The 125,506-nt window shown below is 67.2% G+C and overlaps 7 protein-coding genes across 15 annotated transcripts; all 7 read right to left on the minus strand.

Moving 5' to 3' along the window:
* Nucleotides 1-2,011: 2,011 nt before the first annotated feature.
* Nucleotides 2,012-5,639, minus strand: TMEM121 (transmembrane protein 121). Of its 3 annotated transcripts, none has more exons than XM_081097449.1 (2): nucleotides 5,501-5,639; nucleotides 2,012-3,509 (listed from the first exon to the last, which is right to left on the minus strand). In XM_081097449.1, exon 2 carries the CDS (start codon nucleotides 3,352-3,354, stop codon nucleotides 2,392-2,394), a length of 963 nt encoding a protein of 320 aa, XP_080953575.1. In that variant the 5' UTR covers nucleotides 3,355-3,509; nucleotides 5,501-5,639; the 3' UTR covers nucleotides 2,012-2,391. The 3 variants fall into 3 exon arrangements, with proteins under 3 accessions (XP_080953575.1, XP_080953573.1, XP_080953574.1); XM_081097447.1 differs by lacking the exon at nucleotides 5,501-5,639 and adding an exon at nucleotides 5,253-5,454; XM_081097448.1 differs by lacking the exon at nucleotides 5,501-5,639 and adding an exon at nucleotides 5,007-5,164.
* Nucleotides 5,640-15,785: 10,146 nt separating this feature from the next.
* On the minus strand, nucleotides 15,786-20,647 carry TEDC1 (tubulin epsilon and delta complex 1; the record flags this gene model as incomplete). The annotated part of the gene is made up of 8 exons (XM_081114322.1): nucleotides 15,786-16,353; nucleotides 17,206-17,379; nucleotides 17,700-17,786; nucleotides 18,049-18,147; nucleotides 19,326-19,481; nucleotides 19,771-19,973; nucleotides 20,334-20,412; nucleotides 20,507-20,647. The coding sequence occupies 8 exons, from the start codon at nucleotides 20,645-20,647 to the stop codon at nucleotides 16,018-16,020; spliced, it is 1,275 nt and encodes a 424-aa protein (XP_080970448.1). The 3' UTR covers nucleotides 15,786-16,017.
* A 2,934-nt stretch (nucleotides 20,648-23,581) lies between these two features.
* Nucleotides 23,582-25,762, minus strand: CRIP1 (cysteine rich protein 1). The gene is made up of 5 exons (XM_081097473.1): nucleotides 25,109-25,762; nucleotides 24,089-24,183; nucleotides 23,957-24,014; nucleotides 23,818-23,864; nucleotides 23,582-23,702 (listed from the first exon to the last, which is right to left on the minus strand). The coding sequence occupies exons 1-4, from the start codon at nucleotides 25,146-25,148 to the stop codon at nucleotides 23,824-23,826; spliced, it is 234 nt and encodes a 77-aa protein (XP_080953599.1). The 5' UTR covers nucleotides 25,149-25,762; the 3' UTR covers nucleotides 23,582-23,702; nucleotides 23,818-23,823.
* Nucleotides 25,763-32,894: 7,132 nt separating this feature from the next.
* Nucleotides 32,895-38,269, minus strand: CRIP2 (cysteine rich protein 2). Of its 2 annotated transcripts, XM_081097488.1 has the most exons (8): nucleotides 37,931-38,269; nucleotides 35,599-35,693; nucleotides 35,428-35,485; nucleotides 34,582-34,722; nucleotides 34,442-34,510; nucleotides 34,255-34,349; nucleotides 33,513-33,570; nucleotides 32,895-33,425 (listed from the first exon to the last, which is right to left on the minus strand). In XM_081097488.1, the coding sequence occupies exons 1-8, from the start codon at nucleotides 37,971-37,973 to the stop codon at nucleotides 33,358-33,360; spliced, it is 627 nt and encodes a 208-aa protein (XP_080953614.1). In that variant the 5' UTR covers nucleotides 37,974-38,269; the 3' UTR covers nucleotides 32,895-33,357. The 2 variants fall into 2 exon arrangements, with proteins under 2 accessions (XP_080953614.1, XP_080953615.1); XM_081097489.1 differs by lacking the exon at nucleotides 35,428-35,485 and having other exon boundaries at nucleotides 37,931-38,060.
* A 3,107-nt stretch (nucleotides 38,270-41,376) lies between these two features.
* MTA1 (metastasis associated 1) lies at nucleotides 41,377-74,883 on the minus strand. Of its 6 annotated transcripts, none has more exons than XR_013996351.1 (21): nucleotides 74,778-74,883; nucleotides 61,533-61,600; nucleotides 58,570-58,663; nucleotides 56,989-57,036; nucleotides 56,770-56,896; nucleotides 56,612-56,675; nucleotides 54,464-54,581; nucleotides 52,098-52,200; nucleotides 51,800-51,899; nucleotides 50,457-50,645; nucleotides 49,141-49,215; nucleotides 48,249-48,307; nucleotides 47,803-47,918; nucleotides 47,443-47,547; nucleotides 47,165-47,354; nucleotides 46,090-46,179; nucleotides 45,226-45,378; nucleotides 45,013-45,048; nucleotides 42,283-42,314; nucleotides 42,003-42,154; nucleotides 41,377-41,923 (listed from the first exon to the last, which is right to left on the minus strand). XR_013996351.1 is itself a non-coding variant. In XM_081097508.1 (21 exons), the coding sequence occupies exons 1-20, from the start codon at nucleotides 74,803-74,805 to the stop codon at nucleotides 42,036-42,038; spliced, it is 1,971 nt and encodes a 656-aa protein (XP_080953634.1). In that variant the 5' UTR covers nucleotides 74,806-74,870; the 3' UTR covers nucleotides 41,377-41,923; nucleotides 42,003-42,035. The 6 variants fall into 6 exon arrangements, 4 of the variants coding, with proteins under 4 accessions (XP_080953634.1, XP_080953632.1, XP_080953631.1 ...); XM_081097508.1 differs by having other exon boundaries at nucleotides 45,003-45,048; nucleotides 47,443-47,594; nucleotides 74,778-74,870; XM_081097506.1 differs by having other exon boundaries at nucleotides 47,443-47,594; nucleotides 74,778-74,857.
* Nucleotides 74,884-80,428: 5,545 nt separating this feature from the next.
* On the minus strand, nucleotides 80,429-88,388 carry TEX22 (testis expressed 22). The gene is made up of 3 exons (XM_081099436.1): nucleotides 87,647-88,388; nucleotides 80,938-81,054; nucleotides 80,429-80,759 (listed from the first exon to the last, which is right to left on the minus strand). The coding sequence occupies exons 1-3, from the start codon at nucleotides 87,800-87,802 to the stop codon at nucleotides 80,583-80,585; spliced, it is 450 nt and encodes a 149-aa protein (XP_080955562.1). The 5' UTR covers nucleotides 87,803-88,388; the 3' UTR covers nucleotides 80,429-80,582.
* A 1,960-nt stretch (nucleotides 88,389-90,348) lies between these two features.
* Nucleotides 90,349-107,811, minus strand: PACS2 (phosphofurin acidic cluster sorting protein 2). Its single transcript, XM_081097565.1, has 23 exons — nucleotides 107,730-107,811; nucleotides 107,089-107,178; nucleotides 105,131-105,256; nucleotides 104,071-104,233; nucleotides 103,600-103,673; nucleotides 103,393-103,449; nucleotides 102,682-102,741; nucleotides 100,903-101,060; nucleotides 100,078-100,168; nucleotides 99,754-99,828; nucleotides 99,259-99,401; nucleotides 98,766-98,898; nucleotides 98,473-98,577; nucleotides 98,297-98,403; nucleotides 97,946-98,100; nucleotides 97,595-97,705; nucleotides 97,147-97,255; nucleotides 94,088-94,130; nucleotides 93,066-93,108; nucleotides 92,666-92,801; nucleotides 91,937-92,163; nucleotides 91,676-91,789; nucleotides 90,349-91,070 (listed from the first exon to the last, which is right to left on the minus strand). Exons 1-23 carry the CDS (start codon nucleotides 107,733-107,735, stop codon nucleotides 90,952-90,954), a joined length of 2,445 nt encoding a protein of 814 aa, XP_080953691.1. The 5' UTR covers nucleotides 107,736-107,811; the 3' UTR covers nucleotides 90,349-90,951.
* Nucleotides 107,812-125,506: the final 17,695 nt, after the last annotated feature.

Below are 125,506 nucleotides of genomic sequence, written 5' to 3' on the forward strand. Positions count from 1 at the left end.
CTCACCTGGGCCTCACCTGTGGCCTCGCCTGGGCCTCACCTGCAGCCTCACCTGGGCCTCACCTGGGCCTCGCCTGGGCCTCACCTGCAGCCTCACCTGGGCCTCACCTGGGCCTCGCCTGGGCCTCACCTGCAGCCTCACCTGGGCCTCACCTGGGCCTCAGAGGCACAGTCGGAGGGCACTTGGGCCATGAAACCAGTCAGGACAGAGCAGGGCCACGGTCCTGGGTGAGAGACCAGCGTGGCCAGGGAGGGAGCGACCACCACGGAGGGCCAGCCAGGTGGACTGGGGTGCCCCGGGGTCGGTGAGCCCCACCTTCTCTATCTTGGGAGGAAGCCGAGCTGGGGGACACCAGCTCCCACCTGACAGGGCAACAGGGAGCCTCAGGAAGGGCTGACCCCCCCCCCAGTGTCCCCATAGCTGCCCCCGACCCAGGGCAGTGAGGCTGCTCCCAGCGAGGCTGCACCAGGTGGGACCCCGAAAGAGGCAGCCGGGAGATCGGGGCAGACCCTCCTGACCCCACGCTCTGAGCCTGAGGTCACGGCCCCTCCCTGTCCCTATGGGGCTCCCCAGGGCAGACCAGCAGGGGGCGGGGGCGCTGGCTTGGCCCCGACACTCAGAGCAACAGGAGCTGGCCCTGCAGGCCTCGCCCTGGTCCTCCCCAGGCCTCACCCTCCTGAGACCTCACCACACACTGTCCCGCTCACGGGGCAGCCCCTCACGCTCTCCGAGCCGGCCGGTCTTCCCAAGCGGCTCCCACTGACCCCACGGCTGCCCCCCGCCCCGCCCCGCACTCCCCCAGGCCACTTGCTCCAGGCTCTGCACACCAAGGAGGCGGTCGGCCTGCTCCCCACTTGGGCTCCGCTGCCCGAGCTGCTGCCTGGAGGTGTCGAAGGGCCAGGCCCGGGACGGGTGCAGCCATGGCCTCGTCCCTGCACAGAGGAAAGTGATCCCAGAGGCCAGCTGGCTGAGGAATAGACATTCCCACACCCAGCCAGCGTGGCTCAGTGGTTAAGCAGCAACCTATGAACCAGGAGGTCAGGGTTTGAGTCCCTGTCAGGGCACAGGCCCGGGTTGCAGGCTCCACCCCCAGTGTGGGGCGTGCAGGAGGCAGCCAATCAATGATTCGCTCTCTCTCTCCCTCTCCCTTCCTCTCTGAAATCAATACAAACATATCAATTTTAAAAAAAGAGCAGGTGACTCCGAGGCCAAACCCCGGTGGCAGTGGGGACGGAGGGGGGATGCAGGGGGTGACGCTGCCACCTGCCCACGGGCTCCCTGTGACCTTCCAGCCACACCTGAACCGCTGCTGGAGGAAAGGCTCCAGGGACCCCTCCGTGCCCCAGCCCAGCCTCTGAGAGTGGTTGGTACAGACCCTCAGGGGTCAGGGGTCAGGGGCCTGGGCCTTGCCATGGGGACCTGCCCCGGCTCCACCCTGCTCCAGGCCCCTTGACATGTGTAACCCCTCGGTCACCCTGCAGGCACCCCAGCCAGGGCGACAGCCCCCAGAGGCCACCGGACCCCCTGGGTCTGACAGGCGCCCAGGTCACACCACCATGCAGGGGCCCCGGCGGAGGCCAGGTAAGCTCTGCAAGTGGACATCAGTGCCCTGTCCTCCATGCCCCTCTGGGCACCAGGCTGCCTGGGCCAGGGCTGCTGCAGGCGCCAGGGAGTCTGCGCCCGGGCCAGGCGGGGTGAGGTGAGGCCGGGCTCCAGATTCTTGGCCTCAGGCTGCAAGGGCCCAACTGGGGGGCCCTCGGGCACCTCAGCAGAATCAGGGGCTTGGAGATCCGCTGGGCCTGAGAGGCGGGGCAGGGACATGGGCCCGGGACACTGGGGGTGAGTCTGGGTTGGCATTAGGGTGCCCCTGGGGATGGGGACAGTTGAGATTGGAGAGGGCTCTCTGCCCGCCCCCAACTCCCCTAGGAGCCCCCTCCCCCCCAGCATCACTCTCTCACACACACCCCACCCCCCTCCCCAGGACGCAAACAGGCAGCAGTGAGACTTTGGGTACAAAACTGTAAACATGAGTCTTTAAAATGACAGAGGCCTCTTGGCCCCAACTCTGAGCCACAGGCCCCCAGGAGGGACCCCAGGGACCAGACCTCCCGCCCCCGCTGTCTTCCCTTCCCTCCCAGGCGCCCGCAGGCAGGGGACGGCCTTCCCCTCCGCACAGCCGCTGCTCTGGGGCGGGCTCCTGAGCGGGACGGGGCTGAGGTCCGGGGTCCGAGGGTCCCTGAGAGGAAGCAGCAGCTGCAGACCGGCGCTCCGAGCACCGGCCCGTGGGGAGCCCGCCCCACCCCTTCCATGCACACCGCACACCCCACCAGCCACGGTCTCCGCGCCGCCCCCGCGGGGGTGTGGGGGGAGGGTGCGGGCGGGCAGGCCCTGTCACGTGTCCAGAGCGTCGCGCGTGGGCGAGGGCGCGCGGGGGCGGCCCGGCGGGCCATGTAGCGGCGCGGGAAGCGGCCCCGAGGCGCGGCGCTGCGAGGGCGGCGGCGGCTGCAGCTCCAGGGCGAGCGCGGGCGGCGGGAAGTCGCGCACCTGGCGGCGGTACTCCAGGAAGGTGCAGGCCTTGGTGGCCAGCGCCACCACGTTCTTGCCGACGAAGATGGCCGAGACGCGGCTGTCCCGGGACAGCGCCAGGCTGGCGGCGCGCGCCAGCACGGCCACCACGTTGACGGTGACGAGGCTGAGCACGGGGTAGAGCATCATCTTCTGCGGCGCGATGTGCTCGCCCTGCATGCTGACCTCGCTGAGCGCCACGCAGGGCAGCACGAGCAGCAGCATGTAGCAGTAGAAGAAGGTCAGGCCCTCGGCCCACAGCGGCAGCCCGGTGCGCGGCGGCTCCCACAGGCCGGCCTGCATGTCCAGCAGGTCCAGCAGGTCCAGCGCCACCCAGAAGAGGCGGCCGCGCAGGTCCTCGCGCTTGCGGAAGGTGCGCACGTACTCCATGCGGTCGAGCGCCACGAGCAGCAGGAAGAGGCCGGGCACGCACACCGACAGCAGCAGCGTCAGGGCCTTGCGCGCCACCGGGTCCCCCGCGCCGCGCCGCGCCGCCTTGTAGTTCTGGAAGATGAAGTAGAGCTTGATCTCCAGCACGAAGACGTACAGGAACCAGAGGACCATGGCGTAGCCGCGCCGGGCCGTGCGCACCTCGGCGCCCACCCACACGGCCAGGTAGCGCAGCACCAGCAGGAAGCACACGTCGCCCACCAGCACGATGATGCACACGCCGATCTTGCGCGGGCCCTGGTTCTGCTGCACCAGGTAGGCGTCCATGACCGCCATGCTGCCCACGATCACCAGCGTGGTCAGGCACACGTGCCGCCGGTCCGGGGGCGGCAGCACCATGGTGGGCCGCCCGGACCCCGGCCTGGGGGCGCGCGGCCCCCGCGAAAGGCGGGGCGAGGCCCGGCAGCGGCGGCGCTCAGCCCGCGGACATGGCGCCGCGGGGCCCGTCCAGCCGCCCCGAGGGCGCCACGGCTCCCGGCCCGCGAGCTCGGAACCTGGGGAGACCAGAGAGGAAAGGTCAGAGCGCGGAGGAGCGGCCTCCCCCCCCCGCCCCGCCCGCGCCCTCGGTGGCTCGCGCGCGCGCCCAGGCGCGTCCCGGCCCCGGAGTCGGCCGCACGGCCCCCAGGGGGCGCTGCAGCCCCACCGGAGACCCGCGCTCTCCTTCCCGCCTCCGCCGGCCAAGGAACGGAACGGAAGTGGCTTCTCCACGCCGCGCGCGCACGCGTCCCCCGGGCCCGGTGGTTCATCCCTGCCGAGCCCACGCCGCCATCCCTCCGGCCCTGGCGGCCTAGGCCCCACGCCTGAGGCCGTTCCCGCGGGGACCCGGGCGTCCTCTCTCCCCGCGCCGCGCCGGGCGGGCCTGCGCCCTTGGGGAGTGGGGAGGCCCAGGCCCCATCCTGAGAGCCGGGGTTCTGACCCAGGACTGAGAGGCGTCCAAGTACAGAGGGTTCCATCCCGCAAGCCTCTCCAAGCCTCCCTGCCCAGCCCTGCATCCTCCCTGCCCGGCCGACTGGTCTCCCCGGGGCCCACCCTCCACGGGCATGAGGACCGTTCTCTGCGCTGCTCCCACCACGGCTGCACAGCCTTGGAGGCGGGCGTCCTGGCCGCAGCCCCTGCCCCTGGCCCTGCCCAGCACACCCCGCGGCCTGCGCACTGTGGAGCGGCCCCTGCACCCCCTCCCCTGCACCTTCACGCAAGACTCAGGTTGGGGTCCGCAGCTCGGGGCCTTCCGCACCCCTGGCACCAGTTGCTGTGGCTGCGCTGGTTGGGGTCCCACACCGGGCGGAGGGTCGCAGCCCCGGGCCGGCTCACTCCCGGGGGACACGGAGGCCCGCGCGCCCTCACGCACCCAGAGTCACTCGCAGACTCACTTCCCGCCGCGACCCTCGCCCCCTCCCCTCCACGGCGCCCGGCCCAGGGCGCTGTTCACTGTCGTGTCTGGACAGGAACATAAAGTGTGATGCCACCCGTACCTGGGGAGCAATGCTGGGCCTGCTCCGATGACCACGCGGCCCTCAATGATGGGGGGACCCCCCAGGGACCCCAGCACTCAGCTCACACCTGCAGTAGAGGGTGCCGCTGCCTCCCCGCCGTCATGCGCCCCTGCTCCCCACCCAGACACACCCCCTCTGCTCCCCCCGCTGGGCGGACAAGCTTGGCCCAGGGAGCCCCCCACACACACCAGGACCCCCTCTGGCTGCGGCGGCGGCCTGGGCATCCCCCCCCCACCCCCGCTCAGCGGGGCCAACGAGCCAGAGCAGCACCCCGCCCCCCGCCCCCCGCTCCCGCACCGCTAACCCCTTCCCGCATCCACTCCCCCGATCCCTCCGCACCCGAGCGGGACCCCATCCCCAGGCGAGCGCGCGGAGCCGGCCTGGTCCCTGCGCGCACAGCCCAGAAGGGCCTGAACCCCCCGCCGCTGGCCCGGCCCCCGCCCTCCCGCCCCGGCTGCCGCGTCGCCGGGTCCCACACGCCCTCCGCCCCGAACTCACAGCCGGCCCCGGGCCTCTCGCCCGCCAGCCCCGCGCTCTGCTCCCCGGCACCAGCCTCCGTGCCCACGAGGGGGGAACCAGGGCTGCGCCCCGACCGCCCCACCAGACCGAGGTCCGAGGCGGGGCTGCGCCTCGCTGCTGCGCCCAGGCCTCCGCGCGCCCGCGCCCCACCGCCCCCGCCGCCGCCAGTGCGAGCGCCCGGCCCGGCTCCCGCCCCGCTCCACGGACGCGCCCGCCCGCACCTACCCGCCCCCGGTCGGATGCTGCGCCCCGCGGGCCCAGAGTCTCCGCCGGGACCAGGCCGCCTCCTCCGCGGTCCGCTCCGCTGCGGCCCCGACCCCGCCCGAGGCCCCGCCCCGCGCCCCACGAGCCCGGCCGCCGCGGGGATGGGGTCCGGCGCCGTTGCCACGGCGACAGCACTGCGCAGCGGCAGCGCGGGCGGCACTGGGGAGCCGGACACCCCGGTCCACGCGCAGGCCCGGAACCCGCCTCACCCGCAGCCCTGACACGGCCGGAGGGGGCGTCTTGAAATCCCGCAGCAGCCCCAGCCCCGACCGCCCACACGGTGCCCCCCTCGCCCGCGTCAGCAGGCCCGTGGGCGCCCGTTCCGCTCGCGGAGCTGACCCCGCCGAGGGCGCCGGGCTGGCCGCTGAGCCTCTGCAGGGGGCGCTCGGTGACCCCCCCATTGGGTTACGCACTGAGCTCCGTGACCCTTTCTGAGGTGCATCCGATGTGTGTTCAAGGGAGGGGTCTGTTGTGGGTACACTGTGGCCCCAAACAGACACGCCCCCGCCCGCCCCCGCGCGCGGGCCCTTCTTTGGAAAGACTGCTGACTCTTGGATATAGCGGTTCCCCGTAAAGGAAGAATTTTTTAAATGTATTTTTATTGGTTTCAGAGAGGAAGGGAGAGGGAGAGAGAGAAACATCAATGACAAGAGCAGGTCTCTGATCAGCTGCCTCCTGCACGCCCACACGGGATGGGGCGCCACCCAGGCCTGTGCCCCGGCCGGGATGGAACGGAGACCCGGCTCAGGTCAGCGCTGGGCCGGCGGGCGGGCGGCGCCTGCGGCTCTTGCAGGTATTCCTGAGTATTTCATTCTCCTCGATGCCGCTGTACATGGGAGCGTTCTCTGGGTCTCTGGGCTGCTGGGGAGCGGAGGCGCCGTGGATTTCTGCCTGTGGCTCTTGTATCCTGCAGCCTTACTGAGCTCGCTGACTCCTCCTATCGCTGGGGTGCGGATCCCGCACCGTGGCCTCTACACGGGATCCCGGGCCTGCGAATAGAGGTGTTTCGTTTCTTCCTGGTGCCTTGCAGGTCTGGCTCCTGCTCATCGCCCTGGCTGGGCCCTCGGTGCAGGGCCCAGTGGGAGTGGAGAGGGTGAGGCCTGCCTTGAGCTGGTCTTGGGGGGAGGCGTTGAGTCCGGCTCCCCCCAGCATGCCGGGAGCTGCAGAGTGGGGCAGATTCCTTTCGGTGGAGGAGCTCCCCTTCTGGTCCACCAGTTAACTTGAACTAACGTAGCCCGGCCAGTGCATCACCCTATGAACCAGGAAGTCACAGGTTCGATTCCCAGTCAAGGGCACATGCCCAGGTTGCAGGCTCGATCCCCAGTGTGGGGTATACAGGAGGCAGCTGATCAACGGTTCTCTCTCATCACTGATGTTTCTATCTCTCTCTCCCTCTCCCTTCCTCTCTGAAATCAATAAAAATTTATTTTTTTTAAAAATAGCCCTAACTGGTTTGGCTCAGTGGATAGAGCATCAGCCTGCGGACTCAAGGGTCCCAGGTTCAATTCCGGTCAAGGGGCACATCCCCGGTAGGGGGTGTGCAGGAGGCAGCTGATCGATGTTTCTCTCTCATCGATGTTTCTGACTCTCTATCCCTCTCCCTTCCTCTCTGTAAAAAATCAATAAAATATATTTTAAAAAAATAAAGGTGATTCAACAGGGAAACAATAGTATTTTCACCACTTAAACATCTAAGTGCAAAAAAATTATCTCCAACCTAAACCTTACATCTTTTACAAATATTAACGCAACATGGATGATGGATCTAAATGTAAAACTGTAGCCCTGGCCAGTGTGGCTCAGTTGGTTGGGCGTGGTCCTGGGCACTGCCAGACGCATCCCCCGCTTGTGGGCTCCATCGCCAGCAGGGGGCGTACAAGAGGCAGCCAATCTATGTTTCTCTCAACAATGTTTCGCTCCCTCTCCCTTCCTCTCTCTAAAATCAATAAAAATATTTTTTTAATATATTTTATTGATTTTTTACAGAGAGGAAGGGAGAGGGATAGAGAGCTAGAAACATCGATGAGAGAGAAACATCGATCAGCTGCCTCCTGCACACCCCCCACTGGGGATGTGCCCGCAACCCAGGTACATGCCCTTGACCGGAATCGAACCCGGGACCCTTCAGTCCGCAGGCCGACGCTCTATCCACTGAGCCAAACCGGTTTTGGCATATTTTTAAAAAATAAATGTAAAACTATAAAACTTTTAGAAGAAAATATAAAAGAAAAACTGCATGACCTGTGGCAAGGCAAAAAATGTTTGGGTTTTTAAATATATTTTTATTAATTTCAGAGAGGAAGGGAGAGAGAGATAGAAACATCAATGATGAGAGAGAATCATTGATCGGCTGCCTCCTGCACGCCCCGCACTGGGGACTGAACCCACAACGCAGGCATGTGCCAGCACTGGGAATCGAAACGTGACCTCCTGGTTCATAGGTTGATGCTCAACCCCTGAGCTAGGCCGGCCAGGCCAAAAAATATGTTTAGACGTGGCACCAGAAGCACCATCCATAAAGATCAGCTGATCCACTGGAGACATAATGGAAAACTTCTCTGTGAGAGAATGAAAGACAAGTCACAGAGCGGGAGACGGTGTATGCAGATCACACATTGGACACAAGACGCACAGAATACCCTATATAATGCTCCTATATAATAAAAGGCTAATATGCAAATTGACGGAACAGCAGAACAACCGGTCTCTATGACGTACACTGACCACCAGGGGGCAGATGCTCAATGCAGGAGCTGCCCCCTGGTGGTAGGGTAGCGCCACTCAGCCAGAAGCCGGGCTCATGGCTGGCGTACGCAATGGTGGTGGCGGGAGCCTCTCCAGCCTCCGCAGCAGCGCTAAGGATGTCTGACTGCCTAATCCAGCGGTTCTCAACCTGTGGGTCGCGACCCCTTTGGCGGTCCAACGACCCTTTCACAGGGGTCGCCTAAGACCATCCTGCATATCAGAGATTTACATTATGATTCATAACAGCAGCCACATGACAGTTATGAAGTAGCAACGAAAATAATTTTATGGTTGGGCCACAACATGGGGAACTGTATTTAAAGGGCCAGAAGGTTGCCAAAACCGGTGTGGTACAGTGGATAGAGCGTCGGCCTGCGGACTGAGGGGTCCCAGGTTCGATTCCGGTCAAGGGCATGTACCTGGGTTGTGGGCACATCCCCAGTAGGGAGTGCGCAGGAGGCAGCTGATCGATGCTTCTCTCTCATCGATGTTTCTAACTCTCTGTCCCTCTCCCCTCCTCTCTGTAAAAAATCAATAAGATATATTTTAAAATAAATTAATTAAATAAAATAAATTTTTTAAAAAAGGAAGAAAAGACTGAGGAACCTTCCAGATGGAAGGAGGCCAGGGGGAGGGGTACCAAGTGAGCACACGGCGGGGCTGGGCCGGAGCCTGGCCGTCCTCAGGGCGGGGGCTGCAGGGCCTGCGGTCAGACGGCCGCGTGGTCATTTCCTGGCTTCGGGGGCGGAGCTGAGGTGCCACAGGAGGAAGCCATGACCTGGGGACACCCCGGGGTGAGGGTGCCGCGCAGTCCGTCTGCAGCTGGTTCTCGGAGGGCGAGAGGGCCCGTGCCAATCCGTATGAGCAGGCGCCTGCTGCGTGTGCATCACACGGTGTGCATGTCACATACATGTCACGAGTGGTGGGAGGGGATGCAACGTGAATGTCCACCGAGGACGTGGGAGCTGTGGGAACTTCCGCCGCTTTATTTGCAGTTATAATTATCTTCATTAATTTTTTTGTTGATCCTCACCCGAGATTTTTTTCCATTGATTTTTTTTTTTTTTTCTAAGAAAGAGTGGAGCCCTGGCTGTTTTGGCTCAGTGGATAGAATGTGGGACTGAAGGGTGTTGCGCGATCCCCAGGAGGGGGCGTGCAGGAGGCAGCCGACCCATGATGCTCTCTCATCACTGATGTTTCTATCTTTCGCTCCCTCTCCCTTCCTCTCTAAAATCAATAAAAATATTTTTTTTAAAGAAAGAGTGGAAGGGAGGGAAAGAGAGAGAGACACACACACACATCGATTGGTTCCCTCCCACACACACCCTGACCAGGCCAGGAATCAAACCCCCACCCCAGGTATATGCCCTTGACCAGCAATTGAACCCGCAACCCTTCAGTGCTCTAACCATTTAGCATACTGGCCAGGGCTGCAATTATTTTTGAGTGAAAAAAAATTTTTTTAATTTTGTTTTATTGCTTAAAATATTACAAAGAGTAGTACATATGGCTCCTTTTTTTTTCCCCCTTGACCTTCCCCCGGCCTCCCTTACCCCCCAGTGTCTTGTGTCCATTGGTTGTGCTTATATGCTAAACACAATTCTTTACATTAACAGGGTGAAGGGAACGCATTAGCAGATGCAGAAAGGCACTAATGGAATTCAGTAGCTGCTCAGGACTTAAGAAAAGGGCCCTCGGTGGAGGGCAGTGTCTGTCTGACCCCATGCGGTCTTGGGAAGAGGAGGCGGGCAGATGCCCGCGGCCACGGCGCTGGGCACAGTGCGGGTCTGGGTGACAGGTCACCCAGGCGGGAATGGCCAAAGGCGGTGGCGGGAACTGGCTCGCTGTCCCGAGAAACACGACTCCACGTGAGGCCAGCTACAGCGGTGCCTCCAGCGGACGGAGGCCAGATGGTAAGGGGACCCAGGAGCCCGTGACCTGGAGAGGGAGGCGCGTCCTAAGGAAAGCGGCCTGCCCTGGCCGGGCGCCCGGTGGCAGGGCATCGGCCCATGAGCCGAAGGGTCTTGGGTTCGATTCCCCATCGAGGGCACGCAGGGTGTAGGTCTGTACTCCAGCCCTGGTGGGGCGTGTGCAGGAGGCAACCAATCGATGAGTCTCTCTGACATGGGTGTTCCTCCCTCTCTCCTCTCCTCCCTCCCTCCCTCCTACTCTCTCTAAAAATCAATGGAAAAAATATCCTCAGCTGAGGATTAACAAAAAGGACGAAAAAGTTAATTGTGAAAACCAAGATGCAAAATAGCGATGAGCTCGATTAAAACAAAGCCTGCATTTCTGCTCCACAAGGGAAACCACAGCAGGTTTGTAACCGGATGACGATGGGACATTTATAACGTGCAAACGACGAGATCCATATCTCGACTCCTCAGAGCCTGCAGAGCAGCGTCAGGGAGACCGCAGTCCCCGACACGTGACCACGGGGTGTGAGGAGGCCGTTGGCAGGGAGGAAGCCCACAGCGCGAGGCTCAGGTGCGGGGATCAGAGACACGCCCCGTAGCCTGGAGAGCACGGAGGGAGGGGTGCGGCCGGGGTGGGCTGGCAGGTGCCCTGGGTCTGCCCCTGCGTGGACACCCCACGCCTGCGCCCACGGGGCCTCGAGAGAAGAGCCTGCAGGGCAGGGACCGGCTGTGCACACAGCTCGGAGGACGGAGCTTTATCACAGTGCTCAGTGGGAAACACAAACACTTCAGGAGTGAGAGCCCCAGTTCCCAAAGTGCGTGCCAAGGCACCCCAGTGCCGGAAGCCGGTCCTACCTCGCTGCTTGACACAGTCGCTGCAGGGAAGAAACATCTGCACAGCATGTGTTCCAAGGGACCCGGGGTATATGGCATACTGTTCTTCATATGTTTGCTCCCCTTCTTAGCGCTATGGGTTCGAACCAGGGCCGCCTCTCCGGGAAAGGTTGTTTCCGCAGGTGGGGATGTTTCCCCGGAGTTAGGGATTAACGGGACTAAGGGAGGGAATAGATCAGTAAAACCCCCCAGTGTTACAGAAATACCGTGTACCGCTTATGAGGAACTTGGACTAAGGCTGTTGGCAATAAATTTGGGACTTGCTAGGCCCACACCCCCAGGGGTCTGCCCACCAGAGAAAGTACCAAAGCCTGTGCCCCTGAAAACCCACCGACACAGGGCAGTCCCAGGGAAGACCACCAGCAAGGCTAAGAGGACAACCATCAAACAGTTAAAGAAATACCGCTGCCAACAATGCAGGCAGCTCCTTACCTAAAAATCTAATGCGAGCTGTGCAACCACCAAGACTTCAACTAAGTGCCAGGCAGGTAGTCGCCAGAGCCAAGAACAATCACGCTTAAGCTACAGAACCTTTACTGGGGCCACAGAATAGGAAAACCTCCCTCAGTTACTTCCTTGTAGCTTAACAGTGGAACAGTAGAATAGTGACCTTGGAATAGAAATAACAAACCAGCCCTTATAATGGAACACACACACTAACCTTTAGAATAGAATGTAGAAGCATAGACAATAGATAGGATTAAAATCAACAGAGCTAGATAGAGATAAGATTTTTAGCAAAGGTCAGATAAGAAAACAAGGAACTGTAAAAGGTCAAAGGGAGGACCCAAAACATACCACGATGTAACTATAGAGGCATGCTTATAGAATCAAATAGTGTAAATACAGTGGTAACAGGGCAATAAAAGAGAACCTGACTATGCTGATCATCTGAATGCTGTCTCCGTGTCCTTCATTCTTCGCCTACGCTGTCCACACCTTTGGGAACCCCTGGACCGCGGGGGCTGGACCCCGGCACCCCAGGGTGCCATAGGGCCTTCTCAGGCACTTTAAGGCGTTTTGGATTTTCGAGGAAAACACCACAGGGCTGGCCATGCTAGGAGCCTTGTGAATGACTGCACTGAGTTCTTTTTTTTCTTTTTTTAAAATATATTTTCTTGATTTTTTGCAGAGAGGAGGGGAGAGGGGTAGTTAGAAACATTGATGAGAGAGAAGCATCGATCAGCTGCCTCCTGCACACGCCCCTCTGGGGATGTGCCCGCAACCAAGGTATAAGCCCTTGACCGGAATCAAACCTGGTACCCTTGCGTCTGCAGGCTGACGCTCTACCCACTGAGGCACACCAGCTAGGGCTGGACTGAGTTCTGAGTTTCAATCCTGGGTTGCCCTGCAAGGCTGCTGCCATAGCAGCTGCGGTGGCGCAAGGTGACTCGGGCGGCAGCACCCTAGCTGACTGAGGTTGAGAAGGGATGCAGGGCCAGACACTCTGTTAGTAAGGAAGTGCAGCTATCAGAGAATTAAGGGTTTCATTGTTTTTTTCCCCCAATGTATGTGCTATTGTTGCTTTGTTTTTGGTTTTTTTCTGAACTGCTACCAGGTCATTAGGACCTAAATACTCAAGTTGTTAGCTCTGTAAACAGCTGTTAGGTGTGTGTTTTGGCCGAGGGCGCTGGGAAAAATTGCTGAGCGGCCACGACGCCATGGAAGAGTGGGAGCCTCAGAGGTGGACAGGGCCGGCCCGAGACCTCAGCCCACCACCTGGCCCCTCCCCACCACACACCAGCACTCTGGGGACCACAGTGGTGCCATCACACGCACACCTGGCTCTTGGTCCAGACAGCCGGACCCCAAACTGGAAAGGGAAGTCCACGCACCAGTCACAGCAGCAGAGACGTGGACACACCCGTGGGCACAAGCCATGGGTGGAGCAAACTGGTCCGTCCACACAATGCGCGGTGCTCAGCCTTTCTGAGTTTTTGTTATTCCTCATCCAACGATACGTTCCCATCGATTTTTAGAGAGCGGAGGGGAGAGACATCGATTGGTGGTTTAGGACTTGTCCCCCTAACCAGGCCGGGGATGGAGCCTGCAACTGGGGTATGTGCCCTTGACAGGAACCGAACCTGCGACCGTTCGGTCTGCAGGCCGATGTTCTATTCACTGAGCCAAGCTGGCTAGGGCAGGGGTCCTCAAACTTTTTAAACAGGGGCCAGTTCACCGTCCCTCAGACCGTTGGAGGGCCGGACTATAGTTAAAAAAAAAAACTATGAACAAATTCCTATGCACACTGCACATATATCTTATTTTGAAGTAAAAAAACAAGACGGGAACAAATACAATACTTGTGTTTGCATGTGGCCCGCGGGCCGGAGTTTGAGGACCCCTGGGCTCGGGCATCACTCAGCCTTTAAAAGGGGACGATGCTCGGCCGGCCTGGCTCAGTGGTTGTGCGTCGACCTATGAACCAGGAGGCCAGTTTGATTCCCGGTCAGGGCACAGGCCCGGGCTGCAGGCTCCATCCCGTGTGGGCCGTGCAGGAGGCAGCCGATCCATGGTTCTCCCTCTCTGAAATCAATAAAAATATACTTTTTTTAAAAAACAAAAAAGGACAGACATCGGACACCTGCCACAACACAGAGGGGCCGTGAGGACGTCGTGCTGAGTGAAATAAGCCAGACGCGGGACGGGCACTGTGACCCACCCACGCGGGTCCCTGGAGGAGTCACACCCTGGAGACAGACGGTGGACGGTGGGGCTCAGCTGGGGGAGGGGTGACGGGGCAGAGGCCCAGTTTGGGGAGAAGGGGTGCTCTGGATGACGGGGTTCACTCCATCAGGGGCCTGGGTGTCCGCACAAGCCCAAGTGTGCCCACCCCCCGGTCCGATGCTGCCAGGGCGCTGGGCCCGACCCTGGTTGTCCCTGGTTACAGAAGGTAAACAGTTATCTGACTTCCTGTTTCCTCTCTGAGGTGCCCGCCCTGGGATTTTGCTCATTTTGTGTTTTGTCTGTTTTTCACAATGAGTGATAGTTCTCTGTTCTCCACACCAATTCTATCAGCTACAAAGCCACGAATAAACTCTCCCGCTCCGGGGTCTGCACGTTCTGTGGCCTTCGAATAGCAGCCTCCTCATCGCTCTCGGCCCGAGGAAGCCGCTCCTCACAGACCAGCCCCACTTCCTGCAGGGCTGTCCCACAGAGCAGCCTTCACACCCCCGCTGGTCTCGGCTGGCTTGGGGGCAGGTGTCAGCCCTGGGGGTGGGGGCAGGTGTCAGCCCTGGGGGTGGGGGCAGGTGTCAGCCCTGGGTGGGGGGGCAGGTGTCAGTCCTGGGGGGGGCAGGTGTCAGCTCTGGGGGGGGACAGGTGTCAGCCCTGGGGTGGGGGGGCAGGTGTCAGCTCTGGGGGGACAGGTGTCAGCTCTGGGGGTGGGGGCAGGTGTCAGCCCTGGGGTGGGGGGGGCAGGTGTCAGCCCTGGGGTGGGGGGGCAGGTGTCAGCTCTGGGGGGACAGGTGTCAGCCCTGGGGTGGGGGGGCAGGTGTCAGCTCTGGGGGTGGGGGCAGGTGTCAGCCCTGGGGTGGGGGGGGGGGCAGGTGTCAGCTCTGGGCAGTGGGCTGGGTGCGGGTCCTGGGTCAGGCCTGTGGACTGTCACGTCACACGCAGCCGGGGCGGAGGCTGCCTGGAGCTGGGGGCAATGTGCTCGCGTGTCCCCTCGGAAGTGGTCAGACACGGCAGCCTGTGTGGGGACCGACCTGCCACCTGCCCACCTGGTGAGCTGCTCGGACCTCAGAGCGGCAGGGCCCCTGGGCTCCGGTCACGGCAGCCCTCGGAGGAGCCGGCGCCGTGGGGACTGCATCCCGGGCCGGGCCCCTCGCGGGTCACGATCGGCCACTAAAGTCACAGGACACGGGTGCCGTGACGGAGTGTATTCCCCACAGGCCAGTTTGAGGAGTGACAGTCCCGTAACAATGACTCTCGTCTGGGTCCCTACGAACCAAGGGCGCAGGGCCCAGGCCGTCCTGGCCGATGGCAGCCCCCACGAGGCAGGGGTTTCAGGGTGGAAGGGTCAGGATGGCTCAGGGCACCGGTGACCTCACACCGTCAGAGGGTCCGGCTGAGCCAGCAGGGATGACGAGACCTGGGAGGGGCTGGGAGGGGCTGGGGGGGGGGGCTGAGGGATCAGAGGGAGGGTTCCAGGCCAGGAGGGCGGGCACAGGCCCAGGCACTCCCTGGGGTCCAGCCCCACAAGGACAAGGCCAGGGGTGGCTCCTGACAGGCCTGCTGGCCACCACCTGGTCGGCCAGGGACTGGCTGAGGAGCCGGTGCCCATGTTGTGGGTCCAGCATCTCCCCCAACCCCTCCCCACCCCACCCCTCCCCCACCCCCACCCCACCCCTCCCCCACCCCCGGGCAGGCAGGAGAAGCTGACGAGACTAGGAGCGGGTGGGGCCAGAGGCCCAGGGGCCAGGAGTGGCCTTGGACCTGAGCTGGCCAGTGGCAGCAGCAGGAGGTGGCCCACCCACCGGCCCTTCACCTGCCCAGCAGCAGGTGGGGATCTGGGATTCGACGGCCCTGGGAGGTGGGGGGCTGCTGGGGGACAGGGCTGAGGCTGCCTGCGTCTCCGGGGAGGGGTTCCAGCGGCGGGCACGTCCCGCACACAGATGTCTCTTTGTCAGGGCCAGCAGCCTCAGGCACAAAGCCCCTCTGTCCACGGTGGCCTTCCCCTCACCCCGGCGCTGCCCCCGCCCCAGCTCCCATGCGCCCCCGCAAACACCAGGCGCAGGCCCGGCCCAGGTGGCATGGCAGCCAGGATGAGGGACAGCAGACAGCCAGGGGGCGCCCAGGGCAATGCCTGCCCCCAGGGCCCTGGCACCACCAGGCTACAGGCCACACCTGTCGCTCCAACGCCCAGCTCCTCTGGCGCCCACTGCCCAGGGTCCCTCCCCACCCGTGTCCAGACAGGGACGGCCGTTAGCTGGGCCCTGCAGGGAGGTCTCTGCTTCTGAGTCCTCGCTCGACCCACCAAGCCCACGGCCCCCGCGCTGGACGTGTCCTGACCCGGGCGGGGGGACGCCCATGCCGCTCCCACTACTGGGGCCGAGGGCTGAGCTCTGTCCAAAGCAGGGAGGGGCCAGGGCCGGAGCCCAGGGCGCCGCTCCTCCGTGGGCCCCACGGCCATGCACGCGGACGCTGCGGCGCCAAGGCCAGGCCCGGCCTCAGCGTCTGGGCGGCGGGATCCAGATGAGGCCGGGCAGGGCTCCCGCCAGCCTGGCCAGCTGCTGCCGGCACTGCTCCTGGAGCTGGCGCAGCGTCTCCTCCAGGCAGGCCTCCCGGCTCCTCAGCGCCCCGATCACCTCAGCAGCCCGCAGGCCCGGGCCCCCTGGCCCCCCAGCCTCGGTCCTCACCAGCCGGTAGGGCCCGTGGGGCTGGGCCCGGCCCCCGCCTCGCGCCCAGGCCTGCCGCAGGGCTGCCAGCTCCCGGCCCACGGCCTCCCGTGCGGCCTCCTGTGCGGCCTGCCGCGCGGCGCTCCACTCCGGCCCCTGGCCTCCGACCTGCAAGGGGAGAAGCCGGTGACACGAGTGCCAAGAGCAGCCACAGCCCCGGGACACGGCTTCAGCCCTCGCTCTCGGGGCCTGGCACGCCCCCAGGGGCCCCACGACTTGGCTCCCAGGGAAGCAAGGCCAACCCCGCAGCAGCTCCAAGGCCGGCCCTTCCGGGCCCTGCGTCACCCTCCCCCCACCCTGCACCCCGAGCAGCTGTGGGCTCCCGGCCACAGGGCAACAACCTGACGCCCCCAGTCCTGCAGGACCCACCCCTCAGGCCCACCTCGCTCTCCAGGGTGGGGTCTGGGGGCACACCTTGGGGCCCACTTAGAGTTCAGACCCCCCAGGACACACACCCCGGGGACACCCACCTCAGCCCCACCTGCCACTCCTGGGCAGCCCAGCCCCCCGGTCCTGATTCCAGGAGGGGGAGGGGGAGGGGGACTGGACTGAGGGTGCAGCCGGCTGAGGCCACCAGTGCTGGCCGGGAGGCTTCACCCATGGCCCCAGAGAACGCCCTGGCCCTGACCCGGGGGTTCCCAGCAGGAAAGCATCAAGGGCCCTGAGCCAGGACAAGTGCCAGCCTTTCCTGTACAAAACCCCCTGCAGGCGTCAGCTGTCACCGCCTGGGGGCGGGGGGGGGCGCCTGAACAGCAGCAAGACCACCAGGCCCCCTCCAGCCGGGCCCTCAGGCCACACTGGAGACTTTGGGGAAACCCGCCCCTGGGACGGGAGCTGGGTGGGGCCTGCCTGTGCACCTCCGCCTCCGCTGGAGTCTGACCCCTGAGCACACCACCCACGCTCCGGCGAACCCACGTGAACTCCCGTGGTCTGTGAACACCGGCAGCCCTGCGCCCTCACCCTGGCCGCCCAGGCCGCCCGCCGGGCTCCCACCGCCGCCTGGAGCTCCTCCTGCAGGGCCTGCAGCTCCCACGCCGCCGGGCCCCGTGCACCGGCCCTGCACCCACGCCCTTGTAGACGGGGCGGGAACTTGGGCTGCGAGGCCTCCGGGGGGCAGGCCCCCAGGACCGTGTCCTGCAGAGAGAGACCCGAGTGAGGGCAGCACAGGCCTGGGCACCACACGCACAGCCCAGACCCAGCACCCAGCCAGGGGGGGCGGAGGCCCAGGCTACACAGCAAGCCGGGCAGCTCCCAGCACCCAGGTGGCCTGCAAACCCGAGAAGTCGGCTCCCCCACAGCTGGCAGAGGGGACCACTGGACATTTGGAAGGAGCCCCAGGCACAGCACCGCGGGCCTCCCACTCCCCACGCCCTGGGTGGCTGTGGTCCAGGCCAGGGAGGGAGGGAAGGAGGGAGGGAGGGAGGGAGGGAGGCGGCGGGTCTCAGGGTCCTGACCATCCACTGCCAGAAGACCAGCTCCCGCCTCCGCCACTCCAGCGCAGCCTCTAGGCGGGCGTTCTCACTCTCCAGCCTCTGCAGCAGCTGCAGCGCAAACCAGAGAGCAGGCCACTCAGGCGTCCCCATCACCAGGCAACATGAGCCCGAGGTGCCAACACCATCAGCTGGGACACTGGGTGGTCTGCCTTAATCCCAGCACCTCCCTGGCCCCGCCCCTGTGGGCACAGAGCAGCAGGTCTGCATTCCTGCCCCGATGGCCCAGGGGTGGGAGAGGGCCCCCCACAGGCAAGATGGCGAGCTTGGCAGACAGGAACAGGTCCCTCCCACCGCAAGCACCAGCCCTGACCTGCCGGCCGCCCTCCGGGTCCCTGAGCAGCTCCGTTTCGGCGACAGACAGGTGGCCGAGGCTGCGGTCGCCGTGGCAGCCACGGGTGTACGCGTGGATCTGGGACGAGCAGCACAGGGCCTGGTGAGCAGGGCCCCTCAGGGCGTCTCACCTGCCAAGTCGGCCCCGGGCAGGACCGTCCTCCGCTGCGGGGACCGCGCTGGCCCAGAGCCTGCAGAGTGAGGGGCCCTGGGCAGCTCCCCCACAGCCTCCCAACCCCACCCAGCCCCGGGGGCACGGGGGGTGCAGAAGGCCACCTCTGCTTCCTTCCCTCCTCAGTTCGTCAAGTGCCAGGACCGTGTGGTGAGAGAAACAGCCTGTGGACGGGCTCGTGGTCCAGTGGGGCCAAAGGCGGGGCCCGGAGCAGCCCGTGTGGCCTGGGGGGCAGAGCGGGCTGCGCCGCCAGTGAGGCCGGAAGGTGGCCGTGCCCCCAGCTGCAGGAGTGGCTGGAGCCGAGGCCAGGCAAGAGGGAGTGAGGGGTCCCGGGGGGCCAGCCAAGCAGAAGACCCTGTGCTGGGGTGGACATGCAGGCTGGAGGGGTCCCGCACCGAGGAGGGAGCCCAAGGCCACCCGCCCAGCCAACTCTCAGCCCAGAACTGGCACTGGGCCTGTGGGGGACACCTGTGCCCACCGGCTGAGCCCTATCGGCCTTCAAGAACCTACCGGAGCTGCCCCCGCCCACCAGCCCACACCCAGGACACAGCGAGAGGGGCAGCTGCCCAGGCCGTGACTCCCCGAGGCCTGAGCCCGTGGCATTGCTCAGTGACACCAACCTGAGGCTTCTGGGGATCTTGGTGGACAGGACAGCCAATCCCACTGGCTCCTGCCCCACCGGCTCCTGCCCCACAGGCTCCTGCCCCACCGACTCCCTGCCCCACCGCTCCTGCCCCACCGGCTCCCTGTCCCACCGGCTCCTGCCCCACCGACTCCCTGCCCCACCGCTCCTGCCCCACCGGCTCCCTGTCCCACCGGCTCCTGCCCCACCGACTCCCTGTCCCAGCCATGTCCAGCCCCACCTGCCCTAGGCCCCCTCCTGGAGCACCTGGAGCCCCAGGCTCAGGCTCCCGGCAGTGGCCAACCAGTGAGCCCCCCGCCAGGCCCAGGAGGTCCTCATCAGCCAAAGGCCAAGGCCCCGCCCATGCAGGGCCTGGAGGGACAGGCCACAGGCAGGGAGAGGAGCCGGGCAGCCCGGAGCCGGGGGTAGCTGCCCTGCGTGGACAGGCCCCCGGAGGCACTACCTTGCCCAGGAGGGCACACTGCTCCTGCTGACTGGCCATCAAGTTTCGCCACCGAAATCGCAGCTTTCCCATCAGCCACTGCAGGTGGCGCACGTCCACAGGGCCGGCGGCGTCCACCCGCGGTGCAGGCTGGCCAGGGCTGGCCAGGGCCCCACACTGGAGAGGGAGCACAGGTCAGGCCAAGAAGGGGAACGAGAAAGGAGGCTAAGCGCCGTGGGGTCCCCAGGGTGCCAGGGGAAGAGCCAGGGCCAGAGCTCGGGGGCACACTCCCTGCCCTGGAGGAGGGCGGGCAGAGGCGGGGCCCAGGGGCAGCCCTGCCTCTGTCCTCACCTGGGCAGCCAGGATGACAACACCGACCCCCCACACCGGGCTGTCCCCGCAAGTCTGGCGGCCGCACCCGAGGTCTGGGCCACGGGTGGGAGGCTCACCCTCACCCCACACTCACCTCACACACAGGCATCTCGTCGCCCAGCCGCACGCGGGTCTGGGCCAGCAGCCGCTCGGGCAGGGGCTCCCGGGCCAGGAGCCAGGCGAGGGCCAGGAGCAGCTCGCGGCTGCCCTGGGACCCGTCCTCGGGGAGCCGAGCCAGCCCGAGCCGGGGGTAGCCCTGGGCGCGCAGCGCCGCCTTCACCCAGCGGGCCTGGGCCTCTGCGGGCAGGAGGCCGGCTCAGGGGGCGTCCGCTGCACCCCGGCCCTAAGGGACACCCCACGACTCCCAAAATCAGGCCTGGAGGGGCGGGACTTAACCTGGGTGGAGAGGCAGGGCTTATGGGTGGGCGGGGCCGAGCCTATGAGGCGGGGCTAAGTGGGACCTACGGGGCGGGGCTTGCGAGAGTGGGCGGGGCCAAAGCCTAAGGGGCGTGAACGCTTCCCCGAAAGCCGGTGCTACCTAGACGGGGCTCACACGGGATGGGCGTGGCGCGGGGCGTGGTTTACCCTCGTGGGCGGGGCCGTGAGTCGTGGGTGGTGCCGAGCCCACCCGGGCGGGGCTGGAGGGGCGGGGCTTACCCGGGGCGCGCGAGGCCGAGGCGCGGTCAGCCCGCAGCAGCGAGAGCACGCGGAAGAGCAGCCGCCAGAGTGCGGGCGCCTGCGGGGACGGAGCGGGGCGGTCAGCAGGCCCGGGCCTCCCAGCGACCGCCCGGGGCCCCACCGGGCCTGGCCGCCTGCCCCGCGGGCCTCACCGCTTCCGGACGGTCGAACTTGGCGCGGCGGAAGATCTCGGGGCTGGGCCCGGCGGGCAGCGAGCGGCTCAGCGCGGCGATGGCCTCGGGCAGAGCCCCAGCCGCGTCCGCCAGGTCCGCCCGGCGCCGCCGCCGCCCCATGCAGCCCGCGCGGGCCTTGAACGACCGCGCTCCGCCGCGGCGGGTGCCCGCGCCCAATCCCCGCGCCGGTGCCGCCTCTGCCGCTCCCGCGCCCAATCCCCGCGCGGGCCTGGCCACGCCCCCGGTCCCGGCCCAATGAGCGGCGGCCCCGGCGTGTGAGTGCCGTCCGTCCAGCCCGCTGCGGAGGCACTTCCGGCCCAGCTGAACCAATCGGCGTTCACAGCTCCCGGGGTCCGCTGTGTGCGGCTCAATAGCGGCCGCACCCGACTCCGCCGGCCCAGGCCCCCCATCAATGCCTCTCCCGAGCGGTAGCCTGGCCGCCGCCGCAGGGTCCGAGGCCGCGCTCGGGGCACCCCGGCCGCCGCGAGGGTCGCGCAAATGGGCAGCACCGACCTCCGCGGCGCCCTCTCGGGCCTGGCCGCCAGGGGGCGCTCGAGCCCGCAGCGCGCACCGGGACCGGGTGGCGGGGACGGGCCCTGGATACGCCGCCCCCCCCCTCCCCCGGCAGCTCAGCCCCGCCGCGCTCGGGGCGGGTCGGGGGGGGCTCCGCCGGGAGGCCAGAGGCTCTCCCCGCAGATCCTCACGCCCAGCTTCCCGGCCCGGCCCGCCCACCAGCCCCCTGTGCCCCGACCGCCAGCTTCCCCTCCCTCCCGCCATCGAAGAGTCTTTGGGGGAGCCTGGGAAAGCGGGTGGGCGGCCGCGTGTTCCCCCGACAGCCCGTCCCGGAGCCTGAGACGGTGCCCACGGACACGGAAGTCACCGCGGCTCTGTGCACCCGCAGCCCAGGCGGCCGGCTCTGCGGGAGCCCATCCCGGAGGCGCTCGTGCTGCCGCGTCCGTGCACCATCCGCACGTGTCCGGAAACGCGCGGGTGCAGGGACGGGGCGGGCGGCTGTGCCTGGAGGCCTGGGGCGGGGCACGAGGGAACTTTTGTGGACTGAGGCTGCAGCAGCCTGTGAACTGGTTACACACCATTGAATGTGTGCAGGTGCCGTTTATGGCATGTAAGTGACACCTCAAAGCTGCAAATAAGACAGAGTGGGGGGGGGGGAGAGGCGAGAGAGAGAGAGAGAGAGAGAGAGAGAGAGAGAGAGAGAGAGAGGAGGAAGGAAGGCAGTCTTGACCCCCGCCAAACCCACAGAAACTGCGGACACGCCTGACCCCGTCTTCCTCCTAGGCCTCGCCTTTGCTCACCTGCCTCAGGCACAACCAGCTCTTCACCCCTGTGCCCCCATAACTGGCCTCCTCCTTCCCCAGCCTCCTCCTCAGGTGCCCTGGGTCCCCCTGCCCTGGAACCCCCCACCCCCCATTTACCAGCTCAGGGCGTGCCGCCTGCTCTCTGGCCCCCCCATCAGTCCCCTCCCAGGTCCCAGGTCCAGCCGCAGCTCAGGCTGAGACCAGCACCAGCGTCCAGTCTGGCCCTGCCTTCTCGCTCCACAGCGGCCGGAGGCCTGGCTGACCGGCTCTCCCTGCAGGCCGGCGCTCTCCACACTCACCCCAAGTTGCCCCCTGGGGGATCTCTGCTGCCATCCAGCGATCCGTGTCCCGTCAGCTCGGGACACACTGTCCTGTGCCCCTGCTGCCCACTGTTCCCAGCCCAGCCCACACCGTCCACTGAGAACCTCGCCTCAGCTGCCCCAGCCTCTCTAGCTCCCACCTCTGGGAATTCAGTGAGTCACTCCATCTTCCTTTTTTTTTTTCCTTAAATCCTCACCCAAGAATGTTTTTTCATTGATTTTTAGAGAGAGTGGAAGAGAGAGAGACAGAAACGTCAGTGTGAGAGAAACACATCGATTGGTTGCCTCCTGCGCAAGCGCCAACCAGGGCCCAGGCCGGGGAGGAGCCTGCGACCGAGGTGCCTGCCCTTGGCCAGAATCCAGCCCGGACCCTGGGGTCACAGGCCAACGCTCTAACCACTGAGAAACCAGCTACGGCCGGAGGCTATATTTTTATCGATTTTCAGAGGGAGGGAGAGAAAAACATCTATCAGTTGCCTCCCATACATGTCCCGAGGGAGGATCGAACCCACAACCTAGGTACATACCCTGAGTGGGAATGAAACTCGAAACCTTTGGGTGTCCGGGACGCTCCAACCAACTGAGCTGCCTGTCTGTCTCACACCCCTCACTGCAAGCTGCCTTTCAGGCCCGCCCGCAGCCCCCCAGTCTGTCCGACCCCCAGCCTGTCCGACCCCAGCCTGTCCACCCCCCCCAGCCTGTCCGACCCCCCCAGCCTGTCCAGCCAGGCCTGCAGGAGCCCCACCAAGGCCCTGGGGCAGTGGCCTCAGGCTGAGATCACCCCTCTGGCTCTCCCAGCAGAGAGGTCAGCAGAGACTCGGGAGGGAGGAGTGGCGGGCGGGCTGGGGGGGGGGGGCAGGGGACGTGGGGAGGGCTCTGGGGTTGGCCAAGTCCCCAGCTGCGGCCGAACTGACATGGGAGTTTCCAAAAAGCCCCCAGTGGTCACTGCACAGCCAGTCCTCAAATGCCCCATTCGGGTGGCGGCCACTGGGTAGTCCCCGGGCACAAGGCCAGTGAGGGGCAGTGGTGTCCAGTGGGGAGATGGGTGAGGATGGGAACAAGGTTGGGTCAGCAAGAAGTGGGGAGGGCGGGCGAGGACACCCCACCACAGCTCCCCGAAGCTCAAAACCGGAACCAGCGCGAGCTCAGCTGACTCACCCTGCACTGGCCTCCCACTCCTGCCCCGGGGCCTGGTGTTCCCGCTGACCTGTTGGCTGCCCATGCCTTCCCCTCGCCCCATGGGGCTGGGCACCTTGGGGCCTGAGAGCTGGCGAGCTGGGCCCCATGGGGCTGCCCAGGGTGGCCAGCCACTCCCCGCAGAGGGCGCCGCAGCCTGCAGTGGCCCCCGCAGACCCCCCAGGGCACAGGGTGCGCGCGTCAGGACCCCCCCCCCCAACAACAGGCACACACAGGCAAGCTTCCCGTTCGGGTTTATTGAGGGCGTGGGGTCTGTGGAGCCCCAGGAGTTACGGCTGGGCATCAGCCTGGAGGGGCAGCAGTCCAGGTCCAGGGGGCAGCCAGGGGTGGGGTCTCCACAACCTGCGGGGAGACAGGGGCACAGGTAGGGGCAGGCTTTGCTCAGGACGGGGGGGTGGGCGAGGGGGTGAGGGGCCATCCTGAGGGCCGCTGGTCTGGGGATCAGGGTGGGGTGTACCTGGGTCTACTTGAAGGTGTGACTCTCAGCGCCACCTCGACCAAAGCCTACAGAGAAAACAGCGTGCAGGTGAGAGGTGGCCAGAGGCCTGGGGGGCTGGGTCCGGCGTGGGGGGCCCGTGAGGCCTCGGGGAGCTTACCTTTGGGTCCGAACATGGCCGCGTAGCAGGGGTGGTTGCAGTAGGGCTTGCCTTCATGCTGCAGAGAGAGAGGCCATGAGGGCTGTCCCCCCTCCCTCTCCCCCACCCCTGCTGCCCTCAGGCCCCGCCTACCTCGGCATGGCCCCCTGAGGTCAGGGTCTTCCCGCACTTCTCACACTTGAGGCAGGGCCGGTGCCAGTCCTTCCCCAGGGACGTCACCCGCTCGGCTGCAAAAGGGCAGACAGGTCCCCTGAGACGCTGCCCTGGGGTGCAGGGCGCACTCCTCTCGCTCCCGCTCTCTGGCCACCTCCGCCCGGGGCCCACCCCAAGTCTCAATGGCCTTTGTGGTTTTTGTTTGTTTGTTTTTAAATATTTTTACTGATTTCAGAGAGGAAGGGAGAAGGAGAGACTCAATGATCAGATTCATTGATCAGCTGCCTCCTGCAGGCCCCCATTGGGGATGCAGCCTGAGGCCGACCTGTGGTGGCCTTGACGGGACCCTTCAGTCCGCAGGCCGATGCTCTATCCACTGAGCCACAGCGGCCAGGGCGCGATGGCCCTTGGCCCTCCAGTCCCCGGGGTGCGGGTGCGTCCAGCCAAGCAGATGGGAGGGCGCTGGCCCTGGGCTGCGGGCGGGCGGGCCTGGGGGTCAGGAGGCCTGGCTGGGGCGGAGCCCTCAGACTCTGCACCCGCGGGGTGGGGCCTGCGGGGCGCCCTCTCCGTGGCCCCGCCGACTTCCCACTTCCTCCTGCGCCTCTCAGGGCGGGACCCGGCGGTGGGACCCGGGCGCAGGGCGGGAAGGCGGCCCCCGCGGGGCCGCAGCGCCTGGGACAGCGCCCGGGGCGCGGGTTTCCGGGTCTGTTTTCACTCGGCGCGGGGCTGGGAGGGGCGGCCGGGCCCCGCGATCCTTCTCCCCTCGGGGTCCCCGCCCAGGCTGCGCCCAGGAGGAGGAGGCAGGAGAAACCCGGACTAAAGATGGGGAGACCCGGAGGCAGGAGACGCAGGGTCACCCCACGCGGGGGTCCCCACTGCACACTCGGCGGCCGCGGACGGGGCGCTTTCCCGGGGCCCCGGGCGCCCCACCCCTGAGCGCCCTGAGCGGGGCGCCCGTGGCCGGGCTCGGGGGGCCGCGGTGGGGGCGGGGGCGCTCACCGAAGTACACCTCCTTCTGGCACTTGGGGCACTTGGGCATGGCGGCGGCGGCGGCGGCGGCGCGGGCGGACGGACGGCGGGAACCGGGAGGCGCGCGGACTGGGTGGGTCCCGCGGGGCGCTCGCCTTTCAGGGAACCTGGGACCCCGCCTCTGGGAGGTCCGCCCCTCGCGCCCCGCCCCCCAACTCTGGGCCGGGACCCAAGGACCTCGGCTCCAAGTCGGGGGGCGGAGAAAGGTCAGCCGGGTCCGTCCCCGCCTCCGGGCAGGCGCCAGGCTTGGCGGATCGGACGCTAGGCTCGGTGCGCGGGCGCCCGTGGGGACGCCCTGAAGCGGGGCGACCCCGGGGCCCAGCCCCACCCCTGGCCCCGGGCGGCGGAGTCGCCGAGTCCAGGATGTGCGCACGGGGCTCGCCACCGGCTGGAGCCCCAGGGGACGGGCGGGAGCGGGCGGGAGGGCTCACCTGTGAGAGGCCGGCAGGTGTGGCCACACCCCACTCCCTCCCGGTCCCTGGGGCAGAGGCTGGAGCCGCCGGGGGAGCCCGCGGCGGGGGGGGGGGGGCCACTAGGAACTCCCCCAGGAACTCCCCCAGGCCTTCCCCACCCGGGCCCGCCCCTCCGCGAGACACCCACCCCCTGGGAATCCCATCGCGCAGTGGGGACGTCCCGGAGGGATTCGGAGAGGGAACTGCAGGGGGGCGGGTCCCCCCTTTCGGGAGACAGCACGGCTGGGCCCGGGGCTGGGGGGATGGTGGGCGCCCCACCTAGGCTGTCTCCAGAGTCCAGCCCCCGGGGTGGGGGTGGAGGTGGTGGGGGGGTGTCCTCTTCTCCGGGGAAGCGCCTAGGGGCGGGGCGCCCGAGTTCGCTGACCTGGACACTCTGGCCCACGCCTCCCCGTGCCAGGCAGAGACCGGGGCACCCGCCCGCCCAGGGAATGGGGTGGGTCCAGGGGGCTGGGGCTGGGCCCGGGGTCCCCAGCCATCCTTGCACTGCCAGTGCCAGGGTGCAGGTGGGACGCGGGGGACGCTCCCTGAAAATCCCCCCTCCCGCCTGGTCACTCACTCAGGCCCTCCCGGTCTGTGCTAGGGGGGCGGGGCTGTGCCCCCTGCTCCCAAGCGCCCCGTGCCACACCCAGTTTCTTGGCTTCACCAGCCTCCCCCCCTGCCCCCGCCTGCCCCAGCTTTCCCTCCCCTCTGCCTAGGGCTCCTCCCCGCGGCCACCACCCCTACCAGCGTCCTCATCTCCCCTCAACACACCCATCCCCCAAAGCACATCATCCCTGGGCCCCTCTCCCGTCCCTGTGGAGGGGACCACCTTCCCACAGGGCTCAGGGGCTCCTGGCCTCCCCCTCCCTGAAGCCCACCTGCCTGCCCCCAAGCCCTGCAGCCGGATCCTGGGATACAGGGGGCAGCCTGGGTGCCCCCATCTCAACACCTCCACCCACCCCAGGAGACCAGCTTGTGGGAGGGTGGGAGCTCCCAGGGTTCATGGGTGATGGAGGCCACACCCCAGAGTCTCCTGTCTGTGAGGGGGCCACGCTAGACCCCATGCCCCATGGCCTGCACCCCCACCTCTTTCAGCTGGCTCCCTCCTCCCCGGGACCCCCCCCTCTGAGGCCGCCATTCTGCCCCCACTGGGGCTCTGTATTTAAAGGGCCAGAAGGTTGAGAACCGCTGTTGTAGACGGAGCCGCCTGGCACCCAGGCCTCCGCCCAGCGCACCAGGGGGGCCGCTTCCTGGGACCTGCAGGTGGTGTGTGCGGCCTGTGTGCCCTGAGTGCTGTCATCTCCTGGCTCCGGATCCCCGAGAACAGGAGGAAAGAGGAGGCCCGTGGTCATGGGGGCAGGGCAGGGGGGGAGATGGGCTTCTGTCCCAGGCCCCGGGTCCGGGGACCCCTCAGTGGCTGGCTGTCCCCTGCCCTCGGGAGTGGGGTGCCTGCTCTGCCCTGGTGGGACCCCCAGGCTCCCGCCCGCCCGCCTTCCCTGCTCTGCTCCTGCCACACGGGGGCCGCAGCCCTATCTGCCGGCACTTGGGCACCTCACTGTGGTCCCTGGAGCAAAGGCCACTGGCCGGACGCTCCCCGTGCTCCCGCCGCCCTGGGTGCCGCCCAGGCCTTCGCGGAGGCAGCGGCCCCGGAGCCGCAGGGCGGGCCCCGAGTGCTGTCATCTCCTGGCTCCGGATCCGAGCCAACGAGCCAACGGGAGGAAGGAGGCGGCCCGTGGTCATGGGGGCAGGGCAGGGGGGGAGATGGGCTTCTGTCCCAGGCCCCACAGGCCGCACGCACCACCTGCAGGTCCCAGGAAGCAGCCCCCCTGGTGCGCTGGGCGGAGGCCTCGGGCCAGGCGGCTCCGTCCACAGCAGTGGTTCTCAACCTTCTGGCCCTTTAAATACAGTTCCTCATGTTGTGACCCAACCATAACATTATTTTTGTTGCTACTTCATCACTGTCATGTTGCTGCTGTTATGAATCGTAGTGTAAATGTCTGATATGCAGGATGGTCTTAGGCGACCCCTGGGAAAGGGTCGTTCGACCGCCAAAGGGGTCGCGACCCACAGGTTGAGAACCGCTGGTCTAGAGGGTCAGCCAGTGATGGGTGCGCGGCCGTGTGTGTGTGTGTGTGTGTGTGTGTGTGTGTGTGTGTGTGTGTCCTTGCCTGTGGGCTCACCTGTGGCTGGGGGCACAGGCTCCTCTCAGACCACTTGGCTTCCCATATCTCTGCCCAGCCCACACCCCACCCACCCACCCACGTCCCAGCTCAGGGCAGGGGGCAGTGCACCAGCGTCCGTCCTCCCCTCCCCCTCCTCCCACTGCAACTACAACCTCACCCTGTGTGGAAGCCCCCCCTTGAAAACCTGGGTGATGAGTCCTGCTGTTATTGCCGTTGCCATGGTCACAGGGCGGGAAACACAGGGGGCAGGGGAGAGGGCCGTGGCCTCGCCCTCTGGTTGGTACGCAGCGTGGTTTTTCCGACACTGGATTCACACACACACACTCAGGGACACACACACTCAGGGACACACACACTCAGGGACACACACACACTCAGGGACACACACATGCAGGGACACACACACACTCAGGGACACACACACACTCAGGGACACACACACACTCAGGGACACACACACGCAGGGACACACACACTCAGGGACACACACACGCAGGGACACACACACACGCAGGGACACACACTCAGGGACACACACACTCAGGGACACACACACACTCAGGGACACACACACACTCAGGGACACACACACGCAGGGACACACACACACGCAGGGACACACACGCAGGGACACACACACTCAGGGACACACACACTCAGGGACACACACACACACTCAGGGACACACACACTCAGGGACACACACACACATTCAGGGACACACACACTCAGGGACACACACACACTCAGGGACACACACACTCAGGGACACACACACACACTCAGGGACACACACACTCAGGGACACACACACACACTCAGGGACACACACACTCAGGGACACACACACACACTCAGGGACACACACACTCAGGGACACACACACACTCAGGGACACACACGCAGGGACACACACACACTCAGGGACACACACACTCAGGGACACACACACACTCAGGGACACACACACTCAGGGACACACACACACTCAGGGACACACACACACTCAGGGACACACACACTCAGGGACACACACACACTCAGGGACACACACACTCAGGGACACACACACTCAGGGACACACACACACTCAGGGACACACACTCAGGGACACACACACACACTCAGGGACACACACACACTCAGGGACACACACATGCAGGGACACACACACTCAGGGACACACACACTCAGGGACACACACACATGCACGAGCCCTCCCAAAGCTTCATCCACTGGCTGGTGTGCCTCTCCAATTCCCCTGAGCCCACAATCTGTCCCGCCTGCCCATGGAGTGGGGGCCCCATACCAGCTCCGGGGGGCCGTGGGTGGACAGCCCCTGCCTCCCCCAGACTCCATGTCCGTCTGAGGCGTGGCCTCTCGGCATCCCCCAGCCCTGGGCCCCACCAGGTGCAGGCCTCCTGCTTGCGCCAGGGCACCGGCCCAGGATGCCGTGGGGAGCGGTGCTGACCCGGTCCACCTGGGTCCACCGGACTCAGGACCAGGGGCCAGTGCAGGGCCTTGTCAGGCCCTCCACCCCTGACCCCACTCTTTTGTGGGTGCTGTGGCACATGTTGCAGGAACAAATGGAAGAACTGAACCCCCTCACATACCCCAAGGCGCGGCCCCAACTTGTCCGCCCAGTGCTCCCAGCAGCGGCCAGCAGGCCCCAGGGCCTTGTCTGCAGCATGAAGGACAGAGCGGCCAGGCCAGGACACAAAGCACCCAGCTGCGTGTCCCCGGCTGCTCCTGTGCCCAGAACACCCGCGCTGTGCCAGCACAGCAGGAGGGCACCGAGGGCCTGAGCTCTGGGGAGGCCAACGCAGGGTCCTGGGTACAGAGCCAAGGCCCCCGCCACCTGCTCCCTTCCCTCTGCGCCCCTCCCCACCCTCACAGGCCACTGAGGCTGGGCGGGGGCGGGCGGGACCAGGCAGGACCTGCCTCCTGGAGGCCGCAGGGCTGGGCCAGTGACCTCTGAGGAATCCACACAGCAGCCGCCCACCCCACGGGGAAAGTTCTGCTCCTCAGGGCTGGGCGGCACATGCCCCGGCCTCACCCCCGAAGCCACGCCCAGCGCCCCGCCCTGGCCTCCAGGTCAGCTGCTCGGGCTGCTCGGTCCCAATGAGCCAGGGGTGTGGACAGGTGCAAGAATGTCCCCTGCTCTTGCACACACACAGGTGCCCTGAGCAGTCAACACGTGCCCAGGACGCAGAGCCTGGAGACCAGAGCAGCTCCTGCGGCTCCAGCCATGCCCGCGCCCCCCCCGCCTCCGCCCCCCAGGCCTAGCCGAGTGAGGGACTCAGACATTCCCAGGGCCTATTTTCAGCAGCTTGTCTCCGGGGAACCCCTGTCTGCCCCAAGGTCTGGTCCCAGGGCAGGCCTGCTGGGCCCAACGCCCCTCTTGGCCCTGAGGCCTGGGGGAGGGGCAGACAGATGCCCTTTCCCAGAAAGGTTCTGCTGGGCCCACAGGGGAGGAAGGCTCCTCTCGGGAGGGCCTGGCATGCAGAGGGCGTGGGTGCTGCAGCCGTGAGCTCCCTCGGCCAGCCTGGGGGTCCACAGAGAGGCCAGAGGGGCCCTCCCCACAGTGCAGCTGAGCCTGGTTCCAGGAATCGGCGTGCTGGAGCCAAAGCCCATGCAAAACTGCCTCGAATTCCACCCGCACCAGGCCAGCTGCCGGGCCTGCTGGTGGGCCCCGAGCCCACCCCACAGCCAGGCCACAGCCAGGCCGGCCTGGGAAAATGTGCTGCCCACACCTGGCCCTGGAACCATCAGCCCTCGCCCGACCTCGCCCCCAGGGGCCCTGGCACTCAGCCCCGGGCCACAGCCAATGGGCAGCTGGTGCTCGGACCCAGGGCAGAGCACCCCACCCCCCACCCACCCTCCTAAGAAGTTCAGGGAGTCCAGTCTGAGCTGCATGGGGTCCACAAGGAGCAGGGGCGGGCTGCCCAGAGAATTGGGGGCCTCAGAACTGGGGCAGTGGGGGCACCCGCCAGAGGGCCCCACCGGCCCAGGTCAGAGGTAGGGGGGTGCGGCAGGGACCTAGAGGGGCCCGGCCAGGAGTCATGGGAAAGCTGGACCAGTGGGAGGTGGGGGGCGGTTGGGGCGCAGGACGGTGGAGGAGGTCAGGTGTTGTGCGCAGCCCTGGGGTTTGGGGGTACAGCAAGGTGGTGGTCAGGTGGCATTTCAGGGCCGCCTCGCTGGCTGAGCAGGGGTCAGGGGTCGTGCATCGTTTATTTTTTTAAATATATTTTTATTTCAGGGAGGAAGGGAGAGGGAGAGATAGAAACATCAATGATGAGAGAGAATATTGATCCGGATCAGCCCACAACCCCGGCATGTGCCCTAACCAGGAATGGAACCGGAGAGCCTTCAGTCCGCAGGCCTGCGCTCTACCCACTGAGCAAGCCGGCCGGGGCACGTCCCCTGCCTCTTGCGGATGCGCCCAGGGCTTGGGGAGCCGGAGGAGGAAGCACCTGTCTCGCTGGGGGGCTCCGCGTCCCCCACCCACGCGCCAGGGACGCCTCGCCAAGCCCCACAGTAGCGGCCCCGCCCCGGTTCCCATAACAACCCCTTGGAAACAAATACGGCGGCGCGTCATCCTCCGCCCGCAGGAAACGGGGCGCGCCCTCCTTGGCCAGACGGTGGGGGCGGGGGTGCTCCGCGTCCAGGCGACCACTGCACCCCCTCCCACGCGGGGTTGGGCGGCCCTTCCGTGCACGTGGGTCCCGCCACCCCCCTCCCCGCCCGCAGTTTGGGGCCCGGCGCGCCCGGCACCGCGGCTCCATCCGCATAGTTTCCATGCAGGCTCCCGAGGGAGGGCCCGGCTGCGCCCCCCGGCGGCCCCCGCCGCCAGCGCAGGAATTTCCCATCGGACACCGGGAGCCGCCCCGGGCCGCGGCGGGGGCGCTCGGGGAGTCGGTTCTCCCTGGGGCGCTGGGACAGGGAGAGGCGGTGCCAGCCCCTCGAGCGCGCGTCGGCGCCCCTACCTGTCCGGCCCTGCCGGGGTGGGGCCGGGGTTACCTGCCCTCCCCCCCCCGCGCCCTTCACCCCTGGCCGCACCCCCGGCGCCGGCCAGGTGGGGGGAACGCTGGGCGCCCGGCGGGGCCGGGCCTTACCGGACATCGGAGCCGGTCGCTCCGCCCCCAGGGACACGGATGGCTGCCCGTCGGACAAAGGGCCTGGCATCAGGTTCAGCCTGAGCCGCGAACTGGGTGGGCGGGCAGGGGCCGGTGTCCAGGGCCAGGGTGCGGGGCACAGGAGGGGCGGCCGTCCGCGGCTCGGAGATGACCAGGCCCAGACACCCAGGCCTCCGCGGAGGGAGAGGCACCTGGGGGCCGGTGCTGGGGGCCGGGGGCCGGGGAGGTCTGCGCGGTCCCTGCCCCAGGGCGCCCAGGGGCAGGGAAGGCGCGCCCTCTGGCGGGGTGCCCAGGAGCTGCAGCTACAGGGAAATGTGCCGCAGGAGGGGGCTCCTCGGAGCTCCCAGGGGGTCAGGTTGAAATGGGGAGAGCAATGCAGCCCCCGCCTGGGGAGGCCTCAACCACTCCGCCACCACCGCAGCCACAGACACGGGGCCGCTGGCTGGGCACGCCCTTGGGCCACCACCAGCGCTGAGGCAGGCTGGCCGCCATGGCAACCAGGTTGCTAGCCCAGCCGATGAAAGCCACCGCAGAGGGGGCAGACTCGGGATTCCAGGCTCAGTCCGGGCTGAAGGCCCCCTCACGCCATCCACCCCTCTGCTCACCTGTCTCCCCACCCCCCCACCCCCACACACGTGGCATGCCCCTGCCACTGTGCCCAGGCTGACCCCTCCCGCACCTTGGGGTCTCTGATGGCCCCAGGCATCTCCTGACGGACGCCCAGCGCTGGCATTTCCCGGGGTCCAGGCTCAGCCCTAGGCTCCAGGGAGGTGACCTCAGCAATCAAGGCCCCTCTCCACTCCTGGACCCCACTCCCAGGAGGCCTCCCACCACCCTGTGTGGGCACCGCAGCTCAAAACAGCCTCCCTCCCGCCACCGCCAACCTTGGGAACAGGACCTGCTGCCCCAGAAGCCGGGCCAGGCTCGCCGGGAGCCCTGTGCTGGGCTCAGGTCCCTCCCACACCCAGAAGCACGGCGCTGGGTCCACCGATCCTCAAACATTTTATTGAGCGAAAGTCTGCGTTGCGTGTGAGCCACGGGAGGGCGGTGGGCGGTGGGCGGTGCTTGGAAGGAGCGTGGGAGACAGCAGAGGGCCCGTCCGGGGACACGCGGGGCGTGGTGTGGCCGCCCGGCCAGGGGCGATAAATAACAGTGGGAGGCGTGGGCAGCAGGAGGGGGAGCGTGAGGCTCGCCCAGGCCCGTGGGGACACGCGGGGCCAGGAGACAGACATGAAGACACGTGGGTCGCACAGGCAGGGAGGCCCAAGTGCGGGCACAGGCAGGCGCCTCTAGGGACATGGGTGGCGGCCTCTTCTGGAGAAGCCCATGGGCGTCCTCCTCCCCCAACACGCAGGCCCCGGACTTGGGCCCGGACCAACTGAGGCAGGACTGGGCAGCTGGGCACTGTCCCCCCGGGGCCCAGCAGTGGGCTCTGGGCAGGCAGGATCCTAGGGCTGGACTTTGCCCTCGGGGTCCCTGTCGTAGATGTAGCTGCCCACAGCTCCAGTATTCACTCCTGTGGAGAAGGGCCAAAAGGGGGTGCTGGGGGTGCGGAGGGGTGGGGAGGGGGCCCCGGGTTCCCCACTGGCCGGGCCACACTCACCCTTGGGTCCGAAGAGGATTCCGTAGCAGGGCTTGTGGCAGTAGGGCTGGCCATCGTGCTGGGGGCAGGAGGGGGTAAGGTGGGGGTCCCCGACTCCCCTGTCCCCACCCGCTCTGGTGGCTTCCTCCTCACACACATCCCGGGCCGAAAGCTCCCAAAGCCAGGACCAGCCCCCTGGCTCGGTGGGGGGGGGCCGGGGCGGGCCGACAGCGCGATGCCACGGAGCCTCCGCTCTGGCCACCAGGGGGCAGGTCCCACCGCCAGCCGCGGCCCTCGGGTCGGAGCCCCGGGTCCCCACCCGCGCGCGCCTCCCAGGCCCCCCCCCCCCACACACACACATCCCCTCCCGCGCGCGCCTCCCAGGCCCCCCCCCCCACACATCCCCACCCGCGCGCGCCTCCCAGGCTCCTCCCCAACGCCCGCCCCCGCCCCCCCCATCCCCTCCCGGGCGCCCCTCCCATGCCCCCCCACACACACATCCCCACCCGCGCGCCCCTCCCAGGCCCCCCAACACACACATCCCCACCCGCGCGCCCCTCCCAGCCCCCCCACACACACATCCCCACCCGCGCGCGCCTCCCAGGCTCCTCCGCAACGCCCGCCCCCCCCCCCATCCCCTCCCGGGCGCCCCTCCCAGGTCCCTCCCCAACGCCCGGCCCCCCCCACATCCCCACCCGCGCGCCCCGCCCAGGACCCTCCCGTCCAGCCCGGCCCCCTGGGCGAGCCCGTGCGCGTCCCTCACCTCCGCGTGCCCACCCGGGGTCAGCGTCTTCCCGCAGCGCTCACAGCGCAGGCACGGCCGGTGCCAGTCCTTGCCCAGAGAAGTCACCTTCTCGGCTGGAGAGGGGGAGAGGGGACCCGAGGCCCTGAGCGGGCAGCTCCCCAGGCGGGCCCCTCCCCAGGCGAGGCGGGGCGGGGCGCTCACTCACCGAAGTAGACCCTCTTGTTGCAGCGAGGACACATGTTGGGCTCCCCAGTGAAGGTGGTGACGCTGGAGGCTGTGGGGGGAGGCGAGTCAGGGCTGCCAAGGGACTCCCGAACCTCCCCCTCGACGCAGAGCCCGGCCCACCTTTGCTGGGCCCCTTTGGGGGGCCACTCGCCTTCCGCTCCTCAGCTCGGGCCACGGGCACCTCGATGGGGCCAGTGACCTGCGGGCCCTCTACGGCAGGCTTCTCGTAGATGTAGGAGCCGGCACCTCCGATGTTCACACCTGGGGGGAGGCAGGCACGGTGTGGGGGGGGTGGCCCGTGCCCTCGCCCACCACCCAGGCCTCACACTGCACCCAGCTTCTCAGAAAATGGCCCTCAGCCCGGCCAGCGGGGCTGTGATTGAGCATCGACCTATGAACCAGGAGGTCAGGGTTCGATTCCCGGTCAGGGCACGTGCCCGGGTTGCAGGCTCCATCCCTGGTGTGGGGTGTGCAGGAGGCAGCTGATCAATGATTCTCTCTCAACATTGATGTTTCTATCTCTCTCCCTTCCTCTCTGAAATGAATAATAATATTTTTTATTTATTTTTAAAATATTATTTATTTCAGAGAGAGGAAGGAAGAGAGAGATTGAAACACCAATGATGAGAGAGAATCATTGATTGGCTGCCTCCAGCATGTCCCTATCGGGGATCGAGCCCGCAACCAGGGCATGTGCCCTTGACCGGAACTGAACCCAAGAACCTTCAGTCTGCAGGCGGATGCTCTATCCACTGAGCCAAACCGACCAGGGCAATAATAATATTTTTTTTAAAAAAAGAAAGAAAAGAAAATGGCTCTCTATGGCCCATCCTATTGGGGTCAGGACCCTCTCCCAGGGGGCACCGTGAGCTGGGACAGTCCTGGAAAGGGCCCCCCCAGGCCCCCCACACACACCCTCTCCTCGGCAGCCAGAGCAGAGCCAGCGGGGCGGCCACCTGGGCTCACCTTTGGGTCCGAACAGCGTGGCATAGCAGGGCTTGTGGCAGAACGGCTTCCCGTCATGCTAGGTGGAGGGCATGGGGCACGGGGTGAGGGCGGTACCTGGGCCCACTGACCCCCCCACCCGAGCCGGGGGAGAGCCATGTGGCCCCAGCCCAGCCCCAGAGGGAGGCTCACCTCGGCGTGGCCCCCGGGCGTCAGCGTCTTGCTGCAGCGCTCACACTTCAGGCAGAACTTGTGCCAGTCCTTGCCCAGCGAGCTCACCTTCTCAGCTGGGGGGACAGGAGGTCAGAGCCCACCATGCACCCCCTCTACTCCTCAGGGCCCACGCTGTCCCCCTGGTCTGGGTGGCCCTCACTGCCCCAGGGCTGTGAGCTGGAGGGTCATCAGTAACCCCAGCATCACACCTGCCTCACCGTCTCCCTCACACACATCCCTGACCAGCCCCGAACCCCCAGTCAGGCTCCGGTGGAGCTGGCAGAGGCCCCGGTCTGGGGGAGAGGCCCTGAGCCTCCAGACCCCTGTGGGGAGGCCAGTTCCACCCCCAGGAGGGACCGAGGGACAGGAGCCTGCCTGTCTGCACTTGGCCCTGAGCGTCCCCACCCACTGCCTCCAGCTGCTGCTGTGGAGCCGGGGGTCTGGGACCAGCTGCTGAGGGTCGGCCGGGCCCCCTCCCCATCCCCCCACACGGTGCTGGGGCTGCTTGGCCATCTCCTAATGAAGGGAAGTGGGGGGCTCTCCAGGGTGCATGGCAGGAAAAGGGCCGAGGAGAGGGCAGGAAGAAAGGCCGGGGAGCAGCCGGAATTCCGGGTGGGGGCAGCGGCCAGCAGCTCTGTCCGCCTCACACAGAGGTGTTGTCTGGGCCGGGCCTGCCCTAGGGTCCCTCAGTCCCCCACCAGGGCAAGGCGGGAGCTCGGGAGCCCAAGGCTGTTCGGACGGTGCCAGCCGAGTCCTCGCCCGTTCCCCTGGCCAGGTCAGGGTCACCACCGCCACCTGGGGTTCTGGGACGTGGCCACTCAGGGCAGGGGATGACCCTTAGACCCAGGGACAGGTCAACAGCCGCACATCGCTGGCCGAGCCGGGGAGACAGACTTCACGGGCCTATGGCTTGGAAAGGAACGGCCACCCCACCCGGCCGCACCATTGTTGGGGACACAAAGACACAGTATCCCCGTCCCACTCTGCTCACACTCAGGTGTCGGCTACTGAGGAGGGGGTGCTGGGGCGCAGCCTGCTGGGCGGTGGGCAGGATCCCGCCCCCCTCCGCGCCAGCGCCTCCGGCCAGGATGGCCGCCAGCGGGTCTGAGCGCCTTTGTTTCCTGCTAGGAGCGCGGCCGCCCAGGCTGGCAGCGCATTTTTCCGCCTCGTCCACAGGACTGTCCACCCAGCGGGAGGGCAGCTGGGGGCAAACCTGGCAGCAGGGTGGGCAGGAGGACCCGGGGGCTGTCTCCCGCCCTGCACCCCCGGCGGGAGCCCTCGCTGGGGTGGACGGAGGGCTGAGGGCTCCTGGGAGGCGGCGGCGGCAGGAAGCCCCTCGGCTCCCGGCCAGGCCAGAGGCTCTCCAGGCCAAATCCGGTCCCTCCCTCTGGGAACAGCAAACAACCGCTGGCCGCCGCCTCCTCCGCCCCGGGCCGTCAGCAGGGAGGCCAGGCGGCTTCCCTCACTCGGCCTGTCCCCACCCTGGCCCCTGACCACTGCTCCAGGGTGACCAGGAAAGGGGCCCTTGTCTGTCCCCACCCGTCTGGCCATCCTGCCTTCTGGCCCGGTCTCCCCTCTTCGCAGGCGGGTGGGAGGGGCGGAGCGGGGAGGGGAGAGCGCCAACCCCCGCCCCTCTGCCCGCTTCTGTCCTGGGCTGTTCTGGCGGGGGGGGGGGGGGGGGGCGCTCAGGGGAACTCGCTCGTGCCCCGCTCCGCCCGTGGGGCAGTCCTGGGGGACTCGCACCAAGGAAGCAGGTTGGGACACGCGGGGGAAGAGGCCAAGGCCGCCCCCGCGTGGCCCGAGTCCAGAGCGAGCCCGGATCTGCCCCGGCCCAGCGTGGGCTGAGGCCAGAGTGAGGGTGGGGGTTCTCTGGGGCCACGCCGGCCGGGCCATGTCATGTGTGCGCGGGTGGGCGAAGCGGGGTGCGCGGGAAAGGTCCCAGAAAGTCGGAGAGCGAGGGAGGCGCTCCGAGCACGGGGCCCGCCGGGCCCGCCTGACCCGCGCTCCGCTCGGCGCCTCCCGAGACGGCGACGCGCCCGGGACCCGGGACGCTCCCCCAACTCCGGCCTCATCCCGGGGGCCACGCGCGCCCGCGCCCCACCCCCCACCGGCCGTTTCTGCGTCCGGGCGTGGCCGCCCCCACCCCGGCTCAGCTCCAGCCCCGGCCGCACCCGAACGGGCCGCGCGGCGGATCCGACGGGGGCCGCGCATCCCAGGGCGGCGGCCGGGCGCACGGGGCTCCGCGGGGCGGCGCGGGCGGCAGCCGAGGCTGCGCGGGGCGGGCGGGGCGCTGGCCGGGCCGGGCACTCACCAAAGTACACGGTCTTGTCGCACTTGGGGCACTTGGAGGCCATGGTCGTCGGTGCACCCGGTCGGCTCGCGCCCTCGGCCCGCGCCCGTCTCCGCGTCGCCGCCGCCGCCTTGGCCGCCCCGCCCGCCCCGCCCGCCGGGCTGTCCGCGCGCCCATTGGCTCCGCGGCCGGGGCGGGGCGTCGGGATCCCGCCCCCCGGGCTCCGCCGCCTGGAGTGGGGGCGCTGCCGGGGCGGGGGTGCACCTGCCAGGCGACGGGCCGGGGGCGGCTGGACCTGCCGGGCGTCCCCCGGCCCCGCGCACTAGGCGGCCTCTGCCTTGGTCTGACCGCGCCTTGCCTGTTTCCATGGCAACGTCGGGGCTGCGGGGCGGGGCGGGGCGGGGCGGGACAGGGAGTGCGCGGCCCCCTCGGTTGGGGGCGTCCGGGCCAGCGGGGCCTGGGTCCGGAAGGGCGTCCCCTGGTCAAGCAGACGGACGCCCGACGGCAGGCCCGCCCGCCACACCCGGCCCAGGCGCCCGGGCTCCCCCAGAGGACCCCACCCCCACCCTGTCGCGCGCCCCTCATCCCTTTGTTGCCCGGTTTCTATAGCAACGGCCGCGCGGCGGGATCCGAGCCGGATTCCTGGCGGGTCGGCCACGCGGCCCAAGACCGGCCCCCCCCCACCGCGCCCCGCCCCACACCGTCCGTGGTGCCGAGGGCGCAGCGGGTGGAGGGCAGGGCGCCCGCCGCTTCCAAAAACAGCGCGAGAGAAGCTGCTGGAAGGGGCGGGGAGGGGGCGGCCGGCGCCGGGGCTCGCGGGGCTGGCTGGGGCGGAAGGTGTTCTATGCCCTCCAGGGGGTGGTAGGGGCGGACAGGGGGGGAGATGGCGAGCGCGGGGAGGGGCACCCCACTCCGCTGGAGCCCGGTCGGCGCATCCCTCTCCTGGACCCACCAGCAGGGCCCAGAGCCTCCCACCTCCAGCCTCTTGGCCTCAGAGCGTCCTGGAGGGGGAGGCGGGGGTGTGTGGGGGGGGGCTAGGGCCCTGCAGCCCTCCCCCTACAGGGGCTGCCGGCCACGCCCACCTCCCCGCGCCCACCCGAGCCTGCAGGATCCGCCCTAACCCCGCCGCACTCCCACCTGGGGGGACCTGGAGGACCCTCCGCCCTCCTCTCGGGGGCTCCCCTCACCATAGGCTCTTGTCTGGGCCCCCAGCCCCAGCTGAGCCCCAACCTGTCGGGCGGACAGACCCCTCCGGGCCCAGGTGACAGGACCAGCACCCCTCACCCACTCTCCTCTGCCTGGGACTGGGACAGGGCCTGGCGCCATCCCTCACCAGTGGAGTGGAGGAGCAGCCAGTGTCCCCAACCTCCCGAACCCAGGGTTCCTGGCGCCCTGCCCTGGCCAGCTCCTTGGGGTGGCTACCCCCCCCCCCCCACACTCACACCCTACAGCCACTGAAACACAAGATTCCCCGGAGCCTGACCGACCAGCCTGACCAGCCCCCTCTGGCGCCCGGCTCTGGCCGGGAGCCAGCCCAGGCAGAGGCGGGCAGGAGGCCTCGGTCCCTTCCTGGACAGGGTGGCCAGCTGTGGGGCTCACCCAGGTCACTCATTCTCAGCCTGCTCCTTGCTCAGGCCGGTTCAGGTGTCCCTGAATAATTTAATTCCTGGCCCGGTGCCCGCCAAGTGGCAGCTACCATGCCCTCTCCGCTCGGGAGCCCCGGCCAGGCTCCCCCCTCCTGCCACTCCACCTCTGACAGTGGCAGGACTGACCGCTGTGGAGGCGGCCTGGCCCGCACAGGTGTCTGGGGGGAGGTCCCGGGCCCAGCCCTGCCTGGAGAGAGAACGGGGTGGGTCCAAGGAATGGCATCTGGCCCTGGCCAGGTGCCCTGGAGAGCACGGGACAGTGCCCTGCCCCCAGCCACAGCCCCAGGCCCCAGGCCTCAGGCTCCCTCCTGCCCCAGGGCTATTCTGGACCTGCTGGGCAGGGTCACTGACCAATGGACACAGAGCAACAGCGTCCACCTGAGGCCACTGAGGGTGACAGGGACCAGGGAGGTTCCAGGTGAGCAGGCAGGGCCCTGAGGTGGCGGGGCCAGGCGTGGGGGCAGATCCCTCCCCTGGGGCCACAGTGGCATGGCATCCACCGGATCACCAGTCTTCCTGTGCCCCGTCGTCCTGGCAACGTTGGCAGATGACATCAGGATCCTGGAGCTCCGTCTACGGGACCCAGGCTGGGCTCCCCGAGGGTGTGGGGGGCTCGGCAGGCAGGGCCCCGGGGCGACAGGGCAGCAGCCCGTGCGGGGCCTCCAAGGATGGCGCCCTCGGCCCTTGCTCCCCAGTGTGTGCCCACTCCCCACTCCTGGGCCGGGGGGGGGGGGGGGGCGGTACACCTCAGGGCCTGTCTGCCCAGCAGGAAGGGTAGGGGCCACCTTGCTCAGGCCTGGGCGGCAGCAGGCAGGGAGGACGCCCTGAGCCTCAGGAGGGAAGGGGGGCTGGGGGGCCGGAGGGCAGGGCCTGGGCAGAGCCTCCCCCTCCCCCGGGGAAGCTCTCAAGGTCACCTTCTGGTCTGCATCCTGGGCAGCGGGGGCTGTGGGGGCAGGGCTGCAGGTTGGAGTGGGCCGGGGTGCTGAGCCGTCCTGCGACACCCCGGCCTGTCACCCGCCTTCCCTCACAGGCTGTCAGAGGGAGGCCCGGCGCCCCTTATCTCCCCAGCAGTGAGCAGTGGCTTCTATTTCCAGCCCCTGCCGAGATGTGCATGCCTCACCGGGAGGCTGGGGAGCGGAGGCGGGGCTCAGGTGGGAGGAGGGAGCCCGTCTGTGTCCCTCCCTCAGCCCCCTCCGGGCTGGGCTGGCAGCCGCAGGTGGGTGGGTGCGGGGGATGCCCAAGGTAGGGTTTCTGAGAACGCCCTTGCTGAAATCTGAGTGAATTCTCATGAGGAAACTCCACACTTGCTGGGGTGGCCCCGGCTCTGCGGCCACAGCTGGGCAGGGCTCTGCCAGGAGCAGGAGCGGGCCGGCCACCCCAGCTGTGCTGGCTGCCCCACGGCCACGGTGGATGGGGCCCTGGCCACCCACCCTGCCTCAGACAGTGTCCGCTCCGCCATCAGGGCCCCGGGAGCCCCACCGGCCCTCGGGAAGGTGGTGGGCTGGGCCAGGCCCTGAAGGAGGCAGGTGTGGGCCGAGGTGAGGGAGGGAGGCCAGGAAAGCCAAGGGCCACATGCTGCTCCCTGGGGCTCCTGGGGGGGGGGTCCTCTGGGCCTAGAGCCACCCGCAGCGCACCGGGTGACCCACCCAGCCAGCAGGGCCCCGCCCGGCCTGTCCCCCCTGGGCGGGCTCCTCCGAGGTGCCGGGGTGGGGGTGGGGGTGGGGCTGGGGCTCCGACAGGGAGCGGAATAGAGACAAAAGACATAAGAAGGCCTACTTGTTTTTTTTCTTTTTTATGAGTTTTTTTTCCTTTGTTTTTTTTAATATGAAAATTACTTGAAAAGACAAGGGGCGGCCCGCCAGGCAGCTCGGCCGCCGGCTGCCCGGCCCTGACGTTCCAGGTGTAAGGTACAGAGCTTAAGTTCATCTACAAAAAAGTAATAAAAATAAAATTTAAAACGGCACCTTCAACAGAACACAACAGGACTCCGGCCGCCGGGCCCCACGGGGTGGTGCGGGCGCTGGGCGGCCCCTCCTCCGCTCCGGCCGAAAAGGAACACAACGCCGGGAGCCAGCGTCGCCCCCCGCGGCCGGGCAGTGCCCGCGGGCCGGGCGCCTTCTCTGCGGGTGGGGGCGGGAGGGCACTACCGAAACCGGGCGGGCGGTGGGCGCAGGCGGGGCGGGCCGTGGTCGGCGCCGGGCGCGGCGGGCAGGGCGGCTAGTCCTCAATGACGATGGGCTCGTCGTTGACGGGCGCGGGCGGGGGCGGCCGCAGCGGCAGGGCCTGGCTCTGGCGCAGGGCGACGGGCTTGTAGGGCCTGCGGGCCGCGCGCTTGGTCTCCGAGGACGAGAGCAGCTTGCGGATTTTCCTGTGCGTGCAGAGCACCCGGTGAGGAGGGCGCCCGCCCCCGCCCCCGCCCCCGCCCCCGCCGCGAGGCCGGGCCCCACCTGGTCTCCTCGGTGGCCGTGTAGAACACGTCGTCAGGGGCGTCGATCCAGTTCATCCGCCGTCGCTTCACGGGGGGCAGGGAGCCCCCCCGGATGAGGCGCACTTTGGTGGGGTATGACTTCCCATTGAGCAGGAGGTTCCGGCTTGGTCCCTGGGCAAGGGGAGGCGTGAGGGGTGTCCCTGGGCCTCCACCCTGCGCCCCCTGCCTGCCCTCCACGGGTCCCCCTGGACCGCCTCCCCAAGCCCAGGGCCATGTGCACACGTGTGCCCTCCGCTTACCATGTGCCTGGTCTGTCCGTGGTTCGTCAGGCCTGACAAGAGGGGGACAGAACATGAGGCCCGTGGCGCACTCACACCCTGGGCACCCTCGGCCTGCCTGTGGAGAGGCCACCAGGGCCCCCCCCTGCCCACACCCAGCGGGGCCTGGGACAGGCGCCCCAGCGGCCCCCCAGCTCCCGGCTCCGAGGGCGCCAGCCTCAGAACCACAGCCCGGCCCACACGCAGGCCGCGCCGCTGACTCAGCTGGCAGAGGAGGCCTGGCTACTGTGACCGGGCCCGCCCAGCACAGCTGCCCTCACAGATGGCCATTCCTCGGCCAGCACGCTCAGACCCCAGGCGGCCGGCTGCCCTCACTGACCCCAGGCTGGGGGGCTGGCGCCGCGAGCTCCCGCCAGGAGTCAGGACAGGCGCTGGCCCGGCTGCACCGAGGCCCCGGCTCCACATGCATGTTGGTGAGAACCTGAGCAAAGTCAGGGCCACACCACCTCCCTGTGCCCATGTGTTGGGCGTGTGCGTGCGTGTGTGTGCGTGTGTGTGTGAGCGTTCCCATGTGTGAGGGTACCCATGTATGTCCATGTGAGCGTGCCCATGTGAGCGTGCCCGTGTATGAATGTCAGTGTGTGTGTCCATGTGTATGAGTGCCCAAGTGTGAGCATCCCCATGTGCGCGTGTCTATGTGAAAGTGTGCACGTGTGTGTGAGCATGCCTGTGTGTGTGAGCGTGTCTGTGTGAGTGTGTGCATGTGTATGAATGTCCCTGTGTGACCACGTCCACGTGTGAGTGTGCCCATGTGTCCGTGTGTATGAATGTCTCTGTGTGACCACGTCCACGTGTGAGTGTGCCCATGTGTCCGTGTGTATGAATGTCCCTGTGTGACCACGTCCACGTGAGTGTGCCCATGTGTCCGTGTGTATGAATGTCCGTGTGACCGTGTCCACGTGTGTGTGTGCCCATGTGTCCGTGTGTATGAATGTCCGTGTGACCATGTCCACGTATGAGTGTGCCCATGTGTCCGTGTGTATGAATGTCTCTGTGTGACCGCGTCCACGTGTGAGTGTGCCCATGTGTCCGTGTGTATGAATGTCCGTGTGTGACCGTGTCCACGTGTGAGTGTGCCCGTGTGTCCGTGTGTATGAATGTCCCTGTGTGACCGTGTCCACGTGTGAGTGTGCCCACGTGTCCGTGTGTATGAATGTCCCTGTGTGACCGTGTCCACGTGTGAGTGTGCCCATGTGTCCGTGTGTATGAATGTCCCTGTGTGACCGTGTCCACGTGTGAGCGTGCCCATGTGTCCGTGTGTATGAATGTCCCTGTGTGACCGTGTCCACGTGTGAGTGTGCCCACGTGAGAGCGGGGCCCCGGCACTACTTACCCAGGTAAGTGCCTACCAAAAGGGCCGGGTTGCGGAGAGAAGAAAACACGGAGCGTTAGTGTGGGCGCGTGCCCGGGGGAGGCGGGGAGGCGGGCGCAGAGTGAGGGGCAGGAGTGAGCGAGTTAAGGTCCCAGGTGGGGCTGGCCCTGCCCAGCGCTCAGGACCACACGCTCGACAGACAACACGGAAGCACCCCATTTTGGAAAAACCCACAAGTGCACACGGACTCCACGTGCCTGCGTGTTAATCGCTTTTATGAAAGGAGCCCGAAGCCCAGGGCGCCTGCTGATGGCCCCTGTGCCCGCGCTGCGGGTTTCCCCGGGGTCCCGGGGTCCCTTGGGCCACAGGGGCACTGGGGTGCCAGGGCGGCGACCCCACAGAGCATGCCCACTGGGGCTCCCAGGTGCAGTGGGGAGGTGTGCCCAGGAGACGGCTGGCTGGCGGCCCCACGCCGGCCCCGCCAGGCCCACGCCCCACACTCCACGGTGCTGAGCCTGGTCCCCCCCACTGCCTGGCCAGCCCCCAGAGCACCCGCCGCCCTCCAGCCAGGCCGGCCCAAGGTGCCAGGGTGCCACCGACTTCCCATCCAAGGGGCTGGCAGGAGCTCAGGACACGTTCCCCGAATCATCCCTTTCCTCGTGGCTCTGTCCACCCTGTGTGGCTGCTGCTGCAGGCCGACCCGACCTGGGCTGGCCCGCTCCCCAGGGCAGGTGTCCCCAGCCCAGGCTGACGGCCCCACAGCCCTAGATGCCCTCCTCCAACTGAGGGGCAAAGGCAGGGCCTGGAGCCCGTGGGCAGGACCTGGACCCCCAAGAGCCCCTCCTGAAGCCACTGCCAACCCCACGCATGGTGAGAGGACCCCACGCGGCCTTGTTCCCGTCCCCAAGCTCAGTCCCCTTCCCCTGAGGGCACTGAGCCCCGGTGCCCACCTGGGCCTGGCAGCCCTCCCCGGCCACGCCAACCACACCCACAGCTCCGTCCATCACCCCCCCAGGCAGGGCGCACGCGAGCTGCAGGCACAACACGGCGACCACGAGAGCAGAGGCTGAGGGCATGCGGCAGTCACAGTGCGATGCAGACAGCGCAGCGGGCAGCGGGGCGCCAGGGCGACGCGCGAGGACAGTCCCTGGACCAGGCGCCGGCTGGAGGAGGGATGGCCTGAGGGCAGAGGCCCTGGGCCCGGAGTGGGCACCTGGGCCGCTGAAGCCCTGAAGCACTGAGCTCTTTGCCAAGTGGCAAGTAAAGTGGGGGCGCCGCGGCCTGGCCCACGTGGACTGCCCCACGGACGTGCCCTGAGCCCCGGCCACGCCACCACGCGAGCAGACACACAGCTCCGCGCAGCGGCCACCAGGCCTTACCCCTACTGGGCATCAAGAGGCGCTTCTTCATGTTGCCTGGCAGCGCCCGACGGCAGGGGAGAGAGGGAGAGAGAACACGGTCAGCGGCGCGGGCGGGGCGCGGGCAGGGCACAGGCTGGGGCACAGGCGGGGCTGGGCTGCAGGCTGCGCTGGCCACGCCCCCAGGTCCGCTGGCCGCGCCCCCAGGCCCCGCTGGCTGCCCGCGGGACTCACCGTCCACGCCGTTGTGCTGCTCATAGCTCCTCTTGCCCAGGATGGTGGGCGAGCCGTTGTTGATGACGGGGGCCGACTTGGCGGGGGTGAGGCCGCTGAGCACCCCAGACACGTTCTTCACAGGGTGGGGCTGGGGGGGGCGGGGGTGGGTCTCTGTGGGAGCGACAGCAGGAAGTGTGTGAAGGTGGGGACGGCCGGGCCATGCCCACGGGGAGGACCCACCACCACACCCACATCCAGGCCGGTCCCCGCACCCCAGCCCAGCCGACTGGCGGACCAGGGCCAGGAGCACGGACTGCAGACAGAGACATAAGCCAGCAGGCCCGTCAGAGGCCTCCGCGTCCAGGCCACCGGGGCTGCTGGCAGCGGGCTGGCCGCCGGCCAGAGGATGAATTAACGGCCCCAAGGCCGGGCCCAGGATGTGCCCCCCCAACTGCCGACTCTCAGGAGCCGCCTCCTCCCACAGGATGGGCGAGGCCGGGCGCAGGGCCACAACCCCAGAGCCCACGGTGCCAAGCCACTCGGCCTGAGTGGGCACTTAGCTCACCGTTCTGGAATGTCCTTCACGGGCGCAAAGTCACCTCCACTGACTCAGGGACCCCCGAGCCGGCCAAGCGCGAGCCCTGCCGCCCCCCAAGGCCCTGGCCCGGCCCCCTGTGGGCACGAAGCTGGACGGAGGCTCCAGCTGAGGTGCTCGGGGTCCCCAGGCCAGGAAGGCCCTCCCTGTGCAGCCGCACAGGCCCCACCCAGCACGCCTGCCCTCGGGGACCTCCTCCCCTAGGCGGCCACAGAAGATGCCACCCTGGCTCGGGCACCCAGGAGCAGCTGGGGGAGGGGAAGGGGGGGAAGCCAGGGCAGGCTCACCGAGATACCGGAGCACGGCTTCCAGGGGCTTCCGCACGGCCTGCTTCAGCACCAGCGGGCTCTGCGAGGCTTCAGGCAGCCGGGCCGTGCCTGTGGGGCCAGCAGTGTGGGTGCCATGCGGGGGGGTGGAGTGTGTGTGCGTGTGAGCGCGCTTAGGACAGCACACCCCGCCCACACCCCCCTGTACACACACACCCTCCTGCACACACACACCCCTGCACACACACACCCTCCTGCACACACCCTGCCCACACCCCCCTGCACACACACACCCTCCTGCACACACACACCCCTGCACACACACACCCTCCTGCACACACACACCCCTGCACACACACACCCTCCTGCACACACCCTGCACACACCCCCCCTGCACACACACACCCTCCTGCACACACCCCTGCACACACACCCTCCTGCACACACACACCCCTGCACACACACACCCTCCTGCACACACCCTGCACACACCCCCCCTGCACACACACACCCTCCTGCACACACCCCTGCACACACACCCCCCTACACACACACACCCTCCTGCACACACACCCCTGCACACACACACCCTCCTGCACACACACCCCTGCACACACGCACTCCTCCTGCACACACCTCTGCACACACACACTCCTCCTGCACACACCTCTGCGCACACACACCCTCCTACACACACACACACCCTCCTGCACACACACACCCTCCTGCACACACACCCCTGCACACACGCACTCCTCCTGCACACACCTCTGCACACACACACTCCTGCAAAAACCTCTGCACACACACACCCTCCTACACACACACACACCCTTGCACACACACACCCTCCTGCACACACACCCCTGCACACACGCACTCCTCCTGCACACACCTCTGCACACACACACCCTCCTACACACACACACACACACACCGCTCCTATACACACACACCCCCTGCACACACACCCCCTGCACACACACCCCTCCTATACACACACCCTCCTGCACACACACACACACACACACACACACACGCCCCTCCTGCGCGCACCCCCTCCTGCAGGGTGGGCGGAGCCGGCGGGCGCACTCACACTCAGCCTTGATGGCCGCGCTGTTGATGGGCAGGCAGGGGTGCCGGGCGGCGTGCCAGGGGCGCAGGATCTCTCGGCACAGGCGGCGGGCGATGCGCGTGAGCTTGGTGGTGTGCAGGTAGAAGGCCTGCCGCGTCTTCATGGCGAACTTGGGGCTCCCGCTGCTCCGGGCTGGGATGCCGTGGGGGCTCTGCGGAAGGGGGCGCGCCGCCCCGACACAGCGCCATGACCGCGGGCCGGCCGCCGGGCGCGCGCGGGGCGGGGAGGGGCCCACTTACCATGTTGCTGCGGTTTGGTCCCGGCCTCTCTCCGTCTAAGCGGGTTGGCATTTTCAAGCCACCGTATTTCTTCCAATACGTCCAACAAGACGCGCAGAGGCGACACTGCATGTTAGGGGGACCCCAAGAATACCACTGGTAAGACTGGGCGGCTACGGACAACAAAGTTGAAATAGACGGATCCTTAAGCAGAACCAGTGACGGCAGAGGGCACCACACCGCGGCCGCCGCCCGCCGCACCGCGCCTGCGTCCCCGCGTCCCCGGGCCGCGCGCAGCCCCCGCCCCCAGGCGGCTCGGTCCCGGCTCGGTCCGACGGGCGACGGGCATCCTGCGGAGGCGGGCTCGCCGGCGGGACTTACTGTAACAGCTCTCGCAGGCCCGGCCGGCCCCGGGGGTCTGGCCTGGAGCCCCCGCGCCGTTCACCACGCCCGCCTTGACGTTGTTCACGCTGATCTGGTTCGGGTTTGGCTTGTTACTTAGGGGAGGAAGAGAGGGGGCGCGGGCGCCGCCGTCAGGGCGCAGCTCCTCGGGGCCGGGCTCCCGGCGCCGCCCATCCTCTGGTCTGGGTGCGAGCTTTCCCGCCCGCGTCCTGAAGCAGCTCCGTGGAGGCTCAGGCCCTGGTCTACACTCCAGCTCTGCCGGCCTGGCGCTCGGCTCAGCCTGGAGGTGGACCCGGCCTGGGCAGCGTGCCACCTGGGAGGCCGAGGGAGAGCCAGGGCGGGGGCCCCCCCCACCAGGCACCTGGGCCCTCCACGGCCCCCCTGTGCCCACCCGGCCGAGGGCGGGGCGGGGGCCAAGCACTTACTAGTTGGGGATATAAACTTGCTTTAACTTGCTCTCTGCTTCGGCGGCTTTCAAGCGTTTCTTAAAACAAAACAGAGCGTCAGTGAGGCCAGCAAGCGGCCAGGGAGGTGCTGCCGGGAGGGAGCGGAGCTCCGGTGTCACCCCGACTGCCTGCCTTGTGGGGGTCACCCCACAGCCCCTCAGGTTCTGCCACACGGAACCACGGTGCCCTGGGATGCTTATGTCCGTGGTCCCCAGCCCATCTGTGCACGTGTCTGTCCGTGGTCCCCGGCCCTCCTGTGCACGTGTCTGTCCGCGTGGTCCCCAGCCCACCTGTGCACGTGTCTGTCCGTGGTCCCCCTCCCACCTGTGCACGTGTCTGTCCGTGGTCCCCAGGCCACCTGTGCACGTGTCTGTCCCTGGTCCCCAGGCCACCTGTGCACGTGTCTGTCCGTGGTCCCCAGCCCACCTGTGCACGTGTCTGTCCGTGGTCCCCAGCCCACCTGTGCACGTGTCTGTCCGTGGTCCCCGGCCCTCCTGTGCACGTGTCTCTCCCTGGTCCCCAGGCCACCTGTGCACGTGTCTGTCCGTGGTCCCCAGGCCACCTGTGCACGTGTCTGTCCGTGGTCCCCAGCCCACCTGTGCACGTGTCTGTCCGTGGTCCCCAGCCCACCTGTGCACGTGTCTGTCCGTGGTCCCCCAGCCCTCCTGTGCACGTGTCTGTCCGTGGTCCCCCGCCCACCTGTGCACGTGTCTGTCCGTGGTCCCCCGCCCACCTGTGCACGTGTCTGTCCGTGGTCCCCCAGCCCACCTGTGCACGTGTCTGTCCGTGGTCCCCCAGCCCACCTGTGCACATGTCTGTCCGTGTTCCCCTAGCCCACCTTTGCACGTGTCTGTCCGTGGCCCCAGCCCACCTGCTGCACGTATCTGTCGGTGGTCTTCCACATGTAGTAATACTCGATGATGCTGGTAAGTGACTTCCAGGGCAGCTGGGGAGAGAAGGGCAATTGAGGAGGCCCCGTGCGCCCCAGGACACCGCCGGGAGCAGCCCCCCATTTCTAAACACACTTCTCCTCTAGGTCATGGCTCTGCCTGAGCCCCTCCCCCCGGGCCAGCTCCTGGCCGAGGACGTCAGACCCACGTCCCGCTGGTGAGCGTGCGGCTTCGCCAACACAACTGCTGAACGCGCCGTGCGCCCGCGCTCAGCTCACGCATGCCGGGTGCCCAGAGGTTCTCCCCGGAACGCCTGGTGCCCAGGCTCGTGGCGCCACCACAGGCCAGGCCCTGTGACCACGCGGGGCGCCAGGCCTGGGCCCCGACTCAGCTCCGACCGCCGCCTCAGAGCGAGGCTCAGACCCACCTGCACGGCACCGGACCTGTCACAGGAGATCGCGGGTCTGCAGATGGGCTGCCATGGCCCGGCCCCCGAGGCTGCCGCTCGCCCCGCACACCCTGCTCTGGCCAAGCCCTCCACCCCGTGCGAGCCGGCCGCCCCTCTAGCTCTGCTTGTGGCCCGACAGGTGCTGCTCACTTGGCTCAGCGTTCTAGACGCGTCTGCCTCGCGGGCCGTCCGAGACGTGGACGTCAGCCACGTGCCCGCCGTGCCCCTGGCCCACCCGTGCCGCCCTCTCCGGGCTGCGGCCCCGTTGCCCCCTTGGTCGTTCCCCTGCCCCTGGCCCTCGGGACGGGCCGCCTGGCACCCACGGGCTCCTGGTCACCCCCCACCCCCCCGCACAGACACAGCCGAGAGCGACCCCAGGCCCCTTGTCCTCCTTTCTGAGGGCAAGTGTTTCAGGAGACGGGGCGGGAGGGCCCGAGGGTGCTGGCCCACGTGAGGACAAGCCCCGTGCTCCCGGGTACACACCCTCAAGGGGCACACGTGGAGGACACGGCAAGGGGAGGTCAGCTGGTTAAAAACAACAAGCAGCCCGGCCGGCGTGGCTCAGGGGCTGAGCGTCGACCTAGGAACCAGGAGGTCCCAGGTTCGATTCCAGGTCAGGGCACAGGCCCGGGTAGTGGGCTCGATCCCCAGTGTGGGGCGTGCAGGAGGCAGCCGGTCCATGGTCCTCTCTCATCACTGATGCTTCTATCTCTCTCCCTCTCCCTCCCTCTCTGAGATCAATAAAAATCTACTAAAAAAGAGAAAGATGGTGAGGACCGTGACGCCCAGCCCTGGGCGCGCGAGGAGCCGTGACAGCAGGGACGCGCCTGCGGGGCTGAGCGCACTCACGAAGTCCTGCTGGATGTCGGTGAAGTCCTTCCCGTACTTCTCCAGCGCCTCCTCGAACAGGCTGGCCTCCGAGGCCGACCACTCCTCCATCTCGTCCCGGCACAGCACGGGCCCGCCCTGCGGCACCAGCGCCGAGATGGCCTTGGCGACGTCGTACACGCTCCTGTGCAGCGTGTCCATGGCGTGGAACTGCGGCGAGACACAGGGTCACTCGCCGGCCCTCCCACACCCCTGTGCCCACCCAGGGACCCACAGGGAACCCCTCGCCCCACAGAAGACAAGGAGAGAGCCCTGGGGGGGCTCAGGAGTGAGGGGGGCAGTGATGAGGGTGGGGGGAGGGAGGGGCCCTGGGGGAGCTGAGCCCGAGTGGCTCGCTCTGGGGGAGCCGGGGTGGGGATGGGGTGGCCAGGCCTGGGCGGTGGTCACACCAGCATGGGGAGCCCCGGTGGGTGATGGACCTAATTCTCGCTGCCACACCGCTCCCCCAGCTGGTGCAATGACTCCAGGGAGAGAGCACCCAGGCAGGGCAGATGCTACAGCCATGGGGTGGGGGGCAGAGAGCTGTCATGTCCATTGGTGGGAGGGTATGTGTGTGAGTCTATGTGAGAGTGAGTGTGTATGTGTGAGTGTCTCTGTGTGAGTGTGCATGTGTCTGCGTATGTTTGAGCATAAGTGTGTTTGTGTGTGCGTGTGTTTGTGCATGTGTGAGTGTGTGCGAGTATGAGTGTGCACGTGTCTGTCTTTGTGTGTGTGAATGTCTCTGAGTGTGCATGTGGATGAGTGTGTGATTGTGAGTGTGTGCATGTGTGCATCTGTATGAGTGTGCATGTGTGTGTCTATGGGTATGTCTCTGTGTCTGTGTGTGCACGAGTGTCTGTGCGAGTATCTGTGTCTGTGTGTGCATGTGTGTGTCAATGTCTGAGTCTGTACGTGTGTTTGTGTGTGTGCAAGTGTGTCTGTGTATGTATGTGCGAGTGTGTGCAAATATGCATGTGTCTGTGTGAGTGTGAATGTCTGTGTGCGCAAGTGTGCGCACACGTGTATGTGTGAGTGTGCATGTGTGTCTGTGAATGTCTCTGTGTCTGTGTGTGTGTCTGTGTGCGAGTGTGTATGTGTGAGTGTGAGTGTGTGTGTGTCTGTGTGGATGTCTGTGTCTGTGTGTGAGTGTGTATGTGCGAGTGTGCATGTGTGAGTGTGTGTGTGTGTACATGTGTATGTGAGTGAGGGACCAGGTGTGAGGACGTGTGGGCCCCGGGCAGGGGCCCCTCCCACGGCGGGTGCTGGCCCTGCAGGTGCCCTGGGTGGCGGTGCCTGGCCTCAGCTGCCCGCCGGGGCGCACTCACCAGGGTGATGTCCCGCGAGGCGGCCGCGGCGCTCATGTGCAGGCTGGGCTGCCGGACAGAGCTGCTGCAGTCGAGGGCCCGGGCGAAGGTGCCCACGGAGCTGGGGGAGGAGAGAGCTGACCCCGGGCCAGCTGGCGGGCCGGCTGGCAGGACGGCGCCAGGACAACCTGGGCACAACGGCTGGCACAGGAGCGGCCCGGGGGCAGGAAGGAGTGGCACCCATGGGAGACGCCCTCGCGTGGGGGCTCCTGCGGGACAGACCCCCGCCCACCCGCCCGGGGCCGGGCAGCGCGCTCACCGGGCCACCACCAGGAACTGGTCGATCTGCTTGTCCACGAGCGGGTTGTGGGCCTCCCATACCTTGGTCTCCAGCTTGGACTGGTCGCGGCCGTCCTCCTCGCCTGCGGGAAGAAGCGCCTGAGACCACGGCTGCGAGGAGACCGGGGCTGCCCGATGCCTTCGGGGGCCAAGGCCTGCCTGCCCCGTGGGACCACGTGACGGGAGGTGGCACAGCCTGACCACACGGGACACAGACCTGTGTGTGTGAGGCAGAAGGGACGGCGCTGCCACCACACCGCCTGCCGTCAGCCTGGCTGAGCGTCTCCTACACCCGACCACATGGCAGACAGACGACACACCAACCACCAGGAAGGGCATGTGTGTGCGCGCGTGAACGTGTATGCAATCATGTGTGCGTGGAGGTGTAGAGCATGTGTATGAGCGTGACCATGTGCACGTGTGTGAACATGTGTGCAGGGTATGTCTATGTGTGACTGTGTGTGAGTGTATATGTACGACTATATGTGTGTGCCTGTCTGTGTAGGTGTGTGGCATATGCGCACATGTAAGTGTGTCGGTGTGCGTGTGTGAGGCACATGCAAAAGTGTGCGGGAGGCAGGACCTCACCGAAATGAGACATCACGGCCATGAGAGGAGGCGAGAGGCCGCGGCCTCACAAAGGTCACTCAGGAAGGGCTGGGCAGCTTCCCGTGGACGCCAAGGGCACCCTCGCTGGGACGTCCATCGGGAGGAGCCGGCCGAGGGCAGGCAGAGACCCCGGCGTCACACAGTGCAAGCCCGTCCTGAGAGCCCCGGGCAGGGGACGGCAGGCAGGACCTGGCCGGCAGCGTGTGCACCGGCCCCAGGGCGCCAGGCCCAGTGTGGGAGACGCTCCGATATGAGCAGGTGTCCCTGCTGTGCTGCCCGGGGCTTAGCCAACAATCTTATGTCACCGCCGACACAGAAACGTCCCTCTGGCAGAAACGGCAGCTGGGGGAGGGGGTGACAGCCGGGGGGGGGGCGGTGACAGCCGGGGGGGGGTGACAGCCAGGTGGGGGTGACAGCCGGGGGGGGGTTGACAGCCAGGTGGGGGTGACAGCCGGGGGGGTGACAGCCAGGGGGGGGTGACACCCAGGTGGGGTGACAGCCGGGGGGGGTGACAGCCGGGTGGAGTGACAGCCGGGGGGGTGACAGCCGGGTGGAGTGACAGCCAGGTGGGGTGACAGCCGGGGGGGTGACAGCCGGGGGGGGGTGACACCCAGGTGGGGTGACAGCCGGGGGGGGGTGACAGCCGGGTGGAGTGACAGCCGGGGGGGTGACAGCCGGGGGGGGTGACAGCCGGGGGGGGTGACAGCCGGGGGAGTGACAGCCAGGTGGGGGTGACAGCCGGGGGGGGGGTGACAGCCGGGGGGGGTGACACCCAGGTGGGGTGACAGCCGGGGGGGTGACAGCCGGGTGGAGTGACAGCCGGGGGGGTGACAGCCGGGGGGGTGACAGCCGGGGGGGTGACAGCCGGGTGGAGTGACAGCCGGGGGGGTGACAGCCGGGGGGGTGACACCCAGGTGGGGTGACAGCCGGGGGGGGTGACAGCCGGGGGGGTGACAGCCGGGGGGGTGACACCCAGGTGGGGTGACAGCCGGGGGGGGTGACAGCCGGGGGGGTGACAGCCGGGGGGGTGACAGCCGGGGGGGGGTGACACCCAGGTGGGGTGACAGCCGGGGGGGTGACAGCCGGGTGGAGTGACAGCCGGGGGGGTGACAGCCGGGGGGGGGGTGACAGCCGGGGGGGTGACAGCCGGGTGGAGTGACAGCCGGGGGGGTGACAGCCGGGTGGAGTGACAGCCGGGGGGGTGACAGCCGGGGGGGGTGACAGCCGGGGGGGGGGGTGACAGCCGGGGGGGTGACAGCCGGGTGGAGTGACAGCCGGGGGGGTGACAGCCGGGGGGGGTGACAGCCGGGGGGGTGACAGCCGGGGGGGGTGACACCCAGGTGGGGGTGACAGGAGAGGAGGTGACGGTGGCCACGGCAGCAGCCATTTTCAGAGACGGGGAAACAGAGGGGCCAGCCCCCCGGCCGCAGGCGGCTGTGGGAGGCGGCCTTCACCGAGCTCGGCCTGTCCCAGTCAAAGGGGCCCCGGCCTGGTGCCCGCAGGAGGGACGCAGGCTGCCCGTGTGCGGCCACCACTTTCCTTTCTGTGTTTTTATTGTTTTTTTCAGAGAGAGGAAGGGAGAGGGAGAGAGAACATCAGCGACGCGAGAATCTCGGTCGGCTGCCTCCTGCACGCCCTCTACGGGGGATGAGCCCGCAATCCTGGCACCTGCCCTGACCCGGAACCAACCCAGCCGCCTCCTGGTTCAGAGTCGCGCCCGAGCCCGCTGGCGCCCACCTTCCCTCAGCAGGTCCGTGATGTCCGCCTGGTACCGGTTGCCCACACGAATCTCCCCCTTGTCGGCCAGCAGCGTCTTCTGCTGCGGGTCGTAGACGAGGGAGTAGAAGAAGAAGTCCTGGAAGACAGCGCCGGCCGTGAGCACCGGCCCGGCCCGCTCAGCCCGAGTGGCGGCTGGCGGCACCGAGCGCGCCTCCCCCTGCAGCAGGTGGGGAGCCTCCTGGGAGCGTAAACAGCAGCCCAAACCCCAGGCCGCGGGGGGGGGTCTGACAGGTTCTGGGCTCGGCGACGCGAAGACGCTGTTTTTCCTGCGGTCGTCACAGGAGACGCACACGCCAAGTCACAGAGCGCCCTGGACGCGGCCGCCCGCCCGCGCGCCTCTGGCTGCCCCGCGCACACGCAGCCGCCTGCCGTCCACACCGCTGCGCCCACCCCCGTGCTCCCTGGAAGTGCCTGTGGCTGAGCCACAAGCGGGCGGCCAGGCCCGGCTCCTTGCCCACTGCCCACCCTGCAGCCTCCCCTCCCCTCCCCTCCGAGGGCTTTCCCAGTCCCTGCTGTCCCCCGAAATTAACCAGCCCCTCGACGTCACGCCTCCCAGAGGCCCGGGCGCCCTTCTGGGCAGAGTCCTGTTCACTACAGGCCCCTGCCCCCCAAGACCCCCGCCCCCAGGACCCCGCCCCCAGGACCCCGCCCCCAGGACCCCGCCCCCAGGACCCCGCCCCCCAAGACCCCGCCCCCAGGACCCCGCCCCCCAGGACCCCCGCCCCCAGGACCCCGCCCCCCAAGACCCCGCCCCCAGGACCCCCGCCCCCAGGACCCCCGCCCCCAGGACCCCCGCTTCCCAGGACCCCCGCCCCCAGGACCCCGCCCCCAGGACCCCCGCCCCCAGGACCCCCGCCCCCAGGACCCCGCCCCCAGGACCCCGCCCCCAGGACCCCGCCCCCCAAGACCCCGCCCCCAGGACCCCGCCCCCCAAGACCCCGCCCCCAGGACCCCGCCCCCCAGGACCCCCGCCCCCAGGACCCCGCCCCCCAAGACCCCGCCCCCAGGACCCCCGCCCCCAGGACCCCCGCCCCCAGGACCCCGCCCCCAGGACCCCCGCTTCCCAGGACCCCCGCCCCCAGGACCCCGCCCCCCAAGACCCCGCCCCCAGGACCCCCGCCCCCAGGACCCCCGCCCCCAGGACCCCGCCCCCAGGACCCCCGCTTCCCAGGACCGCCAGCCCAGGCTGAGAGGGGACATGTGAGTGACCCTGGCCTGGGGGCCCGGCTGTGAGCAGGGAAGGCTGCCAATCACAGGGCCTCGGGGCACCCCTCTCCTCTGCGCTTCCTGAGCCCAGGTGCCTCCACGCGGCCAGGCCCCGCACACGCACAGCGCATCTGGCTCCCGACGGTCTCCCCGCCCTCGGCCTGTGGCTGCACGAGGGTCTTCCTAAACCACAGTGGGCGCCCCACACCCACGGCCGTGCCGGGGCTCCGCGGGCGAGAGGTCACCCAGAGCTGCCACGCAGGCCCCTGTGGACCGGCTGCAGGCTGCCTACCGGCAGCTCAGGACTCGGCTCGGCCAGTCCCTGCTGGCTGCCCCCCAGGCTCCTGACTGCGACCCGTCAGGCCCCGGCACGGCCCCTGGCTGCCCCCCAGGACCCTGTCTCCGCCATCCGCCGTCACCCGTCACCCCCCCCACCCCCCGCCCAGGGAGCCCCTCGAGGCCGGCTCTGTGGGGGCTGGACGTGCCCAGGGCTGCCCTGCACGTGACCTGCCCTCTGGGCCGCCACTGACCCATGGGCCTCGGCACCCGCCCTGCCAGGGGCAGCTCTCATGGGGACGGCTGTGCCCCGCTGGGGGGAGGGGGGCAGCCTCCAACACAAGCGCCCCGGCTCCTCGGCTCCTGCCCGAGGACGAGGGACGAGGCTGGGCCCTCAGCCCGAGCCCACAGCTGCGCTGACGTGTTTGATTTTATAAACTCGCCACCGGGCAACAGGGCTCCGGTCACCACAGGCCCAGCCCTGCCCACCCCAGGCCCTCAGGGTGGAGGCACAGCAGGGGTGGGGGTGGGGGGCACCCGAGCCAGGGGAGCTGCAGGGCCAGGGAGGGGAGGGCTGGGCCCCAAGCCTGGGAGAAGCAGCCCCTCCCCCGCAGTGGCCCTCACCTCCCGCTCCAGGTAGGACTTGAGCGACTCCGTCTCGTTGAGCAGAGTGACGCTGCACTTGCCCCTGCGGAGACAGGGGTGTCGGGAGGGCTGCCCGCCGCGCCTGCCCCCTCCTGGTGCCCCCCCGTGCCCCTCCCCGCACCTCCCCCCACGGCTACCTGATGTGGGTGGCGGGCAGCGACTCCAGCTGCCGCGAGAGGAACAGCTCCCGGTGCCGCAGCTGGTGCCTGAGCTTCTCGGGCAGGTCCGCCATCTCGGGGTTCTCCAGCTCCTCCTCCACCTCCCCTGCAGCCGGGCGTCAGCGGGTCCCGCACCCGTCCCGCACCCGGTCCCCCAGCCCCCCGCCCAGCCCAGCCCAGCCCAGCCGAGGCCCCTACCTTCCTCGCCGTCAGCCCCGGACCCGGTTTTGTAGCAGACAGACAGGGCTGGAGGACAGAAGGGGGGCAGGGTTAGCGCTGCCCACGGGCTGCGGGCACAGGGAGGCCTCCGCGTGGGCACCCAGCACACACGGCTGGGGTGGGTGCCCCTGCGGGCACGATGCGGGGCTGTGGGACGCCAAGGCAGGGCTGCCTGCCGGCCCCTCCCCACCCTGCGGGCCCAGGCCCCCTGAGGAGGGGTGTGGGAGGAGGGGTGTGGGAGGAGGGCTGTGGGAGGAGGGGTGTGGAGCCGCGTTTCCAGCTGTGGCCCCTCCCCCAGGGCTGGCGGTGACTCTGGCTTTGACCTGGGTCCCCGGCCTCTGCTGCCCCCCAGTGGTGGCCGCAGGGAATCCCAGAGCCGCCTCAGTCGGTGGCGGGCGGGGGTCGCGGGCGGGGGCTGGGGAGGCGGCTGCTCCAGGCAGTGCCCACACTCAGGCCTCCGCACCGCCCTGCCCATCCCTGGGCCCCACAAGCACCCACTGGGCGCGGCACCTGCGTCACGGGGACGCCGCCAGGCACGCGGTGGCCAGAGACCACGGAAGGCGGTACCCACCGCACGGGGCCCAGCCCGGGGCCTCCTCCCACCGGCGGCGGGCAGGGTCCCGGCCGGAACCAGGGCAGCCCGGGGACACGACGGACTCGCGACACGCGTGCAGGCCGAAGGCCAGGCGGCCCCGCCCCGTGTCGGGGACCAGGGACAGTCACGTCCGGGTCCCTGGGAGACGGTGGCCCCAGGAAACCCGCCCACAGCACGTGTGGGCCCGAGACACGCGGAGGCCAGGGCAGCGCTGCCTCTGGGGAAGCAGGTGCCCGCCCACTGTCCGAGGTCGTGGCCCGGCCCTGAGCCGGGTAAGTCCCTGGAGTCAGGTGGGTGTGAGTGTAAACACCTAGAACACTCCGCGAGCCCTGGCTGGTATGGCTCAGTGGATAGAGCATCAGCCTGCGGACTGGAGGGTCCCGGGTTCGATTCCGGTCAGGGGCACATGCCGGGGTTATGGGCTCGATCCCCAGGAGGGGACATGCAGGAGGCAGCCAATCAATGATTCTCTCTCATCATCGATGTTTCTATCTCCCTCTCCCTCTCCCTTCCTCTCTGAAATCAATAAAAATATATTTAAAAATAAAAAAATAAAAATAAATAAAACTCAGCAAGTGAGCAGGGCTCTCCATGAGTATAAACATGAGCGGCCCCAACCCCACTTCCACCCAAGGCCCCCCTGCACTCCCCTGCACCCACGGCCCCCCTGCACCCACGGCCCCCCTGCGCCCAGGGCCCCACCCCCCTGCACCCATGGCCCACCTGCACCCAGGGCCCCCCCCTGCACCAGGGCCCCCACCCCCTGCAGGCAGTGACACTCCCCTCCCGGGGACAAGCACGACCGGACCCGCTCTCTGGAGCGGGCGGGGGAAGGGCACGCGCAGGGAGACCCCCGCCACCGCCTGGGCCACACACTGCGGGGACGCGGGGTGACAGCCGCGCAGCACCCCAGGCCACAGCTGCCGAAGGAGGGGGCCGTCGGGGGGGGGGGCAGGGGCACTCACTGGCGTGCTTGTCGGCCAGCGCGATGAGCGTGCTGGAGATGTCCCGCCTCCGGTAGAAGCACACCACCTTGGCCTCCACGTTCCCGTTGGCCGTCTGCAGCAGCAAGGGCGGCGGGGTCACCCGGCAGCTCTGCCCCCGCCTCCCTCCACGGACTCCCCGCCTCCCCCCTCCCCCTACTCCTCCCCCCAGGACCCCCCCGCCTCCCCCCTCCCCCTTCTCCTCCCCACAGGACCCCCCCGCCTCCCCCCTCCCCCTTCTCCTCCCCCCAGGACCCCCCCGCCTCCCCCCTCCCCCTTCTCCTCCCCCCAGGGGACCTGGCTTCCGAGTTCCTCGCGCAGGCCCTGCTCGGGGCCAGAGCCTGATTGACCCCCGGCCGCCAGAAAGGTCAGCCATGACCAGGGATCAGCCAAAGCTGCTGCCTTCTGGCTGAGCATCCACCGCCCTGGCAGCTCCGAGGCGCCGGTGAGGGACGGGGGGCCAAGGGACGGGGGCCCGCTGGCAGCTGTCCACCCAGCACCACCCCAGGTGCCAGGCAGGGATGTGGGGGGTCGGAGAGGCAGCCCGGGGCCTGCAGCGCCGGCCCGACGCCGGGCAGGTGACCTCACAGGAGGACAGAGCTTTTCCCACCGACAGGAACGTAGGACAACGCAGGCTCCCTCCACAGCCCCACCCCGCAGGGTCCCCGCGACAGCGCTCCCCACGCGGGGCGCACCACGGCGAGGGGGCGTGTGCCTGCGTCTCCTCCACAGACCGGCCTCAGCAGGGCGGCCCGAACCGGCTGCTCTGCCAGCACCTGCCGCCCCCAGCGTCTGGGACGCGCAGAGTCGGGGGGGTGGGGGGGGGGAGGGGTGCCTGAAGGCACCCCTCCCCCCAGGCGCTCCCTCCATGTGACGCACTCGGCCCCATGTGCCCCGTGTCCCCCGTCCCCAGCTGCGCCCGGGCACCTGCAGGGCCGCCTGTCCCACTCGGGCGAGGAGGCCAGACATGGCAGCTGCCCTCCAGCTCCTTCCCGTGCGCTGCCCATCCTCGCACCTCAGCCCTGACGGCTCCAACCTGACCCCATCTGCTCGGCCCTCCCGCAGCTGGGCTCCACGGGCGCCGGGACAGCGGGACCGTGCCAACCCCCCGCCCCCCGGAGCTGGGCTCCCACGGGCGCGGGGACAGCGGGATGGGGGGGGGCCCTCGCCTGCGTCCTGAGCCCCGGGAGCCAGCGCGGGCGGCAGCGCTCCACGGGCCGGTCCTGAGGCCGCCCACGCTGCCCAGTGAGACCGGGGAGCAGGCTGAGTGAGGCCCCCGGCCCATGGGGTCGGCTGCCTCTGCTTTCGTCCTTCGCTGAGACCCGCACAGCCCGTCTTCAAGCCTAAGGTTCCTGCCATCTGGCTTCTGCTTCCAGGACGCGTCTCCTGCGACTGCTGCTGGGCAGGGCCGCCACACAGGCCTCCGGGAGCTCGCCCGCCCGCCCGCCCGCGGCCCCCTCCGCCCCTCTCCTCCCGGGGCCTCTCCTGGCGTCCGGAGGGGTCTGGGAGCTGCCCGGCGCCAGCCTGGCCGAGCTCTGCCTGGGCGGCGGCCCCTCCCCGTCCCCAGGGCCTGGCCGTGCCCCAGCCTGAGGTCCCCGCGCTCATGCCTCAGCCCCTCCTTCCCTTTTCTTCCCAAACAGCCGTTTCTCTCGTTGGTAAAGATCCGATTCTCTCAGGACCACAATGTAAATGCAACCCGTGCCCAACCCAAGTTCACAGGAGAAAACAAGAGCCCAGCATCCGGGGGGCCCTGCCGTCCCCCCGCCCGCCAGCCCCGTCCCGCGGGAGGCTGTCCCCCCGCCCGCCAGGCCCGGCCCCCCGCCCACCAGCCCCGTCCCCCCGCCCGCCAGCCCCGTCCCGCGGGAGGCTGTCCCCCCGCCCGCCAGCCCCGTCCCGCGGGAGGCTGTCCCCCCGCCCGCCAGCCCCGTCCCGCGGGAGGCTGTCCCCCCGCCCGCCAGGCCCGGCCCCCCGCCCGCCAGCCCCGTCCCGCGGGAGGCTGTCCCCCCGCCCGCCAGGCCCGGCCCCCCGCCCGCCAGCCCCGTCCCGCGGGAGGCTGTCCCCCCGCCCGCCAGCCCCGTCCCCCCGCCCGCCAGCCCCGTCCCGCGGGAGGCTGTCCCCCCGCCCGCCAGCCCCGTCCCCCCGCCCGCCAGCCCCGTCCCGCGGGAGGCTGTCCCCCCGCCCGCCAGGCCCGGCCCCCCGCCCGCCAGCCCCGTCCCCCCGCCCGCCAGCCCCGTCCCGCGGGAGGCTGTCCCCCCGCCCGCCAGCCCCGTCCCCCCGCCCGCCAGCCCCGTCCCGCGGGAGGCTGTCCCCCCGCCCGCCAGCCCCGTCCCCCCGCCCGCCAGCCCCGTCCCGCGGGAGGCTGTCCCCCCGCCCGCCAGCCCCGTCCCCCCGCCCGCCAGCCCCGTCCCGCGGGAGGCTGTCCCCCCGCCCGCCAGGCCCGGCCCCCCGCCCGCCAGCCCCGGCCCCCCGCCCGCCAGCCCCGTCCCCCCGCCCGCCAGCCCCGGCCCCCCGCCCGCCAGCCCCGTCCCCCCGCCCGCCAGGCCCGTCCCGCGGGAGGCCGGCACCCCGGTTTCCTCCAGGACCCTCCCTGGGGGGCTTCCGTGCTGCTCCGGCCCCACACTGACGCCCCCCCCCCACCCCGTGCCCCCCCTGCGGGACCCCCGCCCGTGTGCAGCGCCCCGGGTGTCCCTGCCTGTCCCTGACCGGGCGCCTGTGCCCCTCGGGACGTGGTTTGGGGGGACGGGTAGGCAGACAGGGGCCAGGCCCCGCCCGACAGTCCCCGCCCGACAGGGCTCAGAGGCAGGGGCGGCTTCTGTCTCGTCGGTGAGAGTCGCCCCAGGGAAGGGTGCACCCCCTCCCCGCAGGGCCGGGCCACGCACACACTCATTCCCACACGCGCATACATGCACACGTGCACACACAACATGCACGTGTGCGCACACTACCTTGTTGAGCTCCTCGATCCTCCGGATCAGGTAGGGGTTGCTGGAGGAGTTCTCGAAGTAGACGTAGTCTGCAACAGCACAGAGAGCGTCACCTGCCGCACGGCCCCAGTCACGGCCCGCATCCCCCCCCAGGTCACAGCCCCCCATATCACAGCCCCCACCCCCCCAGGTCACAGCCCCCCCATATCACAGCCCCCACCCCCCCAGGTCACAGCCCCCCCATATCACAGCCCCCACCACCCCAGGTCACAGCCCCCCCATGTCACAGCCCCCACCCCCCCAGGTCACAGCCCCCCCATATCACAGCCCCCACCCCCCCAGGTCACAGCCCCCCCATATCACAGCCCCCACCCCCCCAGGTCACAGCCCCCCCATGTCACAGCCCCCACCCCCCCAGGTCACAGCCCCCCCATATCACAGCCCCCACCACCCCAGGTCACAGCCCCCCCATGTCACAGCCCCCACCCCCCCAGGTCACAGCCCCCCCATATCACAGCCCCCACCACCCCAGGTCACAGCCCCCCCATGTCACAGCCCCCACCCCCCCAGGTCACAGCCCCCCCATGTCACAGCCCCCACCCCCCCAGGTCACAGCCCCCCCCATATCACAGCCCCCACCACCCCAGGTCACAGCCCCCCCATGTCACAGCCCCCACCCCCCCAGGTCACAGCCCCCCCATATCACAGCCCCCACCACCCCAGGTCACAGCCCCCCCATATCACAGCCCCCACCACCCCAGGTCACAGCCCCCCCATATCACAGCCCCCACCACCCCAGGTCACAGCCCCCCCATGTCACAGCCCCCAGCACCCCAGGTCACAGCCCCCCCATATCACAGCCCCCACCCCCCCAGGTCACAGCCCCCCCATATCACAGCCCCCACCACCCCAGGTCACAGCCCCCCCATATCACAGCCCCCACCACCCCAGGTCACAGCCCCCCCATATCACAGCCCCCACCCCCCCAGGTCACAGCCCCCCCATGTCACAGCCCCCACCCCCCCAGGTCACAGCCCCCCCATATCACAGCCCCCACCCCCCCAGGTCACAGCCCCCCCATGTCACAGCCCCCACCACCCCAGGTCACAGCCCCCCCATATCACAGCCCCCACCCCCCCAGATCACAGCCCCCCCATGTCACAGCCCCCACCACCCCAGGTCACAGCCCCCCCATATCACAGCCCCCACCACCCCAGGTCACAGCCCCCCCATATCACAGCCCCCACCACCCCAGATCACAGCCCCCCCATATCACAGCCCCCACCACCCCAGGTCACAGCCCCCACCACCCCAGGTCACAGCCCCCACTCCCCCCAGGTCATGGCCCTCACCCCCAGGTCACAGCCCCCCATATCACAGCCCCCACCCCCCCAGATCACAGCCCCCACCCCCCCAGGTCACAGCCCCCCATATCACAGCCCCCACCTCCCCGGTCACAGCCCCCACCCCCCCCATGTCACAGCCCCCACCCCCCCCATGTCACAGCCCCCACCCCCCCCATATCACAGCCCCCACACCCCCGGTCACAGCCCCCACCCCCCCCATGTCACAGCCCCCACCCCCCAGGTCACAGCCCCCTACTCCAGAGCCCTATCCCCCACATGGCTCACGCCCTCAGATCTGGAACAGGAGGGAAGGGAGGAGGTGAGGCCCCTCGCCGTCCGAAGGCCCGGGTCCGCCCGCACAGCTCACAGCCAACGGCCGAGTGAGAGGCTCACCTTCGCTGGAACCGGGGTGACGCCTCCATCCGCCCAAGTGCCAACACCGGGCCCCACTCGGCAAACTAACAACGAAGGCCCAGCCCTGAGCACACGATGTCCCCGCGGGCTGCCTGGACCCCGGGGAGGGCCCAGCCGTGACCACGAACCTGCGGACGTGCACCTGGAGGACACGCCTTCGGGCCCACCTGCCGGGCCACTGAGATCGGCTCCTGGGCAGACGGGCTCGCCGCCCAGGTCTGCGGGCGGCTGTCTAGGTGCCAGCGACTTTCCGACCTCGGACCCAGGGCAGCCTGACCGAGCACCAAAGCTTTCACTCCAAGGAGCTAGAGAGAGCCAGGTAACCCCGAAATAACGATCCACACTGCCCCGAAGGGAACACGCCCGCGCTCCCCACAGCGGGGACCCAGGCCAGCCGCCAGACCTGCGGCGAGCCCAGCGCGGCCCTGGCTCCGGACGGGCTGGCAGACCCCGCGGCCTCCGCAGGCGGCGAGGGCACGAGAAAGGGCTTCGTGCCCACAAACCCGGCAGCTCGGACGAAACGGGCCATCGCTTCGAAGACGCACGGCCAGGCTCCCGCGGAAGACCAGGCGACCCGCACGGGCCGAAACCTCCCCACGCCACCCGGAGCGCACCCTCGGCCCAGAGGGCGCATCCCAGCAACTCCAGCTCAACATTCCGGAAAGCAGAGGGGACCGTCCCCAGCAGGCCGCCCGCCAAAGCCGCTGCCGGTGGGCGGCTCCCAGGCCCCCACCCTCTCACCAGCTGCAGAGACACTGGGGTTCCAGGGGGACCCAGGCTGCTCCAACACGGAGAACCATGTCCACAGAGCACAGCGACCAGCCTCGCAGGGCAGGGGGTAAGACAGCGCCACCCACATCCTCTACAACAACCCACAGAATAAGCCTGATATGCCGAGTGCCCCAGCTTTCAACCAGTCGCTATGACACGCACTGACCACCAGGGGGCAGACACTCCGGCTAGTACAGTGGTTCTCAACCTTCCTAACGCCACGACCCTTTAATACAGCTCCTCAGACTGTGGTGACCCCCGACCATAAAGTTATTCTCGTTGCTACTTCATAACTGTCATGTTGCTCCTGTTATGAATCATCATGTAAACATCTGATATGCAGGATGTGTTTTCATTGTTACAAATTGGACATAATTAAAGCATAGTGATTCATCACAAAAACAATATGTAATTATATGTTTTCCGATGGTCTTAGGCGACCCCTGTGAAAGGGTCGTTCAACCCCCAAAGGGGTCACGACCCCCAGGTTGAGAACCGCTGGACTAGTAGGTTAGCCTGCTGCTGGGCCAATTGGGACTGAGACGGGCCGGACATGCCCTGGAGCCCTCCGGCGCACCGTCTGGCCTGTGCCCTCTCTCAATCTGGGACCCCTCGGGGGATGTCGGAGAGCCGGTTCCAGCCCGATCCCTGCAGGCCAGGCCGAGGGACCCACCGGTGCACAAATCTGTGCACCAGGCCTCTAGCTCCTGATAAAAACTTCCTTTTTCTTGCCCCGGCTGGTTTGGTTGTGGATAGAGCGTCGGCCCGTGGACTGAAGGGAGGGCCCTGGGTTCAATTCTGGGCATGTGCCTCGGCTGGCGACTCTCACATCCCTGTCTCTGCCCACACCTTCTACTCTCTCCAAAAATCACTGGGAGCATCCTCAGGGGGGATTGACAGCAAAAATGCATGTTGTGTTGTTTTGGTTTTTTGGTTAATCCTTGCCCCGTCCATGGGTTTTTAGAGATGGAAGGGAGGGAAGGGGAGGAGGAGGAGGAGGAGGAGGAGGAGGAGGAGGAGGAGGAGGAGGAGGAGGAGGGACACATCGACTGGTTGCCTCTGTTCCCACCCCAACCAGGGCCTGGGATCGACCTGCACCCCAGGTGCGTCCCCTTAATCGGGAATCAAACCCGTGACCTTCAGCATGCGGGCCAGGGCTCCCGATAAAAACTCCTAAGCAAACGGGGTCACAGGAAACTGGAACGCGGTGAGGGGCCTCGGGGAACACCCACAGCCTCACTCAGCGGGAACACACGCTCCGGTCCGCAGGCTGCCCCACTGCCCAGACCCCACAGGTGCCTCCCACGCATGCGCTCAGCACGTGTCTGCAGTGCCCTCCACAGCTGCTCCAGGAACACGGAACACCCCCATCAACTTCACGAAGGTCCACAGGTCATTCAAGACCCAGCGTCCGCCCTGGCGCTGGGGCTCAGCCGGCCGGCGCGATTCGCGGCGAGAGGGGCAGCAGGAGGCAGCGCCAATCCATGTTTCTCTCCCTTCCTCCAGGTAACAGTCGAGCTGTGTGTGTGCGTGCGTGTGCGTGTGTGTGTGCGTGCGTGTGTGCGTGTGTGCGTGCCAAGCAGAATTTTATTCAGACGAAAGGCTCTGCGAATGATTATTTATTTACATTGATTTTATTGTGAGGGTATTACAGATGCCCCCACCCCACCCTGCTCCTGCCCCACGATAAACTATTCTTATTTTTCACTTTATTAATCCTCACCTGAGGCTATTTTTCCCATTGATTTTTAAAAATATGTTATTATTGCCCTGGCTGGTTTGGCTCAGTGGATAGAGAGCGACCTGTGGACTGAAGGGTCCCGGGTTCGATTCTGGTCGAGGGCACATGCCCGGGTTGCAGGTTCGGCCCCTGGTGGAGGGTGTGCAGGAGGCAGCCGACCAATGGTTCTCTCTCATCATTGATGTTTCTATTTCTCTCTACCTCTCCCTTCCTCTCTGAGGTCAATAAAAATATATTTTAAAAAAGAAAAGAAAAATACCCCCGCTGGTTTGGCTCAGTGGATAGAGCGTCAGCCTGTGGCCCAAAGGGTGCCGGGTTCGATTCCAGTCCCAGGCCCTGGTCAGGGCTCGTGCAGGAGGCAACCAATCAATGTGTCTCTCTCACATCGATGTTTCTCTGTCTTTCCCTCTCTTCCACTCTCTACAAATCAATGGAAAAATATCCTTGGGTGAGAATTAAAAATAATAATAATAAAAAGTAGCCCTGGCCGGTTTGGCTCAGTGGATACAACATCCGCCTGCGGACTGAAGGGTCCCGGGTTCGATTCCGGTCAAGGGCATGTACCTGGGTTGCGGGCACATCCCCAGTAGGAGGTGTGCGGGAGGCAGCTGATCGATGTTTCTCTCTCATTGATGTTTCTAACTATCTCTCTCCTTTCCTCTCTGTAAAAAAATCAATAAAATATATTAATAATAATAAGTAAAAAATAGGTTTGTTTTTTTTTTTGGTTTTATTGATTTTGAGAGAGAGAGAGAGAGAAACATCAATGATGAGAGGAAAAACTCATGGATCGGCTGCCTCCCACACGCCCCCCACTGGGGATGGAGCCCACAACCTGGACACCTGCCCTGACCGGGAATCGAACCCTGACCTCCTGGTTCATAGGGTGATGCTCAACCACTGAGCCACACCAGCCAGGCCCTGCCTCTTTAAAATTATATATATATACATATTCACATTAACCTCAGAGCTTCGATCTATGAACCAGGAGGTCAGGGTTCGATTTCCCATTGGGGCACATGCGGGTTCTGGGCTTGAGCCCCATTAGGGGGCGAGCAGGAGGCACCTAATGGATGATTCTCATCATTGATGTTTCTCTCTCTCTCTTTAAAATCAATAAAAAATATATATTTTCTTAAAATCTACATTCCTTTAAAAAAAAAAAAAGGCAAAACCGCAAACCATAGAAATTCTCCCAGAAAACAGGACAGGACCCTGTGGCCTTAGGCACCTTCTGTAGACGCTGCAGAGCACGGCCTGGGCATGCGCATGGAGGCCTCCCCCTCAACGCCGCACCGCACCAGCAGCTGGGAGACGCGGGGGGGGGGGGGGGGGGGGGGGACCCCTGCGCTGCTGGGAGACGCGGGGGGGGGGGGGGGAAGGGGGCCCCCGGGCGCTGCTGGGAGACGCGGGGGAAGGGGCCCCCGGGCGCTGCTGGGAGACGTGGGGGGGGGGAAGGGGACCCCCGGGCGCTGCTGGGGGACGCGGGGGAAGGGGACCCCCGGGCGCTGCTGGGAGACGCGGGGGAAGGGGCCCCGGGGCGCTGCTGGGAGACGCGGGGGAGGGGGGGGGAAGGGGACCCCCGGGCGCTGCTGGGAGACGCGGGGAAGGGGACCCCCGGGCGCTGCTGGGAGACGCGGGGGGAAGGGGACCCCCGGGCGCTGCTGGGAGACGCGGGGGGAAGGGGACCCCCGGGCGCTGCTGGGAGACGCGGGGGGAAGGGGACCCCTGCGCTGCTGGGAGACGCGGGGGGAAGGGGACCCCCGGGCGCTGCTGGGAGACGCGGGGGGAAGGGGACCCCCGGGCGCTGCTGGGAGACGCGGGGGGGGAAAGGGGACCCCCGGGCGCTGCTGGGAGACGCGGGGAAGGGGACCCCCGGGCGCTGCTGGGAGACGCGGGGGAGGGGACCCCCGGGCGCTGCTGGGAGACGCGGGGGAGGGGACCCCCGGGCGCTGCTGGGAGACGCGGGGGGAAGGGGACCCCCGGGCGCTGCTGGGAGACGCGGGGGAAGGGGACCCCCGGGCGCTGCTGGGAGACGTGGGGGGAAGGGGACCCCCGGGCGCTGCTGGGAGACGCGGGGGAGGGGACCCCCGGGCGCTGCTGGGAGACGCGGGGGAAGGGGACCCCCGGGCGCTGCTGGGAGACGTGGGGGGAAGGGGACCCCCGGGCGCTGCTGGGAGACGCGGGGGAGGGGACCCCCGGGCGCTGCTGGGAGACGCGGGGGAAGGGGACCCCCGGGCGCTGCTGGGAGACGCGGGGGAAGGGGACCCCCGGGCGCTGCTGGGAGACGCGGGGAAGGGGACCCCTGCGCTGCTGGCGGAATGCAGATGGTGCGGCCGTTACTCAGGAAATTAAACATGGAGCTGCTTCATGACCCAGCAGTTCCACGTCTGGGAATTTATCCAAAGAAACCCAAACACTAACTCGGAAGACTCTGCGCCCATGTTCACTGCGGTGTCATTTACAACAGCCGGGACTTGGGAGCCGCCCACGGCCCAGCAACACGCCCGGGGATGAAGATGTGGTACAAACCCACGTGGAATACGACTCGGCCGTCAAAAAGGTGAGCCCGGCCAGCGTGGCCCGGGGGCTGAGCACCAACCCATGAGCCCGGAGGTCGCGGTCCGATTCCTGGCACAGCCCGGGTTGCGGGCCAGGGCGGGGCGTGCGGGAGGCAGCCCATCAGTGATGTTGCTCTCTCATCAATGTTTCTATTTATCCCTCTCCCTTCCCCTCTCTCTCTAAAAAAAATCACTAAAAAGGTATTTTAAAAAGTAAACAATTCCATCTTAAAAAGGAATGAGATCTTATCATCTGCGACATGAATGGACCCAACCCAGCGGGTCCCAGCGGGGCACGCCCCCAGAGGGGGCCCTGTGATTCTAGGGGGGCCATGGAGAACGTGCCATTGACAGTGAGCCTTCTGCCTTTCCTGTGGCTCTCGGGGCCCCCCCTGCAGCCTGTGGACACAGACTGTGACAGATCTACGCCTCTGAGCTCCCTACGGCATGTTCTGAAGCTTTATTGCTATTTTTTCACATCACTGCGTATTATTTTTAACGGTTTCTTAGTGGTTTCTGCCTCGGGATTGAACTGTCCTCTCGCCCTTTTCTCTCTCTTTCGTGGCTGCCGTGCTCTGTGGACGCTTGTTCAGACCAAGTTCCTGGCCTTTCAGGCTTCTCCACGTGACCAGGAGTTCACTCTTTGAATAATAAGAATTCTGTGTCACAAGGCGGGCGGGGGGGGGGGGGGCACCAGGATTTTAGAGGTGCTTAGGTGGGGGCCCTGACCCGTTTGGCTCAGTGGACAGAGCGTCGGCCTGCGGACTGGGGGGTCCCAGGTTCGATTCCGGTCAAGGGCATGTACCTTGGTTGCAGGCACATCCCCAGTGGGGGGCGTGCAGGAGGCAGCTGGTCGATGTTTCTCTCTCATCGATGTTTCTAACTCTCTATCCCTCTCCCTTCCTCTCTGTAAAAAATCAATAAAATATATTAAAAAAAAAAAAAAAGAAATGCGTAGGTGGGGTTTGGCCAAAAAAAGGTTGGGGACCACTGCCCTAGAAGGTACTATGCCAAGTGAAATGAATTAGAGTAAGAAAAATACTGTATGATCTTACACGTGGAATCCAATGAGCAAAATTAACAAACAAAACAAAACAGAGTTATAAACAGCACAGACTGATGGGACTGGGTGGAAAGGGATTGAGAGGTAGATTGGGGTGACAGAAGAGTCCCAGGGGTCTAACGCACGGCCGGGGAACCAGTCAGTGACACTGTAATAACCACATACATGCAGGTGGCGCTGGAGACATCGGGGTCACTTGATAAACCGTACTAGTGCCCCGGTGCATGGAGCCGTGCACATTGAAAGGAAATGAATTAGAAGGTGGCCAGAGGGGCAGGACTGGGCAAGACGGGCCAGACATGTCCTGGAGCCAGGGTCCCTCCCAGCATCTGTGAAGTGAGTGGGGTCCCTCGGCAGGTGGGGTTCCTCGGCCTGGTCTGTGGGGATCGGGCCAAAACCGGCTCCCCGACATCCCCCGAGGGGTCCCGGAGTGTGAGAGGGCACTCTGCAAACTTGCTGTCGTACAGGGTGTGGAATGCAAACGCACGTGTGCAGTAAACCAGATTCGGGCTGACAGTGCCCCAGCAACAACATAACCCACGGCCGAAGGTGGAATCGCACAGCCCCGTGAGGAATCAGGCTCCTCTCTGGTTTCAGGGTGCATCACCCTAGAACTGCCACTGCCAAGTCGCTGCAGCTCGGCAGCTCCTGTGTTGAGTGTCTGCACCCTCGTGGTCAGTGCGTGTCACAGCGACCGGCGGATGGTAGGAGGGACACTTAGCATATTAGCCTTTTACATAGACTAGAGGCCTGGTGCATGAAATTCAGGCACAGGTAGGGTCCCTAGGCCTGGCTGCCGATCAGGGCCGATCAGGGTCTTCCAGCTGCCAGCCAGGGCCTCCCCTCCCCCGCTGCCGGCCGGGGCCTTCCTTCGTTCCACACTGACCCCTGGTGGTCAGCACACATCATAGCAAGAGATCGAACTCCCGGTCAAACTCCCATGGGGACAATTTGCATATTAGGCTTTTATATAGAGAGATATATAGATAACCACTATGCTGATACAAAATAATACAAAATAACATCACCTGCGAACTGTAAAAAGGGAGGGAAGAAGGAAAGAAGGAAAGAAAATTACCCGATTTTAAAAAACAGGCCAGAGATCTGTGCAGACACTTGACCAAGGACACATGGCCGGCAAATACAAGCACATCAGCCCTGCCGGCCGTGTGGCTCAGTGGCCGAGTGTCGACCTAGGAACCAGGAGGTCACAGTTCGATTCCCAATCAGGGCACATGCCCAGTTGTGGGCTCGATCCCCCATGTGGGGCGTGCAGGAGGCAGCTGATCAATGGTTCTGTTATCATTGATGTTTCCATCTCTCTCTGAAAGCAAGAAAAAAATTTTTCAAAAAAAACCAAAACAAAACAAAAAAAAAAACCAAAAACACATGAGCCTGGGCTGGTGGCTCAGCCTGTTGGCGCGTCGTCCGTCCGTCCGTCCGTCCGTATGCCCAAAGGCTGCAGGCTGGACTCCTGGTCAGGGCACAGGCCTAAGCTGTGGGTTCAGTCCCGGGGGGGGGGGGGGGGGGGGTAGACACATGTATGCCAGGCAGCCTAGCAACACTTCTCTACCACACTGATGCTTCTACCCCTTGCTCTCTAAAAACAAAAACAAAACAAAAATATCCTCAGTGAGGATTTAAAAAATAAAAACACAGGCGAAGACACCCCACGCCACTTACCACCAGGGCGATGGACGCGGCCGGTGGTGATGCCCGCACACCTGGCAGGACGCTGCGCAGACGGAAGCCGACCAGGCCCAGACCTGGCGGGTGGGACCCTCTCAGACAAACCACCCCGCGGCACGAGACGCGAGATCCCGCGTCCACGTGAGAACGGATCGCCCAAAGCTGCACCCAAAGCTGCACCCAAAGCTGCACCCAAAGCTGCACCCAAAGCTGCACCGGGCTGGGGCCTCCTGGGGAGTCAGGCCAGGAGGTGGCGCCCAGGGGGGTCACCGGTCCCTCACGTCAAATCGCTCCCTGCACCTGGCCCGGCTGCGTGGGTCAGGGGTGGAGCGTCGACCTAGGAGCCAGGAGGTCAGGGTTTGATCCCGTCAGGACACAGGCCCGGGTTGTGGGCTCCATCCCCAGGGGGGCGTGCAGGAGGCCGCCAACCAGAGCTCCTCTCATCACTGCTGTTTCTCTCCCTCTCCCTCCCTCTCTGAGATCAATTAAAACATAGATATAAAAAAGCGCTCCCGACCCGGGCACGGATCCCCACGGGACAGGAGCCGGCGCAGCCTGGACGCTCAGCCTCCAGAACCCGACACATCCCCTTGTTTGTGAGCCACGAGGCCACGGCGCTGCCACGCCAGCCCGGGCGCTGACGGCACCCGCATGTCCACGCCGCGCGGACGCCGGCCCCGGGAGGAAGGGGCCGCGGGGCGGTGGGAGCCGGGTTCCCAAGGCGCGTGCGGGCCGTTCCCCAACGGGGCCCAGGCCAGCGGGTGGCGGAGCGGGCAGCGCTCACAGGCCCTCCAGGCCGCGGACCGGACCCCCAGCTCCGAAGCGATGCGGTTAAGCAGGGGAGCGGGCCCTCCGAAGGCTCCCCTCCTGCGGCAGGCGGGGCCACACAGGGGGCCGGGCACAGCGCCCCTCCCGGGAGGAGGACGGAGGCCCACCCGCCCCAGAAACCGGGGCCTGCGGGGGGCCCTGGCGCGCACGGGGAGAGCAGGCGGCGTCCCGTGGGCATCCGAGGGGCCCAGCCCAGGACCCAGCGCCGGCAGCCACCCATCAGGCCTTCCCCACAGGCCACACCCCAACATGGGCAGCTGCCCCCAGCCAGAGTCCCCCCAACCTCAGCCACTGTGAAGACGCAGCAGCACCCCAGTCCCGGAAGGCTGTGCCAGCCCCACCTGCCGCGGGCCCACCCTGCCCCCTGGGGCGCCCACCCCGTCCACGGTCAGGGCACTGAGGAAGGCCCTGCAGACGTGCAGGGCACAGGGGCGCCTGGGCCCTAAGGGTCCTGCCCGGGGACACGCTCCCCACCCCGGACGGCAGCTTCTTTTTCTAATCCAGGAGCTGAAGGGCCACTCTTCCCCGTCAAGGCCCGGCGGCTCCGTGGCCGTGGCTCCGTGGCCGTGGCCCCGTGGCCGGAGCCTCCCCTGCAGGCCAGTGCTAAGCCGGGGATTCACATACACAAACGCCTCACCTGGTCCAAAGTTTAAAACAAAACGAAAGCGGCGTCTGTGAGAGCGGCAGGGACTGACGTAGGAGAGCAACAGGGCACAGTCCACCGTGGGGAGCGCCGGCCGCCCGCCCACCCGCCCGCCGGCGGGAGGGTCTCCCGTCACTTTCTCGGGTGTATTTTTAAAAGAACAAACTACCCCTCGGAACGGGTGTCCGTTTCCTGGGACAGAAGGAAAAAGGAAACCGGAGGGAAAAGGCGACGGCGACAGGCCCGGGCCGCCCCGCACACGGGCACCGCTGCAGCCCGCGGAGCCCCTGCCCCTGCCTCCGTCCGGGCCCCCCGCCCCGCACACAGGTTGCTCCCTCGGACAGAGGCCTCTGTCCACGGCCAGGTCACTCCCCTGGGAAGACCAGGCCCCGTCCCCTCGCAGGCGGACCCACCGCACCCAGCTGGTCGGGGGCACAAAGCTGCAGCCACGCCTTCGCCCCCCCGGCCCCCCCCCCCGGCCCCCGGCCCAGGCCACTGGCTTCTGCCGGAGGTTTTCAGCGTTTATTGGGGCCACACAGTCTTAGGATGTGGTGCCCAGAAGCTGTTTAGCTGAAACTCAAATCTAGCCGGTGCCCCTGCTTCCCTGCAGAAGCCGGCTCCTTCGGAAAAGGCTCTGTTCTCAGGGTCCCAAGTGGAGACAACGCGGGTCCCGGGGTGCCCAGGCCAGAGCCCACTCCGGACAGAGCGGCCGGGCCTCCAGACGCCCCTCCGCCCGCGAGATGCACTTCCCACCGGATGCTCACCTGCCGGCGCCCTGCCCACCGTGAGCACCCAGGGGGCCCGCCGTGACCCGGCCCAGCCAGCACCCAGGGGGCCCGCCGTGACCCGGCCCGGCCAGCACCCAGGGGGCCCGCCGTGACCCGGCCCGGCCAGCACCCAGGGGGCCCGCCGTGACCCGGCCCGGCCAGCACCCAGGGGGCCCGCCGTGACCGCCCGCCCGGCCCAGGGGGCCCGCTCAGAAACCCGCTACAGGCAGGGGCTCCCACAGGGAGCGGCAGGGACCCCAGGACCCCTCAGAGGGGGGCATGCAGACCTGGGACTGGCCAGGCCCCCCTGGAGGAGCCGTCCACACCCCGGGAAACCGAGGCACAGGAGGATCTGGGGGTGGTCAGGCCCCCACCGAGTTCTCAGCCAGAGAGAGCCACAGGCCAGGGCCGTAGCCCACGCGCGAGGGGAGACCCTGAGTCCCCCTGCACCCCCCTCCCCGCAGGCACAGGCAGCTGCGGGCCCAGCACCCTGCCCTCCGGGGCCTCAGCGCCTCCCCCGGGGGCTGGCTGCTCCTTCACTGACTCAACACGCAGGGCCAGGCTGGGGTGGGAGGGGGGCACCGGCCAGAGGGGGTTCTGGCTGGGGGGGGGGGGGCAGGTGGGCCGCAGGGGGTGGGCTGCGGCCCCAGGACCTTGTCACGTGGGCAGGAGCCAGGGGGGCCTCAGGCCAGGCTGGGGGGGTCCCCGGGAGGTGCCTAGGATGGCGTGGCGGGGGGATCGTGGGGGGGGCAGGATGGGGGAGCCCTGAGGCCAGCGCTGCGGGGAGCAGAGGCCCAGGGGTCGGGGCGGGGGCTGTGATGCGGTTCCCTGGGGCGGGGCGAGGAGCACCCTGGGGATGACACTCCTGCCTCCCCCCAAAGGGGGCCAGGTTCGCCCACCGCCCAAGGCCCCGCTGGACGGAGAGCGTGACCCCGAAACCCAGGGGTGGGCGGCCTGGGGCGGGGTGACGCGTTGAACACGAGGCTGGGCCCCCGCCGACACCCCGGCACAGGGCACCTCCTCCCGCCAGGCCGGGGCCCCCCCGAGCCGGTCCTGGCCCCGCAGCGGGAGCGGCCCCCGGCTCCGCCAAGCGCCCCCTCGGGGCTGGGGCGCCGGAAGGAAGCAGCGAAAGTTCGGGGTTCGGGGCCTCCGGGGCGGGGACCCCGAGGCGCCCCTGGCGGGCCCGGCCTGGCGGCCCATCGCAGGCCGCTCCCCGCCCCCCGCGCCGCGGCCACGGGGACCCCAGACCGCGGCCCCGGAGGCGGGCCACGTGCTCCCGCGGGGATCGGCTCGGGGGGGGGCCCGGCCCGAGGATGCTCGGCGCCCCGCGCCCGCCCGCCGCCCCCGCCGGCCACGCAGGCGCCCCAACAGGTGGGCCGCGCGCCCCGCACCCGCGCGGATGGGGAGGCGCCGGGGGCGGCGGGGCGCGGGCCGGGGCCTTACCTCCGACCCGGTACATGTTGGCGGCCATGTCCGGCGGCGGCGGGGCCGCGGGCAGCGCGGGCGGCGGGGCCGGGAAAATGGAGGCGCGGGCGGCGGGCGGGGGCGCGGGGCGGGCGGGCGGTTTAAAGGGGCCGCTGCCGCCGCCGCCGCCGCGGAGGCCGCGCAGGGACCGAGGCCGCGGGCGGGAGAGGAAGAGGCGGGGCCGCGCGGGGGAGGGGCCTGGTTCCCGCCGCCTCCGGGCTCGGGCCTCCCCCTCCCGGTCCAGGCCGCTCCCCGTGCCCGGTGCCCCCTGTGCCCGGTCCCCACTGTGCCCGGTGCCCCCCGTGCCCAGATCCCTCCTGTGCCCGGTACCCCCGTGCCCAGATCCCCCCTGTGCCCGGTACCCCCCGTGCCCAGATCCCCCCTAAGCTCAGGTCCCCCCTGTGCCCAGATCCCCCCTGTGCCCAGATCCCCCCTGTGCCCAGATCCCCCCCTGCCCAGATCCCCCCGTGCCCAGATCCCCCCTGTGCCCGGTACCCCCCGTGCCCAGATCCCTCCTAAGCTCAGGTCCCCCCCGTGCCCAGATCCCCCCTGTGCCCAGATCCCCCTATGCCCAGATCCCCCCTGTGCCCGGTACCCCCGTGCCCAGATCCCCCTGTGCCCAGATCCCCCTATGCCCAGATCCCCCCTGTGACCAGATCCCCCCTGAGCTCAGGTCCCCCCTGTGCCCAGATCCCCCTGTGCCCGGTCCCCCCTATGCCCAGATCCCCCCTGTGCCCAGATCCCCCCGTGCCCAGATCCCCCGTGCCCAGATCCCCCCTGTGTCCAGATCCCCCCTATGCCCAGATCCCCCCTGTGCCCAGATCCCCCTGAGCCCAGATCCCCCTGTGCCCAGATCCCCCCTGTGCCTGGATCCCCCCTGTGCCCAGATCCCCCTGTGCCAGGTCCCCCCTGTGCCCAGATCCACCCTGTGCCCAGATCCACCCTGTGCCCAGATCCCCCTGTGCCAGGTCCCCCCTGTGCCCAGATCCCCCTGTGCCCAGATCCCCCCTGAGCCCAGATCCCCGTGCCCAGATCCCCCTGTGCCCAGATCCCCCCCCCCCCGTGCCCAGATCCCCCCTGTGCCCAGGTTCTGAGGCTCCCAGGGGAAAGCTGGAGGCAGAGGGGTGGCGCCCCCTGCACTGCTGGGAGCGAGGGAGGGGTGCAGGGTGGGTGGGGTTTGCTCTGAGCAAGACCCTGGGTTCCTACCCCATTTACTCAGATGGAGGGGGTCTGGGCTGGAGGAGGGAGGGGTCCAGTTGGAGGACCATGGAGTGGGAGCTCGGAGACCCCAGCTGTGTCAGGGGCTGGGGGTTGCGGCCCCTGGCACAGGCCCCTGGCACAGGCCTCTGGAGGCTTGGCGAGGAGGGCGGGGCCCAGAGCCCCTGTGAGAGGAAGCCCAGGGTCCCAGGCGGGCCCCACCACAGCCCAGGGGTGCCGAGGGGGCGGGACCAGAGCTGTGATTGATGGGGGATATTGAGGGGTGAGGGGTGGGGGTGAGGGACAGGGGGAATGCTCCCCTCCGGCCCTGGGGGCTCCTTGCTGTGTGGCCTCCATCGCGGGGAGAGCGATGCTGCAGCGCAGGGTCTCCTACCAACACCCAGCATGCGACCAGCCGGGCCCACAAGTGCCAGCAGCTGTGGGGCCGAGCGCCCAGCACCCCGTGCCCCCGAGACGGGAGGCCGCGCCTGGCACAGCACCCACCGCCGGGCAGGAAGCCCACGGTCTCCCTCCACCCAGGGAGGTGGCCATGGCCCACGTTCGCGGCAGGGCCCGGGGTCTGAGGGAAGCCCCCCGAGTTCCAAGTCTCCCCAGGAGAGAGAAGGCGGCCCTCACGGAGCAGCGCAGGGCCCAGCTCCTGCCGGGTCCACTCCGCCAGGCGATGCCAGGCCTGCCACCTGCTCCTCCGTGTCAGAGCCGGGCAAAGGGTCGGATTCACCCGATTAGCCGCAGAGCAGACCCGGTCTGGGCGGAATGACCTATGAAGGCCACTCCCGCAGTTCAACAGATGCGGGAAGAGGCGGGCGTGAGGCTGGGAGACCTCACAGAGGGCACCCTGGGCATCAGGAGCCCCGAGGTGCTCAACCACCAGCGGAGGAGACGGCGGGGAGAGGGGGTGCGGTGACACAAGCCCCTCCTGGCACAGGGATCTCGGGGCACTGCCTGCAGGTCAGGAGTTGGAGGGCCCAGGGGTCTGTCCCCTGGTGGGCGAGCAGGCAGGCCCGGGGACGCTGGCTTTGCCGCGGGGGGCTCTGAGGGCCGGGCTGGCCTTCGTTCAGAGGGTGGGCCCGGCTGAGGGTGGAGGCCGAGTCGGCACTGGGGCCGAGGAGAGGCTCGGGGCGCAGACGCCCTGCGAGGCAGATCCAGGGCTCCCAGGAGCCTGAGAGCCTGCGGGCATGACCCACAGAGACCTGCCCACGGGCACCTCCCAGACAGGTACCAGCTGCTGGGCTGGCCGGACGCAGCCCCCATGGAGCCTGAACAGGAGTCTGGGCAACACAAGGCCAAGTCCCCTGGGAGCAGGAAGGCCTCCAGAAAACACCTTTAACCCTAGAACCCCCCCCCGCCCCCCGCCCCCCCCATGAAGGTCTTTAAAAATACAAAAGCCATTAGCATAACCAATGGGCACAGACACTGGGGTGGTGGGGGCCTGCCCTGGGGTGGGAATGGCGGGGGGGGGGGAGTCATTCGGGAAAAGGAGACGTGTAATACTTTGAACAATAAAATATGGTAAAATATATATATTTTTTTCCTATATAATAAATTTATATATAGTAAATATATAATCCTATATAATAAAGAGGTAATATGCAAATTAACCCTCACACTCTCACAAGATGGCTGCCTGTGACCAGGCTGGCAGGGGGGTTAGTGAGGGATGACCAAATGACTGAACAGCAGGCTGCATGGGGCAACCAGGCTGGCGGGGGAGGGGGTGCAGTTGGGGGTGACCAGGCTGGCACCAGGGGACAGTTAGAGGTGACCAGGCAGGCAGGCAGGTCAGCGATTAGGAGCCAGCGGTCCAGGATACCGGCAGTCCCTAAGGGGTCCCAGACATCCCCCAAGGGGTCCCAGATTGGAGAGGGTGCAGGCTGGGCTGAGGGGACCCCCCCCCCCGCCGTGCACCAATTTCGTGCACTGGGCCTCTGGTATATATATAAAAGCCGAGCTTAAATCCAGCCTCTGAGGCTACAGCCACCACCAACCCTGAGGGGCAGAGCAGGGGGTGGGGTGAGCTGGCACAAGGGCCTCCAGGGCACAGGGACCCGGGGGTTTCAGGCGGGGGCACAGGGGGCAGGACAGCCAGCTCCAACTGCTCAAACCAAGGGACACCGTCCGTCCTGGTTTCGTGATTTCTCAACAGTCTTGGAGGATCGTTTCAACGTGGGGTGAAGCAGCATCCACCTCGCCCCACAGCCCTGTCCCCCTCAGGACTGACTGTCATTTGGAAGTGGCGTCTCCACGAGTCCCCGCCGGCCCCGGCCTTAGAAACGGCCGAGGGACCTTGCCCAGCGCAGCAGCGGCCATCTTGGCGATGAAATCGTGGGCAACATTTTAAAAACTTTTTGCCCGGCTGGCGTGGCTCAGTGGTTGAGCATCGACCTATGAATCAGGTCACAGGTTTGATTCCCGGTCGGGGCACATGCCGGAGATGTGGGCTCCATCCCCAATGGGGGGCGTGCAGCAGGCGGCCGATCCATGATTCTCTCTCATCATTGATGCTTCTCTCCCTCCCTCTCCTTTCCTCTGAAAGCAATAAAAAGGTACTTTTTTAAAACACACACACTTGGTTGTAGCTTGTTGAACAGTGAGTGCGCTTGCAACCAAAGCAGTCATTGTTCTGGGGGGGCAGTGGCTGGGCTGGGCCTGGGCCGAGGGGCTCCCCTTCCTGCTTGGGTGTGTCCAGTGGCCTCCAACCCTTCTTCACACAGGCCTAACTCACGGCACAGGCGGTGCCAGAGCACCAGGGGGCCGCCCGGGAGCCTGTCCTCCTGCGCTGGGTGTCGGGGAGCCTGAGCGCATTGCTCTGGGGGGAAGAGCAGCGCCGCGGCCGTTTAGAGGGACGAGTGCAGAGCCCAAAGCAGTGTCTGCCGGCAGCGTGATGGGTGGCGTCCTAGCAGGACTGATGCTGTCCGCCCGTCGGCCGGGGAGCCCTGGGGGCACCCAGCAAGGGCACGGTTGGCACCTGGGGTCGGTCTCTCTGGGCTGTGGGTGTCCTGTGCGCTGGGATGTGAGCCCCCGGGTGCCAGGAGCCCTGGGAAGACAGTCCCTCCCCGATGTCCACGCCTCCCCACCGTAACTGCTCGGTCTCACGGCGAGGGGTGAAGGCTGCTCCCTGAAGACCCGAAAACAGTATCCCGGGTGCCAGCAGCCGGACAGTCCCATTGTCCCTAAAAGGAGAGGGGGCAGGAGGGAGAGTGAGGCGGGAAGGGGGTCGGACGCCACGCTGCTGACCTGGGAGATGGCGGAAGGGACTCTGAGCCCAGGGATGCGGGCAGTTCCAGAAGCTGGACGGGCCAGGAGTGGACGTCCCCTGGCACCTCTGGGAAGGAAGGCAGCCTGGCCCACACCTGCCCAGCCCACCCCAGGGGCCTGCCTGGACCTCTGGGGAGCCACAGGGAGTGACCGAGGCAGCAGCGCTCTGTGGGGATGGGAGGACGGGGAGGAAGGGGAGGATGGGGACGGGGAGGACGGGGAGGACGGGGACGGGGATGGAGGACGGGGAGGATGTGGGCTTCCCAGCGGAGGTGGTGCTCCAGGCCTCAACCCTGAACCCCAGGTCTTTGCCACTGTGGTGGGGGTGCTGGGGCCACCTGACACCCAGCTCCCAGGGGAGACCTCATGCAGAGGCCCGAGACCACGCGGAGGGCGGAGGCAGGTGGCCCTCCCAGCCTCATGAGACCGTGGAGAGGGCAGTGTGAGCCAGTGGACCCCGGGGTCTCATGTGATGCCCGCGGAGCCTTAGAGCCACTCGGCCCCGGACTGTCACCTGCTCAGACCTGCTGATGGGGATGCGGGCACAGGGGCATCGTCCCGCCCGCCCCGCCCGGCCCGCCTCACCCACCTCCTTATCATCGGGGCCTCTGAGTGGGAGGCCATCATGTCCTCCAAAGCCCTGCCCAGCCCTCTCCCCCATCAGAACCCCCCCGTCCCTGTGGCTTCCCCCCATCAGAACCCCCCCACCCCGTCCCTGTGGCCTCCCCCCATCAGAACACCCCCCGCCCCATCCCTGTGGCCTCCCCCCATCAGAACCCCCCCACCCCCATCCCTGTGGCCTCCCCCCATCAGAACCCCCCCACCCCCATCCCTGTGGCCTCCCCCCATCAGAACCCCCCCGCCCCCATCCCTGTGGCCTCCCCCCATCAGAACCCCCCCGTCCCTGTGGCCTCCCCCCATCAGAACCCCCCCCGCCCCATCCCTGTGGCCTCCCCCCATCAGAACCCCCCTGCCCCCATCCCTGTGGCCTCCCCCCATCAGAACCCCCCCCGTCCCTGTGGCCTCCCCCCATCAGAACCCCCCCCCGTCCCTGTGGCCTCCCCCCATCAGACCCCCCCCCGTCCCTGTGGCCTCCCCCCATCAGAACTCCCCCCCCCCCCCCCCGTGGCCTCCCTCCAGGGCCTGAGGAATGCCGTCCTGGAACACATTTAATTATTTAATTTCAGGGGAACCAGAGAGAACCAGCGAGCCCAGCAATAGGCAGGGCACGCGGGTGCGGGGGGGGGGGGGGATGCAGGGCTGGCCCGGGCCCCTGGGGGTGTGGAGGGCCCCCCGAAAGGCCTGGTGGGCTCAGGAGGGCGGGCACCCGGAGGCCCAGGCCGAGGTCATGTTGTGCCAGAAAGGCGAGCTGCGGGTCAGGAAGGCGTGGAAGGCGTGGGTAGACTCGGTCGACCGGGGCGGGTGGAAGATGAGCACATCCTTGTCCACATCCTCAGACACCAGTCGCTCCACGATCTGCAGGACGTCCTGTGGGGGCACGGGGGTGGGGGCGCAGGGTCAGGGGTGCGGGGTCGGGCGCAGGGTCAGGGGTGCGGGGTCGGGGGCGTGGGGTCAGGGGCGCGGGGTCGGGGGCGTGGGGTCAGGGGCACGGGGTCAGTGGCGTCCGTGGCGGCCCCCCCCCCGCACCCCCCCCCCCCCCGCGCACCTGGCCGTGGGAGCCGGGGCGGCTCTGCCTGGTGTCCTGCAGGGCCCGCTGCCTGCGCTCCTCGATGCTGAGGCTCCAGTGGCGGGAGGGGTGCTTGCTCTCCGGGGGTTCGCTCACCTGAGGCGACAGAGGTCCCTGGACCCGCAGCCCCCCCGCGCCCCTGCGGGGGATGCCGAGCTCCTGGGGCCCGGCCCGGCTCCCACCACCCAGGCCAGGACGCCCGCCGCCCGCTGGGCTGTGTGCAGGGACCAGGCGGGAAGCCCGAGGGGGGCCAGGCCTGGGGGCTGGTGCGGAGGCGGCACTGAGCCCTCCTGGGGCCTGAGAACAGCAGCCCCACTGCTGTGGCCTCAGGGAAGGCGGGCCCAGCCCTGGCCAGGGTGGCTCAGTGGATAGAGCACCCGACTGTGGACCGAAGGGTCCCGGGTTCAATTCTGGTCAAGGGCACAGGCCTGGGTTGAGGGCTCCATCCCCAGTGGGGGGCATGCAGGAGGCAGCCGATCCATGATTCTCTCTCATCATTGATGTTTCTCTCCCCGCCCCCCCCGCCTTCTTCTCTGAAATCAATAAAAGTATAAAAACAAATAAATGTAACAGAAATGGACCTGCACTGGATTCGCTACTGGGGGATCTGGCAGGTTTCAGACATCAACCCCCCGGGCAGGGCCTGCTGCGGTCACCCCAGAGCCGTCCGAGGCGGCCGCGGGGAGTCTGCAGCGCGGCCCTTGAACGGATCCTTCCTCCCGCGGCCCGTCTGCCGGTCGCTCTCACTGGATTTAAACGGTGACGCTCGCATGGTGGTCGTGCACCGTCCTCCTGTTACGAGTGGGTTTGTCTGGGGAGACAATATACCAGCGGCAAACGCGGCCCCTGCGTCTTTCTCTCGGTGCTTAGAGCTCCCTTCGCTCCCTGGTTTGTGCACAGGCCCTGCCATCGTCAGGGAGACGCTCCACTTCCCTGCCTGGCCCGAGTCAGAGGAAGGCGCCAGTGAGGCCCACTCAGAACCGCCCGTCCCCCCCCCCCCCCCCCCGTTCAGCTTCAACGGGGGATGGGGGACTGGGGGGAGGTGAGGAATAGGTGGAGGGGCAGAGGAGGGAAACATATGTCAACAATAAAAATATTAATTAATTTTTAAAAAGACAACAGGTGTTCAGTTTTGTTTTTAAGGAAATAAACTGGAATTTACTAGCATTCTTCTTCATCACCCATTGAGGCAAATGGTGTGGTCTTCCTCCTTTTGTCCATTGGAGCATTTTTTTTTCTTTTCTTATATTTTTGGCAAAATTCAAACTCTCCATCCCATTGGAGCATTTTACAAATTTCCAAATTCTTCCTCCTCAGGACACATATGCACCTTCATTTGCTCAGCAGATTCTCTGAGCGCGTCTGTGCTGCGCCCCCTCCCCGGCCGACAGAGCCCTGGTTCCCTGGTTCTGGAGAGCCGTGCGGGATTGGAGAACGTTCGTCTCCGGGTGCGGCGGATGGCCTTCCGCAGGGCGCTCTGTGCCAGCGTGAGCTGGGCCCATGGTTGCCCTCCTTCACCTTTGCCCTCTCCTCCCCACGGGCCGGTGGCTGGGCAGCTCAGACCGCAGGGGCGGGGATGACTGCTTTCCTAACTGCCTGGGGTGCCCGCCCACACGCCACTGAGGGGGGCTCCGCGGCTGCTGTGGAACGTCCTTGGTGCCCTGGCAGGAGGCTCAGTGGGTCAGAGCATCGTCCCAATGCGCACAGGTTGCGGGTTCGATCTCTGGTCAGGACACATACAGGCAGCAACCAAAGATGCATGAACAGGGAGCCACACAAGAAGTCCCCCCCACCTCTCTCTCTCTCTCTCTCTCTCTCTCTCTCTCTCAAACCCTTGGGTGAGGATTAACAAAAAAACAAACAAAAAGCCCAGCCCAGCTCCCCTCCGCCCGGCTCCCACGTCTGCTCTCACCTGAGCGCACACCTCTACAGGCCACGTGCGAGTGGCGGAGTGTCTGTCCTGTGTCTGGCTCACTTCGCTCAGCTAACGTGCCCACGCCCATCCGGGTGGGAGCCGGGCAGGGCGTTGTCCGTGGGGCGGATGGCACGCGCACAGGTGGACACTGGTGACTGGCACCTTTGGGATGTGTGAAGGGGCTGCCGTGGACGCGGGCTTGCCAACGTCTGCCGCGTCTCTGCTTCCTGGCCTTTCACAGGCGCGCCCGGGAGGGGAGCTGCTGGGCCACACGTCCCCCCCGCAGCCGCCCCCGCGGGCTCCCACGTCTCCACATCATCACCCACTCGCTCGCCCGTCTGGCGAGTGCCAGCAGCCCTCCTAGCAGGTCTGCGGGGCGTCCCTGGGGTCTGACTTGCACGGCCCTACGACTAACGGTGTGGACACCTCCTCACACACCTGACCATTGTATGGCTTTCGAGAAATGTCTCTTCAGGTCCTTTGCCCGTTTTTTGCCTCGGATTATTGCTTACTGTCGTTGCGTTTGAGGAATCCTCCGTGCATTCTGGATCCCAGGCCCTTAGAGATGTGTGACTCGCAAACAGGTCCTCCCTCCCAGGAGCTGATGCCCTCAGTGACCGTGTCCTGTGGTGGTCATAAGTTTTTCGTTTTGGTGCAGTCCATCCAACGCATCTGTTTTTCCTTTTGCTGCCTGTGTGGTTGGTGCCACGTCCGAGAAGCCACTGCCAACCCCAAGGTCACGACGCTTCTCCCAGGACTGCACGCCCTGAGCTCGTCTGCTTCTGTCTTCCTTGCGCTTGGAGTTCCTTTCCGCCCGACGTCACCCATCCTGTGCTGGAGGGCGTCCAGGGCTCCTGGCACCACCGGCTGTGAAGTCTGGCCTTTCCCCGACAGGAGCTGTGGCTCCCGGCAGATCTGCTGCTCTTTAGCCGCCAACGTGTCCCTTTTCTTTCGTGGTTTCTGGCCCCTGAGGCTCGGCTGGGAGGGCTGCCCCCACGGCAGGGTTTCTTCTCGTCCTTGTAGGGCATCACACCTCACTGAGGCTGCCCTGGTTCCCAGGGAGAGGCGGGCTACCACGTGCCCAACGCCGCTTAGGACGTCTCCTGCCCCACCCACACTGCGCCTCTGTCGGTATTTTGGTCAATGTCTTGATTTTCTTTTCTTTTTTTTAAGGAGTGATTTAAAAAAATTCTTTATTGTTGAAAATGTTACATATGTCTCCTTCCCCCCCACCCCGTCCTCACCCCCCTGCTGTCTGTGTCCATTGGTTATGCTTATATGCATGCGTAGAAGTCCTTCGGTGGATCTCTTAAACCACCCCTCCCACTGCCTTCCCTCTGAGGTTGGACGGTCTGTTCGATGCTGCTCTGCCTCTGGATCTATTTTTGTTCATCAGTTTACGTTGTTCATTATATTCCACAAATGAGTGAGCTCACGTGATATTTGTCTTTCTCCGACTGGCTTATTTTGCTTAGCATAATGTTCCCCAGGGCCATCCATGCTGCTGCAAATGGTAAAAGTTCCTTCTCTTTTACGACAGCGTAGTATTCCATTGTATAGACGTACCACAGTTTTATAATCCACTCATCTGCTAAGTGGGGCACTTAGGCTGTTTCCAAATCTTAGCTCTTGTACATTGTGCTGCTGTGAACAGAGGGGTGCATATGTCCTTTCTTTTTTTTTTTTTTTAAATATATTTTTTATTGATTTTTTACAGAGAGGAAGGGAGAGAGATAGTTAGAAACATCGATGAGAGAGAAACATCGATCAGCTGCCTCCTGCACATCTCCCACTGGGGATGTGCCCACAACCCAGGTACATGCCCTTGACCGGAATCAAACCCAGGACCCTTCAGTCTGCAGGCCGATGCTCTATCCACCGAGCCAAACCGGTTTCGGCCATATGTCCTTTCTGATTGGTGTTTCTGATTTCTTGGGATATAGTCCTAGAAGTGGGATCACTGGGTCCAATGGGAGTTCCATTTTTAATTTCTTGAGGAAACTCCACACTGTCTTCCACAGTGGTTGCACCAGTCTGCATTCCCACCAGCAGTGCAAGAGGGTTCCTTTTTCTCCCCATCCTCGCCAGCACTTGTCTTTTGTTGATTTGTTGATGGTAGCCGTTCTGACAGATGTGAGGTGATAGGAGTGATTTTTAAAAAATATATTTTTTTATTGATTTCAGAGAGGAAGGGAGAGGAAGAGAGAGATAGAAACATCAATGAGGAGAATCACTGATTAGCTGCCTCCTGCTCGCCCCCTACTGGGGATTGAGCCTGCAACCTGGGCACGTGCCCTTGACCAGAATCAACCTGAAACCGTTCACTCCACAGGCCGGTGCTCTATCCACTGAGCCCACCGGCCAGGCCATGTCTCCATTTCCTGTTCCGTCCTGCTGCTCATGCATTAGATGCCAGGACCCCTGCTTTCAAAACGGAGCTCTGAGCTCTGACTGCCTCTCCGCTAGGGCTGAACCTATTCTCATTTTCCCACTGGAGCACTTTGCCGTATTGGAAAAGAAAAGTTTTAGCATTTTCACCACTAATGACACTGAAATGACGGGCCTGGGAGAACCTCCATGCCGGGTCCGCCTGCCGGGAAACCACATCTCTTCCTGCTCCATCCTGGGCCGTGCTGTGGGTGGTTTACAGCTCGCTCTACGGCAGCCTGCTTCCTGTGAAGGTGGCCCGCTGTCCGGCGGCCTTTCCCGGGCATGTTCTCTGAGAGCCTGCTGCTCAGGCCCGTCAAGGCTGCTGATTCCCGAGTCGCCACTGGCACCCGCTTCCGGCCTGGTCTGTGGACGGACGCCACCTGCTCTGACCAGCAGCCGCAGGTCCCCCAGGGTGCTGTGCGGCCACCGCCCCCGGGCTCACAATCCTCCCCCAGCTCCCGGCCAGCTGCATGGGCCCACTGCTCCCCAGGGCGAGGCTGACAGGGGTGGCGACACCTGCAGCAGGCCCTGCCCGTCTGGCACAGCCATGGTTCTGATTCGTCCTTCCTAGGGGTTTAGTCCCCTCGCATAGAAGCTTCCTCCTGGTGCCGGCTGAGTCCCACTCAGAGGGACCGGATCAGCAGGGCAGGGGGCGGGGCCCGTTTCTGCTGAGTGCCGCCCGCCCGCTCTGCCCAGCCTGTGCCCCCACCAGAACGTGGCCCGTTCTGTCCTGGGGGTTCTTGCCTTCTCAGAGCCCTCTGGCCGGGTCAGCAGGCTCCTCGGAAGCAGAGTGTGTCAGCTGGCCCCACCGCCGTGGGAGCCTGAGGCCTGCAGACCCCGTGGAGGCCTCCGCCGGAGGGTGCTGCCGTCCGTGAGCACGTGTCCCCACCCTGGGGCCCTGGGCGCCCACGTGAACCTTGCAGGTCAGGCGGCTCCCTTGGGACCTGGGCTGGGAAGGGACAGGACAAAGGGAAGGATGGGGATGACTTATACTCGTCAGGCTCGGGGCTCCCTGGAGGGGATGCCTGACCAGGGGCCAGCGCGGGAAGGTCTGGAGGAACGGCACGCCGAGGGGCCAGGAGGAAGGCCACCACGCAGGACAGGCAGGGAGCGTGGACGTCCCTCAAGGGCTGGAAGCAGTGGGAGGAGGAGGCCAGACGACAGGGGAGAGATGAGCAGCATGCGGGAGACACTGCGGGGACTCCCGACCCCCAAGCCACACTCTGGGAGCCTGCAAACAGGGGTCTGCACCCCTTCGGGGTCTGTCCAACCCCTCTCCTCAGAGCCACTCCCCCTGGGCCTTTCTATCCTGCTCTCCTCTCCGGCCTCCCAGCCTCGGGCCCCCCTGCCACTCCCACAGCCCCGCCTTCCTCTTGGATCTGCAGACACGGCGTGGGGAGGGGTCACCCTGACCAAGAGCTGCCAGGCTCCTCCTGGGCTCCGCGGAAGCCCCGTCCGCCCACGGGTGGCACGCTGTGCACTTCTATCTGGCTTGCCAGGCCTGGGAAGTCGGCCGAGGGTCGTCCCCCGCCCCCCGTAGGTGGAGGACCTGGCCAGGAGGGCACGCGGCGGCCTCAGCGGGCAGCTGGGGAGCCCGCTCTCTCTTTTCCCAGTGGCTGTTAATTTTCTGTTTTGTGGGGGGTTTCTGTATCCTCACCTGAGGATATTTTTCCCATTGGTTGTTAGAGAGTGGAAGGGAGGGGGAGAGAGAGAGAAACATCGATGGGAGAGACACATCCAGCGGTTGCCTCCTGCAGGCACCCCAACCAGAGCTGGGGATGGAGCCTGACACTCAGGTACATGCCCTTGACCGGAATCAAACCCGGGACCCTCCAGTCCGCACGCCCACACCCTGTCCACTGAGCCACACTGGCCAGGCCGCCCGCCGCCTCTTTACGCGCCAGCCTGGACCTCACGGGCATCTGAGCTGACCTGTCTGGGGACTCAGCTCTTGGGGTGCCCACTCGGACCCACAGGCACCTGTGCACCTGGCTCGTCCAGGCTTCGACCCTGACACGGGGTCACACAGAAGTCGGGGCGGCAGCTGCCGTGTGGGAACCAGCGGCTGTGGGGGGCACACGGGCGGCTCCAGGGTGAGGGCGCTGTGAGGACTGGAGCAGGCCCTCCCTGGTCTCAGGTGCCCCCTCCTGGGTGCCCGGCGGCGGAGGCAGGCGGGCGGCCTGCAGCTCTGGGGGCTGTGGGAGGAGGCCAGTCCTGTGCCCAGCCCCACCCCTGTGCTGGGCGGTTCAGCCGTGCCCACCCTCGCACACCGATCCGCCACCCGGCCAGCCCTCGCCCTGTGTGTGTGTGTGGGGGGGGGGCCGGGGGCAGGCCCTGGCTTACCCAGTCCTGAGTCTCCAGCACCTGCTGGCGGCCGCTCTGCGCGCTGGGCTGGCTCTGGGCGTCAGGCCGACTGGGCAGGCGCTCAGGGGGCAGCGGGGGTCCCGGCTTCTGGGGGGCGCCCCCCAGCAGATGCTTCCCGCTCATGCTCAGGCTCATGCTCGCCGGCAGCCGGCGGCAGGTCCCCGGGGCTCCCCGCAGGCGGAGGTCAGGCTCCGGGGCTCCCTGCCCCCTGCAGACGGAGGTCAGGACGGGGCTCCCCGCAGACGGAGGTCAGGCTTCGGGGCTCCCTGTCCCGTGGCCCGGCCTCAGGCGCTGACACTCCACAGCGGACCCACGGGTCCCGGGGCCTCAGCTCCGGCCACCACCTGCTCCTCATCGGTCCCCGGGCCGAGCCCCACTGCCCCCCGCAGGCTCCCCGGGACCCCCGCCTCTGCTCAGGCCGCCTCAGCCCCTGTGACCTCACCTCCACGTGGCAGAACCGCACCCCGGCCCAGAGGGATCCGAGGGGGGAGGGGGCAGGACACCCAGGGAGACTGGGAGGGGGCCTGGGGGTGCGCTGGTCAGGGGAGAGCAGATGGGGTTACAGCGGTCAGCAGGAGGGGGTACACTGGGGTGTCAAGGTGGGGCAGGGGCGGGGCCCACTGAGGTACAGTGGTGGGGAGGGCGGGTCATACTGGGGTACAGAGATGGGCAGGGCGGGGTACACTCGGGTATGGAGGTGGGGGAGGGGCGGGGCGCACTGGGGTACGGGGTGGGGGAGGGGTGACACTGGGGTACGGGGTGGGGGAGGGGCGGGGCGCACTGGGGTACGGGTGGGGGAGGGGTGACACTGGGGTACGGGTGGGGGAAGGGGAAGGGCGGGGCGCACGGTGCTGGGAGGTCGAAGGGCAGAGGCGGGGCCCGCGGAATCGGAAGCCTGAGAGGAGGAGCGGAGCGACTTCCGCTGCAGGTCCCGCCCCGCCGTTTCCGCTTCCGGCCCGTGCGCGCCTGCGCCCTGGAGCCCGCCCGCCCCGCGGCCCCGACGGCGGGACGGGGGCAGTGGGGGCGGCGGGGGGCGGCGGGGGGCGGCGGGGTCTGGGGCTCCCGCTGTTGGTGCCGCCTCCGCACCCGCGAGCGGACGATTCTGTCCCCAAAAGGCCCTGAAGCAGCCCCGTGTCCCTTAAACAGCAGCAGCGACGCCCCCCGGCCCCCGCCCCCCGGCCGCGTCGCCCTCCCGCCCACCGAGGCCGAGAAGCGGGGGTCAGCAGCCGGCCCTTCAGGGCGGGTGGCGGTCTGGCCACGAGTCCGTCCGTCCGTCCGCCCGGGGCCCGGCCCCAGCGGGAGTCAGGTCCGCGCCGGGGTGACCGCGCAGCGAGGCCGGCCCCGGCCCGGCGCCCCGGCCTCCAGGAGCCCCCCTCGCCCAGCGGCCTCCCCGGGCTTGACCCCGGGCCGAGGGGCCGCTGGAGGGGGCGGTGGGGCTGGAAGGCGGCGGCTTCCCCGGGGCCCGTCGCCCTCGGGCGCCCCATGGGCTGGAAACCGCCGCTCCTCACCCCCTGCCCGCCCCGCGCTCCCGTGGCCGGGCCTCGCTCCCTCCCGGGGCGGGCTGTGCGCACACTGCCCTCGGCGGATCGTGGGGGCCAGGGGTCCGCACCCCCTCCAGGCCCAGCGATGGCGGGCGGGCGGGCTCTGCCGGTCCCGGGCACAGGGCAGAGGTGCCAGGCCCCCCCCTCAGGGTACCGGACACAGCTGTTGGGGGGCAAGGGGCGGGGGAGGATGCTCCGGGGTGGACGGGACAGCCGCTTGGCCACTTCCACCAAAACCAGCCGAGGCCAGAAGCCGAGGGCGGCCACCTGCACCGGCTTCCTCCCCGCCGGGCAGTGACCAGGCCCCGGCACCAGCGGTGGGAGGCGTGGGGGGCGCAGGGCCGCTGGGGTGGAGCCCGGGCAGGTGCTGCCCTGGGCTGTGGGCTGTGGGCCCCGCGGCCGGCAGCCTCACCAGGTTCTGCCCGGTCCGCCTCAGGCCCTGGTCCCTGCACCGTCCGGAGGTGTACTGAGCGGAGGTGCTCTCCGGGGCCGCGGCCCAGCATGCTGCCACCGGCTCCCAGGCCTGGCTCACCCACGGCCATGCCTGTGTCCTGTCTGCTGGTGCCCCCACAGCCCTTGGCGTGAGAAGGGAGGGAGGGCACAGGTGAGGATGGCCATCTCCCACCCCAGGAGGGACCCCTGCTGGTGAGGCCCTGCACTTGGCACTTGCTGAGCACAGCTGCATGGCTCTCGGCCTTAGGAAACTGGGCCCACAGCCTCCTGGGGGGCTGCCAGGGCCGGGAGGATGCTGGCGGTGTGGGAAGGTGTAGGTGGGCTGCCAACTAGGATAGGACCCAAACCCTAACTCTGAGGTGCTCCACGCAGGGGGTCCCCTGGCTGTCCCCACAGCTCCCACAGTGCCCAGCCACCCTGCCCAAGCTTCCCCAGGCCACCCCAGGGCTGCTGTACCCCCACCCCGCCCCCCAGCCAGCAGGTGGGGCTGGGGGGGAGGGAGGAGAAAACCACCAGGCGAGCCCAGCTGGGCAGGGACAGCTCACGGACGGGTGTCTCCGGAGCCACGCGAGGGAGCGAGGGAGCGGGGGGAGCGGGTCATGGAGGCGGGTGTGGCTGGGCAGGGCGGGGGCTGCTGGCGGTGCCCAGCCCTGGCCCCGGGACGTGAGAAGAGCGATGGACTTGTTTGGCAGCCACATTGTAACATGTATTTAAAAGCATTAAAAACAGCTGCTGCTGTGAGACCCCCGCTGCCCGTGGGGCTGGCGTTTGTTGGGACCACGAGTGGGTGGTGCGGGCCCAGGGCTGGCGGGCAGCTGGGCCCGGGCTGGCGGGCTGCCCCTGGGTTCTGCTCCGGATGCCGCCAGCGGGGGCCAGCCCTTGGCCTCTGGCCGCTCAGCTCTGAGTCTGTGGGGCCAGGAAGCAGAGTCCTGGGCGCAGGCTGAGCCGGCTCCGTGGGAAGCGGAGTCCTGGCCGCCAGGAAGGGCAGGTGGAGAAGGCGAGAGCCCTCCTCGCCGGGAGTGTTAGGGGTCCTGAGGCCAAAACACACCTTCCTGGATTCTCCAGCTCAACAGTGCCCGCCTGACCTCCCGCCCGCCAGGGCGTCTGGTTAATAAGCAGAGCAGTTGGGGGCTCCCAGTGGGGGGCACCCCGTTAGTTTCCAGGTTGTAGCACAATCGCACTTAAGACGGTTTCGGCTGTGTTTCCAGGGTCTGTCTCTGTCGTAAACTGAAATGTTAACAGAATAGCAGCTGGGCCTCCCGGGCTCGGCCACGCAGGGCGAGGGCAGGGCTAGAAGGTGGACTTGGAGTGTCCGAAGATGCAGATGGGGAAGTGCTTGACGTGGGAGGACCACTGGGCCGCCAGCTGGAAGAACTTCACGTCGTTCCACTCCACGCCGTCGATGAGGACTGCGGGGACAAGACCGCCTGACCCGCCTGCCATGGGCCAGCAGCACGCCCACCCCTCCAGCCGGGGCCTGACCCCCCCAGAGACCCCCCCAGGCTCTCGGGGGAAGAGGACCTGCTGGCCAGGCCTTTCTGCCGCCTGCCCTCTGAGCCACCCGTGGCCACCTCTCCCTGGCACAGGGGCCGCTGGTCCTCACACCTGCCGCCCAGCAGGGTCTGCAGATGGGTGGGAGGCATCCTCCGGTGGAACCAATCGGGGCAGAAGGCAGCGTTCTCAACCCCCAGGGTCACCAGCACGAGCCGAGCCCACGAACGGGCCCCCCCGAGCACCCTCTGTCCCAGGCCGAGCACCCAGAGCTCCACTCGCGCCTCTTCGGGAGGAGCAGAGGGTCGCGGAGCCACTGCTCAGAACTGGAAAAGCCGTCGCGCACGCAGGGCCTCCAACGAGACCAAAGCCCGGCTCGGGCAACAGGCGTTTCACAGCAAAGCGAGGGCACCGCGGAGGGGGACGTGGGAAGCTGCCCGCCCTGCGGCTGCCTGCCCGCTCCAGACAGAACCGGGCCCTGGGCCAAGGGCCGGGCGGGCCGAGGGCCGGAGGCCGCGCTCACCCCGCAGCATGTTCTGCTGGTGCTTGGCTGTGCAGATGAGCCGGCTGATGCCCTCGATGCACTGGCTTTTGGACTCCACGTCCCTGTCCTTGGTCTTCTTGGGCAGAAACATCACTAGGAGGAGAAGGGGCCGTGCTGACCTGCTGCTCCTCGGGGCCTGGGGGAGCCCGGGCCCCCCGCCCATGGGGACCCCGCCGCCCCGGGCACGTGGAAGGGCCGATGGCGCCCCCCCCCCCCCGCCCCACGGCAGCCGCTGCTCACCCTTCTTGTTCTTCTCCTTGGTGACCACGGTCATGGACATGGTGGGCGTGGCCGTGGCCTCGCCACTGCCGGGCAGCCTGCTGACCTGGAGAGACCGGAAGGTGCACTTGAGCGTGTTTTTGGCGGAAGGCACGTCTTTCTTCTCCGCATCTCTCTTCCTGTCTGTGGGCTGGGCTGCCGTCCAGTAATCCACCTGCAGCCCCATCAGCTCGGCGCCGACGCCCTGGCTGGGGAAGCAGAGGGAGGCTCACCGTCCGGCCGCCGTGGGACAGCGCACCCGTGGCTGCTGCCGGCGGGAGGCGCCTCGTCACAGCTGCAGCCCCATGGAGCCGGGGCGGCCGTGACCTCAGGGCCCATGCGGCGAGAGGCCCCCAGGGCCCGCACAAGTGTTGCCAGTGTGAGTTCTGCTCACAAGACCCGAGGGGCTGCTGACCTCCCCCTCACCTCCCGTGAGGTGGTCCCCAGAACCCCGCCTGTGGATAGGGCATCCTGTGTTCTCACTCTGCGTGGCCCTGTCCCCGATGAAGCTGTCTGTCTCCTGAGCGAGCCCAGGACCTGCGCCCACCCCTACGACCCGGCATCCTTGTCCACGCCCCCCCCAGACCCTCAGTTCCTGCACCGGGGCAGCCAGCGCTCTCTGATCCGAGCTGCGCGGTGTCAGGCGTGAGGGGAGTGGACAGGAGCCAGGCGGACAGCACGTCCAGGGACGGGTGGGGTGACCGCCTTTACCTGGGGGAGGACAGGCCCCCACTCACTGACGGGGAGGAGGGGGGGGTGGGCGAGGCCTCCTTGGCAGCGGGAGACGTGGACGGCGGGGTAGACGGAAGCACGCTGGAGCCTGTGGGGGCCGCGTCATCCGAGTCTCCTTTGGGGAGGAGTTAGGGGACAGCGCTGAGCCCGGAGCAGCCTGGGGCTGTGCCAGGCCGTGGCAGGGAGGCGGGGCGGCCCTGTGGGATGGGGTGTGCGTGGGAGGTGGGACGGGGCCTGGGAGCTACTAGGCCTCCCTGGCATGTTGGGTGGAGGGGGCCACCCAAGGTGCGCAAAGCCGTACAGGGACCACCAGGGGGACCTCCCTCCCCGAGGCGGCTGTGCCCTCAGGCCTCAGAGAGGCTGGTGGGGGGGGGGGTACCTGACGTGGCCGAGGATGGTTCCACTATTCCCACCTTCACCACCTGGAAATCAACAGGCACGCTGGCAGCAGGGGGGGTGTGGGGCTCCCCAGCCCGGCTCCCAGCCCCTCCTGGCCGTGGGCGGAGCCCAGCGCAGGGCAGCATGGCCCAGCTGTCGGCAGTGGCGCGGTGCCACCAGGGCCCTCGCTCACGGAGGCGTTGGGGAGGCAGCGGCAGCACGCAGCGGGCACCTGCGCTCCCAGGAGGCCCACGGCTGCAGGGCCCTGGCTGGCCACGAGCTGCAGCCAGAGCTCAGGACGATGGCCTCTGTGGGAGCCTCTCGGCCCTGCCTGCCAGCTGGCCCTCAGCCAACCAGCCGGCTGTGAGCGCCAGGCCACGGCGGAGGGCAGGATGGGTGCGAGGGAGCCCCGCCCGCTCAGGCAGAGCCCAGGGCTGCTGGGGCGCCTGGCTCAGGAGGCGCTGCTTCAGAGCCCCCGGGCGGCCAAGGCCCGAGCGGACGTGCGGCGGCTGCTTAAAGCGACCACGGTGCCGCGTCCTGTGGAGGGGCTGGCGGCTGCACTGACCGCGGGCAGGCCCGTTCCCGCAGCAGGTCCCGGACGGTGCCCTGGACTGAGGCCCCGAGGGAGGCCCGTCGCCGGGCTGCCTCCGGCTCTCAGGGCGATGCTCCAGGGAGGCCACGCCGTGGACAACGGGCTGTGAAACTCAGGGCAGCAGAGGGAGAGCAGCTGGCTGGCCCGGCGCCACCCTTCCTCCCGGCGCGGGGAGGGGGAGGACTGCCGGCTCACAGGCCACAGGCCGAGCCCGATGCGCCTGCACCAGAACGTGTGAGCCTGCCAGTCACCTAGACGTGAGGTCACGAGCTTTAAGACAGGAGGGATTCAAAGGCTCATACTGGCGAAGGTTCTGGAAAAATCCACTTAACGCAAAACCAGACCGACACAATCTGCCACTGCCACGCAGTGCCCCAGCCAGAGCCAGGACGCGAGAACCCTGGGCAGGGCCCCCCCACAGCACAACTCACCCCCACGAAGGGAATGAACTTCTGCGAGGACTCCTCGTCGGGGCTGCGGGAGGAAAGGCACGACTCAGGGGAGGCGGCGCCCGCCCGCCCGCCCGCCAGGCCCAGGGGGCGCGCCCGCAGAAGGGAGCACAGCTGGGGGGCCGTGTTCCACCAGGCAAACTACGGTCGGATCCGGCCCGTTTGAAATGAATAAAACTAAAAAAAAAAAAAAAAAAGACCGTCCCCTTTTATGTAATGATGTTTACTTTGAATTTATATTAGTTCACACAAACACTCCATCCATGCTTTTGTTCCGGCCTCCGGTCCAGCTTAAGAACCCATTGTGGCCCTCGAGTCAAAAAGTTTGCCCACCCCTGGCTTAGCCTCACCGGAGGCTGTTTTGATTTTTAGAGAGACGAGAAAAACATTGACGCGAGAGACACATCGACTGGCGGCCGCCCACAGGCCGCTGACCAGGGCCGGGGACCTGCAACGGAGGTACATGCCCTTGACTGGAATCAAACCCGGGACCCTCAGTCGGCAGACCAACACCCTACCCACTGAGCCACACCGGCCAGGGCCAGCCCCAAGGGAACATCTGGGCCTCCGTGGCAATTGGGGCAGGTTCTCCCCGGGATGGGCGGGGAAAGGTGGTGCCAACCAGAGGGGCGGCGGGGGCGGGGCTGTGCCCAGGCCTGGCCTGGCAAGGGTCACACACCTCGTGCCAACACAGGGACGCTCAAGGGCGGCCCACAGCCAGACCGAGCTCTCGGCCGAGCTGCTGCGTGAGCCGCGGGCAGCGGGGCTCTGTGTAGGCCAGGCTCTGCACAGGCTCCGGGAGCTGCGTTTCCCACCCCCTCCCCGTCCCCCAGGCCCGGAGGCCGTTGGGGAGCCCTCGGCAGCAGCTGCCTGGCCACCGGCCGGGGCTGGGCCGAGGGCTCTCAGGGGTCAGGCTTGAGGCCCAGAAGTGGGGGAGGCGGGTCTCCTCCCTGGCCTTCGGGAGGTCACACCGAAGTCGGCCCGGGCCTGGCTCCAGGGCCTCGGGAACGGCGGTGCCTCCTGCCTCCTCCTGCGGGGGCCGTCCCCCTGGCTGAGGTCCAGCTCTGGCCACTGTCCCAGCTGATCCTCTGCCTCCTTTCCCCAAACCCGGGAGCCTCAGGGCAGGTACAGGGTTGGCCGTCGTGCCCACGTGGCCTGTGGGTGTCACCAGGTGTAGGGCCGCCTGCCCGCGCTGAGGACCAGGGCCTCCCCCCCAGCCACCAGGCCACCCCTGCACAACACCCAGAACACGCTGGGTTAAGGAGGCTACAGTTGGTCTGTCCCGTCGGAAAGGACCAACTCGGCCGTCACTGCTCTGAAGGGGACACGGGAAAGAAAAGGCCCCGCTTCTCCACTTCGGACAGCAAAGCCCAAGCCCTGGGCCCAGCGGCTTCTGCATCCAAGGTGGGCGGACGGGTGGCCTCGGGCTCCGGCCAGTGCCCAGCGGGCTCCAGCCACAGGCCACCCACCTCGGCAAGCCAGTCCCCCAACCCTCCTCTCGAGCGGCCCTCAGGGAGGCAGACGGCTGGGGACCCACAACACGGATGCTGCCGGACCGACTCTCAAAGCCAAGCCACGTCTCTGGCCATGCAGACATCAGCCCCCGACAGCCGGCGGGACAGGGGTGACACGGGCTGCCACGGAGACCCTCAACCTGTCCTTGGGGCGGCCACCGCTGCTCAGCGAGGCCGTAGGTCAGGATGGGCACTGCACCCTGTGCCTGAGCTGCTGGGTGCACACAGCAGGCATCGCCTCAGGGCTTTCCTGGCAGATGCTCTCCCGGCTGGGGCTGGAGAGGGGCCAGGAGGGCTGTGCCCACCTGGGTGGGCAGGAGCGTGCGCTCTGTCCCGGCAGAGGCTGACCTGCAGACCTCCAAGACCTGCACGCAGGTGGCCGGCAGGCGGGGCCTTGCTGGGCTCCATCCAGGGCTTTTGGAGCCCCCCACCCCTGGGCACCAGTGTCACCCCTGTAACATGGAGGCAGGGTGGCAGGCACGGGGGAGGGCCAGGGTCCCCCAAAACCCTGGTTTGCTGCTCAGACCAGCCAACTGGGGGAGACGAGAAGCTGGCCCAGGCTGCAGGGTCCTCGCGCCCAGCGAGCAGGAAACAGCCGCCACAGCCCCGGGACGGGGGAGGGGGGTCGGCGGGCACCACGCTGGTCTTTCTCGAGCCCCTAAGGCGTGTTTAGCAGGACGGGCCTGGGGGCTGAGATCCTCCTCCTGGGGCGCCTAGACCGACAACCCTGCGGCCCTGCGGGGGCTCTCCCAGGAGGGCGCCTGCCGGCCAGGGGAGGGCACCAAGGGAGCGGCGGCAGGAGGAGGTGAGCCTGGGCAGGGCCTTCGGGACGCACCCACTTGCTGACATGCTAAACAGCCCTGAAGACCAGCCTGGGGCGGGGCAGACCCAGAGACAGCGGTACCTGAGGGTAAAGTCAAAACCGAAGTTCTTTTTCCTTTTCAGAAAGCCGCCAGGAGAGAAGACACGGACACGTTATCACGCACACAGCCCGGGCCAGCCAGGTCCCGCAAAACACGGCAGGCTGCCCGCCCCCTCGCAGCGCAGAGGGCTTTGCTGTGGTCGGCTGCACAGCTGGCGCTGCTCACCTCCCAGCGAGCGGGGAGCCCCGGACCCAGGCTCCCCGAGGACCCGGCCCGAGGCTGGGCCCAGCAGGGGCCGCTCAGGCCCCTAACCCCCAGGCTGGCTGTGCACTCGGCTCCCCGCACCCAGGCCCGGCTCCCGCCGCTGACCGCCTGCCCAGGGAGGGCACGCTGCTCTCCCGGCCGGGGTGCCGGCTGCTGGCGGAGCAGTGACAGCTGCTCTTGTAGCTTTTCATGAGGAACTGGAGCACACGGCACGGAAGCCCCACCAGCCTGCCGAGCGCCCTGGCCAGGGAGGGTCCTGCTGTGGAGGCCGGGGCGGCCGGACCCGGGCCAGCCCGTGGACCAGGGGGTTTGTCCCCGAGGAGCCGGGACGCGGGGGTCTGCAGTGGGGGGGGGGTGCCCTCGCGCCTGCCCTCACCCCCCGGGCGGGCCCTCCAGGCACCTCTTCTGCTTGTACGTGAGCATGGCCTCGGCGATGGGCAGCTGGTGGGCACAGTTGGCCCCCGCGATGTACTGTGTGATCCTCGACACGATGTCCAGCGTGTCCTGCACTGCACGAGGCCACACGGGGTCGTGAGGGCTGAGGCGTGTGCTGGGCCCATTCACTGCCCGCTTCCCGAGGCCCCTGCCCCCTCGTGGGTCCTTGCTGCCCTCGCCACATCCTGAAGGGCTGACCCCCCGGGTCCCAGGCCCTGCCTCTCCCAGCCCAGCGCACGGTCACCAAGCGCGGAGCTCGCAGGGTCTGGCAGAGCGAGTGTCCTGGCTGGCCCTGCCTGCTCACACCCTCCCGTCCTGGCACCCAGGGGTGGTGGGCTGAGCAAGGGGGGCGCAGTGGGGTCTTGTCTCGGGAGACGCCAGCCCGGCTGGCAGGGGCGTGCACCCCGCCTCACCAGCGCTCTGGGCCTCCAGCCTGTTGAACAGGTCGCGCCAGGCCAGGTCCTGGAAGAAGTTGCTGTAGCGCGAGTCCACGGAGCCCAGGTACCTGGCCACGGGGTGGGAGCCTGCGGGGAAGCATCAGCGTCTGGCCCGGCCCACAGCGCTGCGCACCCTGAGGCGGGCTGTTCCCGGGGCCCGGAGGGGTCCCCCAGGACTCGTCACCCCCGTGACTGACAGGGCCAGGGGTTCCACAAGTGAGCAGGGCTCGGCGGCCGAGTTGGCGGCTTCCAGCCAAGCCCCGCGCTGCGTTTCTGACAACAGAGCCCGAGCCCAGCACCCAGCTCCCGGGCGAGGGCGCCGCTCACCCAGCGGGATGACCAGGAAGCGCATGTAGCCCAGCCAGTCGGGCGTCTTGTGGGACAGCTGCTCCACGAAGAGCCGCAGCACAGCGCTGAGGTAGTGCTGCGCCCCCGCCACCGCGATCTTCACGGGCGTCGGGGGCTGGGAATTGCAGTTGCAGCTGGGGGGGCGGGACAGAGGGACGGACACCTCAGGGCCGTCCTCACGGGGACTGCCGTGCCCCCCAAGCCCCAGGCCCCCCGAGGCCACACGTGGCCCGGCACCCCCACCCGGATCCGCCCGCAGCCCCCGGGACCCCCAGGCCGGGGCGGTGCAGGGACCCCAAGGTGGTGCAGCGGCGGCGATGGGGGACTCACTATCTCTGTATCCGCGAGACGATGGTGCTGAAGGCGGCCTGCACGTCGGCCGCGGAGCAGGTGCACACCACCGGCAGCGTGTGCCGCTGCAGGACGTCCGACAGGAACTGGGGACAAGGGCGACGGTGGGCCTCGGGCCGCCCCCACCCCCTCCCCCCGGGCGGACACCGGCCCACCTGCCCCTGCCAGTCGGAGGTGTTGACGAGGATGATGTTCTCGGGCAGCTGGTCGTCGGAGACGAGGATGTGGTTGAGCTGATCGTACACGGTCTTCCTGGGGATCTGGAGACATGGCCCGTCCACACCGGGCGGAGCGGTGACCCCACAGCGGCCCCCTCACCCCCCGCCGGCAGCACCCAGAAGTGGGCAGCACTCAACTCTGGGCAGAGGCCACCAGGCAAACGGCACACAGGGCCCTCGAGCCCAGGGGTCGGGCTGCGGGGCGGGCAGAGGGGGCGAGAGGCACCCACCTGCAGGTGGCTGCGTGTGTCGGGGCAGCGCTCGCTGTCCAGGCTGTTGGCCCGCTCGCTCTGCGGCCGCGCGGGCTGCCGCTCCTTCAGGGACGTGCTCCGGCCCCGGCGGCCGGCCTGCTTGGCCTCAGACCTGGGACGACAGGCCGGTTGGCCCAGGCGCTCACGGCCCGGCGCTCCTGGAGCCTCACGTGGGCTCAAAGGGTGCGCTTCTCCCACACGCGCCCAGCAGAGCCGACGGCGCCTCGCATGGGCACCGGCCTGGCGGGCGATGGGGCCACCAAGACCTTCCCGCCTGGAGCAGGCAGCCAGCCGCCCTGAGACCCGCGGACCTGGTGCAGCCGGAGCCGGGGGTGTCAGGGCCAGTGTGGGCCTTTGGGCGCTGCCGGAAGTCTGCACTCCCTGAGTCTCATCGCAGCCGCGGCCGCGGGGTGTCCACCCCCAGGGCAGGACCCTCCCCCCCCCCCCCCGACGGTTCCCGGCGGTCTGTCACCTGGTGGAGGGGATGACGAGGGACTCGGTCTTGGTGATGCGCCCGCTGGGCGGCAGCCTCTCGGTGAACACGTCCAGGGCGGAGGTCTCGGGCTCCGGGCTGTCTTGGGGCGGTGCTGGCTGCTCCCCAGGGGTGGGCGTGCTCTGCAGGAGGAAGACGCTGCTGGAAAGGCGTGCGCGCTGGGGTCCCTGGCGTGGGGGTGTGTTCAGGCCTCCTGCAGGCTGGCTGCCCTGGGCGCTGAGCCAAGCCCACCAACCTCCCATCGGTGCTCCTGGCCCTGGCACCACAGGGAAGCCAGCGCCACACCCCCCAATGGCCCCGAGCCCAGGACCCTCCTGAGAACCCCAGGGGCAGCGGAGCCATCACAGTGCTCCAGGCGGGCCCACAGCCAGGCGGGCACACCCTGTCCGCAGAGACGGGCCCGCAGTGGCCCTGGCGGCCTGAGCAGAGGGCTGTGGTCTGTGCTCCAGCAACGGGTGAACTGTGTCTGCTTACGTGGGCCACTGGCTCTGAGACGCTGTCGCTGGGCTGCTTGCCCCCCGGGGCCCATGTCTTCTCGGGCACGTCAGCCTGTGAGGAGAGGAAATCAGGTGAGGCCGGGCTCTGAGGTACCCGGGAGACAGGCTGGGATTTCGGGGGTGTGGGCTCAGGGCAGTCCCCTGGCCGGGCGAGGAGCTGGGCCACACGAGAGCCAGCACCTGAGCGCTGGGTTCCGGCTTCGGTGTGTAAGTGACCCAGCAGCGTCAACGGGGTCGGCCGGCCCCCCGCCGCTGGCCGGTGGGGAGCGCGGCCGCCGCCCAGCCCTTGCCCAGCACTTACCGGACTGGGAGGCTCCTTCTGGCTTCGGGCGCTGTGGACGCTCCCGACCTCCGTCTGGGAGCTGGAGTGCGACAGGCCTTCGAAGTAGGGCCTAGTGAGGGCGGGGTTACTGTCCAGGACCCTCCGCACCTGAGGGCACAGCACCGCCCCTGCAGGGACCCCCGGGCAGAGCAGCTCCCCAGAGGCCCCGTCCAGAACCACCTCACGAGGGAGGACACGGCGGCCGGCGGCCCGAGCCCTGCTCCGCTGAGATGGACGGTGTCCCTGAAAACTGCGCCCAGGCTGACGCTCACCCCACCACCCCGCCGGCTCGCAGGGACAGGACAGCACAGAGGGCGCCGTCGGAGACGCAGCCACAGGCCGGTCCGCAGGCAGAGGCGTGTGGAGGTGGAGGGCCTCACAGGTTCTTGGGCACAGAGGGCAGTGCGCACTGGAATGATGGGCGGGACTTCTAGCGCCTGGCGACTAAGCCACGTGGGGACGTGGACCAGCGAGGGCGGGATCACTCGCTGCACGGCAGGCAGGGAGGGGCCTGGGACGGCCACACCTCACCCCGGAGTGTGCCCTCTCCTCCGGCTGCCCTCCTGTGAGGGCGCCTTGCCTGGCCGCCAGCACCCTGGGAGCACCCACAGCCAGCCTCACTGTCCCCACCGCCTCCTGCAGGCAACACCCCCCGGAATCCAGCTTTCCAAGTGTGACCTAACCCGGCTGTTCCCCGGGACCTGTGGGCTCCACGCGTGCTGTCCCCCTCTACGCTGGCCCACGCCTGAGCCCCCCCTTCCTCCCCACCCCCTCCCCCCCGCCTCGTCCGGTCCCCCCGCGCACCGGAGCTTGGGCTTAGGGGTGCTAAGGACGCTGTCATCATCCTCTAGGTCGGGGCCACTGTCGCTGGGGTTCTCCATGTCCAAGGTGTCATACAGTAGGTCCAGGTCCTCCTCCACCTCGGGGACGCGCTCTGCGGGGTCCTGCTCCGAGTCCAGGACCTGCAGCGAGGACAGAGGTGTGAGGTGGCCCAGGCTTGGGGAGGGTGGTTGCAAGGCAAAGGGCAGAGGGCACGGAGCCGCAGGTGCCCCTCCCTCCAGCCGCTCCACTGCCCAATCGCCCCAGGCACTGGGCGATCAGGGACCCACGGATGGAGGATCCTTTGCAGCGTGGACGGCCGACCAGGGTGCAGGCTGGCGCAGGCGTGTGCTCTGCATAGCCACCACCCCCTGGGGGTGCAGGAGGCTCCCACGAGGCCCGCCTCTCCCGGGCCCTGCATCAGGCCCAGCGGGCGGAGCCCTGCAGCCGTGTCTGCCGCCAGCGGACCCTTCCACGGCCAGCTGCGCCCTGGCACGGAGAACCCATTAGCCCATCCTGGCGATGGCGTGGGGTGTGCCAGCATCTCTACACGCAGCTGCGGGACAGGGGCCGGTCTTCGTGTGCACGTCACCCTCATGGGCAAACCCCAGGCTGGGCGGGCGCCGCACCCCCACGTCCTGTGTCCCCGCCCTCCGCGTGCTGGGCCACCTGCCATCTCCGTGGCTGGGTCTGCGTTCCGAGGCCAGGACGCCAGGCACCTCTCCACAGGTCCTGGGTCCGCGTGCACTTTCTCTGAAGAAAATGCGGGTCAGCCCGTTGCCAAACTGCTCCTCCGGCAGGTGACCTCGTGGCAGCGTCTTTCCGAGTCGCCCTGCTGTGTTCTGAGTGCGCGTCACGGACGTGACTTGCAAAAACGTTCTATTTCACGGGCTGGTTCACGTCTTTCTTTTTGATTTGAGAGAGAGAAGCATCGACCTGCCGTCCACTTGTGCGTCCCGCGTACTCACTGGTGTCTCTCGTACGTGCCCTGCGTGGGGTCAAACCCACAGCCCTGGTGCCTCCGGACGATGCTCTGACGCTGAGCCACCGGCCGGTGCGGTGTTTCTCGGGTCTCACCCCGAGAGGCCGCGCCCGACGTGCTCTCAGCAGGAGTTTCATCGTTTCAGCCCCTACACTCAGGTCCTCCATCCACCTTGCGTTGGCTTTAGTGCAGGTGTGGGGGGGCCAGCGTGGGGGGTGCAGGCGTGGGGGCACATGGATGTCCAGCTGCCTGCTCCTTGAGCTGTGAGAGCCGTTTCCCCAAATGGCCCTAGGGAATCAGCACCCCGAACGGGACCTGCTCCTGAACTCCAACCTGTGCTCCCCTGACGGCCCCGCAGCCTGGCCCCCGACCCCCAGCCCTGAGGATGGTCATGAGGTCAGAGGGCACGAGTCCTCTGACTGCTTCCTCCACGGCTGCGTCTGCTCTGGGCCCCTGCATCTCCAGGGGAGTCTGAGGACAGCTGGTCGACTCCTGCGAAGAGGCGCCTGGGGTGTGACCGACAGGATGGCCGGCGGGCTGTGGGGAGACTACGCGGGGCTGGGCCCTGTGACGGCCACACGGACGGGGCTCAGGCACGCACGCCCCGCCCCTAGGTCTGGTCCTTGAGTGAAAATTCAAGAAACAAAGCAGGGGGTCTCCTTGGGCCTCGGCTGCAGCCTGAGGGGTCCCCACCCCACCCGCCCCACAGACAAAGCGCTGAGGTAAGACCAGTGGGGAGCGCGGGCAGGGCGACGGGGCGGAGGGGGAGGGGGCTTGCTCACCTCCTCGGACACCTTGAACCGGCGCAGCAGCGCCACGACTTTCTGCTTGAAGTTCTGTTGCTGCGAGAGGACAGCAGACTCAGACCCGTGGGCCAGACGGCACGCCCCAGCGAGGCTCACACCCGTGCCACCTGTGCCCGTGGACGTGCTCTCCAGAGCTCAGCAGCAGGGGCTTCCGCCACGGGCACCTCAACCCCCCTGCCGCTCCCCCCCAGCACCTCCATGGCTCTCCCAGCGCCCACGCAGGTGTGGCTGCGGCCACTGCCCGTCCTGAAGGGCCCCCGGCTGGCCCCTCGGTGGGCTGGCCGGTGTGTGCGCAGCTCTGGCTGCTCTCAGCCCGCCCTGGTGGGGGGCAGCCCTACACAAGGAGGCCCCCCAGCTCCCCATCCACAGCTGGGGGGCAGCTGCGCCCGGGACTGGGACCAGTGGGACCTTCTGCGACACGCGGAGCCAGGAGGCCGACAGCCCTGCCAGTCCCCTCTGGGCAGCCGGGGGCAGCCTGGGGCCCCCACGTGACGCGCCTGCCGGGGGAGCTGGCTCACAAAGCGCCACGCACACCCCGCCAGGCCACGGCCACGGCCACTCGTGGCCACTCCCACCTTCACACGTCTCTAGGAGACGTCACTTCCCGACCCTCCTGGGGCCCCGCCCCCCTTCCCCAACGTCAGGAAAGCCGTGTCCACCGACCCTGGTCATGGACGCCGCTCTTACTATCGAGCGCCGCTGCTTCTTGGGCTTCCCCACGTCGAAGTCGTCCTCGTCCAGGTCCTGCAGGGACAGGGGCTGAGGCCAGGCGGCCGGTGCAGGGCCCCCCGCCCCACGGGGCCGCCTCCCAGGTGCCCCTGCGCCTCGCCCCCACCCCTGCCGCCCGCACCGCAGCTGGGGGTCCTGCTGGGGCCCCGCCCGCGTGGCCGCTACCTGCCCCTGCGCCGCGTCGTCGCTGGCCTCCTGCTCGGAGGAGAAGCTCTCGTCCTCCTCCTCGGAGTAGTTGTCTGCGAACAGAGCACGGGGGCCGGGGCCTCGGATTCCGCCCGGTGCCCTGGCCCGGAAGGGGGGGCTGCGCTTCTCCACCGCCACGTGCCCCCTCCAACCCTCTGGGGACCCCCGCGGCCCTTCCTGCCCAGCACAGGTCTCAGCCAGCATCTCAGGCTGGACTGGGCCCCCCGCCTGCCCCCGCACCCCCCGGGGACAATGGCCCTAACAGGGATGGTGGTGACAGGCCATGCGAGGACCTGTGCCCAGACCCGGAAGGCACCTCGATCAACCCCACGGCTTCTGCTTACGGACGATGCCACGGCCTCTGCGGGCAGGGCTGGGAGGCCCACAGCCACCCGGGAGGACGGCCAGGTGGCAGGAGGCAGGGAAGGGGCCCCTGGCGGATGCACTCACCCGTGGACTTGGCCTTGGGGCCGGCCTGCATGGCGCTGTCCTCGTGGTCGATGGGCTGGCTGGACAGGGAGAAGATCCAGATCTCGGCCACCTTGGCGGAGGCCTCCTTGACGCTGCTGCACAGGCTCAGCACCTGGCCGCCCTCGGGCGGGCGCTGCATCACCTGGGGCGGCACCGTGCCAGCAGGAAGAGGGGCGTGCGTGGGCAAGAGGATGAGAGAAGACACGGGGCTGGGGGAGGGGCCAGGAGGGAGGACACCGGGCCGGGGGAGGGGCCAGGAGGGAGGACACGGGGCCGGGGGAGGGGCCAGGAGGGAGGACACGGGGCTGGGGGAGGGGCCAGGAGGGAGGACATGGGGCTGGGGGAGGGGCCAGGAGGGAGGACACGGGGCTGGGGGAGGGGCCAGGAGGGAGGACACGGGGCTGGGGGAGGGGCCAGGAGGGAGGGAGGACACGGGGCTGGGGGAGGGGCCAGGAGGGAGGGAGGACACGGGGCTGGGGGAGGGGCCAGGAGGGAGCATGCTGGGCCCAGCTGGGTGGCCGGCACCAGGCTCAGCCACCAGGGCCTGAAGGCTCAGGGAGGAGGGTCCCCAGCTCAGCTGCCCAGAAGCACACGGTGTGGACAGCAGCTCCCACACGAGCACCAACTCACAGGCTGTGCCTGCAGGTACGTGAGGGCCATGGAGACCAGCCACTGCGGTGGCCCTGCCGGTGCGGCACACCCACGGCACCCGAACAGGCCCCGGGGCCCCCCGGACCCCCCCCCGCCCCCGGGCCCAGGCCGCAGCTCCCACAGGTCCCCCAGCACAGGTGGCGGCAGGGAGTGGCTCCAGCGGGACGTATCCCGTTTCCTCACCAGGGAACCCCTCCAACTCTCCGTCCCCCAGCCACCCTGACACCACGCCGCCCGCGAGGGCCGCCCGTGCTGCAGTGCCCTCGGGACAAGGGCCCAGGGGGGACCGGGGCGGCCCTGGCAGGGACACTTCCTGGAGGCACAGGCCACACCCACTCCAGGCGGGAGCTGCCCAGCCGGGGCGCAGAGCCCAGAGAGGGCGCCTCACCTCGGCCATGTGGATGGCGCCCGCGGCCAGCGTCTTGTAGCCCAGGATGGTCCGGTTCTTGTAGCGCTTCCTCCGCTGCAGCATGATCTGCAGCTTGTTGCCTTCCCTCTTCAGGAAGTGGGGGTACTGTGGGGAGGGGCCACGCTGCGGTCCACACCCCCCACCTGCCAGGGCTCATGGCCCCCAGGTCATGGGGTAGCGCGGAGGTCACTGCCGCTCACCCCGACACTAGGAACAGCTACTAGCGGGCAGATGTGCGGCTGCTGAGGGCACGGGGGGCCACCGCCACCAGCACCTTCTCCTCCAGGGCAGGCGGCCGGGCATCCCGTGCCCCCACGTGCTGCAGCGGGTGGGGGTTCAGGACCCCAGAGCACATGTGTCAGAGGAAAATGCTCACAGGCCTTCTTAAAGCTCACAAATGAAAACCAATCTCAAAAGTTGGGGGGATGGGCCTGACGGGGGGGGGGGGGGGGATGGGGGGGCGGGGCGCTCAGGCATTTGGAATGTCTCATTGCAAAGACAGGTCTCGGGTTCGATTCTGGTCAGGACACATCCCAGGCTGCAGGTCCCACCCCATCAGGCCCGTGCGGGAGGCAACAATCATCGTCTCGCTCTCACATCAATGCTTCCCGCGCTCTCTCCCTCTCCCTTCCTCTCTTGAAAATTCAATTTAAAAAAGCACGTCCTTGGGTAACGATAAAAACAGTGGGTGGCTGGGTGGGGTCAGCCTGCGGACTGAGGGTCCCAGATTCAGTTCCGCACGTGCCCAGGCTGCGGGCTCGATCTCCAGTACAGGGCGTGCAGGAGGCAGCCGGTCAATGATTCTCTCTCATCGTGGATGTTCCTCTCTCTCCCTCTCCCTTCCTCTCTGAGATCAATACAAATGTATTTTAAAACCCACAGCGGGCAGGGGACTGTCCTGCACTGACTCCGTGTGCTCACACCGTGCACGTCTTATTTGTTGTTAATCTTCACCCAAAGATGCGTTTCACTGCTTTAAAAAAATATGTTTTTCTTGATTTCAGAGAAGGAGAGAGATAGAGAAACATCGATGATGAGAATCACTGATCGGCTGCCTCCTGCACGCCCCTTTCTGAGGACCGAGCCCGCAACCCGCGCATGTGCCCTTGCCGGAATCGAACCCGGGACCCTTCAGTCCGCAGGCCAGCGCTCTACCCACTGAGCCACACCAGCTATGGCTCTACTGCTTTTTAGAGAGAGTGGAAAGGAGGGAGGGGAAGAGAGAGAGAAACATTGACTAAGAGACACATCGACTGGTTGCCTCCTGCAGGAGCCCCGACCGGGGGCGGGGAGAGAACCCACAGCCCAGGTACAAGCCCTAGACCAGGAATCGAACCTGTAACCCTTTGGTGTGTGGGCTGGCGCTTTACCCAATGAGCAACACTGGCCAGGGCTGTGCATGTATTTTTTAAAAAAGGATGAAGTGTACACTTCGTAAATTATACTCCAACAAACCTGCCCCTCCCCCAGAGAACACCAACACAGAACCCAGATGTGCTGTGGGCGTCAGAGCGGGGTCCGCGGCCGCCCGGCAGAGCCAGGCCAGGGTGGGAGGTGGCTCTCGGGGTCTCCCTGTCTCCCTCACGCAGTGAGAGGAGCTGCAGTGGGTGTGAGATGGACCGGCGGGAAGGGGGCTCAATGGGACGGCCGCTGGAGCCCGAGCTGGGTCCCACACGGCCAGAGGCACGCAGGCGGGACCCTGCCCTGCGGGACAGGTCGGGCCGGTCAGGACTCCACAGAGTCAGGGGCGTCTGTTTCCTCTGGGGTGTCCAGGGTGAGCCGAGCCACACGCACGGCCCACGGCAAAGGGTCTGCACTCGCACCCTGAGCTCCCAGGTGCTCCTCCCCGTCTGCTCCAAACAGGAGAACGACCGTCCAGCGCCCCCCCAGGAGGACGGCCTGCAGCCTCCCCACACTCCAGGCACCTGGAGGCTCACCTGCAGCGAGAAGGTCAGTGCCAGGTCCGTCTCCACTTGTCCACTGGGGGGCAGCACAATCTCGTGGGACCGCAGGACGCGCTTGGAGCCCTGGGCGGAAGACAGCGTGTGGTTCAGCGTCTCAGGGAGGGGACCCTCTGAGCCCGGGCTGGGGAGCGGGTCCCAGCTCCCAAGGGCCGTGCGGGAACATTGGTCTTCGGCCCTCGCGTCCCCTGGGCATCTGCCTCAGGACCGAGAAGTCAGGAGGGGCACCCACAGCCACGAAGGGGCCCTCCTGACACCTGTCACCTATCCCCCTGCCGGGATGCTGAGGGCCGCATGAGCACGAGGGCCCCAGAGTGAGAGGGGAGAGCCGCTGGGCCGGGCCCTGGGGGGAGCAGGGGTGGCAGGCACAGGGTGCGAGCACAGGGAGAGTCAGCCGCCCTGGGGGAGGCCCATCTGCTCTCTCAGGGGACAGGATGCGCCCCAGGAGGGTCCCAGCTGAAGCATCAGGACTGCCTTCTGGGCAACCGCCCGGCCGAGGCTCCCTGCTGCCGGCACACACTCGCGCCTGCTGCCCCCGGAGCCGCCCGCTCCAGCCCGGGTGGGGGGTGTTCTGCAGCCCAGGACGAGGGGGGGGGGGCGGGGTAGGGAGGACTCGCCTGCATCTTCACAGCAATCACCACCGAGATAAGCTCCTTCTCCAGCTCCTTGAAGACCACCAGCTTCTTCAAGGTCAGGCTGCACAACCTGCAAGGGCACAGGCAGGCTCAGCAGTGCCCGCGCCCCACCCCCCCCCCGCCTGAGCGGTGCCCGCCCCCTCCCCCCGCCTGGGTGGTGCCCGCGCCCTCCCATGCACCTCAAGCCCAGAAAGGCCCCAGCCACAGCTGGACCACCACCCTCCGCCCTTGGCCTCCAGCTCCACAGTCACCACGGCAGACGGGCCACCAAGTCTCCCAGGAGCCCCAGCCCAGGACCCCCTTTGGGTCCCCGCAAGTGGTGAGCACCCCAGGCAGTCAGCCAGGCGCCCTCTCCGAGGGTCCCAGAGGTGACTGGGTGAGGGTCTGTGGGCAGGCAGGAGACCGGGCTGCCAGTGCCCCCGCTTGAGGGCGCCAGCCTCCCACCCCGAGGCCCCGCCCATCTGTCAGGGCCCCGCCCACCCGCCCACTGGCTGGGAGCCTTCCTTGACCCACCAGCTTCACCTGCACCCTCTGTTCTGGGCAACACCCAGTCAGAAGGATGGTGCCCACCCTGAGGGCGGGCCTGGGGGACAGGCCTGCACGCCCACCCGCCTCGCGGCAGGGTCTGCACTGACCGGCGGGTGCTGTCCCAGGAGGCCCACCTCCCAGGAAGCCCCCGCACCGGCTGGGTCCCCAGCGCACCGACCAGGACAGGGGAGGGAGGGTGTGTGCGGCCCACGTCCACGTGAGGGGCCAGGCCGCAGGCCTCTCGCGCTCACAGCAGCCCTGGCGCGCTCTCCCACCCGGTCGTCAGCCTGACCGAGTCCCAGCGCCCGTGTCCCAGTCGGGACACCCAGGCCTCCCGCCCGCAGAGCCTCACTCGGTCCCCACGGTGGCACCTGAACCCCAGGAGCGGGCGGAGGCCTGACAAGCCGGGCCACGGGCACAGCGCCTGCTGGCACCAGAGTGGCGCGAGGCTGTGGGGCTACGAGGGGAAAGGACGGGGGGAGGGACGGAAGGGGTTAGTGCCACCAGGACAGGCCCCGCCTGGGCCACAAAACCACGTGAGCACGTCTAAGGCACTGGGTCAGCCGGAGGGAACGGTCCCCCTGGCACGGCGGCCGGGAAGCTCCCGGGACCCTCGCGACCCACAGGCCACAGTGACAGGCAGCAGGTGCCGGGGCCCGTCCGGGAGCTCGTGGGCACCGCCAGGCAGAGCCGCGGGCGCCACGCCTGAGCCCCGGGAGAAAGGCCTCAACCCGCCCCGAGGACACGAGGAAAGCGCCCGTCAGACCCACGGGGAAGGCGGAGACCAGGAGCGGGAACCAACCCAAAAGCCGGTTCCTGGGGAAGATTCCGCCGACGAAGGAAGAAGAAAAGCTGGGTGTGCTGGGCACAGGGGAGGGCTGCCCGCACGGCGCGGACACGGTGGGTGAGCACAGCCTGAGACGCCGTGCACGAGCTCGGAGAACCTGGCCGCAGGCGCCCACGCCCCCCGGGACGAAGACACCGTCTGAACAGCCGCGCCCACTAAGGTGAGATGACAGCTAGAAACCGTCCGCAGGAGAGACCCAGGCAAACTGACCCAGAGGCTAAGGAAGAAACGGCACCAGCTCTACGTCAGATCTTCCAGAAAACAAGACCCAGGGAGCCGGAGCCCCTGGCGGAGGGAGCAGCGGGCCGCTCAGCACCGCACACAGCGGGCACGGCCCCACACGGACCCTCCCAGCAGCGGCCTGGCGAGGCCCCGGGGCCACACGCGTGTCCAGGGACACCGGGCTGGCTCCCCGTCAGAAATCAATCATCGCCAGTCGCCAGGCCGGGTCAGGAAGACCTAACCCTCCTCGACGGAGCCAGAAACACCTGACCAAGGCCACATCCCCGTGCGATGGACGGAGCCCGCGGAGCTGACAGCGCGCGCAGGGCCCAGGGGGAGGGAGGGCGGCGCTTCTTGCCGGCGGACCCCGCGCCCCGAGCGGCTCCTGGGCCAGTGAGCTCGGCAGACCCTACAAGCGCAGCACACGATCAGCAGCGCCGTTCCACAGCAGCAGCTAGCACCTGGAAGCCCGCTTTTAAAACATTGTGCTCACTAGGGAAGCTCCATGTATTTTTTTTATTTGAGGGAGGAAGGGAGAGGGAGAGAGAGAGACATCCATGACGAGAGAGAATCATCGATCGGCTGCCTCCTGTGCGCCCCACACTGGGGATCGAGCCCGCAACCCGGGCCTGTGCCCTGACCCGAATCGAACCCTGACTTCCTGGTTCATGGGTCGACCCTCAGCCACTGAGCCACGCCGGCCGGGAAGGAAGCTGATGTTTAAATTCCGTTTACAGTGGCTCCAAAGCAAAAAAGGAAAAACCTAAATCTAACAAGAACCAGGGCAGAATCTGAGCTGAAAGCTGCGAGGGCAGCGGCCACAGTGAGCGAGGAGGGGCCTGGCCCGGCCGGCCGGCCCAACGCAACTGCAGGGCCCGCAGCAGGCCTTTCCCGTCGGCCTCCACACGCTGCATTTAAACTCCGGGGACCGGCAGAGAGCCCGAATGCGGGGACACTGAGAGAAGCGGGGACACCTCCGCCTGCAGAGGCGCTGTGAGCCGCGGCCAGGTGCACGGGCGATGGAAATGGGAGCTGGATAAATTCAGCTTCACCCAAGTAAAGCTCTGCTCGGTGGAAAGCTCGCGCAGAGCGGGAGAAAAAGGTGCAAGTCCCAGCGGACGGCACCGAGTCCAGAACAGACGGAGAACGGTCAGAGCCGACCGTGAGTCAGCAGCCCGCAGCACAGCCGCTCGGCGCCGGGCACGAGGGGCGAGTGAAAGGCAAGGGGCTGGACGTACAGGCTGGTGGTCACAGAACAGTGGCCGGGGTGTAAGCCGAGGGGAGGAAACCCGGCGAAAAGAGCGTCAAGCCGGCGGCCTGGCTCGGAGGCTGAGCGTCAACCCAGGAGCCAAGAGGTCGCAGTGTGGGTGCCGGTCGGGGCACAGGCCCGGTTGCGGCTTGATCCCCAGTGGGGGGCGTGCAGGAGGCCGCCGCTGATGGTGCTCCTCTCCCATCGATGTTTCTTTTTTTATTCATCCTCCCTGGAGGGTATTTTCCCGTTCATTTCAGAGAGGACGGAAGAGAGAGGGAAAGACAGAGAAACATCCAGGTGAGAGAGACACGTCGATTGGCTGCCTCCTGCACGAGCCCCAACCAGGGCCCAGGCCAGAGAGAAGCCTGCAACCGAGGTACGTGCCCTTGACCGGAATCGAACCCGGGAGCCCTCAGTCACAGGCCAACGCTCTATCCGCTGAGCCACACCGGCCAGGGCTCTCATCAATGTTTCTCTCTCTCCCTCTCTCTGAAAATCAATGGAAACATATTAAACACTGTCACGACTCTGCATGCCAGGCGGGCACTTGGCAAGGCCTGTGCCCGTGGAACCGCCACGCTGCGCACCTGAAGCTCCCGCGGAAACACGGAAGGTAACTGTAATTGGAGACTTCCTTTAATTAAAGAAGGAAGCGGCAGAGACTTGGACACGTCGTAGAAGACACCGGGAGGGGACCATGAGCTGCGTGCATCGTCATCACCAGCCAGGAGCGCAGGCCACACCACGAGGGCCGCACGGCCTCTGCGGGACCCCAACCCCAACGCCCGAGGTGGGAGGCGGCGCTCCCTGTCAGTGGCATCAGCATCTGGCCACGCCCTGCACCTGCCGTTTAAAAAGTCCTTTTCCAGACGTTAGCGAAGCCACAGACCTACGTGTGCCCCGACCCATGGCCAACGCGCTGCCGCAAGGCCCTCCAGGCTGAGTAACACCCACGTGTGGCCCTCGCTGGTGTGGCTCCGTGGACAGGGCGCCGGCCTGTGGACTGCAGGGTCCCGGATTCGATGCCAGTCGAGGGTACATTCTCCGGCTGTGGGCTCGATCCCAGGTAGGGGGCGTGCAGGAGGCAGCTGATCCATGATTCTCTCTCAGCACTGATGTTTCTCCCTCTCTCCCTCTCCCTCCCTCTCTGAAATCAATAAATTAAAAATAGAACTTATTCACATATTTAAAAAAATAACTTCCCAAACAGGGCTCCACCACTCAGAGAGCAAGCAGGGCGGTCCTGCCCAACCGCACCCCAGGCCCTCTGTGCGCCCAGGACAGGGTGCCTTCACCTCACTCACTCACTCATTCACTCCCTCTCTCACTCACTCATTCACTCGCTCACTCATTCACTCACTCACTCATTCACTCACTCACTCGCTCACTCATTCACTCCCTCTCTCACTCACTCACTTACTCGCTTACTCATTCACTCACTCACTCACTCATTCACTCATTCACTCACTCACTTGCTCACTCACTCACTCACTCATTCACTTACTCATTCACTCACTCACTCACTCATTCACTCATTCACTCACTCACTCGCTCACTCACTCATTCACTTACTCACTCACTCACTTGCTCACTCACTCACTCGCTCACTTACTCATTCACTCACTCATTCACTTACTCATTCACTCACTCACTCACTTGCTCACTCGCTCACTCACTCGCTCACTCGCTCACTCACTCACTCATTCACTCATTCACTTACTCACTCACTCACTTGCTCACTCACTCACTCACTCGCTCACTTACTCATTCACTCACTCACTCACTCATTCACTCACTCACTCACTCACTTACTCATTCACTCACTCATTCACTCATTCACTCACTCACTCACTTGCTCACTCACTCACTCGCTCACTCATTCACTCACTCACTCATTCACTCACTCACTCATTTACTCACTCACTCACTTGCTCACTCACTCACTCACTCATTCACTCACTCGCTCACTCACTCATTCACTCACTCACTCACTCATTCACTCACTCACTCACTTGCTCACTCGCTCACTCACTCGCTCACTCGCTCACTCATTCACTCATTCACTTACTCACTCACTCACTTGCTCACTCACTCACTCACTCGCTCACTCATTCACTCACTCACTCACTCGCTCACTCACTCGCTCGCTCACTCACTTGCTCACTCACTCATTCACTCACTCACTCACTCGCTCACTCACTCGCTCACTCACTCACTCACTCATTCACTCACTCGCTCACTCACTCACTCATTCACTCACTCACTCACTCATTCACTCACTCACTCACTTGCTCACTCGCTCACTCACTCGCTCACTCACTCATTCACTCACTCACTCACTTGCTCACTCACTCACTCGCTCACTCGCTCACTCATTCACTCACTCACTCACTCGCTCACTCACTCGCTCGCTCACTCACTTGCTCACTCACTCATTCACTCACTCACTCACTCGCTCACTCACTCGCTCACTCACTCACTCACTCATTCACTCACTCACTCACTCATTCACTCACTCGCTCACTCACTCACTCGCTTACTCACTCATTCACTCACTCACTCACTCATTCACTCCCTCTCTCTCACTTGCTCACTCGCTCACTCACTCGCTCGCTCGCTCACTCACTTGCTCACTCACTCATTCACTCACTCACTCACTCGCTCACTCACTCGCTCACTCACTCACTCATTCACTCACTCACTCACTCACTCGCTCACTCACTCACTCGCTTACTCACTCATTCACTCATTCACTCACTCACTCACTCGCTTACTCGCTCATTCACTCACTCACTCACTCACTCATTCACTCACTCACTCACTCACTCATTCACTCCCTCTCTCTCACTTGCTCACTCGCTCACTCACTCACTCACTCGCTCACTTGCTCACTCACTCATTCACTCACTCACTCACTCACTCATTCACTCACTCATTCACTCCCTCTCTCACTCACTTGCTCACTCGCTCACTCACTCACTCGCTCACTTGCTCACTCACTCATTCACTCACTCACTCACTCACTCATTCACTCACTCATTCACTCATTCACTCACTCATTCACTCACTCACTCACTCGCTTACTCATTCACTCACTCGCTCACTCACTCGCTCACTCACTCACTCATTCACTCACTCACTCATTCACTCATTCACTCACTCATTCACTCATTCACTCACTCACTCATTCATTCTCTTGCTCGCTCACAAGCTGGGCTGACTTGGGCAGACAGTGCCACTAACTCCTCCAAGGCCTGAAACGTGGACATCTCCACAAGCAAAGCCAGAGACAGCGCAGGGCGGGCACAGGGCCGCAGGGCCGTGCAGACCGAGGCGGGCGTCCGAGGACACAGGCTCTTAGGGAAGCACAGGGGGACGAGACCACAACTCGGAAGGCCACAGAGGTGCGTCCCCCCCGCGCGGCCGGGCCCCTGCTGCGGCGGCCACACAGGGTCCGCACGGGACACAGCACCCGCTCGCCTGCCAGCTGGTGTCCTAGGGTCTAGCACCATCCCTGTCCCCTTTTCTTAAAACTTGTCATTGTTGTGGCAGACACACGTGACAAAGCGGACCCTGTGGACTGTGTGCAGGGACAAGTCAGTGGCAGGCAGGACCTCTGCCTGTGACGCAGCCACTACCTCCAACTCCAGCACATCTCCCACCCACAGGGACACCCGGCCTTGGCCACCGCCCTCGCGTTTCTGGCCCCGGCAGGCGCCCCATTGCACTGCCCTTGTCCCAGGGACCCCCCAGCCGGGGCCTCTGCTCTGGCCTCCTCCCCAGGGCGGTTTCCAGAATCACCCGTGCTGGGTGTCAGCCCTCGGTCTGTGTACGGGGAGCCGCTCCACTCCGGCAGAGCCACGGGCTCAGCACTGGCCCCCCAAGGGCGCGGGGTGTGGGGGCATCTCCAGGCTGTGCGTGGCGCCACGGTGCGCGGGCTGTGTGACCGGCCGAGGCCAGGCTTTGTTCTGAAAGAGTGATTTGTGGGGCCCCCTGGGGACCCTCTGTAGCCCACCGAGCGGTCCCCGGCATTGCCAGCTGGAGGCACCGGGGCCCCCATGGCAGCGTTGGGCACGGAGGAGCACGTTGATGGGTTTCTGGAAAATGCAGCCGGCCGGGCGGGCGGGCCCTGTAGAACGCTGACTCCCGCCGCGGCCCTCCAGGCCCATGGGACACGGGACACGGGACACGGGCCAGGCCTCTGCGGTCCCAAACGTGCTGACTGTGTCTGTAGGAGGGAGAACTGAGGGGCCTTTTGTTTCTGGGCTGACCCGTCGGTGCCATCGCGTGTCTGTCTCAGTGGGCGCTGGGCTCTGCAGTGGCAGCTGGCCAGGGGGCCCACACCCCGTCCGCCTCCAGGGAGAGGATGGGGGCACCCCGGTCCTGCTCGGCTCTGGGGGGGCCCGCCGGCGGCCCTGAGGCGGCTGTGCAGAGTGAGGCTCCAGCCTGCCCGCAGGCCGCGCTGGTCACCTCTCCAGGGCTGGGCCGCTGCCACGCTCACTGGCCCAGCGCAGCCTTCTCTGGTGTCTGGGCCTTATCTGGACACGCTGCCTCCTGCCAATCAGGAGCGGTCAGAGGTGCCTCTCCGCGCCCACGGCCAGCACGCGCCTGCAGGAGGCAGGGGCAGTCGGGGCTTCGTCTGGGGAGGCTGGGACTCCTCGGAAGGGGTGGCGGGGAGGGGGGCTGGGGTCCGTGCCCAACAGCCCAGCAGAGGCCAACCCCACAGACGACAGGGCACAGGAGGAGGTGGAGCCAGGCCTGGGGGGAGGGGCAGCATGGCCAGCGGACGGAGCAGTGGTGCCCGCCAGCAGCAGGCCACCTGGCCCTGCAGAGCGCTGCCTGTCGTGGGGCGGCTCCCAGGGCTGTGCGGACAGCGTGGGACACACGCACCGCCTCGGCTCTGGCCGCCGCCCTGGCCCCGGCCACCAGGGGGCGCCCGCAGGCCTGCACCTGCGCCTGGGTGACTGAGGCCCGGGTCACCCCTGCCCCTCCGCCTCCAGCCCACAGCCAGGCCGCGGCGCACCTCACCACGCCGCAGGGAACCCCACACGGTCCCGGGCCGGCGAGGCCCTGCCCAGGGCTCTCCTGTATTTAGCAGTGACGCGCAGGCCCGGCTGGGAAGCTGGGTGAAGGGCAGCAGCGGGCACAGGAAGCAGAGATTCAGGTTGGGAGCCCCAAGAGCACCCAGGTGGGCCACATGATCTCCCTGCGTGACCTGCGGCCTGGACCTGCTACCAAAGCCCCAGGGACGAAGCGATGGCCCCAGGGTGTCGAGTGTGAATGCTGGCGCCACCCACGCCCATCACACCTGAGACGTTGGACACGGCCCCCCAGGTCAGGGACACCGGGGCCCTGTCCCTCCTGGCCCCCTCCCCTCCACTCACTGTGCCGCCCTCTCACCCCTGCCACGCCTGCTCCACTCATTCTGCTGAGAAACCGGTGCTGGGGGCAGCAGCTCCGGCCTCGCTTCGCCCTGCTCCCCCTCTCCCGCAGCCACCGCCTCCCGGCCCTCCTCACTGCCTCTCCCTGGGCCACAGCCCAGCAGGCTCCGTGCAGCACCAATAAAACTCCTGGGGTCCCAATAATGGGGTCCACGGTCCCCACAGCCTCGGCCCAGCAGCAGGCCCTCTGGAAGCCTGGCCCTGACCCCGGCTGTCGGGCCTTCTCAGCCTCTGACCACGTGTGCCATGGAGCCCGGCTCCCGTGTGCCAGGTTCCCGGGGAACAGGGCCACACCGAGGCGGGCTCGGCGGCCACTTCCCACCACCCCCATGGGCCCAGCGGTCACCTCCTGGGCCCCGGCCTCTCACCCTGAAGCCAGGTTTGTGCCGGGGGCTGTCCACGTGCTGGTGGCTGAGCCGGGTGGGGACCCTGCCTCGGTCCATCCTCTCGGGGAAGGTCTGTGTGGCTGGCGCCTCCTCTCCCGGTGCTGAGCGCCTCCCTCGGCCTTGCCCGGCTCTCAGGGCGCAGATTCCCGCCCCGTCAGGCTGTCCCTCCCCGGACCCGCAGGCTCACTTCCAAGGAAGGTGCACTGGCCCCACCAGGCACCGGGGCTGCGGGTCGGGGAGGGTGCTGCAGGTGTGCACCCAGCTGTGCCCCAAAGGGGCCGTCTGGCCCTCGCCAGCCAGGTGAGGAGCCAGGTGGAGAGCCTGGGAGAGCTCAGGCCCGGGGGACAGAGGCTGCGGCCACTGGCCGAGCACTGATGACCCTGAGGACGCCAGGCCCCTGGTTTTCAGCCCTTCAGAGGCAAGGCCCGCGGAGCACCCCACCTTCCCTAGAGCTCCTGGGCCAGTGCCCCCCGGTCAGGGGCCAGGCCAGTCCTCGGGCTGGTGCCGGCGGCACGGCAGCCGCGGGGAGAGCGCACGGCCTGGTTCCGGGGCTTCTGTCCAGGACGGGGAGGCGACAGCTGCCAGGGAGCAAATCTTTTGTTAACCCTCAGCTGAGGCTGCTTTCCCATTGGTTGTTAGAGCGGGGGGGGGGGGGGGGGGCGGGGGACAGAGAGGAAAAGAGAGAACCATCCATGTGTCCATGTGAGAGAGGGGCAGCGACTGCTTGCCTCTCGCAGGCGCCCCAGCCGGGACTGGGAATCACACCTGCAACCCAGGCACATGCTCTTGACCAGGAACCAAACCCACAGCCTTTGGTGGGCGGGCGACAGTCTAACTAACCACTGAGCACAGGGCCAGGCCCGGGAGCACACGCTGAAGGACAAACACGTGCCAGGCGGGCACGGGCTCGAGAGGCCAGAGGGGGTCTGGACAGGCCGTGCCAGGCTGGGCCACCAGAGCCCCTGCCAACCACAAGCGCATCTCGGCCGCCCACCACGCCCACCCTGCGCCTCCTCCCGTGCAGGCCCAGCACTGGGAGCCTGGGGAGGCCAGCCCGGGACTGGGGCCCACAGGAGAGGAACAGCCGCTCTGCGCCCCCCTAGGTCAGGGCCGTGCGGAGCGGGGCGGGGGTGGGAGTGGCGGGTGGACATGACCCCACCTCCTGCTGCTTGGACAGCCAGCAGGGACTGAGCGGGAGGAGGGCCGTGGGCTGCTCCGAGGGCCACCCGGCCACGCCTCTTCCCAGGCCTCTCGCCGGTGCTGTGGGATTTCCCACCCGCATTGCTGCCCCTGCCCTGGCTCCAGGGCCCGCGCTCTGCCGGCCCGGCTTCTCCACGGAGAGGCAGCGCCGGCACAGGGCGCCCAGTGCAGGCCCCGAGCCAGTGGGCGGCTGAGGTGGCAGCTGTCCCCACCCCGTGTCCTCTGCGGTGGCGACAGGGAAGGAGAGTCCGTCAGCGGGGCCAAAGTGCTGAGTGTGCCCCAGGCCAGGACGGCGGGGGGGGGGGGGGGGGCGTTTGGGAGCAGCCGGTCACCGCCTTTCCCAGGGACTGCTCTCCAGGAGGCGGCCAGGAGAGAGGGAACCAGGGTGGGCATCTCTCTCCCAGTGGACCCAGGCCAGGGCCCAGGACAGGCACAAGGACCCGCCAGACTCACAGACCCGCACCTGCCGCTGCCCAGACGACGGACAACGACCTTCCCGGCCGCCTGAGCTGCGCAGGTGCTGAGCCCAGCAGAACCCGTTCCGACCTGGTTCCTAGTAACAGCCTGACCCTCGAGGAGGGGCCAGAGGCCGTGCTGCTCTGGACCCCAGGCAGGTCCCACCCGCTCCCCCCTGGAGCGACAGGGAGAGGGGGAGGGGCAGACGCAGGAGACGCCCCAGCCCTGCCCCCTGCCCAGACCCAAGGCCACAGCCTCCCATCCCTGCAGGGACCTGCGAACAGCGCCTCCCTCGCTGGGTCGTGGCCACCACCCCGCAGCCCCCGCAGCGCCAGGAGAAAGACGCCCCGCTCCAGAGTCTCTACCACCCGCTCTGCCTGTTTACCACGCTCCCCGGGGGGCCCGTCCTGCCCCCGTACAGGACCTGCAGCTGCAGCCTGAGCTCCACGGGCAGGAACCCCTGGGCAGCGGGCACCAGGTGGGCAGCGTGCCTGCCTCGCCCGAGTGGACGAGGGTCGGTGTTCGCTGGAGAGGCCTGGACACACACAGTGCAGTGACCAGGAGCTCAGTCCGCCCCGACGGCCGCTCTCGCTGTGTGTCACACCCTTCACAGTCTGCCGGGACGGAGGACACCACGCCACCCCAGCCAGGAGGAACCAGCTCTCACCCCGGGCACGCACGTTCCGGCCCCCGCAGAGCCGTCTGGCACCGACTGAGCACATGCTCTCCCCCCCGGCACCGGGAGCCCATGGACACGGACAGACGCGGGAGCCAGCCCGGGGGGGAGGGGCTGCCACAGCCTGGGTCCCAGCAGGAGTCCCACTTCATGCACCACGAGGGCACACCCGCCAGGCACCCGCACAGCGGTGGGCAAGTGGGCGGCAGCTATGGCCAGGCGCCCGGAGGCCCAGTCCACAGGCCGTGCGCCCCTAAGTCAGCTTCCTCAGTCTCTCCTGGATGCAGCGCCCCCTCCCAGGGGTGCCAGGCTGCACCCAGCTCGAACCCTGCCTCCCCCACCCATCCACTCGCTCCTGCAGGCAGCCAGCCCAACCTCAGTCCAGCACCATCCTCCCAACACACTCCCTCGAAATAGATCAGCGACTTCCCCAAACTCAAGCGAGCCCACATCCTGAGCACGGCATCTTCGCTCAACGACAGGCACGGCGGCCAGCAGCTCCTCCGCCCAGGCTCTGGGCAGGACTGGGACCCGCCCGCCCCTCCACGGAGCCGCCCCAGCAGCGCCTCGCCCAGGACACGGACAGTGCGGGAGAAAGGTCTGAACTGCCACTCTTCAGGGACACGCAGAGCCGGCCCGTGGGAGGGGCTACGTGGGCCGGTGTTCTGGAAGTGGGGAGACAGAGAACGGGGCAGGCACAGCCGCAGAAAGAGGCCGAGAACTTTCCAGAATAATGGCGGGCGGAGAAGCCACAGAGTCAACAACGGGAAAGCAGCTCGAAAACCCCCTGCATTTGGGAACTAAGAAACTGAAATATCCCATCAGGTTAAAGAAAGGATAACGGGAGAAAGCACGGATAAGGTAACGGGTGACAGACACGTGCCAGCAGCGAGGGACCCACGCTTCCCGGCGGTGAACGTGGTGGGCCGGCCGCCCTGGCTCCGTGGCCGAGCGTTGACCTGTGAGCCAGGAGGTCAGGGTTCGATTCCCCGTCAGGGCACAGGCCCGGGTCATGGGCTCGACCCCCAGAGTGGGGCGTGCAGGAGGCAGCCGGCCCACACTCCTTCTCATCATTGATGTTCTCCATCCCTCTCTCCCTCTCCCTTCCTCTCCCAAATCAATAAAAAATGTGTATTTTTTAGAAAAGTGTTTGATTGCATTCAACACCCCCTCGCAATGAGCAGAGCGTGAAGCCTGAGGAGCAGCCATCACAGCCACGGGAGAGCTAAGACCGAGGGGACAACGGCCGGGATGGCAGCAGCTGGTGGCTGGGCCACGGTGCCGCCACGTCAGGAAACCGGCCATTTCTCACGGAGCCGACACCGGCCGCCGGCCAGCTGTTCCGGAGAAGAGAGAGGACACAGCCCCGCAGCCTGTGCCCCGTGGTCCCAGCAGTTTGAACACAATAGCCCGACCTGGAAGCAGCCCAAACGCCCAACCCCAGCCGTAGGTTTAAAGGGAGCTCGGCGGGCGCCTTCAGTGGCCACAGTGGCCGCAGGACGAGGCCAGGCCTGGAGCTGAGGTCCTGGAACTGGGGGGTGGGGGGGACACACCCCTGCAGGGGTGCTGAGCCGAGATGCAGACCTCTGGCTGGTGGGGTGGCCGCTGGGCACCCAGCTGTCATAATGCATTTCCAGCTGAAGATCTGAGTGTAAACCGAACCTCTCTGACGCCCTCAGACAGGCCAAGGGACGGACAAGGAGGCCCCAGGGGAGCGCGGGAGCACCTGGCTGGTGTGGCTTAGTGAGTGTCGCCCCGCGCACCAAAACGGTGCAGGTTTGGCTGCTGGTCAGGGTACATGCCTACGTTGCGGGTTCGATTCCTGTCGGGGCACAAGCGGGAGGCAACTGATGGGTCTTTCTCTCCCAAATCAGTGTTTCTCTCTCTTTCCCCCTTACTCTCTCTCTTAAAAAATCAATAAAATCATATATATTTTTTAAGCGTAGCTCTGGCCCTAGCTGGTGTGGTTCAGTGGACAGAGCGTCAGCCTGTGGACTGAAGGGTCCCGGATTCAACCGGTCAAGGGCACATGCCCAGGTTGTGGGCTCGATCCCCACTAGAGGGTGCGCAGGAGGCAGCTGATCAATGATTCTCATCACTGATGTTCCTATCTCTCCCTTCCTCTCTGAAATCAATAAAAATATATATATTTAAAAAGTGGGGGAACAGTAGCATGTGAACAGATGTCCAAGCCCAGAAACTAACCATCAACACGGGAACCTCAGCAGGGGAAGGGCAACGGGCTATCCAAGGTGACCAGGCTCTGCTGGGGTCTGGGGCGGGGGGGCTCAGGGTGAGGGGGAGGAGCGCTGTGTCACCCCAAGGGAATCCACAAACCCACCACCACCCTCACCGCCGCCACCTGAGGGGATGAGCAGGAAAGAGACGAGGCCGGCCCAGCAGCAGCATGGGCCGCACACGGCCAAGGACACCGGTCGGAAGAGGGGGCCCCAACAAACCCAGGCAAAGGCCTCGCTAGCCCCAAGGAAGCTGCTGAGACGGAGCGGAGGAGGGGAATCGGGCAGAAGGGGAGGAATTTCCCTGACGAGGATGCACAGGTGCCTGCATCAGAGAGACGCAAATGAAAACCACGATACCATTTCACACCTACCAGTTGGCAAAAATTCAGCCAGGCAGAGTTGGCAAGAAGGCCGGAGGGGGCCGGCGCTGGCACAGCGCACTGGGAAGCTGCCTGAGAGTAACACTGGGCACCCCCCCCCAAAACCCCACTGCCAGCATGTGCGCACGGCGGGCCTGCCACCCACAGGCGACGCACGCAGGGGCAGGGGCTGGGGCAGGGGCAGGACGGAAGGCTGACAGCAGCCCAAACCGGAAACAAGCCAAAGGTCCCGACGGCAGAGGAGCACCTGCTGTCTGATGGGGTCACCCCAGAGGGACAGACATCGGACGGACGCCACTCAGAAACGTAGAGATCGGGCAAAATCGAGAGCAGAGAAAATCTGACCCCTTTCCCATAAGGCCCCGCGGAGCACAGCTCAGCCCAGCCTGGCGAGGACGCGCGCGCTCGGGACAGGGAGGGGCCGCGGCAGAGGGGTGTCCCCTGCAGTCGGCCACCTGCTCTGACCACCCTGATGGCAGCTCCCTGACACCCGTGCCATCCAGCCCAGACCCCACATCCCCGCACACAGGCCAAGTGGGCTCCTACTGCAGCTCCGAGGGGACAGCCCCCCACACCGCGCCGGCCTCTCCTGGATCGACTCTGTGGTCTGTCATGGAGCCCGGGAAGCTGCTGGAGACGCGGCCAGGCAGCCTGCGCTCTGCACGGAGTCTGGGGACACGTGGCCAGGAGGAGGCAAGCATGGACGAGGAGAGCATAAAAGGCCCAGGGGTGCTGGTGACCATGCAGAGGGGCAGGCAGGAGAAGCCGGGGGGTGGGGAGGGTCCAGGATGACCCCTGGCTGTGGGGCCCAGCGCTGGGGCAACTTCCAAGACAGGAAAAGGAGAGGAGTCCAGGCCGGGGAGAAACTCCGGAGCTTGGCTTCGAGGCCCACCCTGTCCACTAGCACAGCCGGGCCCTGAGCTCTAGGGGGTGGGGGAGCCCTCTGCACCCCCCACGCCTCACTCCGCAAGACCCACTGAGGGGCGACACCAGCCGCGTCCTGGGCCTGGATGGCACTCCGGAGCTCCCCCAGTAGCCCCCCCCCCCCCAAACGCTCCTCCCTGCGGCCCCTGCAGCCCCTGCAGCCCGCTGGCCATTCCAGAGCCAGCCCTGGTGCAAGCGCTTGTCTCCCCACCAGCCTGGAGTTTCATCAGCAGGAGCCACATCAGGAGGAAACAGCAGAGCTGAAGCTGAGACGGAGGAGCTGGGAGCGGAGTGGAGTGGGGCTGGCCACAACGCTGGCCCGCGGACAAGCCTGGTCCAGCTGTGACCACTGGGCGAGGGGCTTCCCCCAGGTGGGACGCGAGTGTCTTTTGCGACAGGACCCTAACCGCAGGCTGCAAAGGGCAGGGACATGTATAGGCAGCCGGCTCCAGATTACCAGGCACAGTGCAAGTGTGGGGGGACTCCCGACCCCAGGACCGCGGCGGATGAAGGATGTGCTGGTGAAGGCACACGATCGCGGCCCCAGGTCTGGGTGTCCTCTGGACAGGGCGCCCTGGGGGTCACTCCCAGGCCACTCAGACCTCACAGTGCGGCTGGGTGTAAAAGGAATCCGTGGTACCCAGTGGGGAGGAGACGGCCTGGGTCAGCTCCTCCTGCGCCCACCCCATCCCTGGGCGCCCACCAGGTGAGCGCCCCGGACAGCCTGCGAGACGGCCCTGGGGCACCTCCGCGCTCGGGGGCAGGGACGCGTGTGTCCACAAAGGGGCGCAGACGTCCCGGCCCGCGCGCCTAGTCCCGGGAGTTCCCAGACGGAGGTCCCGGGGGGAGGCCCCGGCTGGGGGCCCCGGCGCGAGGTCCCGGTGGCCGGTCCCGGGCGGGGGCCCCGGTGGCCGGCAGGTGCGCGCGGGAACAAAGCGCGGGCAGGGCGGCGGCGTACCTGGGCACGCAGCTGGGGCTGGAGCCGTCCACCTCCCAGGTGGCGAACAGGTTCATGGGCACCGGCGTGTTGAGGGCGGCGGGCGCGCCGGCCAGGCCCAGGCGGCCCCGCTCGGCCATGGCGCCGGCCCCCCGCTCCTCGGCGGTCTGGAGCTGCGGCCGGGCCGCGGACGCGCGGCGGCGGGCGGCGGGCGGGCCGGGGCGGAGGGCGGTGGCGCGGTCACATGGCGGTTGGGCGGCTGGGACGGCCGGGCGGGCGGCGGACGGGCCCGCGGGCGGCGACCAAGTGCAGCCGCCCCGCCCCGCTTCGCGCGCCCCCGCCGGCGGGACCGCGCCGCGCGCCCCCGGGGCTGGGACCGCGCGCCGCAGGCGCCGCCGATTGGCTGGGCGGGCGCGCGCTCGCACCTCAGGCCCAATCACGGCCCGCGGGCGCCCCCCGGAAGTGAGGTGAGCGCACACCCGCCCCGCCGGCGCCGCGCGAGGACCCCACCCGCCCCCGCGGGAGCGCGCGCCCGCGCCTGCGCACAGGCCCCGCCCCACGCCCCGCCCCGCCCCGCCCCCCGGGAGCGGCGGATGGGCCGAGCGGGACTCGGGTCCTCCCGCGGGGGCGCCCACCGAGCGCGCTTCCCGGACCCCCCCCCCCGGAGCAGTCGCGGTCCCCAGGCACCAGCCCGGGTTCTGCGCGTCCCGGAGCCCGCCGTGCCCTCCTGTCCCGTCTCTCCCACGAACCTCCAGACCGCCGGGCCCCTCCGGTCCCCCACGAGGCCTGGCGGGCGGCGGGGGGACGCGGAGCAGCGGGAGAACCTCGGTCGCCCGCCCACAGCCCCGCCCCTGGAGGGGTTTCCGCGTGCGGAGCCCTGGGGCACCCCCCCCCCCCCCCCCCCGCTCCCGCTCGGAAGGTGGCACTGAGCCCCGTGAATCCCCTCCGGTTCCTTATGCGCCGGAGCCGCCTCATTATCCAGCGGCGCCCTTTCTGCGTGTTTCACCGAAGACGAGAGAAATGTCTGGGTGCAGGGCAGGCCTGGCCGGGGACCCCAAGTGAACTTGGGGACCCAGGCTAGCAGGGGGCGGTGGGCGGAGCTGCCACCCGGCCCACAGGTCGGGCAGGGGAAAGGTCCCGGAACCGACAGCTGGGTTTGGGGGCCGAGGAGTCCCCTCCCCTAGCCCTGGCGGGTCTGGTCAGTGGCCAGGGGCTGAGATTTGGGGAGAGCTCCCCGAATCACACCGCTGCTCTTCTCCCCGCCCTGTGCGTCCTGTGGTCTCCAATAGTTTTGCTGAAATGAACCAAATCCACGTGCTCCCACGGCCCCCAGGGCCGCTGCCGTCCTCCCCCGCCACCCACCCCCTCGCAAGGACCCCCCTCCGGCCTCCAGCTGTAACCCGCTATCTGGAGCGGAAAACAGCTGCGGCCGCTCCAAGCCAAGGGCGCGCTCGGGAGAGAACAAGAGGAGCTGTGTCTCCCACGTGTGCCTGCCCCTTTGGGGGCGCAGCTGACAGCCTGGGGGCTGTGCCGCTCGGCCAGCTGACGGGGTGTTGTCTTACAGGGCTGCTCCTGCCCCTGGCACCTGTGGGTCTTGTACCTACGAGACAGGGCGTTCAGGGGGAGGGTGGCAGCCCCTGGCGAGGACGGGCTGCCGTGGGTGACAGCGGGAGACACACACCCATCGACAGACAGCGCGGGCAGATGAACGGACCGCCTGGCGCTGTGTGTCACCAGCGTCGCCCCCTGGCAAGGAGGGCAACAACCGGGGGTCACGTGAGGAAGTCGGGGTGACTAAGCCGTGCACACAGGGGCCTGACACCGGTTGCTGGCGGGCGGCCCCCGTGGAGCTGGGGGGCTCCTCCGCACCAGGCACCCTTGGGAGCCTGTCCCGGCCGCAGCCGCCCGGTCCCATCCCCATTTGACTGTTGGGGAAACAGGCCCAGGAGGTTAGGCACCTGCCACAGGGAGGAGCCAGGGAGGTGGCGGCACACAGTCCGTCCCAGAGCCCCCCCCAGCCCCCCGTCCCCGCCCAGGTCACCGTGACAGTGAAAACGCTTAAACGCTTGCCTGGCTGGTGTGGCTCAGTGGCTGAGCCTGAACCCATGACTCAGGAGGTCGAGGTTCAATTCCCGGCCAGGCCCGGGTGGTAGGGGGCACGCAGGAGCAGCTGATCCATGATTCTCTCTCATCATTGATGTTTCTCTCTCTCTCCCTCTCCCTTCCTCACTCTGAAATCAACAAAAACACATTTCAAACGAATTAAAGAA

The sequence above is a fragment of the Myotis nattereri genome, assembly GCF_964212035.1.
Source record: "Myotis nattereri genome assembly, chromosome: 1".
Taxonomy (NCBI): domain Eukaryota; kingdom Metazoa; phylum Chordata; class Mammalia; order Chiroptera; family Vespertilionidae; genus Myotis; species Myotis nattereri.

Excerpts from the sequence above, each read along its gene's own strand:
- TEX22 (XM_081099436.1), bottom strand. The coding sequence starts at position 87,802 with ATGAGCCTGAGCATGAGCGGGAAGCATCTGCTGGGGGGCGCCCCCCAG. Across the intron at positions 81,055-87,646 it reads TGCTGGAGACTCAGGACTGG|GTGAGCGAACCCCCGGAGAG; the intron begins GTAAGCCAGGGC and ends CTGTCGCCTCAG. Across the intron at positions 80,760-80,937 it reads GCCCCGGCTCCCACGGCCAG|GACGTCCTGCAGATCGTGGA; the intron begins GTGCGCGGGGGG and ends GTGCCCCCACAG.
- TMEM121 (XM_081097449.1), bottom strand. The coding sequence starts at position 3,354 with ATGGTGCTGCCGCCCCCGGACCGGCGGCACGTGTGCCTGACCACGCTG.
- PACS2 (XM_081097565.1), bottom strand. Across the intron at positions 104,234-105,130 it reads GCGCCATCCACATGGCCGAG|GTGATGCAGCGCCCGCCCGA; the intron begins GTGAGGCGCCCT and ends GTGCCGCCCCAG. Across the intron at positions 98,101-98,296 it reads GTCTCGCGGATACAGAGATA|CTGCAACTGCAATTCCCAGC; the intron begins GTGAGTCCCCCA and ends CCGCCCCCCCAG.
- CRIP2 (XM_081097488.1), bottom strand. The coding sequence starts at position 37,973 with ATGGCCTCCAAGTGCCCCAAGTGCGACAAGACCGTGTACTTTG. Across the intron at positions 34,723-35,427 it reads CACGCTGTTCGGACCCAAAG|GTGTGAACATCGGAGGTGCC; the intron begins GTGAGCCCAGGT and ends GCCTCCCCCCAG. Across the intron at positions 33,571-34,254 it reads CCCCGGGTGGGCACGCGGAG|CACGATGGCCAGCCCTACTG; the intron begins GTGAGGGACGCG and ends TCCTGCCCCCAG.
- CRIP1 (XM_081097473.1), bottom strand. The coding sequence starts at position 25,148 with ATGCCCAAGTGCCCCAAGTGCCAGAAGGAGGTGTACTTCG. Across the intron at positions 24,015-24,088 it reads CCTCAGGGGGCCATGCCGAG|CATGAAGGCAAGCCCTACTG; the intron begins GTAGGCGGGGCC and ends CTCTCTCTGCAG. Across the intron at positions 23,865-23,956 it reads GGCCATGTTCGGACCCAAAG|GCTTTGGTCGAGGTGGCGCT; the intron begins GTAAGCTCCCCG and ends TTTTCTCTGTAG.
- MTA1 (XM_081097505.1), bottom strand. The coding sequence starts at position 74,805 with ATGGCCGCCAACATGTACCGGGTCGGAG. Across the intron at positions 54,582-56,611 it reads AGTCCTACCTGGAGCGGGAG|GACTTCTTCTTCTACTCCCT; the intron begins GTGAGGGCCACT and ends GCTGTCTTCCAG. Across the intron at positions 47,919-48,248 it reads CAAGTTTATATCCCCAACTA|TAACAAGCCAAACCCGAACC; the intron begins GTAAGTGCTTGG and ends TCCTCCCCTAAG.